This window comes from Scyliorhinus torazame, chromosome 25 (genome assembly GCF_047496885.1).
Source record: "Scyliorhinus torazame isolate Kashiwa2021f chromosome 25, sScyTor2.1, whole genome shotgun sequence".
NCBI classification, from domain to species: Eukaryota; Metazoa; Chordata; class Chondrichthyes; order Carcharhiniformes; family Scyliorhinidae; genus Scyliorhinus; species Scyliorhinus torazame.
Genome location: NC_092731.1, coordinates 13,111,506 through 13,230,358, shown reverse-complemented (window position 1 = coordinate 13,230,358; position 118,853 = coordinate 13,111,506). Strand labels below are relative to the sequence as shown.

Here is a 118,853-nt window from a genome sequence, read left to right as displayed (position 1 = left end):
TTTAGACAGTCAGGGTGGAGATGGATGGTTGGTATATTTTGGAGAAACTGCCTGATTTGATGAATCAAACAAAATTGTGAAGGAGCTGAAATGCTCGCCTTCGTTTGTCTGATTTGAATTGGTTTTGAGATGCTGACGATTCTGAGACAGAGGTCACGTGACCAGACTGATGCGCAATCAATTACTCTCAAGACAAGGTGAGTCATAACTAATAGGCTTTAATCTGCTAGAACTGTTCCCCAGCGGCTTCGATACAGAAAGTGAAGGCTGCTGGGACGGCATCGGTTCTTGGAGCTATGTACATCAGCCAATGGTAGACTCCTGGGTCTAGCCAATGGTCATCCACCTCTGGGTACTGCAATACCTGGTATTACCACATTCACCCCCTGTTAAAAAAGAGCCCGGCGGGGTGATGGCCAGCGTTAATGTCGCCTTTCGCATGGTAGGACCAGGTATGGAGGTGCCGTGATGTCGAGGGTAATAGCAAAGTGTTCATGGAGCAGCAATCAGTCGATCGGGTGGCCTGGTCGTCCTGCTGGAGCGTCTGGGCTTCAGCGTTGATCCTGATGGGGGGCCCGGCGGTTGCGACTCCGGGAACGTGGTGTCGTCCTCCCAGGCAGCTTTGTCACCCCTAGGCGGCGCTGTTGGGGTGAAAAGTGGGCCGGGGGGGGCACCTGTAGGGGGCGTCGGTGCTTGTTCGGGCCTAGGCAGGGGCGGCGGGAGTACTGACCCAGTCAGGTGCTGAGGGTGGGGGTGGGGGCACTGGTGCAGGTGCGCGTGGGGCTCCGGCGGGCGCCAGGTCCCGAAGGGAGACCGTGTCTTGGCGGCCGTCAGGGAATGCTACATGGGCGTACTGATGGTTGGTGTGCAGCAGGTGGACCGTCTTGACCAACGGGTCTGACTTGTGCGCCCTCACATGTTTCCGAAGCAGGATGGGTCCGGGTGTCGCTAGCCAGGTTGGGAGCGAGGTCCCGGAGGAGGACTTCCTGGGGAAAACAAAGAGATGTTCATGAGGTGTCTGATTTGTGGTAATACAGAGCAGCGACCGGATGGAGTGAAGGGCCACCAGGAGGACTTCCTGCCAGCGGGAGACTGGGAGATTCCTGGACCGCAGGGCCAGCAGGACGGTCTTCCAGACCGTGCCGTTCTCCCCCTCAACCTGCCCGTTTCCCCGGGGGTTGTAATTGGTCGTCCTGCTCGAGGCGATGCCTTTGCTGAGCAGGAATTGACGCAGTTCGTCGCTCACAAAGGAGGATCCCCTATCACTGTGAATGTATGCGGGTAAACCAAACAGTGTAAAGATACCTTGGAGGGCCTTGATGACAGTGGTTGTGGTCATGTCGGGGCAGGGGATGGCGAACAGGAACCGGGAGTACTCGTCAATCACGTTCAGGAAGTACGTGCTGTGGTTGGTGGAGGGGAGGGGGCCTTTGAAGTCCAGACTGAGGCGTTCAAAGGGACAGGAAGCCTTTATCAGGTGCGCCCTCTCTGGCCGGTAGAAGTGCGGTTTGCACTCCGTGCAGATTTGGCAGTCCCTGGTGACAGATCTGACCTCGATGGAGTAGAGCAGGTTGCGGGTCTTGATAAAATGAAAGAAACAAGTGACCCCCGGGTGGCAGAGGTCCTCATGGAGGGATCGGAGGCGGTCCAATTGTGCGGTGGCGCAAGTGCCGCGGGACAGGGCATCAGGAGGCTCGTTCAGCTTCCCCGGACGGTACAAGATCTCGTAATTGCAGATGGAGAGTTCGACCATCCGCCGCAAGATCTTGTCGTTCTTAATCTTGCCCCGCTGTGCATTATCGAACATGAAGGCAACCGACCGTTGGTCCGTGAGGATAGTGAATCTCCTGCCGGCCAGGTAATGCCTTCAGTGTCGCACAGCTTCTACTATGGCCTGGGCCTCCTTTTCGACCGAGGAGTGGCGAATTTCGGAAGCATGGAGGGTACGAGAGAAGAAGGCCACGGGCCTGCCCGCTTGGTTGAGGGTGGCCGCCAGAGCTACGTCGGACGCATCGCTCTCGACCTGGAAGGGGAGGGACTCGTCGATGGCGCGCATCGTGGCTTTAGCAATGTCTGCTTTGATGCGGCTGAAGGCTTGGCGGGCCTCCGTCGACAGGGGGAAGGTTGTGGACTGGATCAGGGGTCGAGCATTGTCTGCGTAATTGGGGACCCACTGTGCATAATAGCTGAAGAAGCTGAGGCAGCACTTTAGGGCCTTGGGGCAGTGAGGGAGGGGGAACTCCATGAGGGGGCGCATGCGCTCAGGGTCGGGGCCTATGACTCCACTTCGCACTACGTAGCCGAGGATGGCTAGACGGTCGGTGCTAAACACGCATTTATCCTTATTGTACGTCAGATTAAGGATATTCACGGTCTGGAGAAATTTTCGGAGGTTGGTGTTGTGGTCCTGCTGGTCATGGCCGCAGATGGTGACGTTATCAAGATACGGGAACGTTGCGCGTAAGCCGTACCGGTCAACAAAGAACAACAAAGAACAAAGAAATGTACAGCACAGGAACAGGCCCTTCGGCCCTCCAAGCCCGCGCCGACCATACTGCCCGACTAAACTACAATCTTCTACACTTCCTGGGTCCGTATCCTTCTATTCCCATCCTATTCATATATTTGTCAAGATGCCCCTTAAATGTCCCTATCGTCCCTGCTTCCACTACCTCCTCCGGTAGCGAGTTCCAGGCACCCACTACCCTCTGCGTAAAAAACTTGCCTCGTACATCTACTCTAAACCTTGCCCCTCTCACCTTAAACCTATGCCCCCTAGTAATTGACCCCTCTACCCTGGGGAAAAGCCTCTGACTATCCACTCTGTCTATGCCCCTCATAATTTTGTAGACCTCTATCAGGTCGCCCCTCAACCTCCTTCGTTCCAGAGAGAACAAACCGAGTTTATTCAATCGCTCCTCATAGCTTATGCCCTCCATACCAGGCAACATTCTGGTAAATCTCTTCTGCACCCTCTCTAAAGCCTCCACATCCTTCTGGTAGTGTGGCGACCAGAATTGAACACTATACTCCAAGTGTGGCCTAACTAAGGTTCTATACAGCTGCAACATGACTTGCCAATTCTTATACTCAATGCCCCGTCCAATGAAGGCAAGCATGCCGTATGCCTTCTTGACTACCTTCTCCACCTGTGTTGCCCCTTTCAATGACCTGTGGACCTGTACTCCTAGATCTCTTTGACTTTCAATACTCTTGAGGGTTCTACCATTCACTGTATATTCCCTACCTGCATTAGCCCTTCCAAAATGCATTACCTCACATTTGTCCGGATTAAACTCCATCTGCCATCTCTCCGCCCAAGTCTCCAGACAATCTAAATCCTGCTGTATCCTCAGACAGTCCTCATCGCTATCCGCAATTCCACCAACCTTTGTGTCGTCTGCAAACTTACTAATCAGACCAGTTACATTTTCCTCCAAATCATTTATATATACTACAAACAGCAAAGGTCCCAGCACTGATCCCTGTGGAACACCACTGGTCACAGCCCTCCAATTAGAAAAGCATCCCTCCATTGCTACCCTCTGCCTTCTATGGCCTAGCCAGTTCTGAATCCACCTTGCCAGCTCACCCCTGATCCCGTGTGACTTCACCTTTTGTACTAGTCTACCATGAGGGACCTTGTCAAAGGCCTTACTGAAGTCCATGTAGACAACATCCACTGCCCTACCTGCATCAATCATCTTAGTGACCTCCTCGAAAAACTCTATCAAGTTAGTGAGACACGACCTCCCCTTCACAAAACCGTGCTGCCTCTCACTAATACGTCCATTTGCTTCCAAATGGGAGTAGATCCTGTCTCGAAGAATTCTCTCCAGTAATTTCCCTACCACTGAAGTAAGGCTCACCGGCCTGTAGTTCCCGGGATTATCCTTGCTACCCTTCTTAAACAGAGGAACAACATTGGCTATTCTCCAGTCCTCCGGGACATCCCCTGAAGACAGCGAGGATCCAAAGATTTCTGTCAAGGCCTCAGCAATTTCCTCTCCAGCCTCCTTCAGTATTCTGGGGTAGATCCCATCAGGCCCTGGGGACTTATCTACCTTAATATTTTTTAAGACACCCAACACCTCGTCTTTTTGGATCACAATGTGACCCAGGCTATCTACACCCCCTTCTCCAGACTCAACATCTACCAATTCCTTCTCTTTGGTGAATACTGATGCAAAGTATTCATTTAGTACCTCGCCCATTTCCTCTGGCTCCACACATAGATTCCCTTGCCTATCCTTCAGTGGGCCAACCCTTTCCCTGGCTACCCTCTTGCTTTTTATGTACGTGTAAAAAGCCTTGGGATTTTCCTTAACCCTATTTGCCAATGACTTTTCATGACCCCTTCTAGCCCTCCTGACTCCTTGCTTAAGTTCCTTCCTACTTTCCTTATATGCCACACAGGCTTCGTCTGTTCCCAGCCTTTTAGCCCTGACAAATGCCTCCTTTTTCTTTTTGACGAGGCCTACAATATCACTCGTCATCCAAGGTTCCCGAAAATTGCCGTATTTATCTTTCTTCCTCACAGGAACATGCCTGTCCTGTATTCCCTTCAACTGACACTTGAAAGCCTCCCACATGTCAGATGTTGATTTGCCCTCAAACATCCGCCCCCAATCTATGTTCTTCAGTTCCCGCCTAATATTGTCATAATTAGCCTTCCCCCAATTTAGCACATTCATCCTCGGACCACTCTTATCCTTGTCCACCAGTACTTTAAAACTTACTGAATTGTGGTCACTGTTACCGAAATGCTCCCCTACTGAAACATCTACCACCTGGCCGGGCTCATTCCCCAATACCAGGTCCAGTACCGCCCCTTCCCTAGTTGGACTGTTTACATATTGTTTTAAGAAGCCCTCCTGGATGCTCCTTACAAACTCCGCCCCGTCTAAGCCCCTGGCACTAAGTGAGTCCCAGTCAATATTGGGGAAGTTGAAGTCTCCCATCACCACAACCCTGTTGTTTTTACTCTTTTCCAAAATCTGTCTACCTATCTGCTCCTCTATCTCCCGCTGGCTGTTGGGAGGCCTGTAGTATACCCCCAACATTGTGACTGCACCCTTCTTATTCCTGATCTCTACCCATATAGCCTCACTGCCCTCTGAGGTGTCCTCTCGCAGTATAGCTGTGATATTCTCCCGAACAAGTAGCGCAACTCCGCCTCCCCTTTTACATCCCCCTCTATCCCGCCTGAAACATCTAAATCCTGGAACGTTTAGCTGCCAATCCTGCCCTTCCCTCAACCAGGTCTCTGTAATGGCAATAACATCATAGTTCCAAGTAGTAATCCAAGCTCTAAGTTCATCTGCCTTACCCGTAATGCTCCTTGCATTAAAACATATGCACTTCAGGCCACCAGACCCGCTGTGTTCAGCAACTTTTCCCCGTCTGCTCTGCCTCAGAGCCACACTGTCCCTATTCCCTAGTTCTCCCTCAATGCTCTCACCTTCTGACCTATTGCTCCCGTACCCACCCCCCTGCCATACTAGTTTAAACCCTCCCGTGTGACACTAGCAAACCTCGCGGCCAGGATATTTATGCCTCTCCGGTTTAGATGCAACCCGTCCATCTTATACAGGTCACACCTGCCCCGGAAGAGCTCCCAGTGGTCCAGAAAACGGAAACCCTCCCTCCTACACCAGCTGTTTAGCCACGTGTTTGTCTGCTCTATCTTCCTATTTCTAGCCTCACTGGCACGTGGCACAGGGAGTAATCCCGAGATTACAACCCTCGAGGTCCTGTCCTTTAACTTTCTGCCTAGCTCCCTGAACTCCTGCTGCAGGACCTCATGCCCCTTCCTGCCTATGTCGTTAGTACCAATATGTACAACGACCTCTGCCTGTTTGCCCTCCCCCTTCAGGATTCCCTCTACCCGTTCGGAGACATCCTGGACCCTGGCACCAGGGAGGCAACATACCATCCTGGAGTCTCTTTCACGTCCACAGAAGCGCCTATCTGTGCCCCTGACTATAGAGTCCCCTATTACTATTACTCTTCTGCGCTTTGACCCTCCCTTCTGAACATCAGAGCCAGCCGTGGTGCCACTGCTCTGGCTGCTGCTGTTTTCCCCTGATAGGCTATCCCCCCCGACAGTATCCAAAGGGGTATATCTGTTCGAGAGGGGGACAACCACAGGGGATTCCTGCACTGACTGCCTGCCCTTTCTGGTGGTCACCCATTTCTCTGCCTGCACCTTGGGTGTGACATTTACATAACTGCGATCTATGACGCTTTCCGCCACCTGCATGCTCCTAAGTGCATCCAATTGCTGCTCCAACCGAACCATGCGGTCTGTGAGGAGCTCCAGTTGGGTGCACTTTCTGCAGATGAAGCCACCCGGGACGCTGGAAGCCTCCCGGACCTGCCACATCTCACAGTCAGAGCACAGCACCCCTCTAACTGACATTGCGTCAATTAATTAAAATTAAAATTTGTCTCTTTTTTTTTAAAATACTTTTTTTTTTAAATTGCAAAGTTACTGTCAACTATCTGTTTCCTAGCACTAGATTTCTAATAGAAATGCGATAGCTAACTATAATACTCTCCGATCTCTGGCTTAGATATCCTCTAAATTATAATTAAGTTATTATGTTTAATTAGTTCCCAAATACTCAAATATTTTTTAAATTTAGGTTAGAATCCCAACCAGCCACTCAGGTCACAGCTTTTCTGTGATGTCGCTTCAATTTCCCCCCCGACACACACAATTTGAAAAAAGGTATAAAAGTAAAAATCACTTACTTGCCTTCTGAGTGTCTGAGATGTTCTCAGGTTCTCTCGCTGACAGAGACTGCTCCTCCACCACCGATCCTTGACCTGCACAATGCTAATAATATAATATGGCACTTACCTTACACCAATGGGTCTTATTATTAGGTTAGAGGAGGAGGGCGGGTGGGAGACACTACACGTGTAGTGTCTCGGGTTTCCTCTCCACCAGAATTTATTGGTTGGGGGGGGGGGCACTTGCCAGAGGTAGAACTTCCGGTTCCCGCCTTATATAAAAACAAATAAAACTGAAAAGAAGAACAGACACGGGACCAGGCAAGGCTTTTGAAACTAACTACTCACCTCCCAGAAGGCCCCTGCGCACCGCTGCCGCCGAAATCCAAAGGGCTGCTCCTGTAAAGGTAAGTGCTTTTAAACTCACTACTCACCTCAAAGAAGGCCCCTGCGCACCGCTGCCGCCGAAATCCAATGGGCTGCTCCTGTAAAGGTAAGTGGTTTTAAACTAACTACTCACCTCCCAGAAGGCCCCTGCGCACCGCTGCCGCCGAAATCCAAAGGGCTGCTCCTGTAAAGGTAAGTGCTTTTAAACTCACTACTCACCTCAAAGAAGGCCCCTGCGCACCGCTGCCGCCGAAATCCAATGGGCTGCTCCTGTAAAGGTAAGTGGTTTTAAACTAACTACTCACCTCCCAGAAGGCCCCTGCGCACCGCTGCCGCCGAAATCCAAAGGGCTGCTCCTGTAAAGGTAAGTGCTTTTAAACTCACTACTCACCTCAAAGAAGGCCCCTGCGCACCGCTGCCGCCGAAATCCAAAGGGCTGCTCCTGTAAAGGTAAGTGGTTTTAAACTAACTACTCACCTCCCAGAAGGCCCCTGCGCACCGCTGCCGCCGAAATCCAAAGGGCTGCTCCTGTAAAGGTAAGTGCTTTTAAACTCACTACTCACCTCAAAGAAGGCCCCTGCGCACCGCTGCCGCCGAAATCCAAGGTCCATCTCTCGTTTGAAGCCCAAGACCCCGTTCGTGACACCGAAGGGAACCCTTAAAAAGTGATAGAGCCGGCCATCTGCTTCGAAGGCAGTGTACTGGTGGTCACCATGACGGAGGGGTAGCTGGTGGTAGGCAGACTTGAGATTCACCGTGGAGAAAACCTTGTATTGCGCGATCCTGTTTACCAGGTCGGCTATACGGGGGAGAGGGTACGCATCCAGCTGCGTGAACCTGTTGATGGTCTGGCTGTAGTCAATGACCATCCTATGTTTCTCCCCGGTCTTTACCACCACTACTTGAGCCCTCCAGGGACTGTTGCTCGCTTCGATGACCCCTTCCCTCAGCAGCCTTTGGACCTCCGACCTGATAAAGGTCCGGTCCTGGGCACTGTACCGTCTGCTCCTGATGGCGATGGGTTTGCAATCCGGGGTGAGGTTCGCAAACAGGGAAGGCGGGTCGACCTTAAGGGTCGTGAGGCCGCAGACAGTAAGGGGGGGTATAGGGCCGCCAAATTTAAAAGTCAGGCTTTGCAGATGGCACTGGAAATACAGCCCAAGGAGAGTGGCTGCGCAGAGGTGCGGCAGGACGTACAGACGGAAATTGCGGAATTCCCTGCCTTGGACAGTGAGGTTTGCTAGGCAGAACCCCTTTATCTCCACCGCGTGTGACCCGGAGGCCAGGGAGATCCTTTGATTTACGGGATGGGTGACTAGAGAACAGCGCCTTACCGTGTCGGAGTGAACAAAGCTTTCCGTGCTCCCAGAGTCGATCAAGCACGACGTCACGTGGCCGTTGATGGAGATCGTCGTTGTAGCTTTCGCAAGCGTCCGGGGCCGACTCTGGTCCAGAGTCACCGAGGCCAGCTGCAGTAATGGAGAGTTCTGGTCGGGCAGCGTGCAGTCGGCTGTGCTGGGGGCCTGGGCAGCGTCACCCATGGGTTGCACATGGAGTCCGGGGCTGAAGAAGATGGCAGCGGCGAGGGACAAAATGGCGGCGCCCACCCGTCCAGCGTGGTGGCCGGGGGGCAAAATGGCCGCGCCCGCGGGTCGCACACGGCCTGAGGATAGGGGGGTGGCGGTGAGCGGCTGGGGCCTGAAAGGGGGCTGCCGATAGTCGCTGGAGACCGCGGCCACGGCGCGGGCCTGGCAGACCCTGACATAGTGGCCCTTCTTGCCGCACCCTTTGCAGGTGGCAGTGCGGGCCAGGCAGCGCGGGCGGGGATGATTCGCCTGCCCGCAGAAGAAACAGCATTGTCCAGCGGTGGTAGCGGGCCATCTTGCCGCGCAGGCTGGCAAGGTCAGGGGGAAGGTCTGAGGGGCTGCCGCAATGGGGTGCCGTGCAGCCCAGGAGGCCGCCGCGCGTCCGGGTGCAAAAGCCAGCACGTTTTTATATGCAACGTCCATGGACCCCGCCAGGGCCTGTGCCTCAGTAAGTCCCAGAGTGTTCATTTCTAGAAGCCTTCGGCGAATATTGGGGGAGGTCATACCTGCCACGAAAGCATCCCTGATCAAAAGTTCCGTGTGCTCGTTCCCCGAAACTGGCCGGCAGCCACCGTTTCGGCCCAGCACCAGCAGCGCCCGGTAGAAGTCTTCCAACGTTTCCTCGGGGCTTTGCCTCCTAGTCGCCAGCAGGTGACGAGTGTAGACCTGGTTCACAGGGTGGATATAATGTCCTTCTAGCAGCTCGATCGCTGCAGCATAATTCTCCACCTCCTCGATCAGAGGGTAGATCCCAGGGCTGACCCGCGAGCGTAGAAGGTGCATCTTTTGTCTTTCCGTGGGGGTGTCGGCGGCCGTGTCGAGGTAGCCCTTAAAGCACGCCAGCCAATGTTTGAAGATAGCAGCAGAGTTGTCCGCGTGGGGGCTGAGCTGAAGGCACTCCGGTTTGATACGGAGATCCATCCTTTCAACTGAAGTTGTAGCAGATTAAATTGATGCGCAATCAATTACTCTCAAGACAAGGTGAGTCATAACTAATAGGCTTTAATCTGCGAGAACTGTTCCCCAGCAGCTTCGATACAGAAAGTGAAGGCTGCTGGGATGGCATCGGTTCTTATACTCCGCCTCTCAGGGCGGAGCTATGTGCATCAGCCAATGGTAGACTCCTGGGTCTAACCAATGGTCATCCACCTCTCAGGTACCGCAATACCTGGTATTACCACACAGACCAGACACACAATGCTGGGGTCTTCGAACACGCAGAGTGGAGCCAAATGCTGGGATCCTCCTCGACATGAGTAGCTCATCACCACACATAATGTGCTGTATTGAGTCTCTGAAGCACCAGACCACGGTGTTGGCTAATGTATTTTATTTTGTGGGATGTGGGCAGAGTGAGCATTTGTTACCCATCTCCTCATTGCACTTGAACTGTACATTTCAAAGGGCAGTTAGACCTTGGAAGTGAAAGGAACGCTGTCTCCCAAAGAACTGTTCTTGTTGTTCTGAAAGCAGTGAGTGCCTGGCACATCCGTTGCTGTAAGTCTGAGTCTGCAGAGAAAGTAGACAATCTTGCCAGAGAAAACCATCGTTAGCCTAGAGGGAAGAAGCACCAAAACGAAAGCTCGAACTTCAGAAAGACATTGACTGGAAGTCATCCCAGTCCATCAAAGATCCTGACCCTTTTATTTTTATTAATATTTTCTTTCCCTTGCCACCAACATTTCCCTTCTGTGTTGTTTGTCTGTGTGTGTGTGTGTTTAGACAGTGGGGTGAGTTAGTAAGGGAAGGGACGTTGGGAACAGGGCAGTGAATAGTCAGTTACATTTCTGTCCGTTTAATTATAATACTGTACATAATAAAAGGTTACTTGTGTTTTGAAGTTACAGACCTGATGATTGCAGTTTATCGGGCTCAATCAAGGACCTTGGGTATTTTAAAATAAAATCTAATTTCACCGTCGTTGCGATTCCAGGTCAAGTGGGGCTGGAATAGACCGGGGGGGGGGGGGGGGCCCAGCCCAGCCCAGCCCAGCCCAGCCCAGCCCAGCCCAGCCCAGGGACTTGCGACAAGCCACTCTAGCATGAGCAGAAATCCTGGGCATTAATTTACGCAGATCTACACATGATGATCCTTATGCTCAGGAAATACCTGCGTGAAAATCTGAGTTGATTGTTTTGATTTCAAGCTGGGCCCCAGTTACCATATTGAAAATTTATAGATGCAAAACAACAGAACAAAATTCGGATCTGGTGCAATATACATAGGTACGTTTATTTCCATATACAATTTAGTCACATATTTCCACGTTTTTATAAGGTACCATCTTGTGATATATATAAGAACGTTTTATCAAAAGAATGACATTTGTTTTGTCGGCAGCTCGGGTGGGTGGGGAGGATAATCACTGGCGCACTCCAACATGGAGAAACACTGAAGGACCCTTCACTCCAGTAGACCTGGAGTGCCTGCTTAACATAGGGGAGGTCAACTGTCCAAATATAAGGTTCCTCAGAGTGAGAAATGGGTACAAAATATTTATTCCACACAACAACAAAATAAATTAAGATTGGGCCGCATTTCATGGCCTCAGGGATGGTTTTTACTGTATTGGGAGCAGAGATTATACGGCCAAGTTCAGCTCACCCCCCTGCTCACCGGCCTTCCTCAGCTCTTGCAAGCCATGCTTAAATTTGAAAATTCTGACCCTTGTTTTCGATTCCCTCCATGGTTGCACCCTTCCCTCCCTGCCGCCTCGCTCGATGATCTCTGCGCTCCTTCAGTCCTGACATCCTCAACATCCCCGATTTTAATTGCTCCACCGTTGATGGCCGCGTCTTCAGCTGCCTGCCGTCTTGAGCTGTGGACTTCCCTCCCCTAAACCTTTCTGCCTCTCCCGCTTCCTTTGAGTTGCTCCTTAAAGCTCACTCAAAGAACTATACAGCACAGGAACAGGCCCTTCGGCCCTCCAAGCCTGTACCATCCTTGGCCAAAACCCTCAGCCATATCCCTCTATACCCATCCTATTCATGTGTTTGTCAAGATGCCTTTTGAACGCCGATAATGTATCTGCTTCCACAACCTCCCCTGGCAACGCGTTCCAGGCACTCACCACCCTCTGCGTAAAAAACAAACCTCGCACATCTCCTCCAAACTTTGCCCCACGGACCTTAAACCTCGTGCAGTGGCTGCGTGTCACATTTTGTTTTATAACACTCCTGCGAAGCAACTTTAAGATGTATTGTCACATTAAAGGGGTTATGAACGCAAGTCATTGTAGAAAAAGATGAAGTACTTCACAGTAGCCCTTTTTTTATATGAAACAAAATCTGGCTCAATCATGGAGCATCAGCAGAAAAAAAATGACACTAAACTTCCGAATGAGTTCAGTGATGCCCTCCCACATACTGGTCTGGCCTAATAGGCCGACAAAGCGTGGGTAGCCCGTGGTCATCTTGGCACAACACAGTTGCCCCGAAGACCAGGCGTTTCAGGGCCAGGAGCAGAAGGGTAACGATATCAGCAACGGCCACATTCTAAAATAATGTTGGATTTGAACAATTGACTCCCAGAGTTGACGGATTGTTTGCAGCTCCGGGTATTTCATAGACCCAGTAGAAAATCTACTCCAGGAAGATTCAGGGGAGCGATTCTGTTGCCGAGGCCCGAAAAACTGAACCTCTTCTCGCTGGGACAAAGAATTGGTTCAGGATCTCGGAGAAGCTGTCGAAGAGTTTTGACTCGGTGAATAATGAACCGTTGTTTCCACAAGTTGGTGAAGCAGCGATGAAGGGAGCACGGACTGAGGATCCTCGTGTGAAGAACGAGGGGGAAGAAAAAAAGGTTTCTTTACCCACGCCGGGGGCTTTTAAAAGATGGAGTGCTTTGCCGAGATTGGAGCATACTGGAGGCACATCCTCTATAAAAATGGCTGAATGGTCGCCTATTGTCAGTGTGTTCCATTGGTTTCACCCGGAAACAGGAGACCACAGCTCAAGAACTTAGCCAAGCGACCCCGGCCTCAAATATTTCTTATATTCAGTCCCAAGGCGACTTGTCACGAAGCGGCTGGTTCTTCCGGCGGTGAAGCCTGGGGGAGTTCATCTCTGTCCTTGGGTGCGTACACAAAATGGAACGGCGCTACTCCTTTCTGCCGCATCTCTTCCTTGACCTTCTGAGGGCAGGAATCTTCCTCCAGCAGCTGGTAAGAGCCGTCCCTGACCACGAAGAGGCGGTAATCCTCCGGGTCCGGCACTTCGAACTTCTCCGCGCACGCTTTCCACACCTCCGCCATGCTCATGTGCGCAGGGGCCAGGATGGTGACCTGGTTGTCACAGGGCTCCAGGAAAGAGACGTGGAGCAGATCCTACAGGGCAAGAAGATGGAGTCAGAAAGCGAGCTGACTTTTACAGGCTAATATTTTCACACCACCAATGCTCACTAATAATAATAATCTTTTTAAGTGTCACAAGTAGGCTTACATTAACACTGCAGTGAAGTTACTGTGAAATGCCCCTGGTCGCCACACTCGGGTACACTGAGGGAGAATTCAGAATGTCCAAATTGCCTAACAGCACGTCTTTCGGGGCTTGTGGGAAGAAACCGGAGCGTCCGGAGGAAACCCACGCAGACACGGGGAGAACGTGCAGACTGCACAGACAGTGACCCAAGCCGGGAATCGAACCCGGGTCCCTGGCGCTGTGAAGCAACAGTGCCACCGTACAATCTGTTTTGTTGGAGTAAAGATCTCTATTTGGTTCTCCCCTCAGTCTTCACGCTCCGAGCAGACAGAATTCCAGTCTGTTTCACCTTTTCCTGATGGACCGTTCGGTTCTGCCATCATCGTCCTAAATCTATTTCCCACCAATTACCGGAGTCTCCACATATTCCTTTCATGATTATAGAGACCCACACTTAGGCTGTCTGTTTTTAGGGCAGGGGTTTGAGGGGTGGGGGGCCTCCTAGGCAGCTGGAGACGCAGACACCAATTGTGGAGCATTGAAAATTGGCAAACGGCCGGAATTGGAGGGGGACCGAGTTGCCTGCGAGGTTGTACACAGGCCTAGAGGAGATTTCAGAGAAAGGGATGGGATGGAGGCCGGTGGAGGGATTTGAACACAATAGATTGGAATTTTTAAATCAAGGTCTTCCGGGAATGAATCCGTGCAGGCTGGCGAGCCCGGGGTCAATGGGTTACCGGTAACTGCACCCCAGGCTAGTATATCAATCCCACAGATACCTGTGCTCATCTAACTCTGGCCTCCTGCGCATTCCCTGGGCCCCAAGCTCTGGAATTCCATCCCCAGCAGCTCCCCGCCTCTCTGCCATCGTATTCCTTCTTTCATAGAATCATAGAATTTACAGTGCAGAAGGAGGCCATTCAGCCCATCGAGTCTGCACCAGCTCTTGGAAAGAGCACCCTACACAAACCCACCCAACACTAAGGGCAAGTTTGGACACAGCGGCAATTTATCACGGCCAATCCAACTAACCGGCACATCTTTGGTCTGTGGGAGGAAACCGGAGCACCTGGAGGAAACCCACGCAGCCACGGGGAGAACGTGCAGACTCCGCACGGACAGTGACTCAAGCCGGGAATCGAAATTGGGACCCTGGAGCTGTGAAGCAACTGTGCTACCATGCTGCCCTCCTTTAAGGTGCTCCTTAGCCACTGGGCGCGATTGATCGGAGTCGGGTTTCGGGCGGGTTTGGCCTGGTGTTCCACCGGCCTGGGTGCCAGAATGGCAGTGCAAAGGTGCCCAAATGCCAGTGGGACTGTCAGGGTCCTACCCAGGCCTGTGCCTGACCATCCGGGAGACAGTGCCGAAACCGACACCGCTATCTAAGGACGCTTAGCCATTTATTTGGGCCTCGGCGAGTTTCTCCCCGTCAAAGCCACACTTTGAACGTTTCCCAACTCTGGAGAGCAGAGCTCGCCAGCAGGGCCGGCTCCTCACAGACCCGGGTGCCATTTTGAAAGGCTGCCCCAATCTCTAACCACCCCCCCCTGTTTTCAGGAGACCCCCCCCCCCCCTCCCCACACAGGCTCCGACCAACCTGGCACCTGGGCAGCTTTGCACTGCCATCTTGGAACCCCGGCAATGCCAACTGGGCACCTGACAATGCCAATCTGGCGGTGCCAGGGTGCCCGTGTGGCACTGCCAGGGTGCCAGATTGGCAGTGCCAAGGTGCGCAGGTGCCAGGCTACTACCCTGCCCTGTCCCCGACCATACAGGGGGCTCCAATGGCCTACGAAACCCCCTGAAGTGCCATCATGCATGGACCACGATTGTGGAAACCAGCATAAACGGCGCCAGGTTGCGGCCTCGCAGGCACGGCTGTTGACTCTTGGTGTTACCCGCCCTGCCAGAGGTACCAACCTGTGCCGAGCGCCTTTTTGACTGGGTCTGGTGTAGCGTCCGTCTCCTCCTCCATTGATGAAGCGATGACTTGGCCTCGTCACTCATCTGTCGGGTTATATACCTGGGCTGGAAGTTGCTGATGTGGTAGAGTGCACCAAACATTGTTGTTAGATAATATCCACCTGAAAAGGAGGAGGAGCCAAAATATTTAATGACAACATTGAGTTCATCCCACCTAAGTTTGACCCTGCCCCTGAGCTCTATTTTACATTATTCCACTATCAAGGCTTTTATCTAGACTTTAGCCATCTCAAACATAAGGCTTAATTCAAGTCTTGAGATCTGGTTTGAATAAAGTCGGAAATATTAGTGCCAAACAAAGTTACATCGCGTTTACAACACGAGTAGACAACATGCACCATTATGTAGGCCAAAAGCCCCCCATATCCTTTGATTCCCTTCTACATTTAAACCCAAGTATAGTTCATTAAACTTCCAGATCACAATCCCTACATCTATTCTCATGTATTATACCTCAATTAGTTCTCCTGCCATTCTTCTAAACTCCAGCGAGTATAGGTCTAAACTGCTCAATATATTCTTCAGAAGGCAAGTCCTTCATCTATGGATTCAATCTCGTGAACCTTCTCTGAACTGCCTCTAATACATTTGCGTCTTTCTTCAAGTAAGGGGACCATGACTGTGCGCAGTACTTGAGATGCGATCTCACCAATGCCCATAATCGCTACAATGCCTGTCGTTGCCCACACCCTTGCTCTGCGGACATGTGACTCTGTGGCCTGGCAGTTAACCATTCGCCTGGTGAAACCTGGGATTCTGGAATAGGAAAAGCCTTGGGGCCCCCGAAGACCAGCAAGTTTGGGGATTGGAAAGTAGCTGTGTTCTTATAGGAAATAGATTGCATCGCTTCACCTTCGCCCTGGAGCTGGCTCTGGTCTAGAAGCTCCATCATGTATTCCACATCGAGATACAGGTTTGTCAAGTTGCTGCTGGCCAGGACGTAGGTCAGCACTGGCAGGAAGTCATCCGCTCCGTAAGGCTTCCCTGTAACAGAAAAATTGAGTAGCGTTACATGACAAAGCAGAGAATGGATGTGTTGGAAGGAGCGGCGGAGGCGCAGTGGATAGCACTGCTGCCTCACAGCACTAGGGACCCGGGTTCAATTACGTCCTCGGGTGACATGACTGTGTGGAGTTTGCACGTTCTCCCCGTGTCTGCGTGGGTTTCCTCCGGGTCCTCCGGTTTCCTCCCACAATCCAAAGATGTGCAGGTTAGGTGGATTGGCCTTTATAAAATTACCCTGTTGTGCCCAAAGGTGTGCAGGTTCGGTGGGGTTGTGGGGATGGGGCAGGCATATGGGCCTAGGTAGGGTGTTGTCTCCGAGGGTCAGTGCAGACTTGATGGGCCAAATGGCCTACCTTTGCATTGTAAGGATTCTATGGTGTCACATCTCCGTAAGATTTAGATTCCACAAGCTACAGACATGGATCAGGAGAGACAGAGAACTCAGGACAAAGCCAAGGTTTTGAAAAGAGTGGGGTAGACAATGGCAGAGGTTTTCCAGTCCCAGCAGCACGGTGGCGCAGTGGGTTAGCACTGCTGCCTCACGGTGCCGAGGTCCCAGGTTCGATCCCAGCTCTGGGTCACTGTCCGTGTGGAGTTTGCACATTTCCCCCGTGTCTGCGTGGGTTTCACCCCCACAACCCAAAGATGTGCAAGGTAGGTGGATTGGCCACTCTAAATTGCCCCTTAATTGGAAAAAATGAATTGGCCACTCTAAATTTATTAAAAGAAAAAAAAAGGTTTTCCAGTCCCGCCTGTGATGGGAATGGTTGGGGGGGGGGCGGAAAATTTGACGGAGTGGCCAAACGTGGATTGGCTTTGGGTGGGAACTGGTAAATGCCGGCCAGTGATTCAGCTGCTTTTTGTAGCAAATTCCACAGGCCGACCACTCTCTGGGTGAAGAGATTCCTCCTCATCTCTGTCCTAAATGGTCTACACCGTATCCTCAGGCTGTGACCCCTGGTTCTGAACACCCCCCACCATCAGGAACATCCTTCCTGCATCTACCCTGCCCAGTCCTGTTAGAATCTTATAGGTTTCTCTGAGATCCCCCCTCATTCTTCTAAACTCCAGCGAATACAATCCTAACCGACTCGATCTCTCCTCCTGCGTCAGTCCCGCCATCCCAGGAATCAGTCTGGCATAGATTTTGCAGGGTAGGTGGATTGGCCACGCTAAACTGCCCCTTAATTGGAAAAAAAAAAGAATTGGGTACTCTAAATTTATTTTTAAAAATTAATCACTCCCTTTGTCCTCCTTTGCGGAATTCTAAACTTCTCTCAATCCTCAGGTCTGTTTTTTTTTTTGGCCAATTTGTTTGCCTCTTCCTTGGATCTAATACTGTCTCTAATTTCCCTTGTAAACCATGGTGTGGCCACCTTTCCCATTTTCCTTGAAATGGAAAGGCGCTCCTTGAATATTTGCCATCGCCTGTCCACCATCATCCCTTTAAATAACGTTTCCCATTCCATTCTGGCCAACTCTCACCTCTAACCATTGTAGTTTCCTTTAGTTGGAATCAGGATCCTAGACTCAGAATCAACGATGTCACTCTCCACCTTGATGAAGAATTCGATCATATTATGATCGCTCATCCCCAAAGTGCCTTGCAACAGCTAGATTGCCAATCGTTCCTTTCTCATTACACAATCCCCAGTCTAGGATGGCCTGTTCTCTAGTTAGTTCCTCAGCACAGCAGTCCCTCAGTGCCATTGACCAGTCTGTCCTCTCAGGTGGGCGCAAAAGATCGCAGGGAACTATTTCAAAGAAGAGCGGGAGAGTTCTCCGGTGCAGACGTGGTGGTCTAAATGGCCACCTTCTGCGCCATAACAATTCTGTGATTCCCGATCCCTGCCGACCTAGTCAATATTGATCCCACAACCGGCATCCGTCTTTATGTAAATCACACTTGAACATTATCACGTCGCTGTTTGTGGGATCTTGTGGGTGATGCGTTTCTGACAGGGCACGAGTGACAGCACTGCCTTGGCTGCGATTTCCAGCAACTTATAACAAGGGAAGGAGACTATTTGGCCCATCATGTCGCTGCCAGTGAACAAGGCCTTCGTCAAGCCTAACCCCGCATGTTCTGAGCCGCTTACTGAAAGAAAATTCTCTCACTGAACCTAAGGCACATCCGTAATGGGGGATTTGATACGCTAACCCTTCGGGAAAAGAGGCTTACAGAATCATAGACATAGAAACATAGAGTTAAGGAGCAGGAGGAAGCCATTCGGCCCTTCTAGGCTGCTCCTCCATTTAACATGATCATGGTTGATCCTCTATCTGAACGCCATATCCCTTTAGAGTCTACAAATCTATGGCTCCTGGCGGTTGCTCCTCACCTGATGTCCCCGACATGGCTTCATAAATAAGCTTGCAGGCCTTCAGGAGCTGTGTCACTTTCTTCCAGGGCGAATAGGACGCGTGCATGGCGTTGAATTTCTGCTGGATTTTCTCCAGGCCCACGGCGTCAGGCACGCCAGCCGTCACGCTCAGCTCTGCCAGGCTCTGGGTCTGGAGGACGGGCTGGTTGTCCCTCAGCTTCTTGAGGGAGCCGTCCCTGGTGCGGAAGGCGAGGAGGCGGGAGTAGATGTGGTCTCGCAAAGGCTTCAGAATGCATTTCTGCAAAGCCTTTTCGATGGACGCATCTGAAAAAGACACAAAAACGCCGGGATTATTCTCCGGGAGGTAAGTTGGCAGGTTGGCAGTTAAGAAGGTGGCTGGCAACTTCCGGTTGCGGCGATGCCCAGCTAAGCCGCACGTTTCGGCGGCTCCAGCTCAAACGGACCTTCGGGCTCTTTTAAGAGCCCCAACGGGGAATTTTTCCAGGACGAAACCCGGTGTGGGGTGAGTTAACAGGGAGTCCCTCCCCCCCCCCCCAACGAAAGAGAAAAATATCGGCGGTGGCGGCTACATCGCGAGGAATCCTCGACGATAGGGACAGGAGGAAAAAAGAAGCAAGATGGCGGCAGAGAAAGCCCAGGCGACATGGGGGCTCGATCAAGACGAATTCTTAAGGCGGTGTGTGGAGCTACTTAAGAAGGAGGTGCTGACCCCGATGCTACAGGCAATTGAGGGGCTTAAGGAGGCACAAAGGACCCAGGAGACAGAGCTCCGCGTGGTGGAGCAGAAGGTGACGGATAATGAAGACGAGATCCTGGGCCTGGCGGTCAAAACACAGACGCACGAGGCGCTCCACAAAAAGTACATTGAAAGGATTGAGGCCCTAGAAAACAGAGCACGAAGGAAGAACCTTCGGATCCTGGGTCTCCCCGAGGGAGTGGAAGGAGCGGACTGCGGGGCTTACGTGAGCACGATGCTAAGCTCGCTGATGGGAGCTGAGGCCCCTTCGGGCCCCTTGGAAGTGGAGGGGGCGCATCGGGTCCCTGCGAGGAGACCAAAGGCGGGAGAACCACCTAGGGCGACAATCGTGCGATTTCACCGCTTTAATGATAGAGAAGTGGTTCTGAGATGGGCCAAAAAGGTACGGAGTAGTAGATGGGAGAACGCGGTGGTACGGGTGTACCAGGATTGGAGTGCGGAGGTGGCGAGAAGGAGGGCAAGTTTTAATCGAGCCAAGGAGGTGCTACACAAGAAGAAGGTGAAGTTCGGGATGCTGCAGCCGGCGCGACTATGGGTCACGTACCAGGAGAGACATCACTACTTCGAAACGGCGGAAGAAGCATGGACCTTTATTAAAGACGAGAAACTGGATCGGAACTGAGGGACTGATATTAGAGAGAAATGTTACTGTCGATGTATATAGAGATGTAAATTGGGAAGGGGGGGGGACACTAAGAAATGTGGGCGCCGGTGGGGGGAAAGAAGAGACATAGGCGGAGGATGAGGAATGGGAGTGGGGGGGGAGAGGGAGCTGCGCCACAAGGGGCGGGACAGCTACAGAGCATATGGAGCCTACTGTCCTTGTTCCCGCGCCAGAAAGGTGATGGCGGGAAGATAGGCGCAAGGTAGATGGGAGTTCCCCACACGGGGGGGTCAAGGAGTGAGCGGGAGAAGCCGGGGTCAGTTGAAGTCAGCTGACTTTCGGAAGTAACATGGGGGGAGCAATCACGCTAGATGGGGATCTGGCGGGGGGGGGGGGGGGAGGATAACTGGGTTGCTGCTGCAGAAATCAAAGGGGAACTGGCTAAAAAAAGGGTGGTCGGGGCTGGAATGCACCACCTGGGGAACGAGTGGGAGCGCGGAATCGGGACGTGGGACTGGCCTAGAGAGGGCGATGGCTAGTCGACGCGGGAAGGGGGCAGGTAGCCCCCCAGTGCAGCTGATCATGTGGAACGTGAGAGGCCTAATTGGGCCAATTAAAAGGGCCCGAGTGTTCGCGCACTTGAGAGGACTGAGGGCAGACGTGGCCATGCTTCAAGAGATGCACCTGAAGGTGGCGGACCAAGTTAGGTTAAGGAAAGGATGGGTGGGATAGGTGTTCCATTCAGGGCTGGATGCAAAGAACAGAGGGGTGGCCATACTGGTGGGGAAACGGGTATCATTCGAAGCTAGGAGCATTGTAGCAGATAGTGGAGTCGGATATATGATGGTGAGTGGCAGGCTGGAGGGAATGCAGGTCGTGTTGGTTAACGTATATGCCCCGAATTGGGATGATGCGGGGTTCATGAAGCGGATGCTGGGACGTATCCCGGACCTGGAGGTAGGAAACTTGATAATGGGGGGAGACTTCAACACCGTGCTGGACCCAGGGTTAGATAGATCCAGATCTAAGACCGGAAGAAGGCCGGCAGCGGCCAAGGTGCTTAAGGGGTTTATGGACCAAATGGGGGGAGTGGATCCATGGCGATTTGTTAGACCGAAGGCCAAGGAGTTCTCCTTCTTCTCCCATGTTCACAAGGTGTACTCCCGGATAGATGTTTTTGTTTTGGGAAGGTCGTTGATCTCGAGGGTGGAGTAAAAGAGTATTCAGCCATAGCTATCTCAGATCATGCCCCACATTGGGTGGACCTGGAACTAGGAGAGGAGAGGGAGCAGCGTGCACTCTGGCGATTAGATGTGGGATTGTTGGCGGATGAGGGAGTCTGTGGAAGGGTGCGGGGATGTATTGAGAGGTACCTGGAGGCCAATGACGACGGGGAGGTCCGAGTGGGAGTGGTATGGGAAGCACTAAAGGCGGTGGTCAGAGGAGAGATGATCTCCATCAGGGCCCACAAAGGGAAAACCGAGGCCAAGGAAAGGGAAAGATTACTGGGGGAGATTTTAAGGGTGGACAGGGAATTTGCGGAGACCCCGGAGGAGGGACGGTACAGGGAGAGACGACGACTCCAGACGGAGTTCGACCTTCTGACCACCAGGAGGGCGGAGGTGCTGTGGAGGAAGGCACAGGGGATGAGATATGAATATGGGGAAAAGGCTAGTCGCCTGTTGGCCCATCAGCTGCGAAAGAGGACAGCGGCGAGGGAGTTGGGGGAATTAGAGACGAAGAGGGAGCTACGGTGCGAAGAGCAGGGAAGATAAACGAGGTGTTTAAGACCTTTTACGAAAGACTTTATAGGTCCCAACCCCTGGAGGGAAAAGAGGAGATGCGGCAGTTTTTGGACCAATTAAGGTTCCCGAGGGTGGAGGAGCAGGAGGTGGAAGGCCTGGGGGCACCAATTGGGGTGGACGAGGTTACCAAGGGGCTGGGGAACATGCAGGCAGGGAAGGCCCCGGGACCAGATGGGTTCCCGGTGGAATTTTATAGAAAATATGTGGACTTGTTGGCCCCGCTGCTGGTAAGGACCTTTAACGAGGCCAGAGGAGGGGGGACCCTACCCCCGACAATGTCGGAGGCGACGATATCGCTAATTTTGAAGCGGGATAAAGATCCGCTGCAGTGCGGGTCCTATAAGCCTATTTCACTACTAAATGTGGACGCCAAATTTCTAGCAAAGGTGCTGGCATCGAGGATAGAGGACTGTGTCCCAGGGTTGGTGCACGAAGACCAGACAGGATTCGTAAAGGGGAGACAACTAAATGTCAACGTGCGACGGCTATTAGGGGTGATAATGATGCCCCCAGCAGAGGGGGAGGCAGAGATAGTGGCGGCAATGGATGCAGAGAAGGCATTTGATAGGGTGGAGTGGGAGTATCTATGGGAGGTGCTGAGGAGGTTCGGGTTCGGGGACGGGTTTGTTAGCTGGGTCAAACTCCTCTATGGGGCCCCAACGGCAAGTGTGGTCACGGGTCGGCAAAGATCGGAGTATTTCCGACTAAACAGGGGAACAAGACAGGGATGCCCGTTGTCCCCATTACTGTTCGCACTGGCAATTGAACCACTGGCCATGGCGCTGAGAGACTCCAGAAAATGGAGAGGGGTGATTAGAGGGGGAGAAGAACACCGAGTGTCACTCTACGCGGATGACCTACTGTTGTATGTGACGGACCCAGTGGGGGGGATGACAGAGGTCATGAAGATATTGAGGGAGTTCGGAGATTTCTCGGGATATAGGCTTAACATGGGAAAGAGTGAACTTTTTGTGATACACCCTGGGGACAGAGTAGAGGGATAGATGGCCTGCCTTTAAGGAAAGTGGAAAGAAACTTTCGATACCTGGGGATTCAGATAGCCAGGAGCTGGGTAACCTTGCACAGACTTAATCTGACACGACTGGTGGAACAAATGGAAGAGGACTTCAAGAGGTGGGACATGCAGCCACTGTCACTGGCGGGTAGAGTGCAGGCAATTAAGATGATTGTCCTCCCAAGGTTCCTATTTGTATTCCAATGTCTCCCTATACTGATCACTAAGGCCTTCTTTAAAAAAATAGACAGGAGCATCACGAGCTTCGTGTGGGCAGGGAAAGTTCCGAGGGTAAGGAGGGGGTTCTTACAACGTAGTAGAGACAGAGGGGGACTGGTGCTGCCGAATTTGGGCGACTGCTACTGGGCCACCAATGTGGCGATGATCCGTAAATGGATGATAAAGGGAGAGGGAGCGGCGTGGAAAAGATTATCGAGAAAGTCCTGTAAAGGGACGAGTCTAGAGGCGCTGGTGACGGCGCCACTACCGTTCTCACCAAAAGAATTTACCACAAACTCAGTGGTGGCGGCAACATTAAATATTTGGGGGCAATGGAGGCGACAGAGAGGTGTGCTGGGAGCCCTGGTGGGGTCCCCAATTAGGAACAACCATAGGTTTGCCCCAGGGAGGATGGATGGAGGATTCCAGAGCTGGCACCAGTTGGGAATTAGGAGGCTGGGAGATTTATTTATAGACGGGACGTTTGCGAGTTTGGGAGCGTTGGAGGAAAAGTATAAGCTGCCCCGGGGAAATTTCTTTAGGTATATGCAGGTGAGAGCGTTCACGAAACAACTGGTGAGGGAATTTCCGCTGCTCCCGACACAAGGGATCCAGGATAGAATGCTCTCGGGGGTGTGGGTCGGGGAGGGCAAGGTGTCAGAAATATACCGAGAGATGAGAGAAGAGGGGGAGGAGCTGGTGGGCGAACTGAAAAGAAAGTGGGAAGAAGAGCTCGGGGAGGAGATAGAGGAGGGTCTGTGGGCTGATGCCCTAAGCAGGGTAAATTCCTCTTCCTCGTGTGCCAGGCTTAGCCTGATTCAATTTAAGGTGCTACATAGAGCACACATAACGGGAGCAAGGTTGAGCAGGTTCTTTGGAGTGGAGGACAAGTGTGGGAGGTGCGGCGGAAGCCCGGCGAACCACACACATATGTTTTGGTCGTGTCCGGCACTGGAGGGGTATTGGAAGGGAGTGACGGGAGTGATCTCGAAGGTGGTGAAGGTCCGGGTCAAACCAGGCTGGGGGTTAGCTTTATTTGGAGTTGCGGATGAGCCGGGAGTGCAGGAGGCGAAAGAGGCCGATGTCGTGGTCTTTGCGTCCCTAGTAGCCCGGCGTAGGATTTTACTCATGTGGAAGGAGGCAAAACCCCCCGGACTGGAGGCCTGGGTAAACGATATGGCGGGGTTCATAAAACTGGAGCAGATTAAGTTTGCACTGAGAGGATCGGCTCAAGGGTTCACCAGACGGTGGCAACCGTTCCTCGACTACCTAGGGGAACGTTAGAGGGAAGATAGATGACCAGCAGCAGCAACCCAGGGGGGAGGGGGAGGGGAAAGTTTCATTTTATGTTATTGGGTTAGTTTACTAAGTTAGTTACTCTTTATTAGATTGTAGTTATCATGTTACTTGTACTGTTAAATTTTCTTTATGTTTGATGCGTAAGGGGAAAAAATTGTGAATGAAAAATTTCAATAAAATATATATATATTTTTTTAATTAAAAAAATTTAAAAAAAAGAAGGTGGCTGGCATGTTGGTCTTGGTTGAAAGGTGACAGAATGTACACGAATAAAGAGGTCTGGCTACGTTGAGACCACACCTGTAGCACTGGGCGGGATTCCCCGGTCTGCAAATCCCGGGTTTCCCAATGGAGCGCCATCCAGTGGCGGTGGGATTCCATATTCCCGCCGTATGTCAATGGGATTTCCCATTGTAGCCACCCCACGCCGTTGGGAAACCCGCTGGTGGGGTGTGCGTTGCCAGCGGGGGAAAAAATTGTAACGACCGGAGAATTTCGGCCAGTTTAGAGTTTTGGTCTTCATATTTAAGGGAGGATATATTTGCGTTGGACGTGGTACAGCGAAGGTTCACTAGCTTGGTCCTTATGGGCTTGAGAGATCCTACGACGAGAGGCTGAGTAAATTGGGTTTATATTCTCTGGCGTTTAGAAGAAGGAGAGGCGACTTTATTGAAACACATACGATCCCGAAGGCTTTCCCGCTGGTCGGGGAATCTAACACACGGGGCCACGGTCTCAGGTTAGCGGGTCGATCATTTAGGACTGAGATGGAGGAGAAATTACTTCATTCAACGGAATTCTCTATCCCAAAGGATTGTGGATGCTCCATAGTTGAATGCATTTAAGGCTAGGATAGAGAGATTTTTGATGTTTCAAGGTATCAAGGGCATTAGGGAACGGGCAGGAAAGGGGAGTTGAAGACCAAGGTCTATCATGATCGTACTGAATGGACTTCCGGTTGCGGCGATGACCAGCTAAGCCGATCGTTTCGGCGGCTCCAGCTTAAACGGACCTTCGGGCTCTTTTAAGAGCCCCAACGGGAAATTCTTTGTTGACGAAACCCGGTGTGGGGTGAGGCAACAGGGAGTGTGTGTGTGTGTGTCCCCCCCCCAGTGAGAAAGCAAAATAGCGGCAGCGGCAGCCAGATCTCGGAGAATCCTCGAGGGCAGCGGCAGAAGAAAGAAAGGAGCAAGATGGCGTCGGAGGGAGCCCAGCCGACATGGGGACCGGACCAAGACAAATTTTTAAGACGATGCGTGGAGCTGCTTAAAAAGGAGGTGCTGGCCCCGATGCTACAGGCAATCGAGGGGCTTAAAGAGACACAAAAGGCCCAGGAGATAGAGCTCCGTGTGGTGGAGCAGAAGGTAACAGACAACGAGGACGAGATCCTGGGCCTAGCGGTCAAAATGCAGACGCACGAGGTGCTCCATAAGAAGTGCATCGAAAGGATTGAAGTCCTGGAAAATAGATCAAGGAGAAAGAACCTCCGGCCGGATCCTGGGTCTCCCCGAGGGAGTGGAAGGAGCGGACGGCGGGGCTTACGCGAGCACGATGCTACGCTCGCTAATGGGAGCTGAGGCCCCCTCGGGCCCCTTGGAAGTGGAAGGGGCCCAACGGGTCCCTGCGAGGAGACCAAAGGCTGGAGAACCACCTAGGGCGATGATCGTGCAATTTCACCGCTTCAATGACAGAGAGGTGGTTCTGAGCTGGGCCAAGAAGGTACGAAGTAGCAGATGGGAGAATGCGGTGATACGAGTGTATCAGGACTGGAGTGCGGAGGTGGCGAGTAGGAGGGCGAGTTTCAATCGAGCCAAGGAGGTGCTGCATAAGAAGAAAGTAAAGTTTGGGATGTTGCAGCCAGCGCGATTATGGGTCACGTACCAGGATAGACATTACTATTTTGAGACGTCGGAAGAAGCATGGACCTTCATTCAAAAAGAGAAACTGGACCAGAACTGAGGGACTGATGTTGGAGGGGAAACGACAATGCTGATGTATAGAGGTGTAAATTGGGGAGGGGGGGACACTGAGAAATGTGGGCACCGGTGGGGGGGAAGAAGAGACACAGGCGGGGGATGGGGAATGGGAACGGGGCGGTAGGGGGAACTGCGCAATGGGGGGTGGGATGATTCTAGAAAGCACGGGGTTTCTTTTTCTTTTCCCGCGCCAGAGAGATGATGGCGGGAAGATAGGTGCAAGGAGGATGGGAGTTCCTCACACGGGGGGGGGTCAAGGAGAGAGCGGGAGAAGCCGGGGTCAGTTGAAGTCAGCTGACTTTCGGAGCCATATGGGGGGAGTAACCATGCTAGATGGGGATCTCGCGGGTGGGAGGGGGGGGACAACTGGGTTGCTGCTGCGGAGATCGAAAGGGAGCTGGTAAGAGAAAAGGTGGTCGAGGCGGGAATGCGCCGCCTGGGGGACGTGTGGGTGCGCGGAACCGGGATGTGGGACTGGCCCAGAGAGGGTGATGGCTAGTCGACAGGGGAGGGGGGCGGGCAGCCCCCCAGTCCGGCTGATCACGTGGAACGTGAGAGGCCTAAATGGGCCAATTAAGAGGGCCCGAGTGTTCGCGCACTTAAAGGGACTGAAGGCAGACGTGGCCATGCTTCAAGAGACGCATCTGAAGGTGGCAGACCAGGTTAGGTTAAGGAAAGGATGGGTGGGACAGGTGTTCCACTCAGGGCTGGACGCAAAGGCTAGAGGGGTGGCCATATTGGTGGGGAAACGGGTGTCGTTCGAGGCTAGGAACATTGTAGCGGACAGCGGGGGCAGATATGTGATGGTGAGTGGCAGACTGCAGGGAACGGAGGGCGTGCTGGTCAATGTATATGCCCCGAACTGGGATGATGCGGGATTTATGAAGCGGATGCTGGGACGCATCCCGGACCTGGAGGTAGGAAACCTGGTAATGGGGGGGGACTTCAACACCGTGCTAGACCCAGGGTTAGATAGATCTAGATCCAGGACCGGAAGAAGGCCGGCAGCGGCCAAGGTGCTTAGGGGGTTTATGGACCAAATGGGGGGAGTGGATCCGTGGAGATTTGCTAGGCCGCTGGCCAAAGAGTTCTCCTTTTTCTCCCATGTCCATAAGGTATACTCCCGGATAGATTTCTTCGTTTTGGGCAGGTCACTGATTTCGAGGGTGGAAGGAACGGAGTACTCGGCCATAGCTGTTTCAGACCATGCCCCACATTGGGTGGATCTGGAACTAGGAGAGGAGAGGGAGCAGCGTCCACTCTGGCGACTGGATACGGGATTATTGGCGGATGAGGGAGTCTGTGGAAGAGTGCGGGGATGTATCGAAAGGTACCTGGAGGCCAACGATGATGGGGAGGTCCGAGTGGGGGTAGTATGGGAAGCGCTGAAGGCGGTGGTCAGGGGAGAGTTGATCTCCATCAGGGCTCACAAGAGGAAAACAGAGGCCAAAGAAAGGGAAAGATTACTGGGGGAGATTTTGAGTGTGGATAAAAAATATGCGGAGGCCCCGGACGAAGGACTATATAGGGAGAGGCGACGACTCCAGACGGAGTTCGACCTGCTGACCACAGGGAGGGCAGAGGCACAGTGGAGGAAGGCACAGGGGATGAGATATGAATATGGAGAAAAGGCGAGTCGCCTGTTGGCCCACCAGCTTCGTAAGAGGACAGCGGCGAGGGAAATAGGGGGAGTTGGGGATGAAACGGGAACCACGGTGCGGAGAGCAGGGAAGGTAAATGAGGTGTTCAAGACCTTTTATGAAAGGTTATATAGGTCCCAACCCCCGGAGGGAAAAGAGGGGATGCTGCAGTTTCTGGACCAACTAAGGTTCCTGAGGGTGGAGGAGCAGGAGGTGGCAGGCCTGGGGGCGCCAATTGGGGTGGACGAGGTGACCAAAGGGCTGGGAACATGCAGGCAGGGAAGGCCCCTGGGACCTGACGGGTTCCCGGTGGGATTTTATAGGAAATATGTGGACTTGTTGGCCCCGCTGCTGGCGAGAACCTTTAACGAGGCCAGAGAAGGGGGGACCCTACCCCCGACAATGTCGGAGGCGACGATATCACTAATCCTGAAGCGAGATAAAGACCCGCTGCAATGCGGGTCTTATAGGCCTATCTCACTCCTAAAAGTGGACGCCAAGTTGCTGGCAAAAGTGCTGACAATGAGGATAGGGGATTGTGTCCCGGGGATGGTGCACGAAGATCAGACAGGGTTTGTAAAGGGGAGACAATTGAATGTCAACGTGCGACGGCTATTGGGGGTGATAATGATGCCCCCAGCAGAGGGGGAGGCAGAGATAGTGGCGGCAATGGATGCAGAGAAGGCATTTGATAGGGTAGAGTGGGAGTATCTATGGGAGGTGCTGAGGAGGTTCGGGTTCGGGGAGGGGTTTGTCAGCTGGGTTAAACTCCTCTATGGGGCCCCAATGGCAAGTGTCGTCACAAATCGGCAAAGATCGGAGTATTTTCGACTATAGGGGAACAAGACAGGGATGCCCGCTGTCCCCATTACTGTTCGTGCTGGCAATTGAACCACTGGCCATAGCGCTGAGAGACTCCAGGAAATGGAGAGGGGTGATTAGAGGAGGAGAGGAACACCGAGTGTCACTCTACGCAGATGACCTACTGCTATATGTGGCGGATCCAGTGGGGGGGATGATAGAGGTTATGCAGATATTGAGGGAGTTTGGAGATTTCTCGGGATATAGGCTTAATATGGGGAAGAGTGAGCTTTTCGTAATACACCCTGGGGACCAGAGTAGAGGGATAGATGGCCTACCACTAAGGAGAGTGGAAAGAAACTTCCGATACCTGGGGATTCAGATAGCCAGGAGCTGGGGAACCTTACACAGACTCAATCTGACTCGGCTGGTGGAACAAATGGAAGAGGATTTCAAAAGGTGGGACATGCAGCCGCTGTCACTGGCGGGCAGAGTGCAGGCAATTAAGATGATGGTCCTCCCGAGGTTCCTATTTGTGTTCCAATGTCTCCCTATATTGATCACTAAGGCCTTTTTCAAAAAAATAGATAGGAGCATCATGAGCTTTGTGTGGGCAGGGAAGGCCCCGAGGGTAAGGAGGGGGTTCCTGCAACGTAGCAGGGACAGAGGGGGACTGGCGTTGCCGAATTTGGGTGACTACTACTGGGCCGCCAACGTGGCGATGATCCGTAAGTGGATGATAGAGGGAGAGGGGGCGGCGTGGAAAAGGCTGGAGATGGCGTCCTATAAAGGAACGAGCTTAAAAGCGCTGGTGACGGCGCCACTACCGCTCTCCCCGAAAAAGTTTACCACGAACCCAGTGGTGGCGGCAACATTAAGTATCTGGGGGCAATGGAGGCGACCGAGGGGTGTGCTGGGAGCCTCGGTGTGGTCCCCGATCAGGAACAACCATAGGTTTGCCCCAGGGAGGTTGGACGGAGGGTTCCAGAGCTGGCACCGGGCAGGAATTAGGAGAGTGGGAGACTTATTTATAGATGGGACGTTTGCGAGCTTGGGAGCGCTGGAGGAAAAGTATGAGCTGCCCCCGGGGAATATCTTTAGGTATATGCAGGTGAGGGCGTTCACGAGACAACAGGTGAGGGAATCTCCGCTGCTCCTGACACAGGGGATCCAGGATAGAGTGCTTTCGGGGGGGTGGGTCGGGGAGGGCAAAGTGTCCGAAATATACCGGGAGATGAGAGAAGAGGGGGAATCGCACCTGGGAGCCTGGAGCTGTGAAGCAATTGTGCCAACCACTATGCTACCGTGCCAACCTTCCATTGGCCTACTTGCGTGCTGTAATAACTTCAAAAATTGGCTTCACTAGTTTCCTTATAAGAAACAATATTTTACTCCAACTATAAGCAACTATTTGTCTTCCTTCAGCTCTAGGGTCCAACTATTTTGATGGAAAACAATTAAACTAAATTAACTGAAGGGCAGAGTAAAAGGGGTAGTCCCTAAAAGGGACACTGCCTTTAACAAAAACAAATCGCAAATTAAACATAAGACATCAACCCAAAATGTGATTAATGGGTCAATGAAGCACTCCAGACCCTGCGGTGGTCTTGAGGGGGGTGCCACTGGACAGCGCATGCTCACTCTTCAGAGACACCCAGCTGTGAATGTGGCCGCGGCAGAGGACAGGGCCAATCTCTTAGCACAGCCGGGATAGTGGGGGGGTTAAATTCAGGTTGCCAACACTAGGTGGACTTATTCCTGGAGATGGTGTCACCTGACCTCCTGTGTGGCCACACAGACCATTCCTCTCGCATCCCCCCCCTCCCCCCAAGACATTTATACCCTATAAGTGGTAGTGTTTTAAGAGATCGGAAAGTGGCGGGAAGGTGGTGCAGTGGTTAGCACTGCTGCCTCACGGCGCCGAGGTCCCAGGTTCGATCCCGGCTCTGGGTCACTGTCCGTGTGGAGTTTGCACATTCTCCCCCCGTGTCTGCGTGGGTTTCGCCCCCACAGTCCAAAGACGTGCAGGTTAGGTGGATTGGCCATGATAAATTGCCCTTAGTGACCAAAAAGGTTAGGAGGGGTTATTGGGTTATGGGGATAGGGTGGAAGTGAGGGCTTAAGTGGGTGGGTGCAGACTCGATGGGCCGAATGGCCTCCTTCTGCACTGTATGTTCTATGTTCTAAATTGCCCCTTTATTGGAAAAACTGAATTGGGTACACAAAAATTTTTTTTTTTTTAAATGAGATCGGCAAGTTACTTTCCCACCCCTCTGTGATTTCTATCCCAGGGTTTCTTGCACGCAGGAGAATCCAGGGGATGAAATGAAAATGAAATGAAATGAAAATCGCTTATTGTCACGAGTAGGCTTCAATGAAGTTACTGTGAAAAGCCCCTAGTCGCCACATTCCGGCGCCTGTTCGGGGAGGCTGGTACGGGGATGAATCACCGGGGACTCCAAGGCAATCCCTGAGTTTTGACAATTCCCCCACACCTTCGCTTGAACATTCATTCAGAGTTCAAGGCCCGTTGCCAAATGTTCCGACAACGTTTGTCAGCAGGAAGCGAATGAATGAACGAGGCAATTCTGTTCGCTGATGTCACCTCAAGCAAAGAACCACAAACTCTGGCGCCTCTGTAGCTGGGCTGTGCCGCTATATCAGACTTAACAGGTGCTGCTACACGGGCTCAAATAAATATAGACCGTGCGGAAAGGCTACCTCATTTGTCACGTGATTTCCCATAAACGCCAGTCAAAAATATCTGAGTAAAACAGAAATCGAGGGATTCGTTTGCCGCTCTGACATGTGAAAATAAATAATTCCGCTGCGAGATTGGATAGGTTGGCGTTATTTTCCTGGGAACAAAGTAGGCTGAGGCGTGGCTTAATCTTTTTTATTATAAATTTAGTGTACCCAATGCATTTTTTTTTTTCTGTTAAGGGGCAATTTAGTGTGGCCAATCCACCTACCCTGCACATCTTTGGGGTGTGGGGGCGAAACCCTCGCAAACACGGGGAGAATGTGCAAACTCCACACGGACAGTGACCCGGGGCCGCGATCGAACCTGGGACCTCGGTGCCGTGAGGCAGCAGTGCTAACCCACTGCGCCGCCGTGGTGCCGAGGGGTGGCTTAATTGAGGCGGACAAAATTATGAGGGGGAGAGGATAAAATTGTGGACAGGATAAAATTGTTTCCCTTGGTGGAGAATTCTAGAACCCGGGGACATAGATTCAAGATAAGAGGCAGAAGGTGTAGAGGGGACATGAGGAAGATTTCTTTTACACAGAGGGCAGTGGGAGTGTGGGATTCGCTGCCCGAGTTGGTGGTGGAGGCAGAGACACTAAACTCTTTAAATTACCTGGATCTGCACCTTAAGTGCTGTAAGATACAGGGCTGTGGGCGGGGTGCAGAAGGTGGGGTTTGAAAGGTCACTTGGGTGTCCTAGGGCTGACATGGACAAGATGGCCCCCTTCTGCACTGTAACATTTCTATGGTTCTATGGAAGCAGGACCGGAAAGAAAACCTTCCATGAAGCCATGCACTTCACAACCCAAAGCACCTTTGCATCCAATTGAACTCCGGCCGCGGTGGCCGCTATTACAAAGTAGGAAGGGCAGCGGGCAATTAGCGCACAGCAGGATCCCACAAGCAGGTCACGGGATCGTGACCAACTCACCCTTTCTTTTTTCTTAAGTATCAGAATCTCTCCACGAGACCTTTTGTCCGCAGCCGAGGAGACGTGGCGAAGGATCAGAGCCTGTAGGCTGAGGAAGGTAAGGGTGGCACAGGCGGCAACGTTTATTGCCTGCCCCAGGACACACTCTATCCGCCGTCTTGAGCCGCAATGCTCCGGCCCACAGCACCTTGCACTGAAAGCAATTATGTTGAACATTGAGAGGGGGAATATCTCTAGTTTGCTTCTAAAGCTCCCGGCCTTGCCTGAGTGATTTTGGACACATCGGGAATGAGATACTGGGTAGAGTGCTGGGGAAAATAGGCCTGGAATCATTTAAGGACCAATGATTCTGACTGACTGTTGAGGACGAATTTTCCCGCCGTGTGTTTCTTGGCTACGTGTCCATCGCTGACGACAGGATTCTATCCTCCTCCCGATTGTCAATGGAATTTCCCATTGAAGCCGCCCCACGTCACCGGGAAACCCGCAGGGGGGTGCGCTGCTGTCGGGAAAAGTTAATCCCAACGGCTGGAGAATTCTGGCCAACACATTTCTGAGATTCGGTCCCTGTCCTGCTCCACAACCCTCTGAGATCGATATCCATGCTCCTCCAATTCTGGCCTCTCACCCATCCCTGATTTCAATCATTCCATCATTGGCGGCCATGTCTCCATCAGCCTGGGGGAAATGAGTGAGGGGATCAGCATTGGTGCATTTAACGGAGAGCTAAGTGGAGCGAGGAATTGCGGTTGCTCCCCATCATTGGATGAGATTAAGGTAGTCACTGGCAGATTGGTGATATCACGGGTTGAGCGAATCAGAGGTTTGGGCACGGGTTCAAATCCCACTAGCTGGGGAACCTAAAATTTAATGGTAGCCGGTGGCGACGGGGAAATGTCTGGATTAGCGATCAACAGGCTCAGAGGCTGCGGACATGGGTTCGAATCTTGACAAGGGGCAGCTGGTAGAATTTAACACTGAATACTTTTAAGGCTGAGCTCCTTGACTAACAAAGGAGTCAAAGGTTATCGGGGGAGGAGCGATTGTGAAGCCTCAATCAGATCAAACATGAGCTTATTGAATGGCAGCGGAGGCTCGAGGGGCCGAATGACTCCCTCCTGCTCCTAGTTTGGACGTTCTAATGAGGAAGGATGACTTGAGTGCGCCTGGGATGGGTGAGCTGGGCTGAACGGCCCGTTTCTCGGGTTTACATTCGATGGAAAGCTGTGATTACCTATATCGCACTCCTCGTGGTCCGACTGGTCCCGGATGTGAGTGAGTTCCGAGCTTTGGGACAGGTAGTTCCGGAGGCTGGTAATCATGTGGTAAACTCCCTGCAACATCTCAGTGCTGCTGGCGTATTTGTCCTTGTTCTCCGTGGTGTAGGAGATGAACCCTTGCACCAGGCTTCCAAAATAAGACCCCCTGTCCTGCGCCAGCTCCACGATCTTGTTCCTGATTTTCCGGTCCGTGGACATGAGGCCGGTGAAGGCGTGACCGACTGCCGACAGGCGGAATCTGACCTTTTCCGACAAGCCGGCCGAGTGCCGCTTGTGTTGCTGCTTCTGGAGGGCGTTCCCGGGTTCGCTGTCCTCCTCCACGCTGCTGACCGAGAGCGAGTCCAGCTCCGAAATGGGCGGGAGTGACGGGCTGTCGCAGGAGAAGAGGGAGGTCTCCGAGCGGGATTTCGTGAGGCACGACGGCGTCCCCTGATCACCCCCTTCCAGCCAGGAGGCGCGGTAGGGCGTCGGTAGCGTGCGGCTGTCCCTGGCTCCCATTTCCGAGCCGGTGCTCCGCGGCCTCGTCCGCTCCTGCTCCGCGTCCTTCGGGAGATCGGGCTCCGCGTCGTCTCCCCAACTCCAGGCAGCCCGCCGTGTGAAATTCTTCCTCCTCAGAGCTGTCTCGGTGCTCTGAGGGGATGTGATCTTCTCCACGCTGGGGACGGGACCTTCAAAGCAAGGCATGAGTCAGCACTGTTAAAGCTCTTATAATAATATAATAATAATCTTTATTATTTATCATAGAATTTACAGTGCAGAAAGAGGCCATTCGGCCCATCGAGTCTGCACCGGCTCTTGGAAAGAGCACCCTACCCAAGTCCACACCTCCACCCTATCCCCATAACCCAGTAACCCCACCCAACACTAAGAGCAAATTTGGACACTAAGGGCAATTTAGCATGGCCAATTTAGCATTGTCACCAGTAGGCTTACATTAACACTGCAATGAAGTTACTGTGAAAAGCCCCTAGTCGCCACATTCCGGCACCTGTTCGGGTACACTGAGGGAGAATTCAGAATGTCCAATTCACCCAACAAACACGTCTTTCAGGACATGTGGGAGGAAACCGGAGCGCCTGGAGGAAACCCACGCAGACACGGGGAGAACGTGCAGACTCCGCACAGACAGTGACCCAAGCCGGGAATCGAATCCGGGTCCCTGGAGCTGTGAAGCAACAGTGCTAACCACTGTGCGTCCCGTGCCGCCCGTAATTAAAAATTCTGAAAGGTTTCGACAGGCTAGATAAAAAGAAGACTTGAATGGGAGACCGAAACAAAGGGAGCCACAGTCACAAATAGACACAATAGGGGGATTCAGCAGAACCTTCTTTACCCACCGGCCAAAGTGTCCAGTGTACCCAGGTGACACGGCTAAGATCGCGAACATTCCCCGCCCAGAATCTTCCCAATTTTTCGCAACTAAAAAACATGTGCGCGTGATTCGCTGGCCCCTGCCCACACCTCTCACACTCATCTGCTACCCCCTGAAAGAACCCACTCATTCTTGCCCGAGTCATATGCACCCTGTGCACCACCTTAAACTGTATCAGGCTCATCCTTGCACCAGAGGAGGTCCTGTTTACCCTACGCAAAGCCTCACTCCATACGCCCCAATTGATCTCCCCTCCCATTTCCCCTTCCCATTGCTCCTTGATCTTCACCACCCACTACCCTCCTGGTATTCTAGTCCTCGAGATCAAGAGGCCAGCATTCCATTAGCCTTTTCGATTATTTTATGTTATCGAGAAGCAATTGGTTTGAGACATCAATTAGGAGCCGCATTCCGCTGCCTGCGGGTTGGGATGATTGGGGTTGAAGTGTGGACGAGGAATTGGGTTAGAATTCCCAGTGGGAATTAAGTTATGGGGCTGAATTCTCCGCCACCCCAGGCCACGCGTTTCTCGATGGAGCGCCGTTCGCTGTCGGCAGAATTCCCGACTCCCGCCGCTTGTCAATGGGATTTCCCGTTGAAGCCACCCCCACGCCGCCGGGAAACCCACGGGCGGGGGGCGCACTGCCGGGGGAGGAACAGAAAATCCCAACGGGCGGAAAATTCCGGCCAAGATCTCAGACTGATTTTACATGGGACTACAGCTGTGGACGGACAAAAGGTACTTTCATCCCCAATTTTGTGCGGTTTGGTTGTACAAGTGAAAGGGCAGTGTGCCAACTGACTGTCCAATGGGGCGCACCCTCCCTGAGGCGCAGAAGGCTGGGTTACCTTTAACTATCTCCTCCTTCTCCAAGCTTTTTCCAGATGTTGAGTCTTCCGTGTCATCGTGCGCCACCGCACCTTGCCGCTTTTGCCGAGGCGTGGGTCTTGCTTCGCAGTTGACCGATGGTTTTCTGCATCTCGTCGCCAACCTCGAGTGCCCGAAGGCATGTGCCCGCAGGGGCGCCTGGGTGAGCCAGCCGTCCCCATGCTCCCTCAGGAAAAGGGGGTTGATGAAGAAGAGCGCCCCATTCTCGGCCGTCACTTGGATGGAACACATGGGGAGCTGCTGCCGCTTCAGGATCTCCAAGCTTGGGGTGGGGCTGGAGCCCAGGGCCTTGCCCGTGGCGTCCTGGTAGAAAGCGTCTTGGCTTTGTTTGAAGGGCGAGTCCCAGAACACTGGACAGAAACAAGGACGGGAAACCAACAGTCAAAAGAATGATTCAAATTTCGGGAGCACCTTGCTCTCATCAACCGCGAACCCACGCCGCCGGTTCACCAGCGGAAAGGGGCCCATTCAATGGGAAACCAGAAGATCCCACCGCCCGCATGGCGGCCATTGCTTGTGTTGTGGGAAACAAAGCAGCAAATTACACACAGTAAGCTCCCACTATCAGCAACTCATGGCAAATCCTGTTTTCCATTATGTTGGTGGCGGGATAACCTCCCCTGGGAACGTTTACCCCCCTCCCCCCCCACCCCGAGAGGCAGCGGGAACCTCAGGTTAATGCCATCTACAACATTCTCACAGCGACACTGGCTACGAGCGGGTTAGGAAGCAAAATCCTTGAATGTTAAGGGACTATGTTGCTCACAGACCTTCACAAACAAAACACGGAGTTTACATTATTGCCCGTGAATGCACCGGCCTTTTTTTAAATTTATTGAATATATTCCAAAGACATTTTTTAAAAAATATATAAATTTAGAGCGTCCAATTAATTTTTTCCCATTAAGGGGCAATTTAGCGTGGCCAATCCACCTACCCTGCACATCTTTTGGATTGTGGGGGCGAAACCCATGCAAACACGGGGAGAATGTGCAAACTCCACACGGACAGTGACCCAGAGGCGGGATTCGAACCTGGGACCTCGGCGCCGTGAGGCAGCAGTGCTAACCCACTGTGAAACCGTGCTGCCCGTCCAAAGAGATATTATAAGGAGAAGTGAACCATTGCACTCTGGTCAGGCCCACACACAGGGATAAAACGCAGACTGTGCAATCCAGGTCCAACCAGATGTCATTGCCTTTGGCGTGGACAAGAGGAAGGAGGTGAGGGTGATTCGAGGAAGAGGGAAGTGAAGGGGAGAGAGAAAAGTGGATGGAAGGGGGGAGAGGGAGGTGAGAGGGGAGGGAAGCCATGAGGGAAGGAGGGAGAGAGGGGAGGGAAGAAGGGGGAGAGAGAGAGGGGAAGAGGGAGACAGAGACGAGGGAAGTGAAGGAGACAGAAAAGTGGAGGGGAGGGGAAGAGAGGAGGTGAGAGGAAAGCGGTGAAGGAAGGAATGGAGAGAGGGGAGGAGGGACACATAGACAGGGAAAAGATGGGGGGAGAGAAAGAGAAGGTGGCGGAGAGAGACGGTGAGAAAAGTGGGGGGAGAGGGGAGGAGCGAGAGAGACCGGGAAAGGAAGGAGGGAGAGAAAGGTGAGGGAATTGGAAGAGATAGAAGGTGAGAGAAAGATAGAAGTGAAGGAGGGCGAGAGGGGCGGAAAGGCATAAAGGAAAGGGAACGGGTGAGAGAGAGAGACCAAGGTAGGGAAGGAAGGTGAGGGAGGGAAGAGGAGAAAGAAATGAAGGGAAAATGGCAAAAGAAGACAGGGGAAGAAAGGAGAGAAAGTGAGGGAGAGGGAAAGGAAGGGTGGGGAGCTAAAGTGAGGGTAGGAGGGGGAGAGAGTTCGAGAAGGAAGGAGGGAGGGAGAGAAAGATGAGGGAAGTGAAGGAAGGTGAGAGAAAGAGGGGAGAGAAGAAGGGAGGGGGGAAGACATAAAGGGAAGGGACTGGAAGGGGTTTAAGGGCAGCACGGTAGCATTGTGGATAGCACAATTGCTTCACAGCTCCAGGGTCCCAGGTTCGATTCCGGCTTGGGTCACTGTCTGTGCGGAGTCTGCACGTCCTCCCCGTGACTGCGTGGGTTTCCTCCGGGTGCTCCGGTTTCCTCCCACAGTCCAAAGATGTGCAGCTTAGGTGGACTGGCCATGGTAAATTGCCCTTAGTCTCCAAAATTGCCCTTAGTGTTGGGTGGGGATACTGGGTTATGGCGATAGGGTGGCGGTGTTGACCTTGGGTAGGGTGCTCTTTCCAAGAGCTGGTGCAGACTTGATGGGCCGAATGGCCTCCATCTGCACTGTAAATTCTATGTTAATCTATGAGTGAGAGAGGAGGAGAAAGAAGGGAAAGTAAGATGAGGGAGAGAGAGGAGAGTGGAGGAGAGAAGAGACCAAACTCTTTCCAATAATGGCACTGCGGGGGCGAGAATAACGGGGAGGAAACAGAGCAGGAAACAGCCTCGAAGAAAAGGAAATCAAACTGAATACGAAAATGAAGTGGAACGATTAGACAAACTCACTCATGCCCAACGCTGAGATCTTCTGGAGCTCCTCTTTGCTGCCGACGTGTAAAATGGCCGGTGGCAACAGGAGACGGAATGGTAAGACATCTCTGCGGAGTTGGAAAAAATGCAGTGAAAATTAACACAGTTCCTGATTTTACTGCTAAGTCTTCCTGTTTTTACAGTTACAAATGTGCAAAGTTCAGGGCCCTGGTTTTTATTTTGCTGAAGTATCTTTCGCGTTCGTGGTCAAAGTGGCTCTGGCTCCCCACGCTTTGAGATTGCCAAATGTTTTTACAAGACTCGTTTTGGACGAGAGAGAGAGAGAGAGGGGAAGAAATCCACATTTCAAACATCCGCCGCAGTCACTTCCTGAAAACTGGGTGACGAGCTCAAGCGAGAACATGCGAGGAACAGAGGAGGTGGACGGAAAGGATTTCTTTTGAACGGCGGTGTGGCCTGGAAGACGTCGCCTGAAAAGGGCAGGGGCTGCACAACGGAATGAGGAATATCCTCGAAAAGGAATCATTTCCAGCGCCGTGGGGGGGAGGGGGGGCTAATTGGATAGCTCCTGTACAGAGCTAGCACGGGCGCGATGGGATGAATGGCCTCCCTGAGTGGCCTCTTTCTGTGCTTTAAGAGGTCATCTAGAACTAGGGGGTCACAGGTGAGGAGAGGGTGTACTCTAAGAGGGTCGTTAATCTTCCCCCAGAGAGCAGTGGGGGGGGGGGGGGGGGGGCACCTAATATATTCAAGGCTCTTGTTAGACAGATTATTGATCGACGAGGGAGCTGAGGGTTATGGTGGGGCAGGCGGGAAAGTGGAGTTAAGGCCACAGTCGTCGGGATCAGCCATGGTCGTATTGAATGGCGGAGCAGGCCCGATGGGCCGAATGGCCTCCTTCTCCTAGCTCTTATCCTCTTAAAGGTTTTCTTCTGCAGTGGTTGGATCAATCTAATGGCTTTCCAGATGAATGTGAAGGCTAGACTTTGGGGTCACATGTAGGCTACTCCCGAGAGCTGTGCATCCTCAAACGTTGAGTATATTGAGGACCGAGGTGGATAGCGTTTGGAATCTTAAGGGAATGGCTTAGGGCGGACAAGTGGCATTGATGTCAAACATGAGTCAATGGCAATAGTGGAGCAGACTCAAAGGGCCGAATGGCCTACTCCTGCTCCTATTCCTCATGTTCTATCAGTTATCCTTTCAAATAACCTCAGGATCTTTTGGGGGGAAGAAGGAATTTCAGATTTGCATTAACCTGAGTGAAGACGTTCTTCCCAACATCGCCACTGAACTACCTGACTCTGATTTTAAGGCCCTCAGATTTCTCCCTGTTGCCCAATCAGGTGAAGGCGGGGTCAGACTCAAGTGCGATGCCCCCCAGGGTCAACTGGCTTGCCAACTTGACCTGCCCCCAACTCTTAAATGAAGGGGCCCCCACTTGGGCAAGAGGGTGAGCAGTGCCCGAGGTACAAAGCTCCAATCTCGGATCCGGGCCCGTTAAAGGCTCAAGAATGAAATGTAGGGGAGAGGTTAGACCACTCTGGACACTGAGACCGAGTGGGTCGGGTTCCCAACTCTAGCCGGGTACAGTCCTGGAGGCTTCAGCACATCATCTCCCGCCCATTCCCCCCCCCCCCCCCCCCGCCCGACTGCCCCACCCCCACTCTCTTGCCATTGGCCGACCAACATGCCAATCACCCCTCCTTCCCCCTCTGTTGGCAATCCTCCGAGGAAGGTCCAATCATGGAGTCATTTAAGGCACAGAAAGAGGCCATTCAGCCCATCAAATGCGTGCTGGCTCTCTGTGGAGCAAGCCAATCTGCCCGAATCCTCACCGCCGTTCTAGTCCCTGTGCCTCTGCAAATTGATTTCCCCCAAGTTGCCCGTCCGATTTCCGTTTGAAATCATTGATCATCCTGGCTTCGACCATCTTCCTGGGCAGCGTGTTCCAGGCGATTACCCCTCGCTGTGCAAAGATAGTTCTCCCTCGCATTAACCCCAGTATCCCTTCCCCGAAATCTTAAACCCGCGATCCCTTAATCCTTGCACCATTCGGCTAATGGGAGCAACTTTGTTTTGTCTATCTTATCAAAATCTTGTATCCCTCGACCATATCTCCCCTCGATCTTGTTTGCTTCAAGGAGAATATATCGGTTGATTAATGCAAGTGTGGGAATGTGGGTAACACTCTCTTACCTGCTCACGCAGTAATAGCCAATCAGTTGGAATAAGCTGCTGAATCCCACACAGGAATGTTCCAGATAACAAACTGTGAAATATGAAGTGAAACTGGAGTCAGTTATCAAACCTGAGCATCTTGCTGTTAAACTAAAAACCTCCCCATCATTGGATAGTGTTTTGCAGAGCCATTATGGCCCAGGATGAGGCCGTTCAGGCCACCGTGACCGTACTAGTTCTCCAAAGCAGCAATTCATTCAGTGCCATTCTCCGCGCCTCCTCTCCACATTTTACCACCTCAGATAACAATGCAACCCCTTTTTCAAGGCCTCGACTGAATCTGCCTCCGCCACACACTCCGGCAACGCATTCCCGGCCCTAACCACCCGCTACAGAACATAGAACATACAGTGCAGAAGGAGACCATTCGGCCCATCAAGTCTGCACCGACCCACTTAAGCCCTCACTTCCACCCTATCCCCGTAACCCAATAACTTTTTGGACACTCAGGGCAATTTAACACGGCCAATCCACCTAGCCTGCACGTCTTTGGACTGTGGGAGGAAACCGGAGCACCCGGAGGAAACCCACGCAGACACGGGGAGGATGTGCAGACTCCGCACAGACAGTGACCCAGCGGGGAATCGAACCTGGGACCCTGGCGCTGTGAAGCCGCAGTGCTATCCACTTGTGCTACCGTGCTGCCCTATGTAAACACGTTTCTCCTCCTGCCTCCATTACTTCTTCTACCGATTCCCTGAAGTGTGGGTCTCTCTCGTTCTTGATCTTCCCGCCCAATGGGAATGGATTCTCCCCTCTCGACTCGGTCCGGGCGCCCTCATGATTTGGAACACTGCTGTGAAACCCCCTCTCCAACCTTCTCACCTCTGGGAAAACAGGCCCAACTTCTCCAATCTGCCCACCAAACTGAAGTTCCTCATTCTTGGCACATTGGAACTGCTGCAGTTTGTGTCTAACCAGATTCGTCAGAGGGAAGTGAATTTGTTCCCCCTTCGCCTCGCACACTCTCTGCATTGTGAGCTGCACAGGAGCTGTGCATCATAATGCAGAGAGCAAATAATTATCACTTTTCGGTAGCCAACTGTTTGTTTGTGTGTGTCTGTGTGGGAGTGTGTGTCCGTGTGCATGTATGTGGGTGAGTGTTTGTGTGTGCACATGTGTGTGCGCCTGTGCATGTGCGCGCACGCACATGTGTGTGCATCTGTGTGCATATGTGTGTGTGTGCACATGTATGCGTGTGCATATGTGTGCGTATGCATGCACCTGTGTGTATGCATGCATGTGTTCTTGCATCTGTGTGTGCATGTGTGTGTGTATGCGTGCATCTGTGTATGTGTGCGCATATGTGTGTATGCATGCTTTGTGTGTGTGTGTGTGTGTGTGTGTATGTGGGTAAGTGTGTGTCTGTGTGTGCATGTGTGTGCGTATGCGTGCATCTGTGCGTGTGTCTGTGCACGTGCGTGCGTCTGTGTGCGCATTTGTGTGTGTGCGTGTGTGTGTATGTGTGTGCATATGTGTGTATGCATGCTTGTGTGTGTGCATGTGGGTAAGCGTGTGTCTGTGTGTGCATGTGTGTGTGTGTGCGTGTGTATGTGTGCATCTATGTGCGCATCTGTGTGTGTGCGTGTGTGTGTGTGGAGGTCCCAAAGTATTTTGGTGAGGGATAAATATTAACCTCAGGAGAATGAGAAGAACTCCAGCCTGGTTGTCTGTCAAATATTGGCCATGGGACCTTTTATATACATCCTGGAAGGGCAGGAGGCCCTCGGTTTTGACATCTCAGATGACAGCACCTCAGGCAGTGGCGCACGCCCTCACCAATGTCAGCCAGTGCTCAAAGTCTCTGATGCGAGCAGACTTGTTCAGACTCGTTCCCCAGCAGCTCAGTCACAGAATGCAGCTGCGGGGATTAACCCAGGTTCTTATACCCCGCCTATCTGGGTGGAGCCCAGTCAGCGGCAGATCCAATCGGGACCCAGCATCTGTCCTCCAATAGCTCCTCGGCATTCATGGTGTACCGTATTACCCCTAATACATACCACCACACCTAGGAAGCCAGGATTTGAGCTTAAGACAAGCCCCAGATGTGAGTCAATTGCCACTTTTTCCCTTTTGTCAGTAAAATTCTAGATTAAAAACTGATGTAATGTTGAGAAAACTCGTGACGGCTGAATGGAAAAGACAGGCCAGCAATGGCGTACAGAAAACAGCGTCGGGCTGGAATCAACATAGATCTGGGTACTTAGAGCTTAGGCCCCAACCCTCCCTTCATCCACAAGGCGACTGACTAACGGAAACTGTGGAGAGATTTTCTCGAGTTTCAGCCAGATTGTTATGTAGTTCATGACAAAATCTTTCCTGTCTCACCAAGGGATCATATTCAGTCAGGTAGTTTCCATGACCATTACTGAAAACAATAAAAATATCAAAGTTCAGTTGTTGCATAATCTCATCAAAATGGCAGCACAGAAGGATGCTGTTCGGCCGCTCCTGCTCAGTGCTAGCTCCCCGACTGGAGTAATCCACTCTGAGGCCATTTCTCGGCCCTCTCCCCATCCCATTTTCCCAGTAGCCAATTTTGAAGAAAATGGTGGACTCTGCTACATATCTTCTCTCTCTCTCTGCCTTGCTCTCTCTCTCTCTGCCTTGCTCTCTCTCTCTCTGCCTTGCTCTCTCTCTCTCTCTGCCTTGCTCTCTCTCTCTCTGCCTTGCTCTCTCTCTCTCTGCCTTGCTCTCTCTCTCTCTGCCTTGCCCTCTCTCTCTGCCTTGCTCTCTCTCTCTCTGCCTTGCTCTCTCCCTCTCTGCCTTGCTCTCTATCTCTCTGCCTTGCTCTCTCTCTCTCTGCCTTGCTCTCTCTCTCTCTGCCTTGCTCTCTCTCTCTCTCTGCCTTGCTCTCTCTCTCTCTGCCTTGCTCTCTCTCTCTCTCTGCCTTGCCCTCTCTCTCTGCCTTGCTCTCTCTCTCTCTGCCTTGCTCTCTCTCTCTCTGCCTTGCTCTCTATCTCTCTGCCTTGCTCTCTCTCTCTCTCTCTGCCTTGCCCTCTCTCTCTCTGCCTTGCTCTCTATCTCTCTGCCTTGCTCTCTCTCTCTCTGCCTTGCTCTCTCTCTCTGCCTTGCTCTCTCTCTCTCTGCCTTGCTCTCTCGCTCTCTCTGCCTTGCCCTCTCTCTCTGCCTTGCTCTCTCTCTCTCTGCCTTGCTCTCTCTCTCTCTCTGCCTTGCCCTCTCTCTCTCTGCCTTGCTCTCTATCTCTCTGCCTTGCTCTCTCTCTCTCTGCCTTGCTCTCTATCTCTCTGCCTTGCTCTCTCTCTCTCTGCCTTGCTCTCTCTCTCTCTGCCTTGCTCTCTATCTCTCTGCCTTGCTCTCTATCTCTCTGCCTTGCTCTCTCTCTGCCTTGCTCTCTATCTCTCTGCCTTGCTCTCTCTCTCTCTGCCTTGCTCTCTCTCTCTCTGCCTTGCTCTCTATCTCTCTGCCTTGCTCTCTATCTCTCTGCCTTGCTCTCTCTCTCTCTCTGCCTTGCCCTCTCTCTCTGCCTTGCTCTCTATCTCTCTGCCTTGCTCTCTCTCTCTCTGCCTTGCTCTCTATCTCTCTGCCTTGCTCTCTCTCTCTCTCTGCCTTGCCCTCTCTCTCTGCCTTGCTCTCTCTCTCTCTGCCTTGCTCTCTCCCTCTCTGCCTTGCTCTCTCTCTCTCTGCCTTGCTCTCTCTCTCTCTGCCTTGCTCTCTATCTCTCTGCCTTGCTCTCTCTCTCTCTCTGCCTTGCCCTCTCTCTCTCTGCCTTGCTCTCTATCTCTCTGCCTTGCTCTCTCTCTCTCTGCCTTGCTCTCTATCTCTCTGCCTTGCTCTCTCTCTCTCTGCCTTGCTCTCTCTCTCTGCCTTGCTCTCTCTCTCTCTGCCTTGCTCTCTCTCTCTCTGCCTTGCTCTCTATCTCTCTGCCTTGCTCTCTATCTCTCTGCTTTGCTCTCTCTCTCTGCCTTGCTCTCTCGCTCTCTCTCTGCCTTGCTCTCTCTTTCTCTCTCTCGTTCTCTCACTCTTTCTTTCTCTCTCCCTCCCACACCCCTCTCTCTCTCTCTCTCTCTCTCGCTCGTGCTCCCTCTCCCCTCAATACCCCCCCCCCCCTCCCCAACCACCCACCCACCCTCTCTCTCTCTCTCTCTCACAGCCGTGGCTCAGTTTGGTATCCCTTGTGTCTGGCAGTCAGAAGGTTGTGGGTTTGAGTCCCACCCCAGGTACTGGAGCACAAATAAATCAAGGTTGACAGTCGAGGGGGAGCTGCATTGCCGGAGGATGGATGTTAGGCGGATTGGCCATGCTAAATTGCCCCTAGATGGGGCTACGGGGACAGGGTGGGGGATTGGGCCTAGGTCGGGTTTCAGAGCGTCAGTGCAGACTCGATGGGCCGAATGGCCTCCTGCTGCACTGAAGTGATTCTATTCTATTCCAGCTGCGGGTTTCGCGGGTGAGAAACGAGGCACCCTCTGCCTTCCCAAGACTCTGCTTCGGAAAAAGAACAGTGGATTTTGTCCTGGTATCCTGGGACAACATTAGTCAGCATCACAAAAACACGCCATTGTCACAGATCTAGCTGTGCACAAAATGGCCACCATGTTTCCTCCATTATTACAACAGCGAACATATCGAAAGGTTGGCTGGAAAGTGCTTTGGTCTATCCTGAGGTTGTAAAAGATTTGATCTAAATGCACATTTGTCTTATTTCCGCTGCCCATTTAAACATTTTACCCTCTTTTAACCTTCGGCCTGTTCCATAAGACATAGGAGTGGAAGTAAGGCCATTCGGCCCATCGAGTCCACTCCACTTTCCTTCGTTATCTATGCGCCAACTGTTTGAAACGACCCCTTCACTCTTCAACTACACAAAAGCTCTCCCGATTTTGCAAACTGGGGCTGGTTTAGCACAGTGGGCTAAACAGCTGGCTTGTAATGCAGAACCAGGCCAGCAGGGCGGGTTCAATTCCCGTACCGGCCTCCCCGAACAGGCGCCGGAATGTGGCGGCTAGGGGCTTTTCACAGTAACTTAATTGAAGCCTACTTGTGACAGTAAGCGATTATTATTATTATTACCTCCATCAGGTCTCCCTTCAATCTCGTCTACTGCCATGGAAAGGTCGGAATGTTGTTTTTTTAAACCTGTCCCGGTGAGAAGGCGATGGGCAAAAACGGCAAACTGTGGCCTTGCCAAAGGCTCGACAGCGCTCCCTGTGGTAAACCACTGTGTTCTGATATTAGAGGTTGTACGGTAGAACCTGCACTACAGGGTCACCTGGGGCCCCTGCATGCTAGCTCCGCCCAGGAGCCGGGTTATAAATATGCGTGGCCTCCAGCTCGCAGCCATTTCGCCAGCTGCTGTGGGAGGCCACACATCTGATACTAATAAAGCCTCAGTTTGGATTCAACTTCGTCTCCAGCCAAATTGATCGTGCCTCAATTTATTAGTATCTGATTCAGAAGATGGATCTCCGGATTAAACCAGATCGCCTGCAGCTGGATCCTCACGCAAGCGACGCCAGAAAGGACTTCCAGCACTGGCTAGCTTGTTTTGAAGCGTATATCAACGCGGCGCCGACCCCTGTTCCAGAGGCTCAGAAGATTCAAATCTTGTATTCCAGACTCAGCTCCAAAGTCTTCCCGCTGATCCAGGATGCGCCCAATTACGCTGATGCCATGACTCGACTCCAAGAAAATTATGAGCAGAAGACAGAACACGCTCTTCGCCAGACACGCGCTCACAACGCTTACTCAACTCCCTGGTGAGTCAATCGAGGACTTCTGGAGGGCCCTGATCCCACGAGTTCGGGACTGTGACTGCCAGGACGTTACAGCTAAGGAGCACTCAGATCTCCTTATGCGGGACGCTTTTGTAACTGGGATTGGGTCGAATGTTATCAGGCAGCGGCTCCTAGAAGGGGCCACGCGCGACCTCGCAGAGACTAAAACACTAGCGCGTTCCATGCGCAATGTACAGTCCTACGCCCCCAACCGCGCGGCCCACTCCTCCTACGCTTCTGGGCCCCACAGGCAGCCGCCCCAGCGGGGGCGCTACCCACCCAATACGCCTGCGCTACGCGCCAGCCAGTGATCTCCGGGGAGCCCCGATGTTATTTTTGCAGCCAGCAAAAACACCCCCGCCAACGCTGCCTGGCCCGCGCTGCCCTTTGTAAGGCCTGCGGGAAGAAGGACCACTTTGCAGCGGTGTGCCAGGCCTGCTCAGCGGTCGCGGTCGCCCCCACCCCCCCAGTCACTCCCGCCCCCCCCCCCCCCGGTCACGGACAATGAGCGCCGCCATCCTCCTCTCCTCCCTAGGCCATGTGTGACCAATGGGCGCCGCCATCTTGCTCCACCCATGCAATATGCGTTCCATGAGCGCCGCCATTTTGTAATCCCCAGGACCTCCGGTCGCCGCCATCTTGTCCACCCCGCAGCTCATGGATACCAACGGCGTTTCAGGACCCCAACTCAACGGCCGCCTCACTACCCGACGATCAACCACAGCTCGCCTCCATGGCAATCGACCAGTCCCGACCACACACTCTGACCAACGCATCCACCAGCATGAAAGTCAACGGCCATGTGACCTCCTGCCTACTGGACTCCGGAGGAGCACCGAGAGCTTTGTACATCCGAATACGGTAAGGCACTGCCCCCTTAAGGTACACCCTACCAATCAAAGTATCTCCCTGGCCTCCGGATCCCATTGCGTAGCGATCCGGGGGTACTGCACGGTCACGCTCACAGCCCAAGGCGTAGAGTTCCACGGCTTTCGCCCTTACATCCTCCCTAACCTCTGCGCTGCACTTATCCTCGGCCTGGACTTCCAGTGCAACCTCCAGAGCCTGACCCTTAAATTCGAAGGTCAATCCTCCTTCCCTCTTTGCCAATCTAACTCCAGATTGCAAACCCGTCGCCACCAGGAGCAGACGGTACAGCACCCAGGCCAAGGCCTTCATCAGGTCCGAGGTCCAGCGGTTGCTTCGGGAGGGAGTCATCGAGGCCAGCAACAGCCTCTGGAGAGCACAAGTGGTTAAGTCTGGGGAGAAAAATCGAATGGTCGTGGACTACAGCCAGACCATCAACAGGTACACGCAGCTCAACGCGTACCCCCTCCCACGCATATCTGACATGGTTAACCAGATTGCACAGTACCGGGTCTTCTCAACGGTGGACCTGAAATCCGCTTACCACCAGCTCCCCATCCGTAAATCGGACCGGCCATGCACCGCCTCCGAGGCAGACGGCCGGCTATATCACTTCCTTAGGGTCCCCTTCGGCGTCACCAATGGGGTTTCGGTTTTCCAAAGGGAGATGGACCGAATGGTCGACCGGTATGGCTTGCGGGCCACGTTTCCGTATCGGGACAATGTGACCATCTGCGATGATCAGCAGGACCACGACGCCAACCTCGCTAAATTTCTCCGCACCGCCACTCTCCTCAACCTCACGTATAACAGGGAGAAGTGTGTGTTCCGCACAAACCGCTTAGCAATCCTCGGCTATGTGGTCCGGAACAGAGTTCTGGGGCCCGATTCCGACCGCATGCGCCCCCTCATGGAGCTCCCCCTCCCCCACTGCCCCAAGGCCCTCAAACGTTGCCTGGGGTTCTTCTCATATTACGCACAGTGGGTCCCAAACTATGTGGACAAGGCCCGCCCACTCATACAGTCCACTCATTTCCCCCTGACGGCCGAGGCCCAACAGGCTTTCGCCCGGATCAGAGCTGATATTGCCAAAGCTGGAATGCACGCTGTAGACGAAACACTTCCTTTCCAAGTAGAAAGTGACGCATCGGACGTCACCCTTGCCGCCACCCTCAACCAGGCAAGCAGGCCCGTGGCATTCTTTTCCCGCACCCTCCACGCCTCCGAAATTCGTCACTCATCCGTTGAAAAGGAGGCCCAGGCTATCGTTGAGGCTGTGCGACATTGGAGGCATTACCTGCCCGGCAGGAGATTCACTCTCCTCACTGACCAACTGTGGGTCGCCTTCATGTTCAACAACACACAGCGGGGCAAGATCATAAATGATAAAATCTTGCGGTGGTATTAGTAGTGGCCTGCTAGATCACCAAGGACTGCCAGGTCTGTGCGGAGTGCAAGCCGCACTTCTACCGGCCAGACCGCGCGCACCTGGTGAAGGCCTCCCGCCCCTTTGAACGCCTCAGTGTGGATTTCAAAGGCCCCCTCCCCTCCTCCGATCGACACACGTATTTCCTCAGTGTGATCGATGAATACTCCCGGTTTTCCTTCGCCATCCCATGCCCCGACATGACGTCTGCCACCTTCATTAAAGCCCTTAATTCTATCTTCACTCTGTTCGGCTTCCCCGCCTACATCCACAGTGACAGGGGATCCTCAGTCATGAGTGATGAGCTACGCCAGTTCCTGCTCAGCAGGGGTATCGCCCCCAGCAGAATGACAAGCTACAACCCTCGGGGAAACGGACAGGTAGAAAGGGAGAATGGGACGGTATGGAGGGCTGTCCAGCTGGTCCTACGGTCCAGAAATCTCCCGGCCTCCCGCTGGCAAGAGGTCCTCCCTGATGCACTACATTCCATTCACTCGTTACTTTACACTGCTACTAACAGTACACCGCATGAACGTCTTTTTGCCTTCCCCAGGAAGTCCACATCCGGGGTATCGCTCCCAACTTGGCTCACAGCTCCGGGAACCGTGCTTCTCCGTAAACATGTGCGGCTCCACAAGGCGGATCCGTTGGTGGAAAGGGTGCACCTGCTCCACGCAAACCCACAGTACGCCTACGTGGCATTCCCCGACGGCCGCCAGGATACCGTCTCCCTCAGGGACCTGGCACCAGCAGGTTCCACCCCCGCACCACTCCCGTCGACCCCGGCGCCACCCTCGCCCATCACCCCCCCTAGGACTGTCTGTCCTCCCCCTGCCCACCCCCGTTGATGAAGAGGATTTTGGCACGCTCCCAGGGTCAACTTCGACCACGACAGCACCAACATCGCCGGCTCCACTTCGTCGATCTCAAAGGACAATCAAGGCGCCGGACCGGCTGAACCTCTGACCGGCCCACCGGATGACCAGAGACATTTTTTTACTGCGCTGTAAATATTAAAAATTGCTAATTTTGTATAGTTATCCACCACCCCCGCCGGACTAACAGGGGGTGAATGTGGTAAACCACTGTGTTCTGATATTAGAGGTTGTACGGTAGAACCTGCACTACAGGGTCATCTGGGGCCCCTGCATGCTAGCTCCGCCCAGGAGCCGGGTTATAAATATGCGTGGCCTCCAGCTCGCAGCCAATTCGTCAGCTGCTGTGGGAGGCCACACATCTGATACTAATAAAGCCTCAGTTTGGATTCAACTTCGTCTCCAGTTAAATTGATCGTGCCTCACTCCCTCCCTCCTTGAGAAACCCAGGCTGACTCTGCCCACTGTGGCCAGGGTGGGTACTGCGGCCAGTGGCCGCAACCGGTCCCCAGCTGAGTTTGGGCATTGGGCAAGAACCTGAGATTAGCGGGTGCGGGGACTGGGAGAGGAGAGTCATTCACGCCGGCGGCTGTCACGGCGACACAACATGTTTTCAACACCTGTTATTTCTTGGATTACACGATGCAGTCAGAATGAGCTCTACTTTTCCGCTCTCGCCCTGACAAACTTCCCCTTTAGTCTTTCAACTAAACCTATTTTTCTCTCCTGTTACACCCACGGAGAGTTTCGTCTGTTGGTTCAGACTACGCTCTGTGGAGTATAGTGCGTGCCTCTAGAGATAATGTCATCGGTTAACTCTTTGTTATGTTCGCTTTTTCCATTTGCCTTTCGGCCGTTGTTATTTTTCTGACGATCGGGTTTAAGTGGAAAAGAAAGACTCCGTGAATCCGAAGTCTAAGCGATGGTTAAAGTTCCAGCGAGGGCTCTGTGCCCAAGCGGGTGGCATCTAAGAAACCCCTTTGAAGAGATTGAGTCAGTGAGATTAGAAGTTCCCTGGTATTGAGATGTTAGTTATATAAGACCATAAGACATAGGAGCGGAAGTAAGGCCATTCGGCCCATCGAGTCCACTCCGCCATTCAATCATGGCTGATTTCAACTCCATTTACCCGCTCTCTCTCCATAGCCCTTAATTCCTCGGGAAATCAAGAATTTATCAACTTCTGTCTTAAAGACACTCAACGTCCCGGCCTCCACCGCCCTCTGTGGCAATGAATTCCACAGACCCACCACTCTCTGGCTGAAGAAATTTCTCCTCATCTCTGTTCTAAAGTGACTCCCTTTTATTCTAAGGCTGTGCCCCCGGGTCCTAGTCTCCCCTGCTAATGGAAACAACTTCCCTACATCCACCCTATCTAAGCCATTCATTATCTTGTAAGTTTCTATTAGATCACCCCTCAACCTCCTAAACTCCAATGAATATAATCCCAGGATCCTCAGACGTTCATCGTATGTTAGGCCTACCATTCCTGGGATCATCCGTGTGAATCTCCGCTGGACCCGCTCCAGTGCCAGTATGTCCTTCCTGAGGTGTGGGGCCCAAAATTGCTCACAGTATTCTAAATGGGGCCTAACTAATGCTTTATAAAGCTTCAGAAGTACATCCCTGCTTTTATATTCCAAGCCTCTTGAGATGAATGACAACATTGCATTTGCTTTCTTAATTACGGACTCAACCTGCAAGTTTACCTTTAGAGAATCCTGGACTAGGACTCCCAAGTCCCTTTGCACTTCAGCATTATGAATTTTGTCACCGTTTAGAAAATAGTCCATGCCTCTATTCTTTTTTCCAAAGTGCAAGACCTCGCACTTGCCCACGTTGAATTTCATCAGCCATTTCTTGGACCACTCTCCTAAACTGTCTAAATCTTTCAGCAGCCTCCCCACCTCCTCGCTACTACCTGCCCCTCCACCTATCTTTGTATCATCGGCAAACTTAGCCAGAATGCCCCCAGTCCCGTCATCTAGATCGTTAATATATAAAGAGAACAGCTGTGGCCCCAACACTGAACCCTGCGGGACACCACTCGTCACCGGTTGCCATTCCGAAAAAGAACCTTTTATCCCAACTCTCTGCCTTCTGCCTGACAGCCAATCGTCAATCCATGTTAGTACCTTGCCTCGAATACCATGGGCCCTTATTTTACTCAGCAGTCTCCCGTGAGGCACCTTATCAAAGGCCTTTTGGAAGTCAAGATAAATAACATCCATTGGCTCTCCTTGGTCTAACCTATTTGTTATCTCTTCAAAGAACTCTAACAGGTTTGTCAGGCACGACCTCCCCTTACTAAATCCATGCTGACTTGTCCTAATCCGACCCTGCACTTCCAAGAATTTAGAAATCTCATCCTTAACAATGGAGTCTAGAATCTTGCCAACATCCGAGGTTAGGCTAATTGGCCTATAATTTTCCATCTTTTCCTTGTTCCCTTCTTGAACAGGGGGGTTACAACAGCGATTTTCCAATCCTCTGGGACTTTCCCTGACTCCAGTGACTTTTGAAAGATCATAACTAACGCCTCCACTATTTCTTCAGCTATCTCCTTTAGAACTCTAGGATGTAGCCCATCTGGGCCCGGAGATTTATCACTTTTTAGACCTCTTAGTTTCTCTAGCACTTTCTCCTTTGTGATGGCTACCATATTCAACTCTGCCCCCTGACTCTCCGGAATTGTTGGGATATTACTCATGTCTTCTACTGTGAAGACTGACGCAAAGTACTTATTCAGTTCCTCAGCTATTTCCTTGTCTCCCATCACAAAATTACCAGCATCATTTTGGAGCGGCCCAATATCAACTTTTGCCTCCCGTTTGTTTTTAATGTATTTAAAGAAACTTTTACTATCATTCCTAATGTTACTGGCTAGCCTACCTTCATATTTGATCCTCTCTTTCCTTATTTCTCTCTTTGTTATCCTCTGTTTGTTTTTGTAGCCTTCCCAATCTTCTGACTTCCCACTACTCTTTGCCACATTATAGGCTTTCTCTTTTGCTTTGATGCATTCCCTAACTTCCTTTGTCAGCCATGGCTGCCTAATCCCCCCTCTGATAACCTTTCTTTTCTTTGGGATGAACCTCTGTACTGTGTCCTCAATTACTCCCAGAAACTCCTGCCATTGCTGTTCTACTGTCTTTCCCACTAGGCTCTGCTCCCAGTCGATTTTCGTCAGTTCCTCCCTCATGCCCCTGTAGTTACCTTTATTTAACTGTAACACCTTTACATCTGATTCTACCTTCTTTCTTTCAAATTGGAGATTGAATTCTACCATATTATGATCACTGCCTCCTAAGTGTTCCCTTACTTTAAGATCTTTAATCAAGTCTGGCTCATTACATAACACTAAGTCCAGAATGGCCTGTTCCCTCGTGGGCTCCATCACAAGCTGTTCCAAAAAGCCCTCCCGTAAACATTCAATGAATTCCCTTTCCTTGGGTCCACTGGCAACATTATTTACCCAGTCCACCTGCATATTGAAGTCCCCCATGATCACTGTGACCTTGCCTTTCTGACATGCACTTTCTATTTCTTTTTTTTTATCGGGGGAGAGACTCACTGGGGATCGGGGGGGAGACTCACAGAGGATCGGGGGAGAAACTCACTGGGGATCGGGGGGAGAGACTCACTGGGGATCGGGGGGGAGACTCACAGAGGATCGGGGGAGAGACTCACTGGGGATCGGGGAGAGACTCACTGGGGATCAGAGGAGAGACCCACTGAGGATCGGGGGAGAGACTCACTGGGGATCGGGGGAGAGACTCACTGGGGATCGGGGGAGAGACTCACTGGGGATCGGGGGAGAGACTCACTGGGGATCGGGGGAGAGACTCACTGGGGATCGGGGAGAGACTCACTGGGGATCGGGGAGAGACTCACTGGGGATCAGGGGAGAGACCCACTGAGGATCAGGGGAGAGACTCACTGGGGATCGGGGGAGAGACTCACTGGGGATCGGGGAGAGACTCAAACGGGATCGGGGAGAGACCCACTGAGGATCGGGGGAGAGACTCACTGGGGATCGGGGGAAGAGACTCACTGGGGATCGGGGGAGAGATCACTGGGGATCGGGGGCGAGACTCACTTGGGATCGGGGAGAGACTCACTGGGCATCGGGGAGAGACTCACTGGGGATCGGGGGGGAAGAGACTCACTGGGGATCGGGGGGAGACTCACTGGGGATCGGGGAGAGACTCACTGGGGATCGGGGAGAGACTCACTGGGGATCGGGGAGAGACTCACTGGGGATCGGGGAGAGAGACTCACTGGGGATCGGGGGAGAGACCCACTGAGGATCAGGGGAGAGACTCACTGGGGATCGGGGGAGAGACTGGGGATCGGGGGAGAGACTCACTGGGGATCGGGGAGAGACTCGCTGGGGATCGGGGGGAGACTCACTGGGGATCGGGGAGAGACTCACTGGGGATCGGGGAGAGACTCACTGGGGATCGGGGAGAGACTCACTGGGGATCGGGGAGAGACTCACTGGGGATCGGGGAGAGACCCACTGAAGATCGGGGGAGAGACTCACTAGGGATCGGGGGAGAGACTCACTGGGGATCGGGGAGAGAATCACTGAGGTTCAGGGGAGAGACTCACTGGGGATCAGGGGAGAGACCCACTGAGGACCGGGGGAGAGACTCACTGGGGATCGATGCACTTTCTATTTCGTGGTGCATTTTGTGCCCCCCGTCCTGACCACTGTTAGGAGGCCTGTACATAACTCCCATTATGGTTTTTTTGCCTTTGTGGTTCCTCAACTCTACCCACACAGACTCCACATCATCTGACCCTATGTCGTTTAGTGGTATTGATTTAATTTCATTCCTAATTAACAAGGCAACCCCGCCCCCTCTGCCCACCTCTCTGTCTTTTCGATAGGTTGTGAATCCCTGGATGTTTAAATGCCAGTCCTGAACCCCCTGCAACCACGTCTCTGTGATGCCTACCACATCATACCTGCCAGTCACAATCTGGGCCACAATCTCATCTACCTTGTTCCGTACACTGCGCGCATTTAAATATAGCACCTTTAATTCTCTATTGACCGTCCCTTTTTGTTTTCTTAGTGTGGTGGACCTTGGTTTACTGAGCCTTTCCATACACTGTGTCATATTTTGTGGGATGGCGACAATCGTAACCACTCTTGAGTTTTGTCTGTTCGTGTTTTTTTATATTCCTAAGCAGCTACGCTCCCCGCTGATTACTTCACCTCTTGGTTCCCTGACTTTCCCTTCCCCCCCCAATCTTTAGTTTATTGTGCGGATTCGCAGGCGAACGGCATTGTTTAATAAAGTACTGGGTGTAATGATATGCAAACATGCAACCGATGTACACTCAGAATAGGACACAGCCAATGGGCAGTCAGGTCACCTCCGGAGGGGAGGAGGGAAGGAATGGAGGAGAGGGAGGGGAAGGGTAGAGGGATGGCAAAGGGAAGGCTGGGGGTGAGAGGGAGGGGGTAGGAGAGGGAGGGGAAGAGTAAAGTAGAGGAGTGAGGAGGGACAACAGGGAGTATTGAGTGAAAGGGAGGGGAAGAAGAGGAGAAAGAGGGAGAGGAAGAAATGGAGGACGGGGAGCTGGAGGCAGTGGAGAGGAAAAGGAAGGAGGGGACAGGCAGTTAGAGGAGGGGAGAGGAGAGGGAGGGGAGGTGAGATGGTGACGAGCTGTAAGCAGGAGGGGGATCGAAGGGACGGCCCAGGACTTGTGTTTCTGAGCTCACGTTCTATCAAAACGAGCTTTTGTGGAGCCATCGAACAAACTATGATACCCCCCACAGTGAAATAGCTTGCCAACACTCTCATGCATCGATAGATTTGTCAAACAGGTTGAAGGGAGCTGCAGGGTTGTCAATCATGCGGCTCACTACACACTGTGTACAACTTAGAACATAGAACATACATAGAACATACAGTGCAGAAGGAGGCTATTTGGCCCATCGCGTCTGCACCAACCCACTTAAGCCCTCACTTCCACCCTATCCCTGTAACCCAATAACCCCTCCAAACATTTTTGGTCACTGAGGGCAATTTAGCACGGCCAATCCACCTACCCTACATGCCTTTGGGCTGTGGGAGGAAACCGGAGCACCCGGAGGAAACCCACGCAGACACGGGGGGAACGTGCAGACTCCGCACAGGCAGTGACCCAGCGGGGAATCGAGCCTGGGACCCTGGCGCTGTGAAGCCACAGTGCTATCCACTTGTGCTGCCCGTGCTGCTACTTACTGCATATCTGTGCGCCGGTGTGATGCCTTTCATGGTTCAATGGCCTGTGCATTCGCAGGAAAGTTGAGGTGAGCAGTTAGAGAGGTTTACCTGAACCGTCCTCCTTGACGACGAAGTCCTCCAATTCCGACGTCCCATTTCCCAGCTGGACTGTCAGGGTCTTATTTTCCCCGCAATTATTACTCCACAATAAAAATGTCTGAAAGAGGGAGAAAGCAGTTCAGTCGGATTATTTCTCATGATGATACACGGCAACACAAACACTACACCCCAATCTGCTCTCCCACATTCTACCCTCTGTGAACCTGAGGTCACCCAAAACGCTGCAGTCTGTGTCTTAACTCGCACTAAATCCTGTGCACCTGACCCAATATTTCCTTATGTGGCTCAATAAAGCTCCTATGAAACAGCCTGGGATGTATTATTACATTTATCCCTTCTCCTCCAGGTACCAGGTCCCAAGAGGATGTTGGTGACCACTGACTTCCATTGGATTGGTTCACGATTTTGCTTTTCCAAAGTTGATGTTATAACTTGATGGGAAGATCCCAGAATGGAACCCTGGCCGTAACCTTTAATAGAATGTGGAGGAGCAGATTCACGGGGCCACTAATTAGTTCTAACATTTATTTAACATGAAAAAATTGTATTATGATTCCCTCTCTCTCTCTCTCGCTCTTTCCAAGCAGTCTTTCCAAGAAAGATCTATACAAGTGTACCACAAGTATGCCTTTGTTTGCTCACTTTATTTATAAGTGGCGTTTGACCTGTGATGGAATTTGCTTAATTGGAGATAGAGAAGGTGTAATTTAATTGTAAAAAAGGTTTCCTTTTAATTTAAGAATTGTTTAACTGTTAACTAAAACGATATTTTCTGTGATATTAATGTGTTCAATCCTGTGTTAAGAATACAGTTTGTTTTAATACGAAAGACACCTATTGGTCAGTGGAATCTCTCCTGGAGCAAGGTATCGTTTCCTCACAGCTTAAATGTTTTTACGTGTTGGTTTGTGAGCATTTTGATATAACTTATGGCCATACGCTAGGGAGTGCGGCTAGTTTATGGCCACACGCTAGGGAGTGCGGCTAGTTTATGGCCATACGCTAGGGAGTGCGCCTAGTTTATGGCCACACGCTAGGGAGTGCGGCTAGTTTATGGCCATACGCTAGGGAGTGCGGCTAGTTTATGGCCACACGCTAGGGAGTGCGGCTAGTTTATGGCCATACGCTAGGGAGTGCGCCTAGTTTATGGCCACACGCTAGGGAGTGCGGCTAGTTTATGGCCATACGCTAGGGAGTGCGGCTAGTTTATGGCCACACGCTAGGGAGTGCGGCTAGTTTATGGCCGTACGCTAGGGAGTGCGCCTAGTTTATGGCCACACGCTAGGGAGTGCGGCTAGTTTATGGCCATACGCTAGGGAGTGCGGCTAGTTTATGGCCACACGCTAGGGAGTGCGGCTAGTTTATGGCCATACGCCAGGGAGTGCGGCTAGTTTATGGCCACACGCTAGGGAGTGCGGCTAGTTTATGGCCATACGCTAGGGAGTGCGGCTAGTTTATGGCCATACGCTAGGGAGCGCGGCTAGTTTATGGCCACACGCTAGGGAGTGCGGCTAGTTTATGGCCATACGCTAGGGAGTGCGCCTAGTTTATGGCCAAACGCTAGGGAGTGCGGCTAGTTTATGGCCATACGCTAGGGAGTGCGCCTAGTTTATGGCCACACGCTAGGGAGTGCGCCTAGTTTATGGCCATACGCTAGGGAGTGCGCCTAGTTTATGGCCATACGCTAGGGAGTGCGGCGAGTTTATGGCCATACGCTAGGGAGTGCGGCTAGTTTATGGCCATACGGTAGGGAGTGCAGCTAGTTTATAGCCACACGCTAGGGAGTGCGGCTAGTTTATGGCCATACGCTAGGGAGTGCTGCTAGTTTATGGCCATACGCTAGGGAGTGCGGCTAGTTTATGGCCATACGCTAGGGAGTGCGGCTAGTTTATGGCCATACGCTAGGGAGTGCTGCTAGTTTATGGCCATACGCTAGGGAGTGCGGCTAGTTTATGGCCATACGCTAGGGAGTGCGGCTAGTTTATGGCCATACGCTAGGGAGTGCGGCTAGTTTATGGCCATACGCTAGGGAGTGCGGCTAGTTTATGGCCATACGCTAGGGAGTGCGGCTAGTTTATGGCCATACGCTAGGGTGAGCGGCTAGTTTATGGCCACACGCTAGGGAGTGCGGCTAGTTTATGGCCATACGCTAGGGAGTGCGGCTAGTTTATGGCCACACGCTAGGGAGTGCGGCTAGTTTATGGCCATACGCTAGGGAGTGCGGCTAGTTTATGGCCACACGCTAGGGAGTGCGGCTAGTTTATGGCCATACGCTAGGGAGTGCGGCTAGTTTATGGCCATACGCTAGGGAGCGCGGCTAGTTTATGGCCATACGCTAGGGAGTGCGGCTAGTTTATGGCCATACGCTAGGGAGCGCGGCTAGTTTATGGCCATACGCTAGGGAGTGCGGCTAGTTTATGTCCATACGCTAGGGAGTGCGGCTAGTTTATGGCCATACGCTAGGGAGTGCGGCTAGTTTATGGCCACACGCTAGGGAGTGCGGCTAGTTAATGGCCATACGTTAGGGAGTGCTGCTAGTTTATGGCCATACGCTAGGGAGTGCGGCTAGTTTATGGCCACACGCTAGGGAGTGCGGCTAGTTTATTGCCACACGCTAGGGAGTGCAGCTAGTTTATGGCCACACGCTAGGGAGTGCGGTTAGTTTATGGCCACACGCTAGGGAGTGCGGCTAGTTTATGGCCATACGCTAGGGAGTGCGGCTAGTTTATGGCCACACGCTAGGGAGTGCGGCTAGTTTATGGCCATACGGTAGGGAGTGCGGCTAGTTTATGGCCATACGGTAGGGAGTGCGCCTAGTTTATGGCCATACGCTAGGGAGTGCGGCTAGTTTATGGCCATACACTAGGGAGTGCGGCTAGTTTATGGCCATACGCTAGGGAGTGCGGCTAGTTTATGGCCATACGCTAGGGAGTGCGGCTAGTTTATGGCCATACGCTAGGGAGTGGGGCTAGTTTATGGCCATACGCTAGGGAGTGCGGCTAGTTTATGGCCATACGCTAGGCAGTGCGGCTAGTTTATGGCCACACGCTAAGGAGTGCGGCTAGTTTATGGCCATACTCTAGGGAGTGCGGCTAGTTTATGGCCATACGCTAGGGAGTGCGGCTAGTTTATGGCCATACGGTAGGGAGTGCGCCTAGTTTATGGCCATACGCTAGGGAGTGCGGCTAGTTTATGGCCATACGCTAGGGAGTGCGGCTAGTTTATGGCCACACGCTAGGGAGTGCGGCTAGTTTATGGCCATACGCTAGGGAGTGCGGCTAGTTTATGGCCACACGCTAGGGAGTGCGGCTAGTTTATGGCCATACGGTAGGGAGTGCGGCTAGTTTATGGCCATACGGTAGGGAGTGCGCCTAGTTTATGGCCATACGGTAGGGAGTGCGGCTAGTTTATGGCCATACGGTAGGGAGTGCGGCTAGTTTATGGCCATACGGTAGGGAGTGCGCCTAGTTTATGGCCATACACTAGGGAGTGCGCCTAGTTTATGGCCATACGCTAGGGAGTGCGGCTAGTTTATGGCCATACGCTAGGGAGTGCGGCTAGTTTATGGCCACACGCTAGGGAGTGCGGCTAGTTTATGGCCATACGCTAGGGAGTGCGGTTAGTTTATGGCCACACGCTAGGGAGTGCGCCTAGTTTATGGCCATACGCTAGGGAGTGCGGCTAGTTTATGGCCACACGCTAGGGAGTGCGCCTAGTTTATGGCCATACACTAGGGAGTGCGGTTAGTTTATGGCCATACGCTAGGGAGTGCGGCTAGTTTATGGCCACACGCTAGGGAGTGCGGCTAGTTTATGGCCATACGCTAGGGAGTGCGGCTAGTTTATGGCCACACGCTAGGGAGTGCGCCTAGTTTATGGCCATACACTAGGGAGTGCGGCTAGTTTATGGCCACACGCTAGGGAGTGCGGTTTGTTTATGGCCACACGCTAGGGAGTGCGGCTAGTTTATGGCCATACGCTAGGGAGTGCGGCTAGTTTATGGCCATACGCTAGGGAGTGCGGCTAGTTTATGGCCACACGCTAGGGAGTGCGGCTAGTTTATGGCCATACGCTAGGGAGTGCGGCTAGTTTATGGCCACACGCTAGGGAGTGCGGCTAGTTTATGGCCATACGCTAGGGAGTGCGGCTAGTTTATGGCCATACGCTAGGGAGTGCGGCTAGTTTATGGCCATACGCTAGGGAGTGCGGCTAGTTTATGGCCACACGCTAGGGAGTGCGGCTAGTTTATGGCCATACGCTAGGGAGTGCGGCTAGTTTATGGCCATACGCTAGGGAGTGCGGCTAGTTTATGGCCATACGCTAGGGAGTGCGGCTAGTTTATGGCCATACGCTAGGGAGTGCGGCTAGTTTATGGCCATACGCTAGGGAGTGCGGCTAGTTTATTGCCACACGCTAGGGAGTGCGGCTAGTTTATGGCCATACGCTAGGGAGTGCGGCTAGTTTATGGCCATACGCTAGGGAGTGCGGCTAGTTTATGGCCACACGCTAGGGAGTGCGGCTAGTTTATGTCCATACGCTAGGGAGTGCGGCTAGTTTATGGCCATACGCTAGGGAGTGCGGCTAGTTTATGGCCACACGCTAGGGAGTGCAGCTAGTTTATGGCCACACGCTAGGGAGTGCGGTTAGTTTATGGCCACACGCTAGGGAGTGCGGCTAGTTTATGGCCATACGTAGGGAGTGCGGCTAGTTTATGGCCATACGCTAGGGAGTGCGGCTAGTTTATGGCCACACGCTAGGGAGTGCGGCTAGTTTATGGCCACATGCTAGTGATTGCGGCTAGTTAATGGCCATACGCTAGGGAGTGCGGCTAGTTTATGGCCATACGCTAGGGAGTGCGGCTAGTTTATGGCCACACGCTAGGGAGTGCGGCTAGTTTATGGCCATACGCTAGGGAGTGCGGCTAGTTTATGGCCATACGCTAGGGAGTGCGGCTAGTTTATGGCCACACGCTAGGGAGTGCGGCTAGTTTATGGCCATACGCTAGGGAGTGCGGCTAATTTATGGCCACACGCTAGGGAGTGTGGCTAGTTTATGGCCATAAGCTAGAGAGTGCGGCTAGTTTATGCGCCCTCTGCAAACGGATATGTCCAGAGCTCTCACAGTGGTGCAGAGGTAGCATAACGTTCGCCAAACCCCTCCTTCCTGCTCGTACTCCCGCACCACATCCTGCCAAGCAAGTGTTGGTGTAAAGTCCTCAACTTCAAGAATAACTCAACACAAATTGCAGCATTTGTACAGCATCATATTTCCTGAATATGCTCAGCCGGGCACTCCACTGGTCATCAACTGTGGCTGGAGGACCATCAACTCGAGCCCTTCGGCCCAGCGTGTCTGCACCAGCCTTTGAGCCTATCTAGTCCAATCCCATTCTCCAGCACTTGGTCCGTAGCCGTGTGCGCTGGGGCATTCTGAGTGCTGATCGAAACCTTAAATGTTGTGAGGGTTCCCGCCTCTCCCACCCTTTCAGGCAGCGAGTTCCAGGCTCCCACGTCCCTCTGGGTGAAAAGGTCTTTCCTCGAAACCTCCCTGCCCCTTACCTTAAATCTATGCCCCCTGGTTATTGGACCCTCCAATAAGGGGAAAAGATTCTTCCTATCCACCTATCTGTGTCCCTCAATCAGGTCCCCCTCAGCCCTCCCTGCTCCAAGGAAATCAACCCCAGCCTAACCAGCCTCTCTTCATAGCTGAAACGTTCCAGCCCCGGGCAACATCCTGGTGAATCTCCTCTGCACCCTCTCCAGTGCCGTCACATCCGCCCTATGGACTGGTAGGTATGTGCAATGCAGACTGTAAATATTAACTGCAAATGTATTCAATATTGGAAGAAACTGATTTGATTTGCATCTTATATTGTGGAAGGGAAATTAATGAGTTGCCCACTTAGAAGCATGCTGGGAAATGCTTGACTATAGTTCAACACTGCTTTTGAATGAAAATAAGTAGATCAGGTAACATAAATGAAATACTGCTTAATATTCTGGTCTCGGCCTTATTATGAAAACATATTGTCCTCCGAAAGATAACAAAATGTGTACTCGAGTTGTTTTTAGCCAAGGGCAAGAACATACGTACTACATATTTCCTCTTACCTACTTTCCAAGGTCTATTTAATATAAACATGCCTGTTTACTTCAAGCTGTTATTTCAGACTATAAAAAAATGCTGTCTTCAATCGAATCTCAGAGCGCAGTTCACTGGCTTTGCAGCTGGTACACTCTCTGCAAATATATTTGTGTCAATAAATTTCCTTAAATTGAACCGCGAGGAATTTGTCTTTATTATAATTTCCACGACAAATATAATGTCGACTTTGAGCAGTCATGTAATGTACTTTTAAAATTTAATGACTAAAGTGTATTTTTGGGGGGGGGGGGTACAAAACTGCGCAAATGGGCAACAATTGCCAGTGACACTCTTATTTTGAGACTGAATTAGGAACAGAGCCCGGGTTGGGCAGCTTATAGCGTAATGATCACTGTTTCCTAAACCGATAGGAAGCTGAGACGTTAAACTGTGAATTGAGGAGGGTTATGTGGAGAGGCAGGAGACACCGGGATTGCTCCCCCCTACCACAGCAGAGTTCAAAAGGAGGAGGAGTTTCGGAAGAGTAGACAGGGAGGAACTGGTTCCGTTGATTGGAGGGTCAGTAACACAGGTTTGAGATGGTTAGCAGAAGGTGCAGGAAGATAAGTGGGGAGGGGGGGGGGGTGGAGAAAACTGAGGGGATTTTATTTGTTGTTGAAATTAATTATTATGATCTGGAAGGTGCTGCCTGATGGAATCAGATTCATTAGTAACATTCAAATGAGAACTGGACAAATGCTTGCAGGAGGAATAGAAAAGAGAAAGAAAGTGATTGGATAAGTCTTTCATAGGGTTAGAACAAGTATAATGGGCCGAATGGCTTCCTCCTGTGGCTGTCTGTCCCCTCTTGCCTTTATTTAGAACCTTGGCATAGAGTTGGGGGTTCTGATTCCCATGTTACTCGTCGGACCTACCCCTGGGGGCTGGCGCCCAAGGACGTCCTTCACGCACGCCGGCTCGATTCCCAGCTGTAGCCAGATGTTGTGGGACAGCGTCAGTTTGTCAAAGAGACTGAGCTTCGAACATGCTGAAACGGCTCTTTGATCCTCCTCCTCCCGAGGGCTCTGGTATCCTCCATTGCAAAGCTGCTTGTGGTTGGGGCTGTAGGGACTAAAATGAAAAGGGATTAGCATCAACGTTACGAGACCCCTGACTCTTGCTAAGTTTTAGACGGCTCACCACCAGCTCGCAATTAGAGAGGGGCAATAATATTGCAGGGGTTTTTATTTTGTTAATTAAATTGAGTTTAACCTCTCAGTTTCTTATTGGTTTAGGAAACAGTGATCATAACGATATTAGCTGCCCAACCCGGGCTCTGTTCCTAATTCATTCTCAAGATGAAAGTGTCCCTGGCAATTGTTATCAAACCCAGGCCCCCCCCCCCGAGCATTAGCCTGGGTTTCTAGGCCAGTGACAATGCCCCTGCCTCCCCTGGACTAGCTTTGTAATTGCAGCTTATTAATTGAGCTGCTGAGGTGGGATTTGAACCCATGTCCCCAGGCCATATAGTGAGGTTACCACTACGCCACCCTCTCCCCGATTGTAAATACATAATTGGCTGTGACAAGCTTCAAAACTTACAGGATACTGCGAGGCCTGGATACAGTGGACGTGGAGAGGATGTTTCCACGTGTAGGAAAAACTAGAAGCAGAGGACACAATCTCAGACTAAAGGGACGATCCTTAAAAACCGAGATGAGGAGGAATTGCTTCAGCCAGAGGGTGGAGAATCTGTGGAACTCTTTGCTGCAGAAGGCTGTGGAGGCCAAATCACTGAGTGTCTTTAAGACAGAGATAGATAGGTTCTTGATTAATAAGGGGATCGGGGGTTATGGGGAGAAGGCAGGAGAATGGGGATGTGAAACATCAGTCATGATCGAATGGCGGAGTAGGCTCGATGGGCCGAGTGGCCTAATTCTGCTCCTATATCATATGGTCTCATGGTCCCGACAGTGCTATAGAAATTCACTCCCCCTTCCTATTCTATATTGTAGATAAATACAGACTTAAAATCCAGTCAAGTTTGAATATTCTGCACAGACACCACAGGGCTTCCGTGAGTTCTGGGATTAAGGGCCGGGATTCCCCGGCTGTTCACCGGTGGAGGAGCTCAGAGAATTCGGTAGGGTTGTGGGGGCTGGATGAGATGGCAGAGAAGGTGGGGCCGGAGAGAGGGGTGGGGAAGGAGGGGCGAGGCCACGGAGGGATTTAAACCAGAGAGGCAAATTTTAAAACCAAGATGCTTCTTGATCCGGAGTTTGTATAGGTCAGCGAGCGCAGGGGACATGGGGGAACGGAGTTAAGACATGCGTAGCTGGGTTTAGAACGACCTCAAGTTTAGAATGTGGGAGAGCAGCCAGGGAAATGTTGGAATCGCTGAGTCGAGCCCCGTCGAAGGCATGGGCGTGGTTTTCAGAGGCTGAGAGGGTAAAGTCGTTAAAGGTGACGCTCCTGAGGCGCGATGTGAGGTCAGAAGCTGAACTTGGGATCAAAGTTGTGAACCGATCCTGGCTTTAAGTCAGACTGTTGCCAGGGAGAGGGATGAGATAACTGAGGGTAGTTTCTATTGAACGCGCCCCGTCCACACTCCGTGACTTCCACCCAGCAAGCCCTGCCCCTCCCCGCCACCCACCCCAGACAGAACATGCCAAAGAGCACCCAAAGTAATCGTGCGTGAGGAACCTTTCACATGGCCCACCACAGAGGATTGAGCTAACTATGTGGCAGGTTGAATAAATCATGTTGAACTAACTTCAAGGTGTGGAGTATCTCTCAGGTAAAGCTGCATCCAGTTGCAGCCCGTGTTATCTTACTGTGCTTAACACGACAGGAATAAGGGCCGGGATGCTCCGGCCCTTCACAGCAGCATTAATGTTTCTCACCAGCCTGTACCGTCCCACCCTCACGTCCTCCTCATCCCCTCTCAAGAATGGTAGAATGGTCCCAGTGTGGAAAGTGACCATTGGCCCATTGTGTTGGTGCTGTCTCTGCAGGAACGCCTCGTCCAGGCCCACCTCCCCTGCCTGCCCTTTCCCTATAACCCCTGTAAATGGTTCCTCATCAAATAACAAATCAATTCTCTTCTTAAGCCCATGATTCAACCTGCCTCCACCACCCTCTCAGGCACAGCGCATTCCAGGTCCGAAACACTCGCTGCGGGAAAAGGTTCCCCCTCCGTGACTCGATTGCTTCCTTTAACCAATTGTCTTCAATCTGTACCCGCCCAGGTCTCGATCCTTTCTCTGATCTAACTTCCCCTGGAATGCATCAGAGTCCAACAGACAATGCGAGGAAAATACGGGTCCTAGGGCCATTTAAAAAAAATTAATTTACGGGATGTGGGCGTCGCTGGTGAGGCTGAGCGTTTGTTGCCCGTCCCTGGTTGCCCTTCAGAAGGTGGTGGTGAGCTGCCTTCTTGAACCCGCTGCAGCCCTTGAGGTGTAGGTCCACCCACTGCGCTGCCATTGCAGGTGTATGGAATTTGATCACAGGTCGACCATGATCTAGTTAAATAGCAGGGCGGGCACGGTGGCGCAGTGGTTAGCACTGCTGCCTTGTGATGCCGAGGTCCGATCCTGGCCCCGGGCCGCCGACCGTGTGGATACGTTCTCCCCGTGTCTGCGTGGGTCTCGCCCCCGCAACCCAAAGATGTGCAGGGTAGGTGGTAAACCACTGTTGCACCTGTATTAGGTGACGTACGGTAGGGCCTGTACTACAGGTTCGCCGGTAGTCCCTGCCTGCTGGCTCCGCCCAGGAGGCGGGGGTATAAATATGCGTGTCCTCCAGCCAGCAGCCATTTCGCCAACTGCTGTGGGAGGCCACACATCTGATAGCAATAAAGCCTCAGTTGGATTCAACTATCGTCTTTGTCCAATTGATCGTGCCTCACAGGGTAGGTGGATTGGCCACGCTAACTTGCCTCTTAATTGGAAAAAATGAATTGGGTACGCTAAATGTAGATATATAAAAAGAAAAATCTTCCTAATTAGGGGTGGCATGGTGGCGCAGTGGTTAGCACTGTTGCATCACGGCGCCGAGGACCCGGGTTCGATCCTGGCCCCAGGTCACTGTCCGTGTGGAGTTTGAACATTCTCCCTGTGTCTGCATGGGCCTCACCCCCACAACCCAAAGATGTGCAGGGTCGGTGGATTGGCCACGCTAAATTGCCCCTTAATTGGAAAAAAATAATAAATGTATTTTTTAAATGATCTAATTGAATAGAGGGGCTGAATGGCCTCCTCGTGTTCCTGGAAACAGCCAAATCTCTTCTGGTAAAGAGTTTGGGCATCTGTCTCGCTCGCGCCCGGATGGTGTCAGACTTTATAGTTTTGGTTTGAACAGGTGTCTCCTTATCGCTGTGCAATCAAAGAAGCTGTATCAACGTTGGAGGAAACGTGACAAGAATTACAACAGCCAAACTTTAACTGCAAACAAAGAAATACGGACTCCGTCTCTTGGGCTGATGTCATTTCCCCTGCATTGTCCAGGGGTTTGAATTTTGATAAATGCACAATTACAGCATTCTAACCATCGCCTCCTTTTCCTGCATCGCCACTGGCTCAAACTCAGTTGTCCCAAAGTACCCTAACACCAATGGAATGCGTTCTGCCAAAGTGCAGCAACCACGGCAGCCATTTTGTGCACAGCAAGCTCCCACAAATAGCAATGAGATCGTCTGATTTTCTGAGGTTGTTTGAGAGTTAAACACTGGGGCCCAGGGCATGGCCAAGGACTTTCCTCTTCCCATAGCGGTTGTGGGATCTTTTGCGTCCAATTAAGGCAGACGGGGAGGGGGCGGGGCAGGGGGGGGCGGGGTTTAATGGCTCACGTGCACAATGGCACTACTGACAGAGCCGCCGCACCCCCTCAGAACTGCAGTGGGAATATCTGGGTGTGTTGCCCAAGTCTCTGATGTGTGACTCGAACTCTGAACCTGCTGAGTCACTGGGCCACATATGACAAGGATAGATTCCTTAAATCCTGGAGCAGCTTGGAAAGTAGCAAACAATAATCCCGCTATTCAAGAAAGTAGGATAGAAGGAAACAGGGAACTATTGACCAGTTAGCCTGGCATCACCTTTGGCCAAAGTGAAAGATCCTGCTGGTGGGAACAGCCGGATAATCCTACCCTTCGTGTTTGACAAATCCATGAGAGTTTCTTTGAGGTTGTATCTAACCAGCCGGATAAGGGGGAATGAGTGAGTTTAAAGGAAAAGCATTGGATAAGGTGCCAGGCAGGAGGCTATTGCACCAAACGATGACTCCTAGAATTGGGTATAACATATTGGCGTGAATTGTTGGATTGGCCAACAGACAGAAAACAGAGAGTAGGAATAAATGAGTCATTTTCAAGTTGTTGATGGACTACCACAAAAATCGGTACCTGGGCTTCAGCTATTTGCAGTCCCGTCGATGAGAGGCCGGGTTTAAAGTGTCAAAGTTTACCGATGATGTGCGGAACAGTAAACTGAGACGACACGAAGATGATGCGAAAGGATTTAGGTGGGTGACACGAGCGGGAAAGAAGGTGACAAATGGAATATGAGGTGAAGAAATGAGAAGTCAGCCACTTGAGTTGGAAACAAATCTCATATTTTTAAAATGCGAAGAGACTGGTCGCATTCGGAATCGAGAATCCCAGGGCCAGCGACTGGCGAGACGCCAAGAAACGCGCGTCTGGAGGAACCGGATAATCAAACTCCCATCTCGGAAGTATTGTGTTTCCTTAACTCCTGAAGGAGCACTTGCATTTGAGGGAGTAGAATGAAAATTCACCAGGTTGGTCCCTGGGATGAGGGGGTTGACCTATGATCAGCGGCTGAGTAAACCGGGTCTATATTCCCTGGGGATTTGAAGAATGAGAGAGCGATCTCTTCGAAACGTATAAAATTCTTCGTGGTCCAGGCAAGGTGCATGCTGGGAGTTTGTATCTCCCACCTGGGGAATCTCGAACACAGAGTCGCAATTCCAGAGTCGGGGAGTCGACCATTGAAGACCGAGACGAGGAGGAAGTTCTTCACTCAAAAGGTGGTGAACCTTTGGAATTTTCTTCCCCCGAGGGTTGTGAATGCTCCATCGATGCGTACATTTAAGACAGAGATTTGTCGACATTCAAGGAATGATGGGACATGGGGAGAGTGCAGGAAGGTGAGGTAGAAATATTATTGAATTGCAGAGGTTTGAAGAGTTGAATGGACTCCTCCTATTCCTCATGACATCATACGAACATAAGAAATAGGAGCAGAGGTAGGTTATTCGCCCCTCCATCCTGTTCTGCTATTCAATAAGATCATGTCTGTTGGTGTTTCAAATCCCACATTCCCCATCTACCCCTCTGATAACCTTTGATACTTGCCTAACAAGAATCTATCCACCTCAGCCTTAAAAATATTCAGTGACTGGCAGCAGGGTGACGCAATGGGTTAGCGCTGCAGCCTCACGGCGCCGAGGTCCCAGGTTCGATCCCGGCCCTGGGTCACTGTCCGTGTGGAGTTTGCTCATTCTCCCCGTGTTCGCGTGGGTTTCGCCCCCACAACCCAAAGATGTGCAGGGTAGGTGGATTGAACATGCTAAATTGCCCCTTAATTGGAAAAAATGAATTGGGTACTCTAAATTTATAAAAAATAAAAAAATTCAGTGACACCCTGACCTCCACCACCCTCTGAGGCAGACAGCTCCAAAGTTGCACAAACTTCTGAGAGAGAAACATTCTCCTCCTCTCTGTCCTAAAAGGACACTGATTTTAAAACAGTGCCCCCCCCCCCTAGTTCTGGGCTCGCCCAAAAGAGGAAACAAGCCTCCCAAGTCCACCTTGTCGAGACCATTCAGGGTTTTATAAACTTCAATCAAGTCGTCTCTCATTCTTCGAAACTCCAGTGGAAATGAGCCCAGTCTGCCCAAACTATCGCTCATCCCAGATATCCTCCTCTGAACCACCTCCAACGCATTTACACCCTTCCTTAAATATGGAGACCAAAACTGTGTGCAATATTCAAGATGCGGTCTCACCAGTGCCCTGTTTAACTGAAGTGTAACAACCTGATTTTTATGTTCAATCCTTTCTGTAATGAAGATAGCATTCCATTATCCTTCTTCCAACTGCAAAGGGAGAGGGTTTAATCTCCAACCCCCAAATCTAGGAAGCACCAGCACTCCCACTGTCCCTTCCCAACACACAGCTCAGATTAGGATCCCATTTTGCCCCCTGAAGGTCTAGTAGTCCACTCGACGGTGCCTTTAACAGCCGAGGCCGCAGGCTGGTCAATTAAATAAAGAACATTTAGCTGGCAAACTAAGTAAGGGTGAAAATTAAGATCAGCTCTTTGCATTAACTTGTAGCCAATGACTAAAGGGGGGGGCAGCACGGTGACACAGTGGGTTAGCCCTGCACCCTCACAGCGCCAAGGTCCCAGGTTCGATCCCGGCTCTGGGTCACTGTGTTTGCAATTCTCCCCATGTTTGCGTGGGTTTCGCCCCCACAACCCAAGGATGTGCAGGGGAGGTGGATTGGCCACGCTAAATTGCCCCTTTAATTGGAAAAAAATGAATTGGGCACTCTAAATTTTTTTTTAAAAGTAAATGACTAAAGGGGACCAGCTTGGGGGAGACGTGGTAACGTCACTGGGCTCGTAATTCAGAGGCCCCAGGCTAATGCTTTGTGGACAGAGGTTCAAACCCCACCAAGGCATCTGGTGGAATTTAAGTTCAATTAATAAAATACGAGGGCAGCATGTGGCGCAGTGGTTAGCACCGGGACTGCGGCGCTGAGGAACCGAGTTCGAATCCCGGCCCTGGGTCACTGTCCGTGTGGAGTTTGCACATTCTCCCCGTGTCTGCGTGGGTTTCGCCCCCACAACCCAAAGATGTGCAGGGTAGGTGGATTGGCCGCGCTAAATTGCCCCTTAATTGAAAAAAATAAATAATTGGGTATTCTAAAGTTATAAAAAGAAAAAAAATCCAGACAGAATATAAAGTTAGTCTCAGTAACGGTGACCAGGAAATTATCATCGATTGTTGTAAAAACCTTTACTAATGGGAGGGAAATCTGCTGGCCTACCCAGTTTGGCCTACTCCAGACCCATAGCGATGGGGTTAACTCTGAACTGCCTCTCTGAAATGACCGAGCGAGCCTCACAATCAAACCAATTAAGTTTAGGCAACAAAAGCGAAACCCACATCCCATGAACAAATTTTTTAAAAAGTAGCATTGGCAGGAGCCTTGCAACAAGGCCCTTAGAGTGTCATCTGGTAGCACGAGTGTGTGGCCCCACATCGATTGTCCAGCACAAAACAGGCCATTCAGCCCTACTGACCCTTGCTAGCATATATTGCTCCTCTCAACCCATCCCCCCATCCTTCCGACCCTTTCACCCTATGACCAGGGGAAAGGATGGAGAACTCGAAATGAAAATAAACTCACCGCAGCGAAGGCCCACAGCTCGACCCATGGTCTATATATACCAAGGGCGCTGAGCTCAAGTTTATCCTGTGGGTTCGGGAGAGGGAGGAGGCAAACAGCAGGGATTTTCAAACCTGATGGTTAGCTGGTAATTCCCGTGGCAAAGTCCTCAACTATCGGGAAAGATTGAACAGGCGGAATCTCTGGAGAAAAGAAGAATCTGGGGTGACGTCTTCAGGGATATGAAGGGATTATGCAGGAAGGATGTCTTGACTTGTGGGAGACTCTGAAAGTAGGGGCCATCAATATGAGATGGTCGCTAATAAATCCAGTCGGGAATTCAGGAGAAACATCTTCACCCGGAGAGGGGCGATAGTGTGTAGCCCGCTGCCACAGGGAGTGGTTGAAGTATAGATGTATTTAAGGGGAAACCAGGTGAGGGAGAAGGGAATGGACAGAATGAGGGTGATGTGGGATGGGATGAATTTGGTGGGGAACATAAAACCCAACACAGAATCAATGGGCCAAATGGTCTGTTCCTGGGGCGTAGTACACTGGCGAAATATAGAAAACTTCCTGCAAGTTACCTCATCTGTTGCTCCGGGTCACTCGTATCACGCGATGGTCTTCTCAGCATTGTTCGCGGTCCGCGGAATCTTTTATTCACAGGGACGCCTTCCCAGCTCGGCCATCCTGCTCCGCCCGTCCGTCCCACAGCCACACGAGAGAGTGCGTCCTCACTGACAAGCTGCACTGATCGGCTCTCAGCGAAAGGACAGTTAAACCCACCGACCACCACCCCGGCTAAGTTTCTGAATAAAGGGCACGGTTAAGTAATCTACTCCTGTCGGCAGAGGGAACGGGAATGAAGAGAGTATCGGTGCCGTGAATGGCAAGGCTAACCTCTGCATAAAGCCACTCTCAAGAATAGAGTTCTTGTACATCCGAAGTTGCTGGTCTTTTGCACTGCTCTGTGAGCTCAGATCTGGTTTTAAGAGCGAGCGAGCGAGAGGGAGACAAGGTTACAACAGTTTACAGGAAACCACAGCCCCTTTTTGTGGTTGCCTCATTCAATATCTTTCACTTATGCCCTTTTTTTTAAAGCTACGCTGAACAGTGTTTGCACAACCCAACGTTGTGACCCAGTTTAAGTTGTTTTTTCAGTGAGGAGATCTTTAAACATTACTTCTTGCAAAGGCACGAAACCCAATCTTCCCTGAGACATAAAACTCATCCCCAAACTGGGGAAGCTCTTTGAATAACTCCCACACTCCTGGTCAAAGAGATTTTTTTTTTACTCCTTTCCTTCCAATCTCTATCTGTCTCTTTTTCTTCCCTCTCTCTATCTCTCACCTCTTTGCCTCCAATCTTCTCTTTTCCTTCTCTCTCTCTCTTACTCTCACACCCTTTCCCTCCAATCTCTATCTGCCTCTGTTTCCTCTCTCTATCTATCGCTCACACCCTTTGCCTCCAATCTCTCCCCCCACCCCGACCCTCGTCTTTCTGTTCCAATCCCAATTGCCTCCTTTACATGATTATTGCCAGATGGTCAGCCGTTCAAGCGGAAGTGAATAAACCGGGCAGCAGGGTGGCGCAGTGGGTTAGCACTGCTGCCTCACGGCGCCGAGGTCCCAGGTTCGATCATGGCTCTGGGTCACTGTCCGTGTGGCGTTTGCACATTCTCCCCGTGTTTGCGTGGGTTTTGCCCCCCACAACCTAAAAGGATGTGTATGGTAGGTGGATTGAACACGCTAAATTGCCCCTTAATTGCAAAAAAAAATGAATTGGGTACGCTAAATTTATTTTTTTTGAAGTTTTTTAAAAGAAGTGAATAAACCACATAATCCCAGAAAAGCACAAAGGCAGCAACATGTGGGAAATGAAATGTCTGCTACTGGTCCGAACTGGTCCAGTTTATCTTAAAATGGAGCTCCAGTTCAGACCAGTACCAAACATTTCCCCCAAACTTTTACTGTTTTTTTCTTCTACATCACTGCAGGGTGTCATAATATACACCAGTATATCAGACACACACTGATGGACACACAGTGGGACCAATCAGCACACAGAACACTGCAGCCAATCACCAGTTGGAGCACACGCACTATAAAGACAGGGGGCATCAGAGTTCCTGCTCATTCGAGCAGCAGCTAGCTAGGAGGACAGAGCTCACAGCCTGCAACACAGACATTCACCATGTGCTGAGTGCATCGACTGGTTAGGACAAGGCAGAGGTCTTTAGTTAAAGCTAGTATCGTATTAACCCACAGTCTAAGTAAGTTTAAGCAGTTAATGATTCAATAAAATAGTGTTGCACTATTTCAAGTGTTGGTGACCTCTATGTGATCCAGAACACCCAATACATCATGATACCAGGAGTGGTGGGATACTAGCTCTTCTTAGACCTACCTGCAAGTGATCTGCCTTCCGCCAGCATTCCGTCATCCTGCAACATGGACAACATCAGCCCGCCGCCGCCGCTCCGCATCGCCGGCAACCTCGGGGCAAACTGGAAGATTTTCAAACAGCGCTCCCAGCTCTTCCTCGAAGCCACAGTCAGGGAGGGCGCCTCGGACACCAGAAAGATTGCTCTTCTCCTCTCCACGGCCGGGGACCATGCCATCCACATTTTCAACTCTTTCACCTTTGCAGATGATGAAGACAAGACGAAGTTCAAGACGGTCCTCCGCAAGTTTGACACTCGCTGCGGCGCAGAGGTGAATGAAAGTTTCGAACGCTACGTGTTCCAGCAGCGTTTGCAGGGTAAGGATGAACCTTTCCAATCCTTTCTTACGCACCTCCGCATCCTTGCGCAATCCTGCAGCTACGGGCCCACCTCCGACTCCATGATACGCGACCAGATCGTTTTCGGTGTTCAGTCGGACCCCCTACGTCAGCAGCTCCTCAAAGTAAAGCAACTCACCCGAGCGACCGCCATCGAGACCAGTGTCTTACATGAAAACACCATGAGTCGGTATTCCCATATACAAGCGGCTGAAACGGCGCGGCAAGGTCCCCACGAGGCGGAACGGGTCCAAGTGATTGAACACCTCCAGGGCCTCAGCCTGGATGAAGGCGGCCATTTCACACATTTTTCGTGGATTCCCGCGCTTGTATGCACCAAACGAGGGGACGGCGACGTTGAGAAATGTAATGCGGTGGCGCAGCGAACGTGCTGACGTCACAACATGCGGCAACTGTGGTTCCACCCATTTAAAGTGGCAATGCCCCGCAAAATCTCAACAATGTCTACGATGTGGAAGACTTGGCCACTATGCTGTCTGCTGTCGAGCAGCTCAGCCTGCCAAATCATCTCGCTTCAGCCAGCCTCGCAGGAATGTTGGGGCAATTCAACCCACGGTCACCGAGTCCGACGCGGACCTCCCGCACAGCAGTGACACCGAGGACCTGAAGGCGCCTTTTCGAGTCGGTGTCGTAACGACAAACAGGCTGTCCCCGAAGCAAAGACACCAGCCGCTGCCGGTATACAGCATCGATCCAGACGATGAGTGGTGTGCTACCCTGACAGTCAACCAGAATTTGTCGCTCACCTCAGAGACTTCATTTGTGAACTTTGTGGACTTATGGACTTTCTGATTTGTTCTGTTCTTCCGTTTAATCGTTCAAGTGGTTTGTATATAGTGTTCATCTCGTTATTCTTGTGACACACTGTTTTTCTGCACCAGGCACCTTCCCATGTAAATAGCTTAGTTTTTATGTACATAGTCCTGCAAATATTTTGCACACACGTAGTCAGGGACATTCTCACCATACACTATTTATTGCCACGCAGGTACATTTTTTATAAAAGGGGGGATGTCATAATATACACCAGTATATCATGGTGCAGCCACACACTGATGGACACACAGTGGGACCAATCAACACACACAACACCGCAGCCAATCACCAGTAAGAGCACACGCACTATAAAGACAGGGGGCATCAGAGTTCCCGCTCATTCGAGTTGCAGCTATCTAGGAGGACAGAGCTCACAGCCTGCAACACAGACATTCACCATGTGCTGGGTGCGTCGACTGGTTAGGACAAGGCAAAGGTCTTTAGTTAAAGCTAGTATCATATTAGCCCACAGTCTAAGTAAGTTTAAACAGTTAATGATTCAATAAAATAGTGTTGCACTATTTCAAGTGTTGGTGACCGGTATGTGATCCAGAACACCCAACACATCACAGGGGACAAAAAAAGTTCACCCGTCAATGCCACCCCCTCTTCAAGACTGAAACCGAGAGGGATATGATCAGATAATGGGCGGGGGAAGTGAATTTTATTGAAAAATCCTGATTGATTGATTGACAACAAACGAAGGCGGACGACTAATGAGTTTTTAAAAATAAATTTAGAGTACCGAATTCATTATTTCCCAATTAAGGGGCAATTTAGCGTGGCCAATCCCCCTACCCTGCACATCTTTGGGTTGTGGGGGCGAAACCCACGCAGACACGGGGAGAATGTGCAAACTCCACACGGACAGTGACTCAGAGCCGGGATCGAACCTGGGACCTCGGCGCCGTGAAGCAGCCCCCCCCCCAGTGCGGTGCTTAGGGAATGTCCGTACTGCCTGAGGGGCTGTGTTTTTGGTCAGACGTTAAACCGAGACCCTGGTATGCCCTCTCAGACAGACATAAGACCTAAGACATAGGAGCAGAATTAGGCCACTCGGCCCATCGTGTCTGCTCCGCCATTCAATCATGGCTGATATTTTCTCATCCCCATTCTCCTGCCTTCTCCCCATAACCCCCGATCCCCTTATTAATCAAGAACCTATCTATCTCTGTCTTAAAGACACTCAGTGATTTGACCTCCACAGCCTTCTGCGGCAAAGAGTTCCACAGATTCCCCACCCTCTGGCTGAAAAAATTCCTCCTCATCTCTGTTTTTAAGGATCGTCCCTTCAGTCTGAGATTGTGTCCTCTGCTTCTAGTTTTTCCTACAAGTGGAAACATCCTCTCCACATCCACTCTATCCAGCCCTCGCAGTATCTTGTAGGTTTCAATAAGATCCCCTCTCATCCTTCTAAACTCCAACGAGTACAGACCCAGAGTCCTCAACCGTTCCTCATACGACAAGTTCTTCATTCCAGGGATCATTCTTGTGAACCTCCTCTGGACCCTTTCCAAGGCCAGCACACCCTTCCTTAGATACGGGGCCCAAAACTGCTCACAATTCTCCAAATGGGGTCTGACCAGAGCCTTATACAGCCTCAGAAGTACATCCCTGGTCTTGTATGCTAGCCCTCTTGACATGAATGCTAACATTGCATTTGCCTTCCTAACTGCCGACTGAACCTGCACATTAACCTTAGGAGAATCGTGAACAAGGACTCCCAAGTCCCTTTGTGCTTCTGCTTTCTGAAGTATTTCCCCATTTAGAAAATAGTCTATGCCTAGATTCCTCTTTCCAAAGTGCATAACCTCACACTTTTCCACATTGTATTCCATCTGCCACTTCATTGCCCACTCTCCCAGCCTGTCCAAATCCTTCTGCAGCCCCCCGGCTTCCTCAATACTACCTGTCCCTCTACAGATCTTTGTATCATCTGCAAACTTAGCAACAGTGCCTTCAGTTCCTTCTTCCAGATCATTACTGTATATTGTATAAAGTTGTGGTTCCAGCACGGACCCCTGAGGTACACCACTAGGCACCGGCTGCCCCTTTAGCCCCACTCTTTGCCTTCTGCCAGTCAGCCAATCCTCTATCCATGCCAGGATCTTACCCTTAACACCATGGGCTTTTAACTTATTTAACAGTCTCCTATGCTGCACCTTGTCAAAGGCCTTCTGGAAATCTAAATAAATCACGTCCCCGGTTCTCCTTTGCCTAACTTGCTTGTTACTTCCTCAAAGAACTCTAACAGATTTGTCAGACACGACCTCCCTTTGACAAAGCCGTGCTGACTCAGTCCTATTTTACCATGCACTTCCAAGTGCTTTGCGATCTCATCTTTAATAACAGACTCTAAAATCTTACCAATGACCGAAGTCAGGCTAACCGGCCTATAATTTCCCGTCTTCTGCCTCCCTCCCTTCTTAAACAATGGTGTTACATTAGCCACTTTCCAGTCCTCTGGGACCCTTCCTGCCTCCAGTGATTCCTGAAAGATCATCACCAATGCCTCCACAATTTCCTCAGCTATCTCTTTTAGGATCCTGGGCTGTAGTCCATCTGGTCCAGGTGACTTATCCACCTTCAGACCTTTCAGTTTCCCCAGAACCTTCTCCTTTGTAATGGCCACTGCACTCACCTCTGCCCCCTGGTTCTCCTGGAGCTCTGGCATCCCACTGGTGTCTTCCACCATGAAGACTGATGCAAAGTAACTATTCAGTTCATCTGCCATTTCTTTGTTTCCTATTATTACTTCTCAGCCACATTTTCCAGTGGTCCAATGTCTATTTTTGCCTCTCTCTTACCTTTTATATATTGAAAAAAATCTCTTCCTATCTTCCTTTATATTACTAGCTAGCTTGCACTCATACTTCATCTTCTCCCCCCTTATTGTTTTTTTAGTTATCCTCTGCTCGCTTTTAAAGGATTCCCAATCCTCTGGTTTCCCAATAATACTCGCCACTTTGTATGCTTTTTCATTAGCCTTTATGCTGTCCTTGACTTCCCTCGTCAGCCATGGATGCCTTGTCCTCCCCTTAGCATGTTTCCTCCTCCTTGGGATGAATTTCTGTTGTGCCTCCCTAATAACCCCCCAAAACTCATGCCATTGCTGTTCCACTGTCTTCCCTGCTAGGCTCCTTCTCCAATCAACTCTGGCCAGCTCCTCCCTCATGTCTTTGTAGTTACTCCTATTTAATTGTAACACTGTTACATCTGATTGCAGCTTCTCCCTCTCAAACTGAAAGATAAACTCTATCATATTGTGGTCACTGCTCCCTAAGGGTTCCTTCACCTTAAGTTCCCTAATCAAGTCTGCCTCATTACACATCACAAATCCAGAATCGCCTGTTCCCTAGTAGGCTCTGTCACAAGCTGCTCCAAAAGAAATCTCTTAGGCATTCCACAAATTCCATTTCTTGAGATCCACGACCAACCTGATTTTCCCAGTCCACCTGCATATTGAAGTCCCCCATGATTATTGTAATATTGCCTTTTCTACATGCCTTTTCTATCTCCTGATTTATTTTCTGCCCCACATCCTGACTACTGCTAGGGGACCATCAGGGTCTTTTTACCTTTGCGATTCTTCAACCCTACCCACAGAGATTCTATGCCTTCTGATCCTATATCGCTCCTTTCTATCGATTTAACGTCATTCCTTACTTTTTTTTTTTTTTTAATAAATGTTTTATTGAAAATTTTTTCCCAAACAACAATTTTTCCCCTCTTACAAAGCAAACGCAACAATAACAATACAGAAATTTTAAACAATACACAAGTAACAAAACCCCTTTATCTTTGACCTAAACTAAACCCCCCCTCCCCCCCCCCCCCCCTCCCCCTGGGTTGCTGCTGCTGGTCATCTGTCTTCCCTCTAACGTTCCCCTAGGTAGTCGAGAAATGGCTGCCACCGCCTGGTGAACCCTTGAGCCGATCCTCTCAGGGCAAACTTTATCTGCTCCAGTTTAATGAACCCCGCCATATCATTTACCCAGGCCTCCAGTCCGGGGGGTTTCGCCTCCTTCCACATGAGTAGGATCCTGCGCCGGGCTACTAGGGACGCAAAGGCCACAACGTCGGCCTCTTTCGCCTCCTGCACTCCCGACTCTTCCGCAACTCCAAATAGAGCTAACCCCCAGCCTGGTTTGACCCGGGCCTTCACCACCCGCGAAATCACTCCCGTCACTCCCTTCCAATACCCTTCCAGTGCCGGGCATGCCCAAAAGATATGTGCGTGGTTTGCCGGGCTCCCGCCACACCTCCCACATTTGTCCTCCACTCCAAAGAACCTGCTCAATCTTGCTCCCGTTATGTGTGCTCTATGTAGCACCTTAAATTGAATCAGGCTAAGCCTGGCGCATGAGGAAGAGGAATTTACCCTGCTTAGGGCATCAGCCCACATACCCTCCTCTATCTCCTCCCCTAGTTCTTCTTCCCACTTTCCTTTTAGTTCGCCCACCGACTCCTCCCCCTCTTCCCTCATCTCTCGATAAATCTCTGACACCTTGCCCTCTCCGACCCACACCCCTGAAAGCACCCTGTCCTGTATCCCCTGTGTCGGGAGCAATGGAAATTCCCTCACCTGTTGTCTAGTAAATGCCCTCACCTGCATATATCTCAAGAAATTTCCCCGGGGCAACGTCATTCCTTACTAACAATGCGACCCCGCCCCCTTTGCCCATCTGCCTGTCCTTTCGATAGGACATATAGAACATAGAACATTACAGCGCAGTACAGGCCCTTCGGCCCTCGATGTTGCGCCGACCTGTGAAACCACTCTAAAGCCCATCTACACTATTCCCTTATCGTCCATATGTCTATCCAATGACTATTTGAATGCCCTTAGTGTTGGCGAGGCCACTACTGTTGCAGGCAGGGCATTCTACGCCCTTACTACTCTATGAGTAAAGAACCTACCTCTGACATCTGTCTTATATCTATCTCCCCTCAATTTAAAGCTATGTCCCCTCGTGCTAGACATCACCATCCGAGGAAAAAGGCTCTCACTGTCCACCCTATCCAATACTCTGATCATCTTGTATGCCTCAATTAAGTCACCTCTTAACCTTCTTCTCTATAATGAAAACAGCCTCAAGTCCCTCAGTCTTTCCTCATATATCCTTGGATATTTAGATCCCAGCCCTGATCCCATTGCAGCCACGTCTCTGTGATGCCCACAACATCGTACCGGCCAATTTCAATGTGCGCAACAAGCTCATTTACCTTGTTCCGTATACTGCCCGCATTTAGGTACAACACCCTCAATCCTGCATTGGCCACCTCCCTTTTCACACTCTCCTCAGTCACTGTACCCTGTACTGTGGCCCTTTTTGATTTTTGACTATGGCTTCTCTGCCTTACACTTTCCCCCTTACTGATTTTTGTTTCTGGCCCCGTTTTACTTCCCTCCGTCTTCCTACATTGGATCCCATCCCCCTGCCACATTAGTTTAAACCCTCCCCAACAGCTCTAGCAGACACCCCCCCTAGGACATCGATTCCAGTCCTGCCCAGGTGCAGACCGTCCAGTTTGTACTGGTCCCACCTCCCCCAGAACCGGTTCCAATGCCCCAGACATTTGAATCCCTCCCTCTTGCACCATGTCTCGGGCCACGCATTCATCCTATCGATCCTGACATTCCTACTCTGACTAGCTTGTGGCACTGGTAGCAATCCTGAGATTACTACCTTTGAGATCCTACTTTTTAGTTTAACTCCTAACTCCCTGAATTCAGCTTGTAGGACCTCATCCCATATTTTACCTATATCATTGGTGCCTATATGCACCACGACAGCTGGCTGTTCACCCCCCCCCCCCCAGAATGTCCTGCAGCTGCTCCGAGACATCCTTGACCACGGAAGCAACATACCATCCTGGAGTCTTGATTGCGTCCGCAGAACCGCCTGTCTATTCCCCTTACGATTGAGTCCCATATCACTATAGCCCTGCCATTCTTCTTCCTGCCCAGCTGCGCAGCAGAGCCAGCCACGGTGCCATGAACCTGGCTGCTGCTGCCTTCCCCTGGTGAGCCATCTCCCTCAACAGTATCCAAAGCGGAATATCTGTTTTGCAGGGAGATGACCGCAGGGGACACCTGCACTGCCTTCCTACTCTTGCTCTGTCTTTTGGTCACCCATTTTCCATCTCCCTCAGTAACTTTCACCTGTGACCAACTCGCTAAACGTGCTATTCACGACGTCCTCAGCATCGCGGATGCTCCAAAGTGAGTCCATCCGCAGCTCCAGAGCCGTCAAGCGGTCTAACAGGAGCTGCAACTGGACACACTTCTTGCATGTGAAGGAGCCAGGGACAGTGAACGTGTCCCTGAGCTCCCACATCGCACACAAGGAGCATGACACGGGTCTGGGATCTCCCGCCATGTCTTAAACCTTTGGTTAACTTATACAACCATGAAGCAGCCACAAGATGCCAGCGCTGGGAGGCTGCCTCCGGCTGGCCGTGCTGTGTGTGCTTCTCTCTGCCCTGCTGCCCAGCCCCGCCGCCACCTGGTACAAACAGGCTGCCAGCCCCAGCTACTACTCTGTGGGCAGAGCCTCCGAGCTCCTGTCCAGCACCGCCGCTCGCCCTTCACCCGCCGCTCAGAGCCCGGGCTGGGGGCAGAGGCGGCAGAGAACAGCGTGTACCCGGAGCCCGGAGCGCAGCCCACAGCTACACTCATCAAAAACATGGCTGTCTGCGTGAAGGACATCTCCCCCAATCTGCAGAGCTGTGAACTGCTCCAGGCCAGACTAACCACCTTCCAATGCAAGGCTGATGTATTCCTGTCGCTGGATTCACAGGACTGTGTAAGCGCCTGATCCAGCCCTCACATAAAAGATCCCATTTGAAAGATGAGCGTGGGAGGGGAGGGGAGCGGCGTTCTCTCTGTGGCTTTCAGCTGGTCAACACTTATTCCCAATCAACGTCACGGACACAGACGGATTATCTCGTCATTTGTCTTATTGTTGTTTCCGGAATCTTGCTCTGCACAAAGTGGCTGCCACATTTCCTCCATTGCACGGTTTGCCTCCCTCCACTCTCGAGGCCTGTTGCCTCCCCCTCCCTGTGGCTCAATTGGGCCTGGGCTGCAGTTTGAAAAAAATGGAAACGAAAATCGCTTGTCACAAGTAGGCTTCAATGAAGTTACTGCGAAAAGCCCCTAGTCGCCACATTCCGGCGCCTGTTCGGGGAGGCCGGTACGGGAATTGAACCCGCGCTGCTGGCCTGCCTTGGTCTGCTTTAAAAGCCAGCTATTTATCCCAGTGTGCTAAACCAGCCCCTTAAACAAGCCACCAGTTTGCTGGTGGCATCGGAACATTGGAGCAATAGTAGGCCATTCGGCCCCTCGAGCCTGCTCTGCTGTTCGACCAGATCATGGCAGAACCTCCACTTCAGCATTTTCCTGCACTATCCCCCTATCGCTAGGTTATCTTTAATATTTAGAAATCTAACCATCTCTACCTCGAATGTACTCAATGAATGACCCCCCTCCCCCAACCCCCTCCCCCCTGCACCCCACAAGGCCTCTGATGTAGCGAATTGGAAAGATGCACCACCCTCTGAGTGAAGAGATTCCTCCTCCTCTCCGTCCTAAATGGCCGGCCCCTGATACTGAAACTGTGTTCCCTTGTTCTACAACCCCTCCTTCCTCCTCAGCTATGGGAAATGTCCTTCTTCTATCTACCCTGTCGGGTCCTGTAAGAATTTTGAATGTATTGATGAGGCAATGAGGCAATTAGATATTGTAAGCTCAGGGAGAGCAAAGAACTGGAAGCTCACTGGGGCGGATTCTCCGTCCCGTTATGGAGACGACGCAAGGTTCTTGGTGCTTGTTTTGGGCCAGGGTTTAGAGAACCCCAAAATGTACCATGGAGTTCCCCTGACCCACAACTTTTAATAGATTGTGGTATGGGGAACACGCGGCCCTCTCTACAGGTGTGGTACAGCAGAAATGGAAAAGTATTTTTTTTAAAGCAAAACAATGTTTATTCTATGAACTCAAGTTAACCTTTTTAAAACATACAGTGAACATCTTAGCAACCATTAATTCAAACACACACCCCAAAGAATACAACACTAAGTAAACCTTTAAACTTTCCTTTTAACATCCATACAACTTAAAAACAAAACTTTTATCAGAAGCTCATCAGGTTAAAGTCACTTCTGAAAACATTTATAATTCTGAATTCACCAAATGATCAAGAGATAGTCTTTTGATGGCAGAGAGAACAGCAGTACACCCGCTCTGTCTGGCTTCAGCTCCAACACTGAAAACGAAACTAAAACACACCCTGCAGCTAACAGCCTAAAACGCAAGTAAAAAGCTGACAGACAGCCCAGCTCCACCCACTCTCTGACATCACTGCAGTAATAAACACCCATTTCTTGAAGGTACTCTCATTACAGATATTTATATACACACCCATTTATAAACACCCATTTCTTGAAGGTACTCTCACTACAGATACTTATATACACACCCATTTATAAACACCCATTTCTTAAAGGTACTCTCACTACAGATATTTATATACACACCCATTTATAAACACCTATTTCTTAAAGGTACTCTCACATGAAAGTGTGCAATAGATTTGTTCACAGTATCTCTCTGCAATCTCAAAATGTCTACACTCATGCTTAGAGCTCTGTGATGTCTGTTTCCTTTCTCTGGCCCAGTGGTTAGCACTGTCGCTTCACAGCGCCAGGGACCGGGGTTCGATTCCGGCCTTGGGTCACTGTCTGTGTGGAGTTTGCACGTTCTCCCCGTGTCTGCGTGGGATTCCTCCGGGTGCTCCGGTTTCTTCCCACAGTCCAAAGACGTGCAGGTTAGATGCATTGGCCATGCTAAATTGCCCCTCAGTGTCCAGGGATGTACAGGTTAGGTTACAGGGATAGGGTGAGGGAGTGGGCTTATGGGGATAGGGCGCTCTTTCAAAGGGTCGGTGCAGGCTTGATGGGCTGAATGGTCTCCTTCTGCACTGTAGAGATTCTATGATATTTGAGTCAACACATAAGCTTAACCAAACACAGTGAGCATAGTCGAACCCAGAACAATTGAACCATTGAACATTACCGTCTGCCCTGCCTCAGTCGACCCAAAAACCTTCTGTATGATGAACTGGCTGATCGTGACAAAGAACAAAGAAACAAACAAAGAAAAGTACAGCACAGGAACAGGCCCTCCAAGCCCGTGCCGACCATGCTGCCCGACTAACTACAATCTTCTACATTTCCTGGGTCCGTATCCCTCTATTCCCATCCTATTCATTTATTTGTCAAGATGCTCCTTAAACGTCACTATCGTCCCTGCTTCCACCACCTCCTCCGGTAGCGAGTTCCAGGCACCCACTACCCTCTGTGTAAAAAAACTTGCCTCGTACATCTACTCTAAACCTTGCCCCTCTCACCTTAAACCTATGCCCCCTAGTAATTGACCCCTCTACCCTGGGGAAAAGCCTCTGACTATCTACTCTGTCTATGCCCCTCAGAATTTTGTAGACCTCTATCAGGTCGCCCCTCAACCTCCGTCGTTCCAGTGAGAACAAACCAAGTTTATTCAACCACTCCTCATAGCTAATGCCCTCCATACCAGGCAACATTCTGGTAAATCTCTTCTGCACCCTTTCTAAAGCCTCCACATCCTTCTGGTGTGGCGACCAGAATTGAACACTATACTCCAAGTGTGGCCTAACTAAGGTTCTATACAGCTGCAACATGACTTGCCAATTCTTATACTCAATGCCCCGGCCAATGAAGGCAAGCATGCCGTATGCCTTCTTGACTACCTTCTCCACCTGTGTTGCCCCTTTCAGTGACCTGTGGACCTGTACTCCTAGATCTCTCTGACTTTCAATACTCTTGAGGGTTCTACCATTCACTGTATATTCCCTACCTGCATTAGACCTTCCAAAATGCATTACCTCACATTTGTCCGGATTAAACTCTATCTGCCATCTCTCCGCCCAAGTCTCCAAACAATCTAAATCCTGCTGTATCCTCTGACAGTCCTCATCGCTATCCGCAATTCCACCAACCTTTGTGTCGTCTGCAAACTTACTAATCAGACCAGTTACATTTTCCTCCAAATCATTTATATATACTACAAACAGCAAAGGTCCCAGCACTGATCCCTGCGGAACACCACTGGTCACAGCCCTCCAATCAGAAAAGCATCCTTCCATTGCTACTCTCTGCCTTCGATGACCTAGCCAGTTCTGTATCCACCTTGCCAGCTCACCCCTGATCCCGTGTGACTTCACCTTTTGCACTAGTCTACCATGAGGGACTTTGTCAAAGGCCTTACTGAAGTCCATATAGACAACATCCACTGCCCTACCTGCATCAATCATCTTTGTGACCTCCTCGAAAAACTCTATCAAGTTAGTGAGTCCTCGTGGTCCACGCCTCTGCTACAAGGACGCCTGCACGCGAGATATGAAGATTTAAACAAATGTTTTTATCCCATCCTTAAAGTTGCAAAGCTAGGGTGGCACGGTGGTTAGCACTGGGCTCCAAGGACCCGGGTTCGATCTCATCCCTGGGTCACTGTCCGTGTGGAGTTTGCACGTTCTCCCCGTGTTTGCGTGGGTCTCACCCCCACAACCCAAAGATGTGCAAGGCCGTGCTAAATTGGCCCGTAATTGGAAAAAATAAATTGGGGTGCTCTAAATTTATTTTTAAAAATTAATTCTTAATGAGTTGCAAAAGCCAATGCGCGGAGTGGACGGGGCAAACCTTTAATCCATCTCATTGCCTTCCTCCCCAGCAGAGGCCGCCAAGGCAGAGCCACACCAGCTGATGTTGTCCACCCCTTGCACAAACCATCACCTCACAAGACAGAAGGCTGCCACTAATTTGCATCAGGCTGGACAAGATTGGGCTAAGTGACCTGATTCTGTGCTGTAACTTCTATCCCACTCTTTGGATGGGCTGAAAGGCCTTTTTTATCCCGGAAGCTCGCTGACTGCCGTCTGAATTGTCCTGCGGATTTTTCAGACTCACGTTGTTTGGAATATTTCATTGTCGTCGCCTCAAGGTTCACAAGTCTTTTTTTAAGACAGACCACCCTTGGTGTTCACACAGTGTTAATGATCTGTGATTTGTCAGAATTGTCCTCCCCAATCATCACCACCCAAGATAGTTGTGTGTTAATTGGTTCTGTGTTAATTAAGAGCCTTGTGCAGAACCTCAGAGTGCTGGAGCAGCTCAGAGAGATCGGAGGCAAAGTCTCTCTTATCTCTGATTCTTCGGAGTGTGTTTCTGGTGCGTGTTTCACTGTCTGAATTCTTCTGAAGCCAATTTTCCGCCAAGATGCCCAGAGGATTTTTAATCAAGCGGAACAGTGGGGCAACATCGTATCGGACAAGAAAGGTTGAGGTTTCCCAAGAGGGAGGTCCGCTCACAGGCTCAGTGTCCGCAGACCCTCTGACACCCCCAACATCTGGCTGCCGTCAATCGAGGACAAAGCCATGCCCCTCGACAACTCTGCCTGAGGCACTGGGGGAGAGGAGCCCTGACTCTTCGGCAGAGCAGCCAAGAGGTTTGGGTTGCCGCGACGAGGCGAGCGACGCCGCGAAGCGCAGCGGCGCCGTCCCGGAAAGGCCGACAGAAGGCGCAAAGGGGCCGGGTCGCAACATCCTCGGGGCGTTCGTCTGCCAGCTGTGCATGGAGGAATATCCCGACTGCTTCGCGCTGGCTCGGCACAAGTGCTCCGGGATCACGCAGGTGGAGCATCGATGCACCGAATGCGGCAAGGCTTTCGGTTGCCCGGCTAATCTGGCCTCCCACCGCCGGTGGCACAGACCTCACCGCCCAACCGTGACCCAACAGAAGAAAAGAGAGGGGAAGTGGAGCGCTCGGGTGAAGGGGCAGCGGAGCTGCCGTAACATCGAAGGAAATCGAGGGGGCCCGGTGAACCCAAATTCACCTCCGCCTCAGATGCCAAGCCGATGGGGCAGTGGGCCAAGGATCTTGAGAGAGGAGGTGTTTGGATACGCTCCCTCTCAGTGTTGGATGGACAGGGATCCTCACTTAGGCCACACCAGGCATCTTCTACGTCCACTCGATGGCCAACAGCCTTTGCGTCAACTCTTCAGACCCAAGGGATGCCCTTTGCTGCTTTGTGCCGATGAGGTCGTCATGGTTGATGACCATTCCCAGCACAGGTTGGAATCTATTCCTCCCAACTGCTGCCCAGCAACCTCCATAGCAGCTTCTGACTGGCTGAGGCAGGCAAGCGAATACAATCCCTTGGAGAAGAGCGAGGTCCTGTTAAGATTACAGGGAAGACAAGCATATTGAATGTACGTGTTTGTTCTGGTCTGTGGTTCCCTATCTGAACAGTCATCGCCATTAATCTCGGTATCCACGTGTACGTCTGTCGCACTGTCGCTATGTAGATCTCGTGGCCAATCTTCTTCACCATCTATTTTATCATTGCTGAAAAAAGAACATGTCGTTGAAGCTTGTCATCTTGGACTCCTCAGGACATCTTCGCAAGAATACCAATCGCAAAGGGAACAATTTGTACCGCGTGAGAAGAGAGTGCTTACCGGTTGACAAATGGACTCTGATTGGGAGAGGCGTTGACATAAGAATGCACCAGGGAACAGTTAACTGCCAATCTGGTGCACTGCGATGCCAGGTATGTCGGCCATTATGCCCCAAAGGCTGGCAGTCAATCCTATCAACAGGATTTCCTTTGGTTGTTTACCACCTACCTACTTTGGTTGTTTGGTTGTTTTTGGGCAGCACGGTAGCATTGTGGATAGCACAATTGCTTCACAGCTCCAGGGTCCAAGGTTCGATTCTGGCTTGGGTCACTGTCTGTGCGGAGTCTGCACATCCTCCCCGTGTGTGTGTGGGTTTCCTCCGGGTGCTCCGGTTTCCTCCCACAGTCCAAAGATGTCCAGGTTAGGTGGATTGGCCATGATAAATTGCCCTTAGTGTCCAAAATTGCCCTTAGTGTTGGGTGGGGTTTCTGGGTTATGGGGATAGGGTGGAGGTGTTGACCTTGGGTAGGGTGCTCTTTCCAAGAGCCGGTGCAGAATCGATGGGCCGAATGGCCTCCTTCTGCACTGTAAATTCTATGATAATCTATGAACAGGCAAATTAGTGACCCAGGTTTGCAAAGCTCAAAACATAGGATGGGAATCTCTGTTCCCCGCCGTTAAGATCGGGAATCCCGATCGGGCGAGTGTCCCGGGGTGGGGCAAAATCGGGATTTGCGCCGGGCAGCAGACCGGGCCTGGGTCTTTGTGCCCACCCTGCCAGCCAGAGGGTGGCAAGGTGGTAAATACAATTGCCACCAGGGTGTCGAGGGGGGTTCCTTCCTGGGAGGTGGGAATCAGGGGGGGGGGAGGGGTTGTGCTGGGCTGGAGAGGCTCAAGTCAGAGGTCTTCCCTGGGATGGGGTAGGGTATTTGCGATGCATTCAAGCATGAAGGGAAAGATGGATAAATAATCCACCGACCTCCAGTCTCCGGGCTATAACTGTCAATCACCGACTAATGCAATGTATTGCTCTGTGAAATTGAATGGCCGTTTTGCATTTCAAAATGTCAAGGGATTTGAAGCTCTTTCAAGTGGACTTGGCTTTCAAGGAACCCTCTGACACCTGTAACCACTCCTGCTTTAAGGACTTTAGTCTGAGCAGCAGGTGTTAGGGTTGGGTGAGTGTAAATGCAGTGATGATTCACTGTAGTGCCTGGACTGCTGTTCAGCTTTCAGACAGGAGTGACTGATCCGGGTGAGTGATGGAGGTCTTTGATGGGGGGGTCTAATGGGGTCTCTGATGGGCGATCTCTGTTGGAGACCTTTGATGGGGGGTGGAATTGGGGGGAGTTTGATGGGGGGTCTGATGGGGGTGACTGAAGGGGGTGGATGAGGGGAGTTGGTGAGGGTCGGATTGAGTCCTCCTCGATGCATGCGTGCTGTGGGGAGGTGGCCCATTATTCCTGTAGTGGGGAGAGGATGTCCCTACTTGTCAGCAATGGGGGTCAGCAGTGTGGGGGGGGGGGCAGGATTTGCATTGTGGGGGGGGGCGGGGTGCCTGCTGCCAGAAACAGGATTAGGCCACCCGCTCAAAATGGCGGCCTGATGCCGGGATTCGGCTGGAATCCGGCGGGCTCTCCCCCATGCACATATTTGCACAGTTAAGGAGAGAGATTCGTACTTGGGCGGGAACATTTAGTCACCAGAACGGAGAATCCAGGCTTAGGTGTGATTCTGCGATAAGACAGCACTTGCTAAGCAATCCTGATTGCGCTATGAATACACTGAATCTGCATGGGTTTTGCCCCCACAACCCAAAGATGTGCAGGTTAGGTGGATTGGCCACGCTAAATTACCCCTTAATTGGAAAAAAATAATAATTGGGTACTCTAAATTTTAAAAAAAAAGAATTACACTGACAAGCAATTTAAGATGATCAGTCAGTTTCACAGTGTGGCCCACTTGCGCATTCTAGTAGCCACATATATTCACACACGGCCCCTGTCCTTTGCAGACAGAAGGGCGTGTCCACAAATTGAGCCTTTTTCAACTCAATAAAATCTTGGGGGACAGCCATTCCCTGGTTCATTCCCCTGGCAAAGCCTTGACCTATCAGAGTTGACCAGCCTTGTTTGATTTTAAACACCAGCTCAGCAGTTAACTGTTTCCTGGCACATTCTCCGTGGCAACGCCTCCTCCAATCAAAGTCAACCTGCCAACCAATCAGCACTCTCTTCTCATGCAGTATAAATTGTTGTTCCCCCTTCTACACTGTAACAGATCCATGACCCCTGCTGGGGTAGCAATCCCTGGACTTTCCTCAATGTATTGGACATTATCCAGGCTTGGTCTGACAAGTGACAAGTTACATTTACGCCACCAAAGTGTCAAGCAATGGCCAGCTCCCACAAGAGAGGATCTCATCCATGGGCAGCACAGTAGCACAGTGGTTAGCACTGTGGCTTCACAGCACTAGGGTCCCAGGTTCAATTCCCCTCTGGGTCACTGTCTGTGCGGAGTCTGCACGTTCTCCCCATGTCTGCGTGGGTTTCCTCCGGGTGCTCCGGTTTCCTCCCACAGTCCAAAGATGTGCAGGTTAGGTGGATTAGATAAATTGCCCTTAGTGACCAAAAAGGTTAGGAGGGGTCATTGGGTTATGGGGATAGGGTGGAAATGATCGCTTAAGTGGGTCGGTGCAGACTCGATGGGCCGAATGGCCTCCTTCTGCACTGTATGTTCTATGTTCTAATCAATACCCCTTGACATTCAATGGCATTACCATCGCTGAATCCCCACAACCAACATCCTGGGAGTTACCATTGATCAGAAGCTGAACTGGACCCAGCCACATTAATACTGTGGCTACCAGGGTAGGTCAAAGGCTAGGAATCCTACAGTGAGTAACTCACTTCCTGACCCCCCAAAGCCTGTCCACCATCTACAGGCACAAGTCAGGAGTGTGATGGAATACTCTCCAGTTGCCTGGGTGAGCGCAGCTCCAACAACACTCAAGAAATTCGACACCATCCAGGATTAAGCAGCCCCGCTTGATTGCTCCCCCGTCCACAAACATTCACTCCCTCCACCACCGACGCACAGTGGCAGCCGTGTGTACCATCTACAAGATGCACTGCAGCAACTCACCAAGGTTCCTTAGACAGCACCTTCCAAACCCACGACCACTACCATCTAGAAGGACAAGAGCAGCAGATACCTAGGAACCCCACCACCTGGAGGTTCCCCTCCAAGTCACTCACCACCCCGACTTGGAAATATATCGGCCGTTCCTTCACTGTCACTGGGGTAAAATCCTGGAACTCCATTAGCATAGTGGATGTACCTACACCTCGAGGACTGCAGTGGTTCAAGAACGCAGCTCACCCTTGTCATAATATCCACTCATGTATATAATGAGATGCAGACAGGCAGTGATTGACACACAGGATAACCAATGAACACACACAACACATAACAACCAATCACCAGACAGGACACCACCACTATAAAGCACACAGGGCATTAAGACTCTCCCTCTCTGTACAGGACACAGGCACTGAGATAGTAAGAGTGCACAAGCCAGTGAGCACTATCACCATGAGGCAGAGAGTTAGTCTGCTCAAGCCAGACCAAGGCAGGCCAGCAGCACGGTTCAATTCCCGTAACAGCCTCCCCGAACAGGCGCCGGAATGTGGCGACTAGGGGCTTTTCACAGTAACTTCATTGAAGCCTACTTGTGACAATGAGCGATTTTCATTTCATTTCAGTAGGAGGTTCTCAGTTAGATTGATAGTGCCAACTCACAGCAGACTATGTACAGCAATCAGGAAGTTCAATAAAACAGTGTTGGACCATCTCCTGTGTCAGAAGCCTGCTTCTAGTTTCACTGCATCTAGTTGCAGTCAACGTTATCCAACTTACTTAACACATCACCCACCACCTTCTGAAGGGCAACTAGGGAACACATCCCGGAAGTGAATTTTAAAAAAATTGTGAGCTTTTCAACCTCACCAAACTGCAAGATGAGCCTTGGATAGGCCCATTGAAATCGCAGTGAAACTCAATCCTTAGACAATGTCTAAATACATGTGTCTAGAGGGAGAGCTCTCATCAGAAGAAACTTTGGGCTGCAAATTGGTCGAGATCAGCACTGGGAGTTGGTCCAATCTGGGACCTTTGCGACATCATAAATATGGTGGGGACAGCACTCACAGCTCGCAGTGGTAAGCTGCGACTGCGTCAAGGCTGTGGTCTCGACCAGTAGCGATCGATTTGACAACTTACGGAAATGACCACAGGCTCTGCGATCATAACCATATAGGGTGCCTCCAATTTGGTGTCATGGAATGGCGACGGAAGCTAAAGTTCTTCGAAGATGTAACAAGCAAAGTGGACAATGGGGATCTTGTAGATGTAATATATCTGGACTTCTGGAAGGCGTTTGATAAGGTGACACACAAAAGGTTAATACACAAGGTTAGGTCACAAGGGGTTAGGGGTAATTTATTCACTTGGATAGAGGACTGGCTGACGGACAGGAGTCAGAGAGTCGGGATAAATGGGTCTTTTCCTGGATGGGAAGATGTAACCAGTGAAGTGCCACAGGGTTCCCTCCTTGGGCCCCAGTTATTTACAACCGATATTAACGATATAGATTTGCAGATGACACAAAAATAGGTGGGACAGCAAGTTGCAATGAGGAAATAAGAACCTTACAAATGGATACAGATCGGTTAGGAGAGTGGGGCCAAAATGTGGCAGATGGAGTTTAATGTAGATAAGTGTGAGGTCAGGCATTTTGGTTGGAAAAATGAGCAGGCAACTGTACAAGGCATTGGTAAGATGCACCTGGAGTATTGTGCACAGTTTTGGTCCCCTTATTTGAGGAAAGATGTAGTGGCATGGGAGGCAGTTCAGAGGAGGGTCACTAGATTGATTCCAGAGATGAGGGTTTGTCGTGTGAGGAGAGATTGAACAGTTTAGGCCGATACTCTCTAGAGTTTAGAGGAATGAGGGGAGATCTAATTGAGGTATACAAGATGATTAAAGGTGTGGATAAAGTAGACGTGGAGCGGATGTTTCCTCTTGTGGAACATTCTAGAAAGAGAGGTCACAGTGTCAGAATGAGAGGGAGCAAATCTAAAACATGAGATGAGGAGAAACTACTTCTCCCAAAGGGCGGTGAATCTGTGGAATCCGCTGCCCCAGAGTGCGGTGCATGCTGGGACAGTGAGTAAATTTAAGGAGGGGTTAGACAGATTTTTAATTGGGAATGGCTTGGAGGGTTACGGAGAACGGACAGGACGGTGGAGTTGAGTCCGAGAGGAGATCGGCCATGATCACATTGAACGGTGGAGCGGGCTCGAGAGGCTAAATTACCGACTCCTGCTCCGAGTTAATGCGTTCTCAGGAAGAACTATTCTCTCTGACTTCACTTCCAGCTCTTGGCCTGCAGCCCTGTGGGTAACAGCACCTCCAGCACAAATCTGGTGTTCCTGATCAATAAGGGGATTTCTTGACCAATCTGAAGCTTGGGGTTGCGGGGAGAAGGCAGGAGAATGGGATGAGGAACGGACAGTCATGATCGAATGGTGGGGCAGACTCGAGGGGCCGAATGGCCTAATTCTGCTCCTATATCGTATGAGCATGGTAGCAATGTTACAGAACGTGCAAATCAGTCGCATGCCCTGGAGATATGGGTTCAAATCCCACCATGACAGCTAAGGGAATTTAAATTCAATTAATTTGTAAACTGGCATTTCAAAAAACGAGCCTCATTGATAATGATCGTAAAGCTGCTGGATTGCAAAGATTCTGCCATACAGAAGGGCAAGGGGCAGCAGACGCATGGGAAACACCATCAGCAATGTTCCCCTTTACCACCCTGACTTGGAAATATATCGGCCGTTCCTTCACTGTCGCTGGTTCAAAATCCTGGAGCACGGTGGGTGTACCTACATCACAGGGACTTCAGCGGGTTCAAGAAGGCGGCTCACCCACCACCTCCTCAAGGGACAATTGGGGATGGGCATCAAATCTTAGGTTTGCCAATGATGCCCACTTGCTGTGAAAGAATAACTGGGGGAAAAAAGTAGCAAATGAAAAAAAGTGGCAAATTGGCCCATTCTGGCCAATAAAGTCACCATAGTCCCAGGTGACCATAGGCTGCTTTCTCCTTCGAGGGGGGGGGGGGACGGGGGGGAGCTGACTGGTGGTGACTTAACCTGAGGGTCACCACACCTCAGGCGAGGGGCGAGGTGGAGAAGGCGAGGCTTTCATGGGTAACCTCAGCCGGTAGGGGGACCGAACCCACGCTGCTGGCCTCGCTCGGCATCATGAACCAGCCGCCCAGCCGACTGAGCTAAACCGGCCAGCATGCCCATGGAGGGGGAGCAGTTGCTGAGGGGGCTAACGCCTCTTTCTGCCCCATCGACGGACGGGTTCATAGATCGAGCGTGATGTTGAGCCTGATCCTGAATCTGTGCCCGACCAATTGGTGAAACATCCCAAGGTTCTTTCCGGGAACGCAATGAAACACTTGAGAAGATATTTAAGGCTGGTGACCAGGTTGGTTTGAAAAGGAGAAGTGGAGTTGTTTAGGAATTCCAGACACTCTGGGAGCAGGTGGATTAAGTAAATGCTTCTTTCTCCCCTGCAACCGAGCTATGATTCTATATTTTGACAATCATCTAAAGGTTTTTTTAAAAAAAAGAAATGAAGGTGTATCAAAGGCCACCTATTTATTTTCTCACTCTTTCATCTCTTGCCGTTGGGTTAAATGAGTGGTTCACGTGCTGGGGCATCCCCCGCACAACCCCAGTGATTTTCCACTGCAGTTTCCACATGTCTTAGCAATTTCCACTGTGGGAGAGGTTGAGGCTGCATTGTACGCCCTCCGTCCGTGAGACGGGACTCCCATGGCAGTGAAAGTGACAATATTTTGTGAGCCTCCTCTCGCGTCCCACGCTCCTGGAGAGTCGGGTGCTGAATCCCTCCGGCCGGGAAGCTATTTTGACATTGAACTTGGCGAATGTGTGGGCCCTGCACACGGCTGCAAGGTTCCAGAAGACGGTTGTGACTGAAGACTCGTTTGTTAACAGTTCCAGCTCTGAGTTACTGGGTAACACTCTCACCCCTCAATCAACAGCTTGTGGGTGCAAGACTCGCTCTGGAGACTTGGGTGCAAAGTCGATACTAATCAATGTTGTCACAGCCCATGGGGTCTGCACCAACCCTCTGAAAGGGCACCCCTACCTAGGCCCATTCCCCCGCCCTATCCCCACCTAATCGGCACATCTTTGCACACTAAGTGGCAACTTATCACGGCCAATCCACCTAATCTGCACATCTTTGGACTGTGGGAGGAAACCGGAGCACCCGGAGGAAAACCACGCAGACACGGGGAGAACGTGCAGACTCCTCACAGTCACCCGAGGGCGGGATCGTACCCGGGACCCCGGCGCTGTGAGACAGCAGTGCTAACCACTGTGCCGCCCTTCAAGTTCAAAGAAACTTGTAAAACAAACAATCATTTTTAATGTCCCGATGGAGCAGCACGTTGGCACAGTGGTTAGCACTGCGGCTTCACAGCTCCAGGGTCCCGGGTTCGATTCCCGGCTTGGGTCACTGTCTGTGCGGAGTCTGCACGTTCTCCCCGTGTGTGCGTGGGTTTCCTCCGGGTGCTCCGGTTTCCTCCCGCAGTCCAAAGATGTGCAGGTTAGGTGGATTGGCCACGCTAAATTGCCCTTAGTGTCCAAAAAGGTTAGGTGGGGTTACTGGGTTACGGGGATAGGGTGGAAGTGTGGGCTTGGGCGGGGTGCTCCAGTCAAGGGCCGGTGCAGACTCGATGGGCCGAATGACCTCTTTCTGCACTAAATTCTATGATTTTTACTCCAGGGTCGCACACAATCAACCTGCAATTCCTTTTTTTAAAACTGTTTTTATTCTCCTTTTTCACATTTTCTTCAAAATTTACCCCCACCAATAAACAGTAAACGGTAACGGATACAATGTCAAAACCCTTATTAACAACAACGATCCCATTCTCCCACCAACCCCCAAACAACAGCCCGCATGACAATATAAGCATCAAATTTTTTTAAAACTAGAAGAGGAACCAGGAATCGCCCATGGTCACCATTAACATATCTCGCCGTCGTTGTCCCCAAACTAATATTCAAGGCCATCCAATCCCCGAAATGTACAATGAATGATACCCACGAATTGTAACCCCCCACCCCCTCCCAGACTCCTCCCCTCCACTTCCTCTCGAAAGCACCTCACCCAGTATCAGCCCCTTCCCCGACTTTTCACCCCGGCTAGGCTCACCGATGTCATGATATCCAGATCAGTATATCATGGTGCAATCACACACAGACTGATGGACAAGCATTTGGACCAACCAGCACACACATAACATCGCAGCCAATCACCAGTGAGAGCACACGCACTATAAAACAGGGAACACCACAGTTCCTGCTCATTCTACCAGGAGATAGCTCAGAGCACAGAGCTCACAGCGTGCCACTCAGGCATACACCATGTGCTGAGTGCCTCACTAAGATAGTGATAGGGCTGGGTCCACAGGTTAGCTGGTGAAGTACGGACCACAGCCAGAAGTTAATAGTTATTATTGTACAGAATAATAAAACAGAGTTGTACCATCTACAGCCGTGTTGGATCATTTGTGCATCAGGACACCCAACACGGCAACCGAGACCTGTTCTACCAGGCTCTGATGTGCGCTGCCCCTCCCTACACCTCACTCCCATTCACTGGCCGGCTTAAACCGGAGGCCCCCGCCCAGGTCTCCTTCCCCCCTGCCCTGTCCCAGGAAAACCAAGAAATCCCCTTTAACACACAACCCCAGCATAAACACCCAAGCCCCAAAGAACCATCATTGCAAAGGAAAGTCCCAACTCTTCCCTTGTCCAAATAGACAGCATCGACTCATTTAGTACATACACCAACACGCAGTGAAAAGATAAAGTGACATACAGCGACATACTCTCCTACCAACCCCCTACCCTCAGTACAAGCCTAGTCCTCAGTCCCATTTCTCAGTTCTGTCCCAGTCCTTCTGCCTTCGCAAACTCCTCCGCCGCTTCCACCGTCTCAAAATAAAATACTTTGGATTTGTAGGTCGCCCTCAGCTTAGCTGGATACACTATGCCGCACCGCACCTTGTTGTTATACAGTGCCGTCTTCACTCGGTTGAAGGCAGCCCGCCTCCTCGCCAGCTCCACCGTAAAGTCCTGGTATACACGTATACCAGCTCCAGCCCACTGCACCTCCCGCTTCTGCTTTGCCCAGCACAGGACCTTCTCCTTCAGGCAGTACCTACGGAAACAAACAGTCACTACTCTTGGCGGCTCACTCGCCTTTGGTATAGGCCTCCACGACCAATGAGCCCGATCCAGCTCGTATCGAGAGGGATCCTCCCCCTCCCCCAATAGCTCCGCCAACATGGTGGCAAAATACTCCGTCGGCCTCGGGCCTTCCACCCCTTCGGGCAGACCCACGATCCTCAGATTCTGTCGCCTGGATCTGTTTTCCAGGTCTTCCATTTTGGCTCGCAGGCTCTTGTTGGTCTCTATCACCCTCCGCTGCTCCTTCCCCATCGAGGTGAGTTGATCACTGTGCTGCGATAGCGCCTCTTCCACTTCCTTCAGCGCCTCACCTTGCTCCCGCACCTCGGTCGCTGCCTTCAATACCGCCGCCCTCACCCGGGCAGTCGCCTCCTCCACCAGCACTTGCAATATCGCCCCCATCTCCTTCCTCATCGCCTCCATGTGTTTTGTGACCAAGTTCCACGACCATCGCCTCGGTCATCCTTTCTGCCGTGAGCAATGCAGCCTCACCCGGCGCCCCAGCCTCCGCCTTCCTTCCAGTTCCTGAGCCGACCTTTCCACCCACCCTCGGACCTTCATTAGCCCCCTTTTTCACGGCCATTTTTCTTTGAGATTTGGATATCTCTCTTCTCTATGCCTTCCTACCCTTGTTTATTCAAAAGTTGCTCCTGGGACAGGGCATCAAACCTCCGAAAAATCAATTCTCGGGCGGGAGCCCTCCAACGCGCAGCTTCCTCCTACTCACCGCCACCGGACGTCCTGACCCTCAATTCCTGGAGAGTCTGGGCCAATACTGGAGGGTTGGCAGTGCTATTAGGGGGGGATTGGGGATCTGTCAAAGATACCTCAGAAATAGGTCCACGTCAATGTTTAGGGTCCACACCAGCCTTCTCCCACATCTCAACCTAAGCAATAGGAGCAGGAGGAGGCCATTCGGCCCCTCGAGCCTGTTCTGCCATTCAATCTGATTGTGGCCTTAACTCCACTTTCCTGTCAACCCCATAACCTGGGACGCCTTGTTCCACATGCCCCAAGTCGAGTTAAGGCCACTTCCTCCCACTCTTTAGTTCTTGTGAAGTCCACTACTCGCTTTATCTACCATTTAGCTTATCAACTGATTAAAGGCCTCGCTGAAGCGTACCCAGTGATGACGCTGGTTCCGGGTTTCGTTCTCCAGGAACCATTGACTGAGATGGTGCGCATCAACGTCAATGAGAGCGTTAGAGACAGGAATGTATTAACTGAAGTGTTGCCATCAATTGAAGACAGGATCAGGCCTCACCAGGACGTGCTCTATTTCAACACGATTTAAGTCATTAAGAGAAGGTGCTATTTTGGGGTGCAAGATGTGGTTTTTAGGCCAGAGCAGTTATCTGGTAAAAATATAGAATGACACAGCGCAGGAGACCATTCGGCCCATCATCTCCCTGCCTGCTCCTCCTGTCCTCCAGTTCTTGAGCGAGTCACCTTACATCCATGTCCTCACCCTCCACAGCAAACAATTCCTCCTTCATTTTTGTTTCAATGTTCACGAGATATGGGCTTCGCTGGCTGGGCCAGCATTTTCATTGCCCATCCCCAATTGCCCCTGCGAAGGTGGTGGTGAGCCGCCTTCTTGAACCCCTGCAGACCCTGTGGTGTAGGTACACCCACCGTGCTGTTAGGGAGGGAGTTTGACCCAGCGACAGTGAAGGAATGGCCGCTATATTTCCAAGTCGGGTGGTGAGTGACAGGTGGTGGGGGTTCCCCAGGTATCTGTCGCTCTTGTCCTTCTAGGTGGTAGAGGTCGGGGGTTTGGAAGGTGCTGCCTGAGGAGCTTTGGTGAGTTGCTGCAGTGCATCTTGTAGACGGTACACACGGCTGCCACTGTGAGTCAGTGGTGGAGGGAGTGAATGTTTAAGGTGGTGGATGGGGTGTCAATCAAGCGGGGCTGCTTTGTCCTGGATGGTGTTGAGCTTCTTGAGTGTTGTTGGAGCTGCGCTCACCCAGGCAAGTGGAGAGTATTCCATCACACTCTTTACTCAATCAAAAGTCCTTCATGGTTTTATAAATCTATAAATATCTATCAATTCAATGTTGAGTAATGTGATCCTGCTCCAATCAATTTGCCTCTTGATCAGTAACATGTTGTGAAAGTGAGGAATTTCTAAACTTTGCTTTCAATTGTATAAAAAGCAGGAGTGACTAAAATAGGATTGATTGTACTGTTGTTGGTTATGGTGATGAAGCAAGTTGGGTTGAGGGTTTAATAAGGACGCGGGCCTCCAAACCAAGTAAGAATAAGAACGACATTTTATTTACTTTTTTAAACAATTTAAAGTACCCAATTGTTGTTTTCCAATTAAGGGGCAATTTAGCGCGGCCAATCCACCTACCCTGCACGTCTTTGGGTTGTGGGGGTGAGACCATGCAGACACGGGGAGAATGTGCAAACTCCACACACAGTGACCCGGGGCCGGGATCGAACCTGGGACCTCGGCACCGTGAGGCAGCTGTGCTAACCACTGCGCCACCGTGCTGCTCACCGCCAGATAGATTCTTGATTGAACAAGGGGGTGAAAGGTTATTGGGAGCGATGGGCAGGAAAGTGGGGTTGAGGTTACAATCAGACCAGCCATGATCTTATTGAATGGCGGGGTAGGCTCGAGGGGCCGAGGGGCGTCTTTTCCACGTGCTTAATTCCTATCTTTATGATATTCCGTTAACGTGGTTCGGTGCCAACTGTCGCAGTTGTGAAGCCTTTCCCAGGATGTAAAAGTAATAATAATAATAATAATCGCTTACTGTCACAAGTAGGCTTCAATTAAGTTACTGTGAAAAGCCCCTAGCCGCCGCATTCCGGCGCCTGTTCGGGGAGGCCGGTACGGGAATTGAACCCGCGCTGCTGGCCTTGTTCTGCATTACAAGCCAGCTGTTTAGCCCACTGTGCTAAACCAGCCCCAGTTTGCAAAATCGGGAGAGCTTTTGTGTAGTTGAAGAGTGAAGGGGTCGTTTCAAACAGTTGGCGCATAGATAACCAAGGAAAGTGGAGTGGACTCGATGGGCCGAATGGCCTTACTTCCACTCCTATGTCTTATGGAACAGGCCGAAGGTTAAAAGAGGGTAAAATGTTTAAATGGGCAGCGGAAATAAGACAAATGTGCATTTAGATCAAATCTTTTACAACCTCAGGATAGACCAAAGCACTTTCCAGCCAACCTTTCGATATGTTCGCTGTTGTAATAATGGAGGAAACATGGTGGCCATTTTGTGCACAGCTAGATCTGTGACAATGGCGTGTTTTTGTGATGCTGACTAATGTTGTCCCAGGATACCAGGACAAAATCCACTGTTCTTTTTCCGAAGCAGTGTCTTGGGAAGGCAGAGGGTGCCTCGTTTCTCACCCGCGAGACCGGCAGCTGGAATAGAATAGAATCACTTCAGTGCAGCAGGAGGCCATTCGGCCCATCGAGTCTGCACTGACGCTCTGAAACCCTATGTCTATCTTTGAGGAGCTGTTTGTCCCAGGAGGGGTGATAACAATGAAATGGAAAATGAAAATCGCTTATTGTCACAAGTAGGCTTCAATGAAGTTACTGTAAAAGATCCCATTTGAAAGATGAGTGTGGGAGGGGAGGGGAGTGGCGTTCTCTCTGTGGCTTCCAGCTGGTCAACACTTATTCCCAATCAACGTCACGGACACAGACGGATTATCTCGTCATTTGTCTTATGTACAAGCTGTGTGTATCGTGTGGTGTTGAAGTACGTTTGGAATAAAATATCATTGAAAATATTTGCAAATTTGTCTTTCTATAATGCAGCATTAATAAAACAAAGAACTTTCATTTAATATAACATCTTTCAGCAGACTCCAAGGTACATGTGGCTAAGTGAAGCGAATTTGAAATGTAGTCACCCCCTTTCAACTGACCAATTTAAACTGCGCCACTAATTACGAGATACATTAATTATTGTTGCCATCTGTTTGCTCATAGAGCTCAACACTTTCCTCTCAATCGAGCACACAAAAATCAAGTGAAGCACCCACCAAGTATGGTTTGGCCTCCCAGTTTGTGGAGGATAAACGGGTGCAGCCCGTTGCTGACTCTCAGAGTGCGGTGATGCCTGTGTGAGCGACCGGTCCCTAACTGAGCAGGTGAGACGATAACAGAGCTTGAAAAGAAAAAGGGCTCAGCATCTAAAATGGAGAAGGGGAGGGGGCGGCGGCAAGGGGCGGGGGGGGATTAAAAGTTGCTAATCAAGCGATTCTTTCAGAAGTGACATTTGAAAAATAAAAGAGACCAGGGTGGGGAGGAAACGATCGCAGGAAAGTGGTTATGTTACTGACTTTGTAACAATCCAGAGATGGGGGTGGTTCAAGTCTCACCAGGGCATTTAAATTCAATTAGTTACTTCATTAAACCTGGAATATAAAGCTGGCCTCAGCAACGGCGACCGTGACAACTACCGGATCATTGGAAAAACCCATCTGGTTCACGAATGTCCCCTTTATGGAAGGGAATCGGCCGTCCTTACCCGGTCTGGCCTACAGGTGACTCCAAACCGACACAGCGATGCAGTTGACTCTAAACGGCCCCTGTGTCACCCCAGCACGCCACTCTTATGTTGGGCGGCACAGAGGTTAGCACTGCTGCCTCACAGCGTCAGGGACCCGGGTTCAATTCCGACCTTTGGTGACTCTCTTGGTGGAGCTTGCACGTTCTCCCCGTGACTGCGCGGGTTTCCTCCGGGTGCTCCGGTTTCCTCCCACAGTCCAAAGATGTGCTGGTTAGGTGGGGTTACGGGGATAGGGCTGGGGGAGTGGGCCTAGGTAGGGTGCTCTTTGAGGGTTAGTACAGCCTCGATGGACTAAATAGCCTCATTCTGCACTGTTTGAAACATTACAAACATAAAAAGTAGGAGCAGGAGGCGGCCCCTCAACTCCGCTCCGCCATTCACTGAACTCGTGGATGAACTGATTGGAACCTCAACCTCACATTCCCGCCTACCCCCCAATAAAATTCTCCCCCTTGCTTATCAAGATTCTACCACCTCTGCCTTAAAAATATTCAAAGAATTTGCCTCCGCTGCCTTTAAGAGCGTTCTAAAGACTTTCAATCATCGGTGAGAAAACAATATATCAGAAAAAGAAATGGTCCCAACATTGACCCCTGGGTAACTCCACTAGAAACCTTTCCTCTGCCCACAAAAAAAAGCCACCAACCAGTTCTGTGTCCAGGTTGCTAATGTCCTCTCTATTCCATGGGCTATAACATTGCAACAACACTGGAGAAGCGTGACACCATCCAGGACAAAGTAGCCCCGCTTGATCGGTACCCCATCCACATTCACTCCCTCCACCACCGACGCACAGCGCCAGCCGTGTGTACCGCCTACAAGATGCACTGCAGCATCTCACCAAGGCTCTTTAGGCAGCACCTTCCAAATCCACGATCGCTACCATCTAGGGGGACAAGGGCAGCAGATGCCTGGGAACACCACTACCTGGAGGTTCCCCTCCAAGTCACTCACCATCCTGAAGTGGAAATACAGCATACATTAAAAAATAGAAGTTGGAGGAGGCCACTCGGCCCTTCAAGCCTACTGCACCATTCATCATGATCATGGCCGATCATCAAGTTCAATACCCTGATCCCTCCATAGCCCCAAGAGCTACATCTAATGCCTTCTTGAAATTACACAATGTTTTCACCTCAATTACTTTGTGTTCGTGAATTCCACAGTTTCACCGCTCTCTGAGTGAAGACATTTCTCCTAATCTCAGTCCTAAAAGGTTTACCCCTTATCCTCAAACTATGACCCCTAGTTCTGGACTCCCCCACCATTGGGAACATTCTTTCTGAAACCTGTTGGAATTTCATAAGTTTCTATGAGATCCCCTCTCACTCTTCTAGACTCCAGTGAATATAATCCTAACCAACTTAGTCTTTAGGGGCTGGTTTAGCTCACTGGGCTAAATCACTGGCTTTTAAAGCAGACCAGCAGCACGGTTCAATTCCCGTACCAGCCTCCCCGAACAGGCGCCGGAATGTGGCGACTAGGGGCTTTTCACAGTAACTTCATTGAAGCCTACTCGTGACAATAAGCAATTTTCATTTCATTTTTCATTTCATTTCCTCTTATGACAGTCCCGCCATCCCTGGAATCAGCTTGGTAAACCTTTGCTGCACTCCCTCCACAGCAAGAACATCCTTCCTCAGATAAGGACACCAAAACTGCTCACAATACTCCAGGAGTGGCCTCACCAATGCCATCCCTTCACTGTCGCTGGGTCAAAATCCTGGAACTCCCTCCCCAACAGGACTGTGGATGCACCTACACCTCAGGAACTGCAGCGGTTCAAGAAGGCGGGCTCACCACCACCTTCTCAAGGACTATTAGGCATGGGCAACAAATGCTGGCCTACCCAGTGACGCCCACATCCCGTGAAAGAGTACTGTTGCTTCACAGCGCCAGGGTCCCTGGTTCGATTCCCGGCTTGGGTCACTGTCTTTCCGGAGTCTGCACCTTCTCCCCGCGTCTGCGTGGATTTCCTCCGGGCACTCCGGTTTCCTCCCACAAGTCCCGAAAGACGTGCTTGTTAAGTGAATTGGACATTCTGAATTCTCCCTCTGTGTAGCCGAACAGGCGCCGGAATGTGGCGACTAGGGGCTTTTCACAGTAACTTCATTGCAGTGTTAATGTAAGCCTATTTGTGACAATTAAGGTTATTATATAATTATCAATTCATATCGAACAAAAGAAATCGATAAAGTTTGAAATAATCAAACAAACCCACAAACGAATCAAACGGAATGAATTTGAAGCTTTATTTCACAGTTTAAACGCCAGAAAAGTGCTATCCATTTTATATATATATAGATATATTTACATCTATAATTATTACCTGTTTCTCTGCATTGAGAGGAATTTAAAGATGTTACGGTTAAAGGGTTTCAAGTTTAATATTCATCAGCCTGGATTTGTGAGACATTTTCCCTCCAATTAGTTACAGGACTTCCTTTTCCAACACTTGGCAGACAATTGTTTTCTCTCTCTACAGAGCTCTCCATTAACACACCTGTTTATTTAAAAAACAATTTTCTGTGAGTGGAGTTGGCTTCTAGGGAGCAGTAGTTTTGGCCCCAACTTGATTTACAGGAATGAGCACACAAGGATTTCAGGGGGGAGAGAAACCTTTCATTGTTCAGGTTGCCGTGGGTACTGTCTGGTCTGACTGGATTACGGCTATACACCCCCACCCCCACTAGATGTCTATAATCAAACCCGCAAAGGAAAAGCAAACCAGTGACATCTTTGTGGTGGCGTAGCAAAATGCGACGAGAACCATCTGTTGAATGGTAGAAGGTTGTAAGTGTAATAGGAAGAGGGAGAATCAGTCCTGTGGCCGGGCAGCCACTGCAAACGGTTAACACAAAGTATTAAAAAAAGGGGCAGGAGACACATGTCCCCCACCGATGGCACGTGGCCGGATTAGGCCTTGATTGGCATCCTTGTTAACTGGCTGGCGTATCCACCTTCTCGGTGTCTGCCGCTTGCTCACTTCTCTTCACCTCCGGCTCGCTTTCCTTCTCCTCTGGGGCCTGGGGGTCAGCCATGCCCTGTGCACCCTTCGTCTCACCATCTATCAAGGCATGCTCCTTTTTCACAATATCTTCAAGTTCTTCCTGCAGGGAGAATTATAATAATCTTTATTAATAATAATCTTTATTATTGTCACAAGTAGGCTTCCATTAACCCTGCAATGAAGTTACTGTGAAAATCCCCAAGTCGCCACACTCCGGCGCCTGTTCGGGTACACTGAGGGAGAATTCAGAATGTCCAAATGACCTAACAGCAAGTCTTTCGGGACTTGTGGGAGGAAACCGGAGCACCCGGAGGAAATCCACGCAGACACGGGGAGAACGTGCAGACTCCGCACAGACAATGATCCAAGCCGGGAATCGAACCTGGGACCCTGGCGCTGTGAAGCAACAGTTCGAACCACTGTTACCGTGCCGACCATATAAAGGTTTTTCGAGGGAATTGCACAGCTCAGGGACCTTGGCACCTGAATGATGGGGTGATGAAAACCTGGGATGTGTCAGCGTTGGAGGAGTGCAGAGGCACAATTTCCGTCAAAGCTTTTCATTTTGCCCTCATCAGGTCAATTTGCAAGAATACCAATGCCATGGGAAACAACAATTTATACTGGATGAGAAGAGAATGCTTTTTGTTTTTTAATTTAGAGTATTTAATTCATTTTTTCCAATTAAGGGGCAATTTAGCGTGGCCAACCCACTTAACCTGCACATCTTTGGGTTGTGGGGCGAAACCCACGCAGACACGGGGAGAATGTGCAAACTCCACACGGACAGTGACCCGGGGCCGGGATCGAACCCGGGTCCTCGGCGCCGTGAGGCAGCAGTGCTAACCACTGCACCACCCTTATGAGAGGAGAATGCTGATTCGTTGGCACAGTACATTGGTATTCTTGCGAATCGTCCTGATCAGTGCAAGTTGAAAAGCTTCGACAAAAGTCTATTTTCTTCCCCAGCAAGTCACCTCCTGGTATTCGTGACCCCCTCTATTGTGAAATTGTTGACCTGCGTGAATGTGTATTTACACCAAATCGCGGCCCCCAAACTTTGCTCGTCCGCGATTTAAGACTCTCATGTCAAACTGTTGGGCTGTTAAGCTGTCACCTCCACCACATCTTTCCCACGTAGAAAGCGCGCACTGCCCATCTATTGTCTCCGCTCACGCGCAAGTCCATCCTTCGCGTCCCCCCCCACCCCCCCCCCGCACGATTTAATGGGATCGGAACGACCCCCGCGAACAACGGTAGTTGGCTCTCCTCAGGATCTGCACAACCAAATGACTATGAGTGCAGTGATCTGGGAGGGTCATAAGGCTGAAGGAGGTTACAGGGCTAGGGAGGAGCGAGGCTATGGAGGGATTTAGAAATAAAGCCCCCAGTCACCCACAGAGTAAAGTTCACTCTACCGTGCCTCCTGGACTAGTAATCCAGAATCCCAGGCGAATGCTCTGGGGTCACGGGTTCAAATCCCACCACAGCATCTCGTGGATGGTTAATTAATTTTAACAAATTGATATTTCTGGAATTGAAAACTAGTCTCGGTAATGGGGAACAAGAATTTAGTATTGTTGTTAAAAACCCATCTGGTTCACTGATGCCCCTTTTAGGGAAGGAAATCTGCCGACCTTACCCGGTCTGGCCTACAGGTGACTCCAGGCCCACAGCGACGTGGTTGACTCTTTAACTTCCCTCTGAAATGGCCGAGCGAGACACTCGGTTGAAGTGACCAGGGAGGGGCAACGAATGTTGGCCCAGCCCAGCAATTAAAAAAACAATCAATATGTAGACAGTCCAACTAGGGATGGGGCGGTACTGGACCTGGTACTGGGGAATGAGCCCGGCCAGGTGGTAGATGTTTTAGTAGGGGAGCATTTCGGGAACAGTGACCACAATTCAGTAAGTTTTAAAGTGCTGGTGGACAAGGATAAGAGTGATCCTAGGGTGAATGTGCTAAATTGGGGGAAGGCTAATTATAAGAATATTAGGCGGGAACTGAAGAACATAGATTGGGGGCGGATGTTTGAGGGTAAATTAACATCTGACATGTGGGAGGCTTTCAAGTGTCAGTTGAAAGGAATTCAGGACCGGCATGTTCCTGTGAGGAAGAAGGATAAATACGGCAATTTTTGGGAACCTTGGATAACGAGAGATATTGTAGGCCTCGTCAAAAAGAAAAAGGAGGCATTTGTCAGGGCTAAAAGGCTGGGAACAGCCGAAGCCTGAGTGGAATATAAGGAAAGTAGGAAGGAACTTAAGCAAGGAGTCAGGAGGGCTAGAAGGGGCCACGAAATAGGGTTAAGGACAATCCCAAGGCTTTTTTACACGTACATAAAAAGCAAGAGGGTAGCCAGGGAAAGGGTTGGCCCACTGAAGGATAGGCAAGGGAATCTATGTGTGGAGCCATAGGAAATGGCCGAGGTACTAAATGAATACTTTGCATCAGTATTCATCAGAGAAGGAATTGGTGGATGTTGAGCCTGGAGAAGAGTTTGTAGATAGCCTGGGTCACACTGAGATAAAAAAGGACGAGGTGTTGGATGTCTTGAAAAACTATTAAGGTAGATAAGTCCCCAGGGCCTGATGGGATCTACCCCAGAATACTGAAGGAGGCTAGAGAGGAAATTGCTGAGGCCTTGACAGAAATCTTTGGATCCTCACTGTCTTCTGGTGATGTCCCGGAGGACTGGAGAATAGCCAGTGTTGTTCCTTTGTTTAAGAAGGGTAGCAAGGATAATCCAGGGAACTACAGGCCGGTGAGCCTTACGTCAGTGGTAGGGAAATTACTGAAGAGCATTCTTTGAGACAGGATCTACTCCCATTTGGAAGCAAATGGACGTATCAGCGAGAGGCAGCAGGGTTTTGTGAAGGGGAGGTCGTGTCTCACTAATTTGATAGAGTTTTTCGAAGAGGTCACAAAGATGATTGATGCAGGTAGGGCAGTGGATGCTGTTTATATGGCTTTCAGTAAGGCCTTTGACATGGTCCCTCATGGTAGACTAGTACAAAAGGTGAAGTCACACGGGATAAGGGGTGAGCTGGTAAGGTGGATACAGAACTCGCTAGGTAATAGAAGGCAGAGAGTAGCAATGGAAGGATGCTTTTCTAATTGGAGGGCTGTGACGAGTGGTGTTCCACAGGGATTAGTGCTGGGACCTTTGCTGTTCGTGGTATATATAAATGATTTGGAGGAAAATGTAACTGGTCTGATTAGTAAGTTTGCAGACGACACAAAGGTTGCGGATAGCGATGAGGACTGTCAGAGGATACAGCAGGATTTAGATTGCTTGGAGACTTGGGCGGAGAGATGGCAGATGGAGCTTAATCCGGACAAAAGTGAGGTAATGCATTTTGGAAGGTCCAATGCAGGTAGGGAATATACAGTGAATGGTAGAACCCTCAAGAGTATTGAAAGTCAGAGAGATCTAGGTGTACAGGTCCACAGGTCACTGAAAGGGGCAACACAGGTGGAGAAGGTAGTCAAGAAGGCATACGGCATGCTTGCCTTCATTGGCCGGGGCATTGAGTATAAGAATTGGCAAGTCATGTTGCAGCTGTACAGAACCTTAGTTAGGCCACACTTGGAGTATAGTGTTCAATTCTGGTCGCCACACTACCAGAAGGATGTGGAGGCTTTAGAGAGGGTGCAGAAGAGATTTACCAGGTTGTTGCCTGGTATGGAGAGCATTAGCTATGAGGAGCGGTTGAATAAACTCGGTTTGTTCTCACTGGAACGACGGAGGTTGAGGGGAGACCTGATAGAGGTCTACAAAATTATGAGGGGCATAGACAGAGTGGATAGTCAGAGGCTTTTCCCCAGGGTAGAGGGGTCAATTGCTAGGGGGCATAGGTTTAAGTTGCGAGGGGCAAGGTTTAGAGTAGATGTACGAGGTGAGTTTTTTTTACACAGAGGGTAGTGGGTGCCTGGAACTCGCTGCCGGAGGTGGTGGTGGAAGCAGGGACGATAGTGACATTTAAGGGGCATCTTGACAAATACATGAATAGGATGGGAATAGAGGGATACGGACCCAGGAAGTGTAGAAGATTGTAGTTTAGTCGGGCAGCATGGTCGGCACGGGCTTGGAGGGCCGAAGGGCCTGTTCCTATGCTGTACTTTTCTTTGTTCTTGTTCTTAAAGCGCCCAATTCTTTTCTTCCTAATTAAGGGGCAATTTTAGCGTGGCCAATCCACCCACCCTGCACGTTTTCAGGTTGTGGGGGTGAGGCCCACGTAGACACGGGGAGAATGTGCAAACTGCACACGGACGGTGAACGGAACTCTCAGGGTGAAATGTTTCCACCCGTAACAAAGGGTGGGCAAAATTTGGAATTCTCTTCCCCAATTGATGCTCCAACAGTTGTTCCTTTTTAATCCGAGATGGACCGATTTTTGTTAACCAAAGGTATTTAGGGATATTGGGCGGGTATGCAGAGTTGTGTCACAGGTCAGCAATGATCCCATCGAATGGTGGAACGGGCTCGAGGGGCTGAATGGCCTCCTCCTGTTCCTATATTCAATGGAAAACCCCCTGCTGTGCCAGCCTGACTGTTCTAATCCTCATCCTACTGCACTTCATCACTGGTTTCCAAAGCAGACTCGACACAGAAAACTGCTTTCCTTCGTGTCAATGTCATCGTCGACTATGGTCTGCAAACCTGGTTAGCGACTACAGACAATAAATCAGACGAATGGCCATTAATCCTCTCCCGCCGAGGATCGAAATGCTGGAAGGACTGGCGGGGGGGGGGGGGGGCTTTGGTTACCTTGCCAATTCTGGATTGAGGTCTCGATAAGCCAGCTGACGCAGAGGGAGGAGCGCTATCGACTGAACGGAGCTGAAACTCTGCAGTTAAGTGTCAAGCTGCGGAAAGGTGCAGACCCACACATCTGGGGTGCGGATCTTCTGCAGTCTGGAAACAGATTCTTCCACCGGTCGGGGCTGATTTCTAAACCATAAACCTTTGGATTAAAAGATCAGTGCTCCTGTCTCGGACTAGGTGTGTCACTTTCCTCAATGTTGCACCTTTTTAAAAAAAATTAATTTACAGGATTGTGGGTATCACTGGCAAAGCCAACATTTATTGCCCATCCCTAAATGCCCTTGGGAAGCTGTCGATTTCCTGCCTTGAATTAGTGCAGTCCAACATCTCCCGACTCACTGGGCTGTTTCAGAGGGGAGTTCAGAGTCATCGAGGGTCTGGAGTCACACGTCGGCCAGGCCGGGTTAAGGGCGGCAGATTTCTTTCCCTAAAACGACATTAGTGACCCTGAACCACAGACTTTTCCACCACCACCACCTATTGATGCTAATTCCATGGTCACTATTACTTGAATTCCAGGTTTCTATTTATTTTTAAACTTTTTTTAATTTATAGTGCCCAATTCTTTTTTTTTTCCAATGAAGGGGCAATGAAGAGTGGCCAATCCACCTAGCCTGCACATCTTTGGGTTGTGGGAAGTGAGACCCACGCAGACACGGGGAGAATGTGTAAACTCCACTGGGATCGAACCTGCCGTGAGGCAGCAGTGCTAACCACCGTGCTGCCCTATTCCTGATTTTTATTAAATGAATTTTAATACCACCAGCTGCCATGGTGGGATTTGAACCATTGCAACCCCCCCCCCCCCCCCACTCCCCTCCAGAGCATTATTTTGGGCCTCTGGATTACTATCCCAGTGACAATACCACTGCGCCAGCATCTCGCATTCCCTTGGTAAATTATCTCATAGCGTCATAACCAGCATTGACCCAAGACCGAGATACAGAGCGCGGCAGATGAAATCTAAAAGAAACATTACAGTACCTTCCAGCCCAGTAGATCAGCCAGAGCAAGACAGCCGTCATCACAGGAACCTACATAAGCCACATCCCTGCTGAGACAAGAGGGTGTCATTTCAGGGCAGAGTCAATCTTTGGGATATCCCATTAAAACCAAACCCATTTACATCATCTGGCCGACATCCATCCGGCGGAGAGACAGAAAGGTTAGTGAGGCCTAGGGTCCAGAATCCACTCGTCAGCAGCAACGACCTGAATTTATGTAGTGCCGTTAACGTCCCGGGGGTGACTGTCTAACGGAGGTTGACACCGACATACAAGGACGGGAGAAACCTTGGCCAAACGGGAAGATTTTCGGAGCATCTTCCCAGGGAGGAGGGATGGCAGAGAGGTTTATGCAGCTTGGGGTCAAGACAGCCCAAGTTTTAATAATAATAATCTTTATTGTCACAAGTAGGCTTCCATTAACACTGCAATGAAGTTACTGTGAAAAGCCCCTAGTGCCACACTCCGGCGCCTGTTCAGGTATACAGAGGGAGAATTCAGAATGCCCAAATTACCCAACAGCACGTCTTTTTTTGGGGGGACTTGTGGGAGGAAACCGGAGCACCCGGAGGAAACCCACGCAGACACGGGGAGAACGTGCAGACTCCGCACAGACTGCGACCCAAGCCGGGAATCGAACCCGGGACCCTGGCGCTGTGAAGCAACAGTGCTAACCGCTGTGCCACTGTGCCGCCAGTGGGATAACATTGCGAGAGATCTGCTTCGGAGGAGTGCAGAGACCTCGGGACGTGGGAACTGGAGGAGTTTCCAGAGATATTGGGGGGGGGGGGGCAGCAGGCCTCAGAGGGATTTAAAAGCGAGGACAATTCTAAAATCCGTGACTCGAAAGACAAGGGCAGCAGCGTCCTGCTCACTCTGCAATACGCTTCAGTATAATTAAGCCGACCATAACCACCATTTTGACAGTCACAGACGGGAAGATGTGCAATGTGTGACTTTCCAAATTAAAGTCAAAAATCCTGATGAAAGGCCAACAGTGACCATTACAGGATACCCAATAGGTTGGAAAAGGAGATTTGATAAACCCGCTTTGGGACACCAAATCTGGGATTTCGAAATGCTCTTGGATGGTCGTGTGTAACTGGGACCTAATTGAGGGGTTGGGTAGTTTAGCTGACGAATAAAGGTTTAAGTGGCAGCGTGACAATTTGAAAGCAAAGTGTGGACAGTGTCTGGATTCTGAGGCCAAGTCCCATTACACAGCTGAAGGAAAGGCCACTCGGCCCACATCAGCAGTTGTGGCCCCGCATTCTTTCATCTCCGCCTGACAGTGTGGCCTTCGATTCATTTCTCCCTCATGGGTTTACCAAGCTTCCTCTTAAGCACATCCAAAATATTCACCTCAACCACTCGCGTGATGGTGAGTTCCACATTCTCCACAACCAGGGACACAAATTCAAGGTAACGGAGATCAGGGAAATTTTCGTTCTAAACCGTAGTACACAACAAATTTGATATTGCCAACTTGCTTTTATATTCAAACACCTTCATATGAAAAGCCCAGAACCTCAGTTGCATTTTTAAAATTTGGCCTGTTTTACCTGTCTTTAAAGATGTGTCCATTACCCACAAACTCACTTTCTCCATTGTTAAGATTATCATTTAGATGGGAATCCTGCGGAGAGTAACTCACCTCCTGAACCCCCCCAAAGCCTGTCCACCATCTACAAGGCACAAGTCAGGAGTGTGATGGACTCTCCACTTGCCTGGATGAGCGCAGCTCCAACACTCAAGAAGCTCGACACCATCCAGGACAAAGCAGCCCCGCTTGATTGCTCCTCCTTCCACAAACATTCACTCCCTCCACCACCGACGCACGACAGCAGCCGTGTGTACCGTCTACAAGATGCACCCACCAAGCCTCCGTAGACAGCATCTTGCGAACCCATCACTTCTACCACGCGAAAGGACAAGGCAGCAGACACATGGGGAACCGCACTACCTGCAAGCTCTCCGCCAGGTCACTCACCACCCCGACTTGGAAATATATCGGCCGTTCCTTCACTGCCGCTGCCTCAAAATCCTGGAACTGCCCCTCCTAACAGCACAGTGGGTGTACCTACACCACATAGACTGCAGCGGTTCAAGAAGGCAGCTCACTACCTTCTCCACGGCACTTAGGGATGGGCAGCAAATGCTGGCCTAGTCAGCGACTCCCACATCCCACCTAGTCAGCGACTCTCACATCCCACAGTGCTACAACTTAAGGGGTGTCACTCCCGACCTAAAATGGCTGAGCCAGGAATCTTGCCCGCTCTTACCTCCAGCTTGTTGGAAGGATTTTGCAGATCAACACTCAACCTGTTTGCCGCGAACCCGGAGCCTCCGGCTCAGAGCTTTGGGGGGGGGTGAGGGGGGGGGGGGAGACGGAGTAGATGTGCAGGTTAGGTGGATTGACCAAGCTAAATTGTCCTTAGTGTCCAAAACGGTTAGGTGGGGTTACCGGGTTGCAGGGATAGGGTGGAGGTGTGGGCTTAGGTAGGGTGTTCTTTCCAAGGGCCAGCGCAGACTCGATGGGCTGAATGGCCTCCTTCTGCACTGTAAATTCTTTGATTACTATGAAAACGCTCATACAAAACCATCTCATCCCGGGAATCAAGCCAGTGAACCTTCTTAGCACTAGCTCCAAGTCAGACATCGCCTTCTTCTGATATGTACCATCTTCCGATTAAGGCACTTTACAGCCTCCTGGGCTTAACATTGGGTTCAACAACTTCAGACCATGAACTCTCTCCTCCAACTTGACCCTCTTTAAAAAAAAAAATCCAATTTGCTTATCCCAACTCCTCCCCCAAAGGGCCGTGTGTCAGCTGTTCTTAACTTTTGCTTTCACAGGGCACTGACCCTTGTTCTGCTTTAACACATTCTGCTATCATAGCTTTATGCCACTATCAGCACCTGCTTTAGTCTTTAACACTACCGCTAACACTCCCTTTGTCTTGTGTCCAAGACATGTCAAATCTTTCCTGGACTCCCACATATCCCTGGCTCTTCTATTTTAATCCTCCTGCTCCACCCCCTCTTAAACGGTATAAAATCCATCACATTTTTCCCTCTCTATCGCTCGTACGAGTCATACGGACTTGAAACATTAACTCTATTTTCCCTCTCTACAGATGCTGCCAGACTTACTGAGATTTTCCAGCATTTTCTTTCTATCTCAAGTAGATCTTTTTTTTCAAAAATAAATTTAGAGTACCCAATTTATTTTTTCCAATTAAGGGGCAACTTAGTGAGGCCAATCCACCTACTCTGCACATCTTTGGGTTGTGGGGGCGAAACCCACGCAAACATGGGGAGAATGTGCAAACTCCACATGGACAGTGGCCCAGAGCCGGGATCGAACCCGGGTCCTCGGCGCCATGAGGCAGCAGGGCTAACCCACTGCACCACCGTGCTCCCCTTTCAAGTAGATCTTTTGTTTGGTTCCAAAAGCTTCTCTTGGATTCTATTTTCAGGTTCCTTCTTTAGTTATCCAATCTCTCTCCTGTTGCCCTTCTGTCGTTTTTATCTCCTAGGTTTATTCTGCACAGTCTCTCTTCCTTTAAGTTTCATTTTTACTCTTTATTCCTGGAACCCCAGCATCTGGTTTAGCACAGGGCTAAATCGCTGGCTTTGAAAGCAGACCAAGGCGGGCCAGCAGCACGGTTCAATTCCTGTACCAGCCTCCCCGAACAGGCGCCGGAATGTGGCGACTAGGGGCTTTTCACAGTAACTTCATTTGAAGCCTACTTGTGACAATAAGCGATTTTCATTTTTTCATCTATTTACGCTCTCTTGCTCCCGAGAACTCGCAGTGTCACATGAACCCTTCTCCCCCTCGTTGCAATGTTCCAAATCTGCACTCGGTAACAAGCTCAGAGGTCATGCAATAGGAAGGGTTTTTTTTTAATAACACAAAAACTTGCCTGTAGGCTTTTTCAGAGTCAAAGTCCAAAGACGCTCCAAGGCCCAATAAGGCCATCACGGGGTCACCCTTAAGGAGAGAAAGAAAAATCTGATAATTCATCTCGGTGTAAGAAATTAATTACACTGGTTAAAAAAAAAGGTTGCACTGACCCACCACAAGAGCAAGCCTCGGGTATGTACTGAGGATCATAGGTGCAGGAGGAGGCCATTCAGCCCTTCGAGCCCGTTCCACCATTTCATTTCCTGCATTAACATCGATTGGCTTCAGCGCCGGTCAGGAGGAGGATATTAGTCAATATTCCTGCTACTGACCACTATCCTGCCCAAAGTGGTAACGGTACTGGATCACGACACACAGACGATCAACAATCAGAGCCCACCCTCAGATCGGCCATCCCGATGACATCTCTGGGGGCTGCTGGTCTGGAAAGGAGTCACGGCGTGTTACAGAGCAGGAGGGGGCCATTCAGCCCATCATGTCGGTGAGAGCAGTCCAATTAGTCTCGCTCTCCCTGCCCTTCCCCCACAACCTTGCAAACGCTTCCTTCTTCAAATACGTTTATCCAACTTCCCTTTTGCAGGTTACTATGAGATATATATGCCAGCCCCCCCCCCCCCCCCCCCCCCCCCGCCACACACATTCCAGCAGCACATCCTGGATCACAAGTCCCTGTGGAAAAAATATTTTTTCTCGGCTCCCCCTCTGGTTCTTTTGGTCGTTCCCCTCAATCTGTGCCCTCGATTGATCGACTCCTGCCAGTGAAAAGACCTTCTTCTTTAACTCTATCAAAATAGAGAACACACTGCACAGAAACAGCCCCTTTGTCCCAAAGATCTTTGCCAGAGTTTGTTTCACCTCACACGCCAGCAGTCTGTAACTTTTTGTTCCTTTCTCCCTGGTTTCCCCTAAAAGAAAAGCCTTTAAAACGCAGAGAACAAAGAACAATACAGCACAGGAACAGGCCCTTCGGCCCTCCAAGCCTGCGCCGACCATGGTACCTGCCTAAAATTAACCGTCTGCACTTACGGAGTCCGTATCCTTCCATTCCCACCCTAGTCATATATTTGTCTAGATGTCCCTTAAATGCCTCTATCGTACCTGCTCCCACCACCTCCCCAGGCAGCGCGGTCCATATATTTACCACCCTCTGTGTCAAAAAACCTGCCTGGCACATCTGTTCTAAACTTTTCCCCACGCACTTTAAACCTATGTCCCCTAGTACTCGACTCTCCTAACCTAGGAAAGAGCATCTGACTATCCACTCTGTCCATGCCACTCATAACCTTGTAGACCTCTATCAGGTCGCCTCTCAACCTCCGTCGTTCCAGTGAGAACAGACCGAGTTTATCGAGCCTCTCCTCAAAGCTAATGCCCTCCATACCAGGCAACATCCTAGTAAACCGCTTCTGTACCCTCTCCAAAGCATCCACATCCTTCTGGTAGTGCAGCGACCAGAATTGTACACAATATTCCAAATGAGGCCTAACTAAGGTCCTGTACAGCTGCAACATGACTTGCACATTGTTATATTCAATGCCCCGACTGATGAAGGCCAGCATGCTGTACGCCTTCTTGACCACCTTATCCACATGCATTGCCACTTTCAGTGATTGGTTTCAGTCAACCTCAGAAGTCGAGGTAATAGTTTATAGAAGTAGGGCTATGAAGAGTCACATGTAGGTCAGGCCGATACAGACGCCAGGATCCATTCCCTGAAGTGAATCAAACCATGAAGCTTCTTAGTGACAGTCCAGCCATGCTCAGGGTCATTTTACTCAAACTTTTCCCCAAGTTACCAGATACGTGAAACTTCATTTCACAATATGCCAATGGGCGACAACAGAATCCCTGGGCTGTGGGTCAAGCCTGGTGACAGTTGTGTCACCTCTGGGTGAGATGTGGCACAGAGGTAATGTCACCAGATTAGTAACCCAGAGGCTCAGGCGAATGCTGTGGGACACGGGTTCGAATCCCACCCGGCAGCTGGCGGAATTTAAATTCGATGAATAAAATCTGGAATTGAAAGCTGGTCTCCGTAACGGCGACCGTGACAACGCTCATCGATTGTTGTAAAAACCCCATCTGGTTCACTAAAGCCTCTTTAGGGAAGGAAATCTGCCGTCCTTACCTAGTCTGGCCTACACGTGACTCCAGGCCCACAGCGATGTGGTTGATTGTTTTTTTCCAATTAAGGGGCAATTTAGCGCGGCCAATCCCCCTACCCTGCACATCTTTGGGTTGTGGGGGTGAAACCCACGCAGACACGGGGAGAATGTGCAAACTCCACATGGACAGGGGTCCGGTGCCAGGATCGAACCCGGGTCCCTCGGCGCCGTGAGACAGCAGTGCTAACCGCTGCTCCACCGTGCCCCTTATGTGGTTGACTGTTAACTGCCCCTCTCAAATGGCCGAGCGAGAAGTTGAAAGGGCAATTAGGGGTGGGCAATAAATGCGCCACATCCCATGAAAGAATAAAGGGGGAAAAAAAACTCTTGGGATCAAGCCCCGTAACAGAGGCCTGAGCCTAAAATCTAAACTGATGCTTCTAGTGCAGTACCGAGGGAGTACTGTACTGTCAGATGATGTTAATCGGGGACAAAGTCTGTCCTTTCAGTCAGTAACAGATCCCTTAGACATTAATCGAAGCATTATTCAAAGATGAGTAGGAGGACTTGTCCGCTCCCAATATTTATCCCACAATCTGTTCTTGTGACGTTGATCGGTTATCTGGTCACGACCACATTGCTGTGAGCGGGATCTTGCTGTGCTCAAACTGACCGACCAGTTTTCCAGCATTAAAGTTATTGAATTAGTTAATGAAATTAAAAAATGCTTCATTAGCTGGGAAGCGCGTTGGGATGTCCTGTGGTTGTGAATGGCGCTATATAGATTCAAGGTCTCTCTCTCTCACAGACCACCTCAGGACTACATGCTTTCAAGTTCCGTATAAGTTGATCAGGGGGTAGAAAGCCTTTCTTGTGCTGTTACCCACCTGACGAGTGATTTCCTTGTTAATGAGAAGCCGAGGTGTTGTGTCAGACACTCTGGGGTGAGAGAGGAAGAGAGCATCATTAGCACAATACCCTCGTGAACCAGAGCACAGCTCGTAACATCCCGACATCCTGTAGCGCCACCAGCAGTGGTATGGACTCGAGATCAGATCTATTTCAAATGAATAAGTCATCTCCATGGGGGGAGCAGCTCGTTTGTTCGACATGCTTCTGATCAGATATCACCGGAGAGTCGCAGAATCTGAGAGGTCCCAGTTTTCTGCCTCAAACTCTCCTGCAGTGGTTGATCTCAGGTGGGCCATGTCTTTTTTTTTTTAATGTTCATTCCTAGACTGTGGGTAATGCTGACAATGCCAGTCTTTATTACCCATCACTAAGACGCCCCTTTGAGAAGGTGGTGTATATTTTTGGTTTCCTTATTTAAGGATGGATATTCTTGGATGGGAGATAGGGGGGGTTGTTTATGGGTTAGCATCCCTACCTCTGGACCGGAAGCTCCAGGTTCAAGTCTCACTTCAGGACCTGAAGGCCATGGAAGGCGAGTTCGTAATGTGGCCAAATAGGTTGATTACGAGCCGGTAAATCCTTCTGACACACCTGACGGCGGGTGGGAAGAACTTTGGGGGTGCCCTGTGGTCGTGAACGGTGCTGTGTAGATTCAAGGTCTCTCTTTCCCGGTCAGCCAGACTGTAGAAGGTGACGGCAAACCACTGCAGGACTTTGCCAGGCACCGTCACAGACCAGCTCAACGGGAGTCTATGGCTGCCATCGCCTTCTTAGGGCCGTGTACCTGAAGGCATTTACTTGTATTGGTGGCAATTCAGAGAAGGTTCACAAAAGTTGAATCATGGGATAGAGAGGGTTGTCTTATGAGGAAAGGATCAGCAGTTTGGGCCTATGACTCCTCATGTTCACACTTCAGACGTTAACGCTGTTTCTCTCTCCAATGATGCTCGTGGACCTGCTGAGTGTTTCACATTTCCAGCATTTTGCATTTATTTAAGATTCTGAGGGGGCTTGATGGGGTAGATGCTGGGAGGATCTTTCCCCTCATAGATTATCATAGAATTTACAGTGCAGAAGGAGGCCATTTGGCCCATCGAGTCTGCACCGGCTCTTGGAAAGAGCACCCTACCCAAGGTCAACACCTCCACCCTATCCCCATAACCCAGTAAACCCACTCAACACTAAGGGCAATTTTGGACACTAAGGGCAATTTATCATGGCCAATCCACCTAACCTGCACATCTTTGGATTGTGGGAGGAAACCGGAGCACCCGGAGGAAACCCACGCAGACACAGGGAGGAACGTTTCAGGCTCTCTATCCCAGGCATCAGTGGACTGGATCACGGAATACATTCCATAGAATCCCTGAGGATCCAGGTTCGATCCCGGCCCCGGGTCACTGTCCGTGTGGAGTTTGCACATTCCCCCCGTGTCTGCGTGGGTCTCACCCCCACAACCCAAAGATGTGCAGGGTAGGTGGATTAAACCACGCTAAATTGAAATGAAAATCGCTTATTGTCACAAGTAGGCTTCAAATGAAGTTACTGTAAAAAGCCCCTAGTCGCCACATTCCGGCGCCTGTTCGGGGAGGCTGGTACGGGAATTGCCCCTTAATTGGAAAAAAAATAATTGGGTACTCTTAAAAATAATTTTTTAAAAGTGTCTTCTCTGTCATTCGATGAGATCTTGACTGATCTGAGGTGATAATCCTCAACTCCACTTTCCCACCTTATCCCCATAACCCTCGATTCCCTCACTGATTAAACGTTATTATCTCTCAGCCTCGAACATACTTAACGTCCCAGCCTCTACAGCTCTCTGCGGTCGTATCTGCGTGGGTTTCCTCCGGGTGCTCCGGTTTCCTCCCACAAGTCCCGAAAGACGTGCTGTTAGGTGAATTGGACATTCTGAATTCTCCCTCCGTGTACCCGAACAGACGCCTGAGTGTGGCGACTAGGGGATTTTCACAGTAACGTCATTGCAGTGTTAATGTAAGCCTACTTGTGACAATAATAAAGATTATTATTATCATTATTAAAGAATACCACAGATTCACTCCCGTCCGAGAGAAGTAATTCCTCCTCATCTCTGTCTGAAATGGGCGACCCCTCGCTCTGAGATTCTGCCCTCTGGTCCTAGGCTCTCCCACAAGTGGAAACAACCTCTCAGCATAGACCCTGTCAACCCCCCTGAGGATCTGATATGGTATAAGGTCGCCTCTCATTCGTCTAAACTCCAATGAGCACAGGCCCAACCTACTCAACCTCTCCTAAGAAAATCCCTCCATACCCGGCATCAACCTCGTGAACCTTCTCTGGACGGCCTCCAATGCCAGTCTATCTTTCCTTAGATAAGGGAAACAAAACTGCTCACAGTATTCCGGGTGAGGTCTAACTCGTGTCTTGCAGAGTTTTAAGAAGACTTCCCTATTTTTATATCCCATTCCATTTGCCTTCCCAATTACCCGCTGAACTTGCGTGCTAGCGTTTCGTGATTTATGCATGCGCACCCCCAAATCCCTCTGAGCTGCAGCTGTCTGCAGTCTCTCTGATGTGCGATGAAGGTGCGACCATGGTGCTGTCAGGTAGGGAGAGTTCCAGGATTGTGGCACAGCGACGGGTAGGAGGGGTTACACTGGATTAGGAAGCAGACCGAGTGCCGAAGCTATGTAAAATCACAGCATCATAAAGGAGGAAGGGGAAACTGGAAATGCAAGGCTGCGTCAAAAGCATTCGAACTAGAAACCT

The 118,853-nt window shown here is 50.9% G+C and overlaps 2 protein-coding genes across 2 annotated transcripts in view; both read right to left on the bottom strand.

Moving 5' to 3' along the window:
* Positions 1–10,924: 10,924 nt before the first annotated feature.
* On the bottom strand, positions 10,925–71,189 carry rinl (Ras and Rab interactor-like). Its single transcript, XM_072490039.1, has 11 exons — positions 70,880–71,189; positions 62,809–63,004; positions 55,779–55,887; positions 40,499–40,571; positions 38,315–38,406; positions 35,760–36,149; positions 33,493–34,206; positions 18,460–18,765; positions 15,965–16,096; positions 15,050–15,213; positions 10,925–13,035 (listed from the first exon to the last, which is right to left on the bottom strand). Exons 1-11 carry the CDS (start codon positions 70,927–70,929, stop codon positions 12,727–12,729), a joined length of 2,535 nt encoding a protein of 844 aa, XP_072346140.1. The 5' UTR covers positions 70,930–71,189; the 3' UTR covers positions 10,925–12,726.
* A 31,363-nt stretch (positions 71,190–102,552) lies between these two features.
* sirt2 (sirtuin 2 (silent mating type information regulation 2, homolog) 2 (S. cerevisiae)) overlaps positions 102,553–118,853 on the bottom strand; it is a 56,012-nt gene continuing 39,711 nt past the window's right edge. The window contains exons 12-15 of the mRNA XM_072489861.1: positions 116,081–116,132; positions 113,087–113,154; positions 109,138–109,204; positions 102,553–103,424 (exon numbers count right to left, since the gene is read on the bottom strand). Of these exons, the coding sequence (XP_072345962.1) occupies positions 103,254–103,424; positions 109,138–109,204; positions 113,087–113,154; positions 116,081–116,132 (358 nt within the window). The 3' untranslated portion in view covers positions 102,553–103,253. The remainder of the gene's footprint in view (positions 103,425–109,137; positions 109,205–113,086; positions 113,155–116,080; positions 116,133–118,853) is intronic.

What these genes read in the sequence shown, in the direction of transcription:
- rinl (XM_072490039.1), bottom strand. Translation starts at nt 70,929, where the DNA reads ATGCTGAGAAGACCATCGCGTGATACGAGTGACCCGGAGCAACAGATG. An exon ending in TTGGGCGCCAGCCCCCAGGG is followed by an intron (nt 55,888 to 62,808) that starts GTAGGTCCGACG and finishes TCCCTCTTTCAG; the next exon opens with ACATTTTTATTGTGGAGTAA. An exon ending in GGCTATTACTGCGTGAGCAG is followed by an intron (nt 38,407 to 40,498) that starts GTAAGAGAGTGT and finishes CCAACTCCGCAG; the next exon opens with AGATGTCTTACCATTCCGTC.